The sequence below is a fragment of the Rhinolophus sinicus genome, linkage group LG06 (genome assembly GCF_036562045.2).
Source record: "Rhinolophus sinicus isolate RSC01 linkage group LG06, ASM3656204v1, whole genome shotgun sequence".
NCBI classification, from domain to species: Eukaryota; Metazoa; Chordata; class Mammalia; order Chiroptera; family Rhinolophidae; genus Rhinolophus; species Rhinolophus sinicus.
Window position 1 is genome coordinate 164,363,719 of NC_133756.1, and position 114,095 is coordinate 164,477,813.

At 57.6% G+C, this 114,095-nt stretch overlaps 4 protein-coding genes across 11 annotated transcripts; all 4 read left to right on the forward strand.

Moving 5' to 3' along the window:
- The first annotated feature begins 1,144 nt into the window (after positions 1 to 1,144).
- MRGPRG (MAS related GPR family member G) lies at positions 1,145 to 3,863 on the forward strand. Its single transcript, XM_019755602.2, has 2 exons — positions 1,145 to 1,200; positions 2,161 to 3,863. Exon 2 carries the CDS (start codon positions 2,191 to 2,193, stop codon positions 3,049 to 3,051), a length of 861 nt encoding a protein of 286 aa, XP_019611161.2. The 5' UTR covers positions 1,145 to 1,200; positions 2,161 to 2,190; the 3' UTR covers positions 3,052 to 3,863.
- A 22,634-nt stretch (positions 3,864 to 26,497) lies between these two features.
- Positions 26,498 to 83,403, forward strand: OSBPL5 (oxysterol binding protein like 5). Of its 6 annotated transcripts, XM_074336898.1 has the most exons (23): positions 26,543 to 26,644; positions 30,510 to 30,644; positions 52,492 to 52,649; positions 55,034 to 55,116; positions 61,705 to 61,797; positions 62,045 to 62,146; positions 63,372 to 63,575; positions 64,423 to 64,507; positions 65,795 to 65,966; positions 66,372 to 66,579; positions 68,750 to 68,934; positions 69,390 to 69,471; positions 70,703 to 70,801; positions 71,182 to 71,278; positions 72,368 to 72,466; positions 77,523 to 77,620; positions 78,085 to 78,174; positions 78,250 to 78,386; positions 79,126 to 79,311; positions 79,600 to 79,726; positions 80,006 to 80,144; positions 80,797 to 80,899; positions 82,484 to 83,403. In XM_074336898.1, exons 3-23 carry the CDS (start codon positions 52,514 to 52,516, stop codon positions 82,620 to 82,622), a joined length of 2,664 nt encoding a protein of 887 aa, XP_074192999.1. In that variant the 5' UTR covers positions 26,543 to 26,644; positions 30,510 to 30,644; positions 52,492 to 52,513; the 3' UTR covers positions 82,623 to 83,403. The 6 variants fall into 6 exon arrangements, with proteins under 6 accessions (XP_019611221.2, XP_074193001.1, XP_074192999.1 ...); XM_019755662.2 differs by lacking the exon at positions 30,510 to 30,644 and having other exon boundaries at positions 26,498 to 26,644; positions 52,493 to 52,649; XM_074336900.1 differs by lacking the exon at positions 30,510 to 30,644 and having other exon boundaries at positions 26,518 to 26,644; positions 52,577 to 52,649.
- A 1,815-nt stretch (positions 83,404 to 85,218) lies between these two features.
- LOC109460342 (uncharacterized) lies at positions 85,219 to 95,657 on the forward strand. Its single transcript, XM_074336902.1, has 9 exons — positions 85,219 to 85,403; positions 87,137 to 87,260; positions 87,668 to 87,796; positions 88,787 to 88,898; positions 89,579 to 89,652; positions 92,333 to 92,461; positions 93,036 to 93,061; positions 93,485 to 93,758; positions 95,428 to 95,657. The coding sequence occupies exons 1-9, from the start codon at positions 85,317 to 85,319 to the stop codon at positions 95,568 to 95,570; spliced, it is 1,098 nt and encodes a 365-aa protein (XP_074193003.1). The 5' UTR covers positions 85,219 to 85,316; the 3' UTR covers positions 95,571 to 95,657.
- Positions 95,658 to 98,926: 3,269 nt separating this feature from the next.
- Positions 98,927 to 112,764, forward strand: LOC109460373 (tumor necrosis factor receptor superfamily member 1A). 3 transcript variants are annotated; one of them, XM_074336903.1, is made up of 12 exons: positions 98,927 to 99,067; positions 101,411 to 101,498; positions 102,646 to 102,771; positions 103,691 to 103,805; positions 104,615 to 104,659; positions 105,205 to 105,281; positions 106,789 to 106,899; positions 107,276 to 107,314; positions 108,017 to 108,042; positions 108,888 to 109,190; positions 111,261 to 111,303; positions 112,169 to 112,764. In XM_074336903.1, the coding sequence occupies exons 1-12, from the start codon at positions 99,029 to 99,031 to the stop codon at positions 112,471 to 112,473; spliced, it is 1,317 nt and encodes a 438-aa protein (XP_074193004.1). In that variant the 5' UTR covers positions 98,927 to 99,028; the 3' UTR covers positions 112,474 to 112,764. The 3 variants fall into 3 exon arrangements, with proteins under 3 accessions (XP_074193004.1, XP_074193005.1, XP_074193006.1); XM_074336905.1 differs by lacking the exon at positions 98,927 to 99,067 and adding an exon at positions 99,466 to 99,591 and having other exon boundaries at positions 112,169 to 112,619; XM_074336904.1 differs by lacking the exon at positions 104,615 to 104,659.
- Positions 112,765 to 114,095: the final 1,331 nt, after the last annotated feature.

Genomic DNA, 114,095 nt, shown 5'->3' on the forward strand with positions numbered 1-114,095 from the left:
GGTCCACCCCTCATCACCAAGGTCTGCACCGCCTCACACAGCTGCTTACATTTCCTGTGTCTTGGTTTCCCCATCAGCTCAGAGGAAATGGCAGGCTCCGTGCAGGGCACTTAGAACAGCGTCCGCATGTAACGCCATGGTACCTGTGTCCTGGGGCGGCCGTACAAAAGACCACAGCCAGGGTGGCTTAGGACAACGGACATTCACCCTCACCCCGTTCGGGAGAACAGAGACTGACGTCCCGTCCAGAGGCTCTGGGAGAAGGTGCCCAGGCTCCAGGCGTCCCTTGGCTTGTGGCCACATCCCTCCAACCTCAGCAGGCGGTCAGTTGTGTTATGGAAATGACCCGGAAGCCAAATCCATGTGAGACACACAAGGAAAACCATCATTGTTAGGGTGTGGCCTCGCCTTTGTCATGCTGACGAGCTCTGGGGGTCTCCAGGAACTATAGAACACAGCCCCCGGAAAAGGACAGTCCTCATGGAACAGTTTAGGGCCCAAGGCTCTGTGGAACAAAATTCGGAAAATATTTTCACCCCAAAGAGTTCATGGACGGCTGGGATCCCAGGATATGAGGCAAGTTGGCAGGTGAACGGTAAGGGGGGAGGGACCTTTAGTAAGGGGGGTCTCAAGGTCCACAGACCATGTACAGCAGCCCCCACCAGGGACTCATCAGGAGATCCAGCCCCAAGCCAGGCACTGAGCTATCCATGAATGGTCAGGCCAAGGAGGGGGAAACTGAGGCACAGAGAGGTCAGGTCACTCTGTCAAGGACCGTCAGAGGCCACACATGCACCTCAACACCCCAAAGCACCCCGGAGAAGGTGCCCCCGCAGTGGGACGCCCCCTCTGGAAGGTGTGGCCCAGCCCCTGCTGGACATGGGGGTCCCTTCTGCTGCTCCTTCCCATCCATGCACCCCATGGGGGGGCACCCATGTGCTTGAGGCTGCAGCCCAGTGGGGAGGAGCTGAGGAAGCAGGGGCGGGAAGGGTCAGCCCACACTGAGGAGATCTCGGTCTGAGCTCATTCCTGGGAAGGGGGAGCACACTCCTCCACTTCCAGGGAGCTGGCCCACGGCCAGCCTGGCCCCAGGGGACACACGAGAGGATTTAGAGCCCAGGAGGAGCCCGCGCTCGAGCCCAGGCTTGCACCCTGTTTGTGCAGCTGCCCAGCACATCTCAGAGAGGCACCGACCAGCAGGTGAGAAGGCTCAGAGCCCCTCTCCCAAGGTGAGGAGCTGCCCTGCTCCCCCTGGGTCTGCCTCTGACACCCCCTGAGGACAGTCTGGTTTCCATGGGGTTGGGGAGTGGGGCGTGGGGGTGGAAAGCAGACTGAGAGGTAGTACTTAAAGCCAGCGTTCGGGGTCCTCCTTTGAGTGGGGGGACAGGTGCACCCCTTCTGAGAGCCCTTGCAACAGCCCCTCTGGGCATCCCACTCCCCACCCGTCCCCCACCTCCCTCCTGGAGCACAGCCCCTCCCCTCCCCTGCCCAGGACAGGCCTCCCCCCACCAGTAACTCCCAGCAGGGGCCAGCTCCCTTGGTATACACTGGGGAAACAGGCCCAGAGAGGGAGGGTCAGCGCAGCCACCCCTGACACCAGAGACCAACATGGCTGGCAGGGCCCAGAGGTCTGAGGGGGCAAAAGTGAGAGCCCCAACTGGGGTCAAGGCCAACCACCCAGAAAGGAGCTGGTGAGGACACTTGGGGTGCCTAGGAAGCAGGGGGCTCAGAGCAGGCAGGCCTTACAGGAGGAGGAACGCAGGGAAGTGGGCAGGGGCACAGTGCTGGGGCCCAGCACAGGTGGTATTAGATGTGTATTAGGTGGGCTCCGGTCTCCCTGCCCTGCCCCAGCCCATTTCTCTCCCCACCCCCACACCCCCTCCCCTCAGCACCAGGCTCCTGATGACCCCTCAGCAGCATCTTCCTGGCTGAGAACAAGGACCAGTGTGGATGCTGGGGAAGGGGGGGGTGGGCACAGGAGAGGCAGGGGCTGCTCTCAGACCCTCTGCTGCCCCAGCCCAAGTTCCCTGTGACCAGCTCTGACTCCCCCGCAGAATATCCCAGAATGAGGCCACGGGCCTGAACTAGAACAGGACTCTGGGCTTCCCCTTGAAAGGTGGACAAATAACAGCAGCAGCAATGTCTGTTGCTTCCTTCCAGGGTCCCTCGCCGGTTGTCTAGACAGTTAGGATGTTTGGTCTCTGGACAACCTTCAGCAGCGTGATTTTCTACCTGACGCTGGCTGTCAGTCTCGGGGGGCTGGTGGGGAACGGGCTCGTCCTCTGGCACCTTGGCTTCCATATCAAGAAGGGCCCATTCTCCGTCTACGTACTGCACCTGGCCGCCGCCGACTTCCTCTTCCTCTGCTGCCACGTGGTCTTTTCCATCATCCAGGCCGCCCAGGGCTCCCAGAAAACCCTCTACTTTGTGGTCACGTTCATTGGGTTTGCCACGGGGCTCTGGCTGCTGGCCTCCTTCAGCCTGGAGCTCTGCCTGTCCGAGGTCTTCCCCACCTGCTACCAGAGCTGCCGCCCCAGACACACGTCCGGCATCGTCTGCGGCCTGATCTGGGCCCTGAGCCTGCCGGCCGTGCTGCTGCCTGCCCACGCCTGTGGCCAGCTGAAGGCCGGGGCGCGCCCACTGGCCTGCCTGCGGTACCACGCGGCCAGTATCACGTGGCTGCTGGCCCTGGCCTGCGTGGCCTGCGTGGCCGGGCTGGTCCTCTTAGTCTGGGTGGCCTGCTGCTCCCGGCGCCCACGCCCCAAGTTCTACAGCGTCGTCCTGGGCTCAGTTCTCCTGCTCATCGTGTGCAGCCTGCCCTACGTCCTGTACTGGAGCCTGCGGCCCCTCCTGAACTTCCTGCTGCCCATATTCGCCTCACTGGCCACCCTCCTGGCCTGTGTCCAAGCCAGCTCCAAGACACTCATCTATTTCACCTCGGGACGTCAGCGGGGGAAACGCGAGCCCATGAGAGCGGTTCTCCAGAGGGCCCTGGGGGACGGGGACCAGCAGGGGATTGGGGGGCTGTCCCTGCCCATGAGCGCCATATAGGGGTGCTCAGGCCCCACCCCTCGCCTGGCCCTTCCCGGACCTAGTGTGCCCCACCCCACCCCCAGCTCACTTGCCCTGGTTCCCAAGGACCGAGAAGAGTGAGAGCGGCGGTCCTGACCCCCCATGGGGAATCCAGGAAGGACACGGGAAGCATGAGGAAGACTCGCCAGGACAGGCAAGGACGGACACCCTGCAGCGAGAGCCCGCTTTCCCTACTCCCACCTCGTCCCCACCCTGCCACCCGCTAACTCAAGGGAAAGCTGAGGGCAGGCCGTGGAAGAGAAGCCTCGTGGGGGCTGTCTCGGCACGCTGCACACTAAGGACATAATGTCCTTCTTCCACTAAAGAGCAGTGGACCGGGCCCTGCCTCAGGCAGTTCTGGGAACCCCCAAGTGATCGCTCGGGGACGTCCCAGCAGTCTCCACACATGCCACCAGGTGGCGCTGCTTCTTCAGCAAACGCTTCCAAAAGTGGGTTTACTGCAGAAGGGTGGTTTCCTGCCAGGCTCAGCCCTCCCCTGCCCCTTCCAGCCCCACTAGCCAGACCAAGGGCCCTGGACATCGTGCTGCCTGGAGGGGGTTCTTGTCCCCAACCCCCATCCCCAATTTCCCTCCTTCCCCAGAACACTTTGCCCCCACCCCTGCAGACCGTGCCCAGCCAGTATTTGTTTGTCCTGGAGAAAGAGACAAAGAGACACAGAGAGAGAGACAGAGAGAGGGACAGAGACAGAGGTGTGACTGAAGCCACGCTTTTTAGCTTTCAAAGTATAAATCATTGTATGTGTTTTCTGATGATTAAAAATGATATATTCATGGTCATTGTCAAAGCGTTCAAGCCCCACAGAAAATATTAGAAAGATACATCACCGAAACCCTTTGGATCCAGAGAGAGACATTCTAGGTGTCAAACCCTTCAATCGCGTTTATTATTGTTTTAACAGAGATGTGCAGAAATGTCCATTTTCACCCAAATGAAGACATTCTATCATGCTGTGTGAAAACTATTACAACACAGCATTTTATAACTACAGGAGAATTGTTTTACAGAGTTGTAATTTTTTTTTCCACTAGAAAAGTAATGTGTTGCTCATTATGGGAACTTTGGAGGACATTAGGAAGTGGAAAAATGAAAAACTTACCTGTCACCCCCCTCAACCTGAAGATACCCCCCTTTGCAGGTTTTCTGTCCCTCCCCAAGGTGGACGTGGTTCTGGCCACACCAAGTGCCCTGCCGGGTCTCCCCAGGCTGTGCCCTTTGGGCTGGGTAAATCCAACAGAGGGAGGAAAGGACTCTGTGAGTCTAACAGCCTTCCTGCTGGTTGGGGGGCGGGCGTGGGAGAGAGACATATGCCCCAGTAGGTGAGAGTGCTTGGCTTTGGGGAGTGGGGCAGGAGGGGCTTCCTTTCTTGTAACCTTCATACCTCCTTTCTGAAAGGTCTATAAATGGGAGGCATGCACTTTCAGATGCAGGGTACTCTGGGCTCAGGTCCATCCTCCCAGCCCCAGGAAATAGCTGCAGGGCCCCCTATGGGACAGTCCATCTGTGCGCTGGCGGGACAGATGGGCCACGAGGCAGCTGACAGTGTCTGGAGCGCATGATAAACAAACCTGTCTAGACAGATGGGGAGTTTGGGGCGGGGGGTCTCTGGCCTCAGAACCCTCTGCTGGAGTGTGGAGACACCAGCCTGAGTCTGTTGTCCTGGAGAAGTGCATGGCCAACTAGAGGGGACAGGGCTGTCACAGTGCTGGGCTCCCATTCTGCTGGCACCGCTCTAGCTGGGTGACCTCCAGCAAGTCACCTGACAGTGCAGAGCCAGATTTTCAAAAGACCCTGGCAGGACGCCCTGACTCACGGGGGCGTACCTGCGCTGTGCGCCAGTCCTGGCCTGCAGGGCCATCCCTGTCATCTCTCCCATCTCTGGGCAGAGCTCCATATGTCCCCAGCTTGCCCTGACGTTGGCACACCCACCGCCTGCCTGCTGGCACTTCCTGCCCTGCCATCGGAGTCTGTCCTTATGTCTGTCTGTCTTGTGACACCGGGAGCTTCCTAGCAGGGGACACCGTGTTCTCAGTGCCTCTGATGCATACCTGCCCTGGGAGCACCCAAGGTGACCCCCATGCCCAGAGCGGCCCCCACCCCCACCGAGTGCTTCATTTCCTGCGTTCTTACTTGCTCACCCGTTTGTGTCTCTCACTAGAAGGTGAGCTCATGAGAGCGGGAGCCCGGGAGCCTTATCTGGGAGAAGGGGCTTGACCAGTATTTGTGGCTTGATGGACAGGTGGATGGGGATTACATGAATGACGTGGTCAATGAATCAGTGATATGACTGAAACAGACTGCAACTCAATGGAATCAGACCAGGCTGATCCTGGGTTCTGGAACCTTCCCGGCTGCCAAGGGAGGGGCCCAGGTTACTCACTGCAGAGTGCAGAGTCCAGCCGCCCCAGGCCCCTGCCCCCTCATGGACCACACTCGGAGGCCCAGGCAGGGTGAGGCCAGCCGCAGGTCACACAGGGGGACAGAGGCAGAGCCAGGCTTCCTCTGACAGGTGTGTGAGCACATCTGAGCTGCCAGGAGCCACATGCCCTGGGGGCTCCAATGAACATGGCTGTGTGTCAGCCCCCAGGGCCTGAGGAGCTCTGACGTCCTGTCCTGGCAGCCTTCCAGACAAGCGTGTGGTCCTCCAGCAAGGGGGCCGAAGGTGATTCGCACCAGGGCTAATGGCCTGGAAGAGCTGGCCTGCTGGAGTCAGGGAAGTGGTTGCAGAGACGCGGTAAAGGACATTTGGCGGCTTCCTGTGGGGAGCCAGGCCTCGTCTGGCCAGAGAGACCAGGGAGCCTGGAGCAGACAGACGGAGGGGTCCCCCTGCAGCCAGCAAGGCCGGCCTGGCAAGGCTGCCTCCTCATTAGCGCCTCAGTAGGACGCAGCCCAGCATCTGCTGTGGGAGAAGGCTAACCCCTCAGACAGCAGCATTTCTGGAGTGGATTGGAGGATGGGGTTACTCTCTGCTCCAAAATATTGTCACCACTGCCCCTTATAGGGTCTGAAATTCCACCTTAGCATCACACTTTGGGGCACTGTGGGGTAAACTGATTTACCAAATGAGAGAGGGAAATGGCAGAGTGGAGATCGGCTCCCAAAGCTGGCCAGAAACCATGAAGTGGAAATAGCAGCTTTTCAAGGTTAAACATGGCCCCGGTTGCCATGCTGAGAGGGAGTGGGGGCCTCAGTAGTCCTCCAGGAGAGCCCAGGATCAGTGATGTCACCTCATGCCAGTTGCCTGGCACAGCAACTGTTTTTGTTGTTCTGTTATGTCATTATCACCACCACCACCATCACCACCATCACCACCATCACCACCATCATTATCACCACCACCATCACCACCATCACCACCATCACCACCACCATCACCACCATCACCACCATCACCATCACCACCACCATCACCACCATCATCACCATCACCACCATCACCACCATCACCACCACCATCACCACCATCACCATCATCACCATCACCACCACCATCACCACCATCACCACCATCACCACCACCACCATCATCATCACCACCATCACCACCATCGTCATCATCATCACCACCATCACCACCACCATCACCACCATCACCACCACCATCACCACCATCACCACCATCACCATCACCACCACCATCACCACCATCATCACCATCATCATCACCACCACCATCACCACCATCACCACCATCATCACCATCACCACCATCACCACCACCATCACCACCATCACCACCATCACCATCACCACCACCATCACCACCATCACCACCATCACCACCACCATCATCACCACCACCATCGAGAGGCCACTTGCAGTCCTCAGCCATAACTGGTCCCTGGAGGGGCCTGGAGGGAGGGGTGTTCATAGCCACAAACTTGGGTGGAGACAGACAGAAATTCTTGGGGTCCTCCACCTCTGCAGACGACTCAGCTCTAAACCTGCCTTGCTTATGTGGGGGAGCAAGCTCACTGCTCTGGTTCAAACCCACCTCCCCGCTCTCACCCCTGCCAGGTGGCTCCTCTCCCAGTGGGATCCGGGATCTCTGCTGGCCTTGGTTCTCACTGGTCTCAGGAAATGGGAAGTCACTGGCCTGCCTACCCCATCTCTGCTTCATCTTCTGCCATCCTTTCTGCCTGCACACACACACAAGCGTGTACACACACACACACACACTTACACACATACTCAAGCAATCCCTGCACCCTGCATGCCACAGATCTCTGTAAGCTTCCGCCAGCCTTAGCTGCCCCTAACCCCAGCCTTAGCTGCCCCTCCCTGAGACCGCCATCAGTTTTAGCAGCCCTTCCCCTCTGGCTCAGGCACCATCTCTTGAGCCACCCTCTCAGTGACAAAGTTGATGAGGCTCCCAGAAACCCCAAGTCCACATCTGTGAAATGGGAGCACACCTGCTAGGAAGCGATTTCCTGGGGGTCAAATGAGAGAAAGAACGGTGCACCGTGTGTTTATTGAGCACTTACTATGTGCCATGAACTCACTTCATCTCTCTACTGCCCCATCCCCATGATGTCAGGTAAACCGAGGTATAGAGCTGCTAAGGGACCTGCCCAGCAGGTGGGAGGTTTGTCGACAAAGCCCAAGCCACAGACCTTCAAGTTTTTCTGCCTCCACCTGGATGTGATAAGTTTGGGCAAAGGGGTGGTCAGAAGGTCGAGATTCCAGGCGACACCTCTGAGTCCACCCCCAGCCCTGAGCCCTGCAGCCCGGGGCCACTCTGGGCCAACAGTAGAGCTGAGTGTGTTAAGAAGAGGCTGGCATCTGGGAGACAGAGACACCCACAGCTGAGAACCAGAGACAGCATTGCTAACACCTTCCAGATAAAGACCCTCCTCCCCAGCCCCCACGAGGAGTCACCTCTATGTTGGGGGCCTGCAGTACTCCAGCCCAGCTTCCCAGCAAAGAGTTGTTCTCTATTGCTGCTGCAATGCTGCAGGCATTCTCCGGGGCAGGGCTGGGCAGGGAGGGTGGGAAGGGCTGGGCAGGGGAGGGTGGACAGGGCTGGGCAGGGGTGGGATGAGCAGGGCTGGGCAGGGGTGGGGTGAGCAGGGCTGGGCAGGGGTGGGGTGAGTAGGGCTGGGCAGGGGAGGGTGGGAAGGGCTGGGCAGGGGTGGGATGAGCAGGGCTGGGCAGGGGTGGGGTGAGCAGGGCTGGGCAGGGGAGGGTGGACAGGGCTGGGCAGGGGTGGGGTGAGCAGGGCTGAGCAGGGGTGGGGTGAGCAGGGCTGGGCAGGGGAGGGTGGGAAGGGCTGGGCAGGGGAGGGTGGACAGGGCTGGGCAGGGGTGGGGTGAGCAGGGCTGGGCAGCGGAGGGTGGGAAGGGCTGGGCAGGGGAGGGTGGACAGAGATGGGCAGGGAAGGGACTGGGCTGGGCTGGGCTGGTGCTGGGAGGGAGCTGGGTACCCTAGGGGGTGGGGAGTAACACCAGAACATAGGAAGACAGGCTGAGTCCTGTGGTCCTGGTTTGCTGTGTGACCTGGGCCTGTGGCCCACCCTCTCTGTGCCTCAGGCTCTGACCCTCCTTTCCCTGGAGAGAAAGGCTGGGGGTGGGGTGCCCTGTCAGGAGGGTCTTCCTAGTGTTTGTTTCTCACTGTAACCCCAACAACCTGCCAAAGGGAGGCCAGGCTGCTGGGGATGTTAGATAACAGGCAGCATGCAGCTCAGCCCGCAGCTGCAGCTGGCACCAGATCTGCCTGTGGCCAGGTCTGCAGAGCTGGTCCAGCTGGTGGCGGCTCGGGCTGGAGGAGACAGCTGCAGGCTCCAGAGAAGCACACACGGGGGCAGTTGAGAGTCCAGCTGGGACCCCGGTCTCCTCCACACTCCCCGGGAGCAGTGTCCCCTGCAGTGACCCCTGGCCGTGACCTAGCTGCTGCCGCACTCTCACTCGCTGCATAGTCCTGGCAACACCTGCCTGTGGCCCCATCGGGCGACCACTTGGACGCTCTCCTCAAACCTCAGAGCTACAGGGTCCCTGCCAAGAAGAGCCTCGGCTGGGGGGCAGCTCGGGCTGTGGGACTAGTCTGAGTGGTTCATTCAGCCGGCACAGCCTGGCAGAGCTGGGCGGAGACTCGGAGGCTCTGCGAGGACCTGCCTGGAGGAGGGAGCCACCACACCCTCATGCCTTGCTGCACGGTGAGTGCTGCCCCCAGCTACCCGCCTGGCGAGGGGCTCCGCTGGGCCCGTGGAGGAAGGGCCACTTTGTGCGCCTGGCCCGGGCGTTGTGGATGCTGGACTAGGGTGCCTGGAACTGTGTGGGGAGGGGTTCAAGGAGCGGCAGGTGGCCCGAGTGCTCGGGGTTTCTGCTGATTTCTTCCAAGTTTCCTGGGGGCTGGTCCACTGGCCAGATGGGCGCCAGGTCTGTCCGCTGGGCCACGGGTCCCAGGGCAGCGTGTGGGCCGATGCTGCATTGCACCCACAGCTCGGTGCCTGCGTCCCTCCACCTGGGTGCTCGGGCCAGCGCCACCTTGAGGGGACCACGGTGCCCCCTGCCGGGTGGGGAAGCCTGAATGACTGGATGGGAGGAGCTTCAGGACTTTTAAGCAGCCAGTGGTGCCGGGCAGGGTCTGTCTGAAGCACCCTCTCACCCTAGTCAGCACCTGGATGCCTGCATTCTGAGGCCCACAACTATTAAAAAAAAAAAAAAAACAGACTTGAAAAGGGATATTTATACATTTCTGACCTAAGGACATTGGCGTAGTGGAGAACAAAGCTGAGAGGTGCTCCAGGGAAGGGGATGCAGAACTTGTCCGGACCTTTGGGTGCAGACAGGGGTCCTGGGAACAGAAGGTGGGTTTGGCTTCCTGGCCCCCAGAAGCTGACACAATGCCAGGACCAGATGCCCAGAGGGAAGGGCGGCCTCAGGCCTGAGGTCTTGGGGGAAACTGACCTTCAGCCCAGGTCAGCGTTCCCGGGATCATGAGGGGGCGGCATTAGCTCTTTGGACTGGAGGCTCCAGAGAAAGGAGGGCCGGCCTCCAGCCTGGCAGGGCAGGGCAGGGGCTGGGCATGCAGCTGGCCCGAGCCCCCAGCGCCATTGCTGGCCTTCAGGTCAGTGTGGAGGAGCTGTGGGCCCCCTGTGGGGGCTGTGGAGGGAGCGACCCACTCCTTCCTTCCTAGGGGAATGCGAGCACCTCATAGCTGAGACAATTAAGTAGGATCACGGATGTGGTGGTGTGTTGCCAGCCTGTGCTCACCAGTGCCCGGGGAGGTCAGCACCTCTCCCCAAGGGACCCGGCGGCTGTGGCACTCTCTCCTTCGGTGTTTGTGGAGCGAGCTGTTTCAAGAACATGGGAGAGGAAGGCTCTCGTGGGGCAGGAGCGGGCAGCCAGGGACACTCCATGGACCCGCATGGAGCTAGCTCTGAGTCTTCCGATGAAGAACCACTTAGACTGGGCTAGCTGGCTGAACAGGGCCTGTGCTGAGGCAGGCGGGCAAAGGTTACGTCCAGGGGCCTGGGTTCAAGTCCCTGGCAGTCCCCAGGTGCGTGTTCCTGGGCATGCGCCTGTCTTCTTTCTCTGCCTCGCTTTCCCCATCTGTGAAATGGGATGGTGGTATTAGCCACGGCGCCCACCTCGCCGTTTCTGTGTGTGGGTGGGGTGCCTGGCATGTCGAAAGGTGATGCTGTCTGTGTGTTGGCTGCATATTGTATCGAACGCTTATTCATTTTGATGTTGCATTTTCTACTCATCTTTGAGAGCCCACAAGTTTAAGTCTCAGGTAAGTAGATAGCTCTCAAAAGGCTCTACTCGTAGGCACACAGGTGCCCACAGGCCAGGTCGGGACAAGTCCCTGGGCTGGCGTGGGCATGGCCCCACAGCACAGTCAGATGCTCTATAAATGCAGAGCCATGCAGAGGGCCGTGGGTGCCTGGCGTCTGTCTGGGCTCTGCCCCCAGGGCAGCTATCCCCACTAGGTGGGCCCCACCAGGCTGTGCAGCAGCCGGCCCTGGGCCTGAACCTGTCACCCAGCAGATAGCACCCACCATGCAGGCCAGCAGCAGGGGCACCCAGACCTTTCCATAGGAGCTTCCCAGCCCCCACAGCTCTGCTCAGCACCCCCATACCCCATGCAGGAGCCCTGGGCTGGCCCGCCCCACGCCTGGAGATGCCGTCTGCTGGTCCTAGAGACTGGACCCCACCCGCTGCCCTTCAGGGGACCCCGCTCCTGTTCCTCCACACCCCACTGCCTCGGGCCAGCTCCTCACCTCAGCCAGCTGGAGGAGGTGAAGAGAGAAATACTAACTGGGCCAAGGGAAATATCGAACGTCACATAGTGAAGCCCTCCTCCCACAGCCTGGAAAGAGAGGGACGGTCCCTGGTCCCTCCTGGCTCCTCACAGAAGCCCTCAAATACTGGGCCTGTCCCTGAAGGAGGGCTGGCCGAGCCACGAGGCATGTCCTTCCAAGCTTGGGTTGAAGCCTCTGGCTGGTGAGGTTGCCCTTAACCGAGGAGATGAGTGGGGGTCTGGGAGCGCACGGGAGGCGGGGAAGGCCGTGACCGTGTGTTAGATACTTTGGGGATGTGATTGGGCCGGGGTGTGCGGTGGGGAGCAGGGCTGATGGGGAATGGAGGAATGAGGGGGGCTGGGCAGTCTACCTCCCTTCCCAAAGAGCCCCCACAGCCCCCAGGGTCCTGCACGGGTCCCTGGGCCTGCAGTGTTCCCAGTCACTTCCCCTTCCTTCAGCCCTGGGGGCTCCCTCCTCCCCCAGGCCCTGGCTGCCTCCTGACTCTCCTGAACCCCCAAACATACCAGGACTCTCCCCCCTCCTCACACTCCCTTGGGTGAGGCTGGGACAGGGCCGAAGACACCACAGACCCTGCCAGCCAGGGAAGCCTTCTCAGTGCCCAGTGCCAGGGTGACCCAGGACGTGTCCTGACGCTCTTCTGGGCCTTAATTCCCAGCTGGCAAATTTCACATCTCCCCAATCCCCTTCTCTGACCAGCGGCTCAGCTCGTCTGTCTAGCCACGAATATTTTCACCAAACATTTACAGGCAGCACTCTGTGGAAAACCCCCTGCTGGGCCAGAGGATACAAGGAAGAGTGGGACACAGCACACACACACACACACACACACACACACACACACACACACCACCATAGGCCCCGGGATCAAAGACTCAAAGCCAACTGCTAACAGACCTGGACACATAGGCAGCTGCGTGGCCCCGGCCCCGGGTCCTGGCAGACGTGGTGAGCTGAGTGCTGATGCCACCGTGATGCCACGCCTTCCTCCTGTGTCCTGAATGTGGCTGCCCAGGGGCTGACCTGCTCCCACTCCCTTAGCCCCACAACCCTGTGAGTAAGAACCCCATTTTATAGCTAGGGAAACTGAGGCATGGGGCGGTTGTGCTATTAGCGAGTGCTTCATAACAAATTGTCACAAACTTAGCAGCTTAAACGACCGCGGCTACAATCTCCTGTGGGCCAGCAGTGCAGGCAGGCCTAGCTGGTCCTCAGACAGAAAGCAGGTGCCGACCAGCCTGTGAGCCTCCTGCGGGCTCTGGGGAGGGATTTGATTCTGAGCTCATTCAGGTTGTTGGCGGAATTCCATTCCCCGCAGTTGCGGGACTGAGGTCCCATATCCTGCTGGCTGTCAGCGGGGGGGGGGGGCACCCTATGTTTCCTGCCACATGGCCCCATCCATCTTCAAGCGACACAAAGAGCCTCCCTCTTGCCGAACCCTCCTCACACTTGATCTCCACGCTCCTGGGTCTCTGACCTCGGCACCCAGTGGTCACACCCACCGCTAAGATTGACCCAAAGTCAGGTGATCGGGGGCCTGAGTTACATCTGCAGATCCCTGTTTCCGTGTCACGTGACGTCATCATGAACGCGACGTCGCTCGTATTCACGGGCTCCAGCCGCGCCCATGGGGTCGTTGGTCCTCCTGGGATGCCGCCCACACCATAGGCTCAGTAATTTTCGAGTTCAAACACCTAGTAAGTGGCAGAGCTGCGGTCTCCAGCCCATGTCCAGCTCCTGGCAACCAACCCATCAGGGAGGGAGTGTCACTTCCCAGGTGAGCGGCACCTGAGGTGTAGCCACCTGTGTGTGGGAGCCCCGGAGGCCAGCATGGAGAGAGGGCCTGGAGAGCAGGCCAGGTGGCCAGGCCGTGTGGGGAGCACATTGTCCTGCCTCAGGAGGGGCCTGCAGGGACTTCCTCCTCACGCCTGTCTCCAGACCAGACACGTGGTTGCCCAGACGAGGGGAGACCCCGGGAGTTGAGCAGTGGAGACCCCGTCTTCCTGTGCCCGGATCCCCAGGGGTCCATGGTGAGGCCTGGCCTTTGTGAGGAGCTCAGCTACTACTCAGGGTTGGGAGCCAGCTGCTGAGTGAGGTCTCTGGGTCGGCTGCCCTCGGCAGAGCTGCCCTTCTGTCCCCCAGATGGCAGCCCACAAGTGGGGCTCTGTGCTTTGCTCACCATGGCACCTCGCCTGGGGCAGCCTCGTAATAACTGGCTGAATGGGAGGGCCAGTCAGGGCTCCCAGGGAAATCCGAGGCAGAGGAAAGCCGGGGCCTGGGCCGGCGCTCCAACGGCCCCCATGCCCTGGGACAGTGGAGGACACAGCCACACAACTCAGAGCCTCCTGCTGCTGGCACCCTGCAGCCCGCTGTAGCCACAGGCCTTGTCTAGGCGTCCTTGTCAGGTGTGTGAAGGAGAAAGCCAGGTTGTGCAGGCCTCCTGGCACAGATGGGCCTGTCAGCTGCCTTAAATTATAGCTCACCAGCAAGGCCTATGTCTTGCATCGTCCTGCGCACACTCTCCCTCATGGTTCTCTGCCCTGCGGGGTTCTCCGCAACGTCCAGAGGGCCTGGGACACAAGGGGGGGCCTCCATCCGAGATCGTCCCTCCGCTCCTCTGCAGCGCCCCCTTACTGAGCGTGCGGGCCAGGGCTGCGTCCAGTGCATGAACATGGGGGCACGAGGTACCAGAACCCAGCTAAGGGCTTCTCACGTGTGCCGTCACTGAGCATGTGCTTGAACCGCCTTTGCGCCCACACCACGAAACGTCCGTAAACTGCTCGGGCACCACCCCAGCCTGAGGTGTTCACGGTCTAGCCAGAAAACCAGCAAAGCCTCCAAGAGCTGGCTGGGTCCCCGAAGGAGGAAGCAGGGGCCCCAGAGGAGGAAGAGAAGGCCGGCCGGCAACGCCAGGGAGATCAGAGCTGGTGAATCCACCGCCCTCCCAGTCCCTTTTCTTTCCCACACCGGACACATCTCTCCCTGTCTCCAAGATGGAAAAGGGCCTCCTTTGGTTTGGCCAATCACTGCCCAGCCTCAGTGTCCTGTGGACACCTGCTCTCCACCTGTCCCCACTCATGAGCCCGCCTGAGACCCTAGTCAGGGCCCTAGGAGGCCTCAGTCTTCCCACCTGCACAATGGCTGTGTCTGGGTTTCAAGAGCCACCCTAACCAAGAGCCACAGACGGTGCTTTAACAACAGACAAGTATTCTCTCACAGTCTGGAGGCTGGAAGTCTGAGAACAAGGTGTGGGCAGGGTGGTTCTCCAGGGAGAATCGGGTCCAGGCCTCTCTCCCAGCTTCCGATGTCTTTCTGGCCATCTAGCCATTCCTTCGCGTGTAGGAGGCATCATGGTGGAGGCCCTGGCCAGCTGGGCAGGTTCCAGCCAGCTGTTCCTGCCCCAGGGGGATGTGATGACTTTTTCCAGCTTCCTTTCTTCTCAGAGCAATTTCCCTTCTCACCAACAGGGGCCACTGTGGGGCAAGGGTTGGCTGAATGGGCCCCTGGAGGCTTTTGCCTGCTCTCCGTCCACACTTTGAGTGCCAGCACTGGGACCCGGTCGGGCGCTGGGTGGGAGGAGAGGTGGAAGAGAGCTGAGACCCCCAGCTATGTGTCAGCCGGGCAGCCAGAGCCAGAGGCTAGCGTGTCCACAGTGTGGCCACCCATGGACAGGGAGCTGGGGCAACTCTGTGAGTTGATGAATTCATGAGGCTGTTTTGAAGGACCAGGGTGCTCACCCATCCTGACCAGTGGGAGGAACTGAGCGTTCGTGGAGCGCTCACACAATGCCAGGCACAGGACCCTGCCATTCACAGGCGTCCTGTCATTCCACCATCCCAAACCCTGGACAAGAATGTGTTATGAAAATCTCCATTTTACGGATGGGAAAGGCTGAGGCTCAGAAGGGCTAGAAAACCTGCCAAGTTGTCTACTTAGGCTGGAGTCTCAGTGAGACCTTTGGATGAATCAATCCTGCCTTTCTCCACCCACTCAACAGTTACTCTTGGAGAGGGAGAGGATTATTACACATGCCTTTTGGATCAAGATGATTAAGGTTTTATTTCCCAATAAGAATACAAAGCTTCTTAATGAATGACTCAAGATAATCTACTGGCAATCACTCACACCCTAGTATAAATTACCAGGGAGAGCAGTTATGACCAGTTCACAGCAGAATAGGATGCAGGGCAGCGGATATCCAGAGGCCATTAAACACTGAGTACCTCATCCTGGATTGCAGGGCGGCTCTCTAAGGAAGGGGGTACACTCTGTAAAAGAGCGCTAGGCAGCAGCAAAAGACCAGCTGGCCCTGTAGAAAGAGGATGGTCCACCTTCAACCCCACCCCCCATGGGAACAGGGCGTACCTGGCAGGCCTGCCCAGATGGGCCACCGCTGGTTCTGCTCTAAACATTTCCTACGCCTCTGTCTCAGGAGGGGCCTGGCCTGGGCCAGCTGGAGAGGGAGGAGACTGAGGGGTCGGGGAGGGTGCTACGAAGAAATCAGGGCCCTCTGAGACACATGGGGGGCGGCCTCCCGAGGAGGCTGTCTCCATCCACCAGAGGCCAATACCCAGGACTGGGGTGGAGGTGCCCTGAGGGAGAGTCCCCTTTCTGCCACCCCTCTCACTAGCCAGGAAACTGGCCACCTAACCTTGGGTGGTTGGGGGGGTAACAGCTCCAAGGCCTCCTTCCCCCACCTTTCCTTCAGTCTCCTGTTTGTCACGAAGGAGCTCACCAAGGGTCCCTAAAAATCTACCCTGGCCAGGAAAGAGCCAGAAAGAGCAAGTGGGCTGGGTGGGAAAGGGTAGAGCTGGCCGCAGGCCTGGCGGTGCCCCCCTTCCAGCTGCCTGCCTGAGCCCCTGTCATGTCCCCTTGTCCATGCGGTGCCCTGGAGTTCTGGGCAGAGCAACCCCGGACATTCCAGGGAAGCGACTCCTGGGATGACATCTCCCTATCCTGACTACTCTCTTAAATCCCACCCCCCACACTCTGAAGCTGAAATCCCCCAGGGCTGGGGGGAGATTGCCACTCGCAGCGCTTTGCTCCAAGTGACCCGTTTATAAAATAGAGAGGCATTTACACGTGTGTTGTGTCTCACCCACCCCAGAACCTGAGTGTGGGGCTTGGCTCCTTGGGTGGGCTGGGCTCCGATCAGCAAATCAGGTCTCAGCACTGCCCCAAGAAATCCAATTTGCATCACCTGGGGCACTGGTAAAACTCCTGAGACCTGAACCCCTCTGGCCCCAACACCAATTACGCAGGAGTCCTGGGGGTGGGATGGAGGCCCCCTCCCTCCCGGTACCTTGCACTTCAGGGTCTAGGCCACACTTGTACAGGGGCTGAGGCTTTGAAGGACATGCAGGGGTCTTATGCAGGGAGGTGGGGGCTGCCAGAGCACAGGCGGCTGAGACCCAACTTGGAAAACAGGCCGGAAATGAGTGACCACAGTGGGAGCAGTCAGGGAGCAGTCAGGGAGCAGTCAGGTCAGTCCCCATGCTGGTGCCACCGCTACCACAGTGTGGCCACCACCTGCCACGTCCCATCTCCTCCTGCCCCCTTGCTTAAGGTCCAAAGATCCACTGGCTGCTGAGCTACAGGCCTGAGCTGGTCCTGGTGGGAGGACAGACTAGAGGGCGGCGGGAGGGATGGCCACATGCTGAGTCCCCACCCGCAGGGCCCTGTGCATGTGGGTGGGCGCTCACGCCAGCCCGCCTACAGACACCAGATCGGATTTGCACAACTGGCATAGATAACAACCTCCCTGACCCAAGCAGCAGAAGAGAGAAATCCCCAGGACCAAAGACATCTGAGTCCCCTCTGACCCGTCGCTCTTCCAGGTAACTGCTGGACACAGCCCTGCTGAGCACCCAGTCCTGTCCAGACCCTGACAGACTAACCCAGACACACCAGGGCCGCCTCCCCGGGACCCACAGCCACATTTACTCAGCTCCCAGGGGTCTCACGGGAGGTGGACTAGCCAGGGATATCTGGGAGGGCTTCCAGGAGGAGGTGAGGCAGGACCCAGAGCTGAAGGCAGTGGGCTCACAAGTGGATGCAGTGCAGGCTGGGAGGAGGACGCCAGGCGCGCGCCAGAACGAAGGATGTGCGTTTCCATTGTTTATTCTCCCCAGAACATTCTTGGCCCACGTGAACAAAGCCCTGGTGTGTAGCTCCCCATTCACTCCCCCTGGCTTTGTTCTAGAAGCTGCAGGTTCCCAAACAGCTCTCCCCAGTCACCAGGCCTGCTCCCTTCCCCTCTCAGAGCCACCCTTCTGTGTGGCCTTTCCTTCCGGAACCTTCCCTTTCTGGCATGGCTGCTTTCTGGAGCCATGGTTCTTAGGTTGAAGACGCATAAAAATCACCTGGAAACACTCTGGCCCCCTCTAGCAATCACTGGTTTACCCCCCCACACCCGGACCCTGGAATCGACATTCAATGCCTGGTGGCCTGGATCTTTATAACTGAGGCCGCATCTCTGCACCCCATTTGGGACAAGCCCTGCTCGGAGGGTACCAGGTGAATGACCAGCAGGAAGCCAGGCTGGCGAGTGGACACACCTGTGCTCCCCCAGCCCCGCCCGCCATAGGTACTCACCAAGGACCTGCTATCAGGAGGGTGGGCCGAGCCCCCGTGCTGCCCCCACCCCCAGCACAGATGCTTCAGTACAGCCCAGGGCCTCCTCCCACTTTTCTGATGGGTGGACATTTGTCTTCACGTAAAAACTCATAAAAGCAACAACAATACTTACAAGGAGTAAAAATGGAGCTATTCTGGTTAAACAAGGGTGCAGACCCAAAACCTGCCCACGCGGCCCAGCCCAGCCCTCTCCTAGTTCTTTCTCTGCTGCAGCCAGTTTTCACGCGCACGTGTAGCAGACAAGCTAATTTTCTGACTTGCCTGTTATCTTATAAAATTGCCATCTACTCCAAAAATTGCATTTCACTACATGGGATGCGCTCCACTGATGGCCTGTCCTTCCTGCCTCCCAGGCCACGTCACTTGCGTAGACTTGACCACTCATCAAGTCTCAGCAGCCTTGTGGTCCCAGGGGTGACCCAGCAGCAAGCAAGAGGCATCTGTTACCCCCACCAGCGGTGGAAAGGGGGCATGTAAGAGAGAGAGAGCTTGGGTGTGGATCCTGGTGGCTGTGGGACCGCCGCCTCTAGGAGCTGAATTAATCGGAATTTCCAAGGCATGCAATCATGTTTGCCTGGGCCAGAGTTAGCCTCTCCACGGAATTTCGAAGCTCACCCCACCCCCCACCAAGATGAATGGCACAGCCTGGGCCAGAAGCACTTGTCCAGTGACAGACACTCACTCATCTGGTGATTGCCACATTGGGCCTGATAGCTTATCGGACATTTCCACCATTTCAGGAAGTTTTGTTGAATGGTGCTGTCCTAGACTGTTTTGTAAGCGTCAGGAGGCCTAAAATAAAAATGGAAAAATTCCAAATCCAAACAGACTGAGATTGTTTCCAGAGAGTAGAGCCTCAAATAGAAACCAAGGCAGTTCTGGTCAGTTGTTGGAAGGTGGAGTGACAATTGTGCTGGACAGAGGAGTGGACTTCAAGGAACACAGGGTCTTCTCTGGGGCCCACCTCCCAAGTAAGTCAAGGCAGAGGCAGGCGCCACAGCCAGGACGGGAGCCCCCGGCCCTGCTCCCCTCATGGAAGCCGTCCTCGGCAGCCCACCTTTGCCCCCTCTGCCTTCAGCAAATGGATGAGTGATGACCCCTCTTTCCTCCTGGGCCCCCCTAGGTCCACCACATGCTCCTTCCTCTTTGGCCAGCAATCTGAGGGTGACTTGCAGACCTGCAGTCTGCTGGCCTGTTCCAGCACACCCCCGGCACCTGACAGCTCAGGAGAGCAATGCCTGGGTGGGGCCTGACACCCCTGCCCATAGCTGCACGCACTTGTGCCAGACCCCAGCCAGGAGCTGCCTGGGGAGGACCTCCCCAATGCTCATGGCCAAACTCCTGCAGAGAGGGCCAAGTAGAGTGTCCCTCAGCATCCCTTGAGATGATCCTATGGTTATTCTTTGGTCTGTCATTACGGTAAATTGCATTGATTGCTTTTCAAATGTTGAGCCAGCCTTGCATTCCTGTGATAAACCCCACTTGGTCATGATAGGTTATCCTTGTTCTGTGTTGCTGGATTTGATTTGCTCATAGTTTGTTGGGGATTGTTGTGTCTGTGTTCATGAGCGTTCACGGTCTCGTTCACCTTTGAAGCACTGACCTTGAGCAAGGTCCAGGGAGACCTGCTGGAGAGGTGGGAGACCAGGCTTCACAAAGCTCAGGTCTGGCCTCAGCGCTCACACACAGTGTCTGCCCACATGGAGAAGATGATGTGGTTCAAACAGGAAAGTGTGTTTCCCATTGACGACCTCACTGGGATCTCAGTACTCCCCTGAGGGCTGGAAAGTGCGTTATCACCTAAGGAAACTCAGGTACCAAGAGGTCGAAATCATCTAGCTAAGGGCAAAGCCATGTAGAAAGCAGACTCCTGTCCTAGACCTGCTGATTTCACTGCCTTTGACTGGAAACCTGTCACAGACTCCATGCCTGTCTCCTCCCAAAATTCATATGTTGAAATCCTAACCCCCAAGGTGACGGTGTTAGGAGGTGGGACCTTTGAGGGGTGATTAGGGCCCAAGAGGGGATCTGTGCCCTTATAAAAAGGGACCAGAGGGCTCCCACCCTCTTCCCGTCATGTGACGACACAATGAGCAGGCGGCAGTCTATAGCCCAGGAAGAGAGCCCTCACCCAAACCCTACCACGCTGGCACCCTGATCACAGACTTCCCACCTCCAGAACTGTGAACAATGAAGGTCTCTTGTTTATAAGCCACCCCATCGATGGGACTTTGTCATAGCAGCCCAAAGGAACTGGGGCGCTTTCCCTGCCCACCCCTAGGGCATAAGCTTGGGTGGATATCAGCCTCAGTTAGTTTCAATATATCCCTGACTCTGGCCACTTCTCCTGATCTCCCCTTCTACCATCCTAAAATCAGCCTGGACAACATCAAATCCTCCTACACGATGTCCTGCCTCCATTTTTGTCTTTCTATAGCCAGAAATATACTTTTTAAACAAAAATAAACCATAAAATTCCCTTCTCAACCACCGCTCCTCCACGTGGTTTTCATCACAATCAAAAGAAAGTCTAACTTCACATGTGGCCCAGAAACTGTGCATGAGGGGCCCCTGCCAGGCTCCCAGGCCTCACTTGGTGCCCCTGCTCCCTCACTCTGCCCCCGTCATGCTGGCCTCCTGCCACTCCTCCAACACACCCAGCTCGTGCCTGGGCGCCTGCTGCCCCTCTGCTGAGAGCACACGAGGCCCCGAGGTGCCCGCCCCTCCTTCACTTCACCCAGGTCCCTCCTCTGAGATCACAACTCACAGTGAAGTTTTCTGGAGGCTAATGTACCTGTGATATTGCGACAGATCGACACAGAGGCAGGTGTGAGACTCCAGGGGGCTTCTATTGAGCCAGACACTAAGAAGACTCTCAAGGGGCGGCCAGATGGCTCAGATGGTTAGAGCACGAGCTCTCAACAACAAGGTTGCCGGTTCAATTCCCGCATGAAATGGTGGGCTGTGTCCCCTGCAACTAAAGATTGAAAATGGCAACTGGACTTGGAGCTGAGCTGCGCCCTCCACAACTAGATTGAAGGACAACGACTTGGAGCTGATGGGCCCTGGAGAAACACACTGTCCCCCAATAAAAAAAGAAGAAGAAGACTCTCAAAAATGTAAAACATGCCACACTTCTCACTAAACATTTTTATTTTGGAAACTATGGCTAGTTTTCATAAATAATGTGTTACCTGTGTTAACGTACTGGGTTTGTCCAGCTGTTCTCAGCTGGCCATCACCAAACCAAGCGGGTAGCCCTCCACGAAGGCTCAGGCCCTCTGTGCCCCCAGGAAGCCCTGACCACTGTCCCATCCTCTGTAACTAAGGGTGGGGACGGGCTTGAGGCTCAGAAACAGCCCGATCAGTTCTTGTCAATGGCTTTCAGGTCCCAGAATCCGTGTCCTCAAATGAACACCGAGAACACAAGCATTTAGAACAGCGAAGACGTTCAATGTGCAAACACCACAGGCCCTCAAGGGAAAAGCAAGCTCAAGCTCCCAAGGTTGTCCATTGTTGCGGGGCGAATCGTGTCCACGTGCAGACCCCCCCTTCCTGTGAATGTGACCTCATTTGGACGTAGGGTCCTTGCAAATGGAGGATTTCCAGATGAGATAATTCTGGATGGCCTTGGTGGGACCTAACTCCGATGACTGTGTCCTTAGAAGAGACAGGAAGGGAAGGTTTGAGACACAGACACACTGCGGGAAGGTGGCCACGGGACGATGAGGGCACAAATTGGAGGGATGTGTCCACAAGCCAAGGAACGCCCAGAATTGCCAGCGCCTCCTCCAGTTGAATCCTAGCTTCTGAGTGTAATGCTGCTTTGGCCACACGCACAAAGAGGCCACCGACAGGCAGTAGGGACCCGGCTAAGCTTCAGGTGGCCCTGCAGGAGCCCGAGGCCAGCAGAAAGCAGTGGCTTCCTACAGCAGGCGGCCTTGCTCCTCCAGGCACTGTCCAGCACATGGGACCTTGGCGCATTTCTTTGTTGTTGCTCACACGGGGTTTCCCACGCATGTCACCCCACCCCACGGCAGTCCCCACCGTGGCCCTGCTCCCTCCTCAGTGCCAAGTGCTTTGGGGGCTGCTGCAGACTCCACACAGGATGGCCAGAGGCCATCTGCTGGCCCAGATTTCCTCTCCAAGAACTGACTGTGTCACTGTTATAGCCCATGGCACATCCAGCGGCGCTTAGCACGGCTCCCCAGGGCCCTACGTGCCACGTCAGCCTCCCGTAGACACCCAAGGGGTCTGGTCCTGTGAGCAGAACCTTCTTGTCCTCCCAGGTAGGAGATCAAGGGCTGTCACCAAGATAGGTGGTAATTGTTACGTTGTTCTTACCATCCGGTGTTAGCCTGCGCAGGGCTGAGCTGTGTCGGTCTGGAGAACGTCAGAGAGACAGAGACAGAGACAGAGGCAGAGACAGAGGGACAGAGAGCTGTCCAGCAGGCCTATCCAGGAAGCCCCAGAATGGTGACCTCTGTCGCCCAGAATTCCCAGGGGAGACTCTGCAGCTGAATTTCACAGAAAACAGCCGCTGCCCAGTGCCCACAGCTGACCTGGTGACGCAGACCACGAAGACCTCACCACACAGCATCTCCCTGGGCGGGGGGTGGGGGAGGAAGGACGTGTTTGAGGACTCGCTGTTCTCTTCCCCACACCCCACCTCCTGCACCACTGTGAGGGTTGGGGACCGCAGGGTAGGGCTGGGGGCCGGCTCTCCCCTAACTGCCCAGCCCAGGCCTGCAGTTCAGTCCTTCCTTGGCCACTCCCAGCCGCCTGGCCTGGAGCTGGTCACCTAACCTCGCTGCGATGGGGAGAATGATGACCCCACCTCCGCCAGAGGCGGGGACGGAATCAGTCATGTGTGGAAAGTGGGGGACATGGTGTCAGGCACGTAACATGCGATCCATAAATGCTGCAACTGTTTTCATGATCAGCTACTGTGTTCAGGAGACCTTGCCGAGGCCTGTGGGGGAGCTAGCACGCCGTGCTCAGGTAAGGAAACTGAGACTCCAGAGGGAAGGGCTCACAGCAAAGGCATTTCCGGCCCCTGAGTGTCTGGCAAATTCTGCAGCCCTGGTCCTGGAACGGATTTGCCCTCAGGGCAGCAGCCGGTGAGGGCAGCTGGGCCCAGGCTCACCAGCCCTGGCCAAACCCCTGGGTCATCTCACTGCTGCCAGAGTAACAGGACCAGCGCCCAAGTAGGGGTCTGGGGTCTGGCCTGAGTCCAACTGTACCCCTTGCTACTCAGGCCTTGGTTTCCTCACCTGGGAAATGGGGAGAAATGGCTATTGCCACTTCCGCTGGCTTGGAAAGGACTGATGAGACAATAGATATGAAGGAAAGCAGCAAGCATACGCTGTCTCAGCCTTTCCTCCCCAGTGGCCCACCCCTGGAGGCGCCTTCCCTGAAATGGGCCTGGGCGTGTTCCAACCTCTCCTCCCAGGGAGGCGGCCAGGGTAGTGGAAGGGGCAGGGGCTTGGGCAGGGTTCTACTCTGAGTCTGTGGCTCTTCTTCGCTAACTAGGCAGAAGAGAATGTGGAGAGTCTTGGAGCCCAGCTCTGGAGCAAGACGCTGGGGAGTGAACCCTCCCCGACAGTGACAACCTGGCAGCTATCTTCCCAGCTCTGTGCCTCAGTTTCCCCATCTGTCAAGTAGAGCCTATTGTGAGCAGCCTCAGAGGATTGATGGGTAGAGCAAGTGGGTCCCTGCGTGTGGAGCCCCTCAGTGTAGGCCCTGGGATAGGCTGGGAACTTGGGGGGGGGGCTCCCACCATCCCTGTGGACTGACCACCCAAAACTAAGTGTGGTCCCCACAGTTGAGTACATTCCTTCTGGAGCAGGGTTCCCAGCCTCGGCACTACTGGCATTTGGGGCTGGATCCTTCCCAAGGAAGGGGGGGCTGTCCTGTGCAGTAATGGGCGTTAGCAGCATCCCTGGCCTCTACCCACCAGATGCCTGTAGCACCCCCCCAACCTTGTGACAACCAAGGATATCTCCAGACATCACCCCACATTGCCTTGAAAGGGGACGCAAAGTTGTTCTCAGCTGAGAACCGCCGTTCTCAAGACTTGGATTGAAACAATCCCGACTTTAAATTGTATTCTGCTTGCTCAGGAGTCAGCCCTCCACATTTGCGAAGGCGTTTTGAAACAACTCTCACGTCTCACAGGCAGGTCTGTCTGCATTATCGTAGATTCAGAGCTGGGTAAGAAGCGACAGCCACTCCTCCGTCTGGGTTCAGTGCTCACAAGTGCTCTCGAGGTCTGTCCCCTCCCCAGGGACTCACAGCAACTCTCGGGGAAGCTGCTCTTGTCCCCATGTACAGATGAGGAAACGGAGGCACGGGGCTGCCCGAGCCCAGGTGGGCTCCTGGGCGGTGAAGCCCACCAGGTGTGTCCCCAAATTAGACGTGCTCAGCACCCCGCTAGGCCTATCGGAGCCTTTCCACGCTCTCCTTTCCTACACTGACCACCACGCACACACCGCCTCCATGTGACAGTGGGGAAGCCGAGGCCCCTTGCATCATGCTGCCTCTCCAAAACCAGACCAGAAGCTGGCAGTGGAGGCTTTCTGGAAGAACCCAGCGCCAGCCACGCCACTGGACAGGGCACCTGACACCTAGTGCTACATCCGGCAGGTGTACATTCCTCGCTTCCTGAAAGGCCATCTGGTGACCCGCCCCAGTTAGTGAGTCAAGCCCCAGCCAGAATCCACCCTCCCACCCCGGCCTCTGCCATCCTCTGGGTCCTTCCTGTCCCACCACTGCGGTTGGCCAGGTGCCCCTTTGACGTCTGCCCTCAGCAGTGTCATTTCATGAAACCAGGCTGGCCCCAAACAGCCTGCATCATCAGCGACTGGAAACTTCCCCCACTTCAGCCCCTGAGGCCTCTGCCCGGGAGACAGGGGCTGTTTCCCTCCTCAGCTTCCTGTGGATTGGCCCCAGCAACCAGCACTGGCCAGGCTCCTGGCAGCGCACCCCAGCTTTGTGAGAGGCTCTGAAGGGCAGTCCCGGCAGCTTCCATGGGCACCCCACTGTGCAGACCCCCACCTGGGGGCAAGGAGTCCCCTGCAGTGGGTCCCACCAGGCCCTGAGCGGCTTGTCTGAGCACTAGTGCATCCAAAGGCCTGACAAGGTGACGATGGCGTGCGACCAGGCTGGTCCTGGGGGTGAGTTCTGAGCAGGCCACAGCAGCACACCCACCTCCTTACCCCGGGCCCCCCTCTGACTGATGAAGGCTGGTGCTCCTCTGCCTGGGGAGACCCAGCACCTGGCCTAATGGGGTGGGTGTGACGCTGGGGGCAGAGGGATTCAGCTGAAGCCACCAGGCAGTCTGGGGGCAGAGCTAAGATAGGGACTGCTGTACCTGCTCTCCTTGACCTGGCACTTGCTCCAAGTCCAGGGGATGGAGGGGCCTCGCTGGGCAGCCCAATAGCCCAGGCTCCCAGGCTCACGCTCCACAGCCCCGCTGCTGGTCTTGCTGCATCCGCCTGACCACAGGCTTAGGGGCTGCCCTCCCCCTAACATAAAGTGAAAACTGGAAATGCATCTGTCAGCCAGCAGCTTCAGGTGGTGGGAAGGAGGCTGGGCTCTGCTGAGGGTCAGTCTGGTGGGTCCCTTGGAAGGGAACAGATTGAGAGGTTCCTGTTTGGAAGTGGCTGCAGCCCTCACCCTCACATCCCGCCTGGTCTGGGATGCCTGGAAGTGGGTCTGGCTCCAGCTTTCGGGCCTCTGGGCTACAGCAAGGCCCAGGCAGGGTCTGAGGATCTGAAGACCAATTCCTGGAGCTCATTAGGCTGGGGTTCAGCAGCTGGGGAGACCCTGGGGTCAGTGGGAGCTCATACCACCTTAGGACCCACCACTGGGGTTGGGGGTGGGGCACACCTCCTCAGCTCCTGTCTGGAGTTGTTCAGTGGAATTAGTGTCTTTTCTATAGGTGAGGATTCTGGGGTCTGAAAAGACCTCTGGGAGCAGAAGGGATAGGGAGAAACGGACAGGAGGAAATCTGCAGGAGATTGGGCCTTTAGCTAAAGCATCCGAGAAACCTGGGGTGTGACATGGGTCTGACAAGGACCAAGGGTCACCTTTCTGGTGTCCCTCTTGTGCTCTTGTGGCTTCTGTAACTGGGGGGAGAAATGGTGACAGTTTCTTGGGCTCAGAAAGAGAGAGGGGGAACCCCACACTATGGCTAGGGTGCGCTGAATGGCGTGTATACGTCTGTGACCATGGCACTCTCCTGCACCTCTAAATATGAGAACCCCTAGAAGCTGATTCCACTGGCCACCAATTGCCCTGCCCAGCCTCCTGCCCCTTTTCAGGGGAGTGTCCCCAACCGCCCTGTGGCCACCTCCGCATGCCCTTCTCGGTGTGCGTGAGCTCCAGAGAGCGCCAGCGAGAGGGGGGGGTGAGGACAGGCCAGTTGCCCCTCAGGGACTGGGGTCCCTGGAGCGCCCGGTCCGGCGCGGTCAATCCCGCCCGGGTTTTGCGGCCGCCGCGCCCTCCTCCCTCCTCTCTCCTCCGCCTCCCGCCTGCCCGCTCCCTCCCTCCCTCCGCTAACGCGCTTGGATCAGTCTTCTGGCATTTCCTGCAGCGGGGCCGCGCCGCCAGCTGAGCCCCCGCGCGCCGGGCCCAGCGCCCCGAGCTCACCGCACGGTAGGAGCGCGGCGGGCGGGGATCCCCAGGAAGGGGGCCGGAGGGATCCGCGAGGGACCTGGCAGGGGCCTGGAGAGGGGTCCCGAGAGGCCGAGGCGGAAAGGGCCCGGAGCGTCCAGCGGGCCGCTGGCGGCCAGCTCCGGGGATCAGGGGAGCCCCGCGCCGCAGCGCCCGGACCCCAGGGACTGGGACGCAGCCCCGCGGACCGCGACAGTGGCTGGCGCTGCGGGTCTCGGCCCCGGCCTGTCGCGCCAGGAGCCTGGGGTGGCGCGGGGACCGTCCCAGGCGAGGGCGGGTTGGGGCGCGGGTGGGGCCCTGGTGTGGGAGCGGCGCGCGCAGCCCGGCTCCCCACTTGGTGCGGCTTGAAGGAGTAGGGACTTGAAGGTGTGGCTGGGTCGTCGGCCTCGAGTAGCCAGGTCTGTGCCCCAGATGAGCTGACCCCGGGGTCCAGCAGGGGAGGCGTGTGCGAGGGGCCGGGCGGAGGAGCGGGGTTGCTGCGTCTGGACCCGGCCTGCGATCTGGGCTAGTTCCACAGAGAGAGCCTGCGTGGGCTGAGGGGAGGACTCTTGCCCTCGCCCAGCAGCCACAGCGTCCATCTCTTAGGCCACTGACCCTCTATAGATTTGGAGCGTCAGGAATTGCTCTGGGGACATGAGTTTACAGGAGGGTCGTGTGCACTTGAGCATTCCTGGAGGTTAGTGAAGCGTGGGACACGCTGTTGGGGCGGTCAGCAGCCCCTGGGGGCACTCCCCAGCCTGGGACCCCAAGCAGTGCCCTGGCCACCCTCCCTCCTCCACTGGGATGTCTGCTGTCAGCAGCTGGCTGGGGGTGTGGACAGGTCCTTCCAGGAATGAGGTGGGCTTCTCTGCACCTCACCCACCCTAGGACTGGGCCAGGCCTGGCCTTGCCAAAGCAGCTAGTTGGATTTCTGCTCTTTTGTCATCTGGAGGTTTTACTCACTTGCTACTCTCTCTACACAAGGAATAATTGATATGTGTGTCTGTCATCTGCTTGAGCTCCTTCAAGATGCCTTTTACAGGTATACCTCTATGATTGTCCCCTGGGTACAGCCACCAGGACAGGGAATGTGGGCACTCAGGTTGGGCATGTATGCCCTTGGATTTGTGTACCCCAGGGGGATCCAGGGCCCAGACAGCAGAAACCCTGCCCTCCGCAGTAGCTGGCTGAGTGCACTGCCACTGCCTTTTTACCGCACTTCCGTGGTTGTGTTGCCTGGTGGTTCCTTGAACTTGACAAGCTTTGCAGGCAGCAGGGAGTTCAGGGGGCGTCTGCTGGCTCCCCTTCAAGCTTCGAACTCCAGAGCTGCAGATCCTTTTGTCTGCCTGCACGTGTGCGGGGCAGGCCCAGGGTGCCAGGGAGGCAGGCGCCCAGTGTGTCTGTCTGGTCTGTCTTGCCAGACTGTGTGTAGAAAAGGTGACAAAGCAGATGGGCCAGGCGAGGGCCTTGTCTTGGGGACACTGCTTGCAGATGTTGAGCCCTGGGCAGTATCTCCTGGATGCCACGTGGAGGCTCCTCCTCCCTGGGCCTGGGGGTCAGCTGGCCCGAGTTGGGCTGTGAATGGGTCAAGTCCTTGTTCAAGGTCCTCTCTGGGCCCATCCAGAATAGGAATGCAGCCCCTCCCCCCTTAGGAGGGCATTTACTATGCTGAGCATGTCCCCGATCAATTTCTGTCCAGAAATCTCTCCTCCTGGAAGCTTCCTGAGCAGTGATAAGAATCTGACATGCTACACGTGAGGGAGGGAAGAAAAGCTCCGTGACAAGACAGTGGTTTGAAGACTGTACTGTGTCTTTGGCAGCTGTTGTGGGGACTTGTGCTTTCTGCTGATTCTGTGTTTAAGCCGCGTTGGCGCCCGTACACACACACAGACAGTGTACAGGTGGAGGAGAACACACCCAAGGTGACAGAAGCTTGCCCCACCCCCATTCTCGTTCGTTGTTCAAGGGACAGGTGTTGAGCTGAGAAACTGCAGACCCAGCTCACAGTGATCCAGGTGAGGCCTGACCCCCTCGAAGCCCCGACTGGGACAGGGGGCTGTAGAGAACTGAGGGGGACAGAGTGCGTGCCCAAAGGGCACCAGTCATTTTGACATGAAGGGAGCTGTCAGGTGCTGTTCCCACAGCGGGGTCCCCAGACAGGTGGGTGGAACTGCCTGGCTGCTTTTGAGGGTGGCAGAGGAGCCAGGTGGACAACACTGTGTGTTGGGGGCCAGGTGTGGGGTGGTGCAGAAGGACAGGCTGCAACCTCCCGCAAGTGTGCTGCTTTGGGAGGTTCTTGTGCCCCTCACGGTCGTCACAAAAGAACAGAGTCTTGCTTTGCTCCCAGATTTGCCCCATGACCCACCGAACCTATGGGTTGAGGAAACAGCTTACGAGGGGAGGGTGAGCTCTCTGAGGGTTTGCAGCTGGCCTCTGCCCTGGCCCATTGTACCTTTCACCGTGCTGGCTGCTCACTGGGAGGTGAGTGAGCAGATAGTGGAGCTGCTCAGGGGATGGTGTGGTCGGTCCAGCGCAAAGAAGTCAGACTTTGGATCTTGCTGTTCTCTTAGCATCACAGTTGTTCCTGGCCAGGACCCCTGGGAGCGTGTGCACAGTCTGTGAAGTTGGCTGGTGCTGGTTCTTGGCCAAGGAGAATGAACCCAACTCTGTGCTCAGGACCTGCCTGATGGAAAGCCAAGTCTTGGGGTGGGGCGAGGGGGCAGAGAGAGGGGTGGGCAGACACAACACTGACTCCCCCTGGCTTTGAGCTCTTTGTCCAGCTCAGTGGCTGAGGAATAAGCCACTCAAGGGAAGGAGTGTCACAGGACTGAGATGGGGGGCGGCCTGGACATGCTTCAAAGGCCCCCAAGTAGGGAACCTCTGTAACCAGGATCACAGACCTGAGGGTTGCAAGAAGGGGGTGCTTGGTGGCCAGTGGGAGGGGCCTTGAAACCGCCTGGCCAGGCCCCTGGGGAGGTGAAGGGTCAGCAGAGAATTGCCAAGGTTATCTGGGTTGTGGAGCCAGTGAGGGACAGTCCCCATTGCTCAGGGCGCGAGCCTGCTTGGCCAGCTCTAAGGGACCTGGTGTACCCTCAGGGCTCTTGCCAATCTCAGAGCCAATGCTTCACCCAGCGTCCCAAGCCTGCCTCACATCCACTCTCCTGCAGCCTCCTGCAGCTTTTGCCTGGAGGACCATACTAGCCATCCAACAGGCACTCCATTCTGGCCCCTTCTGGTCCTTCCCCAGCCAGCAGCCAGCATGATCTTTAAAAATACAAGCCACATCACATAACTTACCCACTTAGAGTCCTTTGTGATTCTCACTGATCTCAGAATAATTCCAGACTCCTTTCCATGGCCCACAAGGCCCTGTGCACCCTGGTCTCTGCCCACCTGTCCGCTGTCCCACCTCCAAGCTCATGCTCGTGGACATCCAGCCCCAAGCCCGCTTTTCCTACCCCAGGGCCTTTGCACTCCATGTACCCTCTATCTAGGGCGCTAATTCAGAGTTCAACTCTGATGTCACTTCTCTGAGAGACCCTCTGTGCCTGACTAAAGTGCCAATTCTAAGGTAGCTGTGTTTTGTTTTCTTAGGAGCATTGATCCACATCTGAAATTATCTCCCTGTGTAATTGAAAGATTGAATATGGAGAAAGCAGCTGGACCAGAGCCAGGCCCACAGCAGGCGCTGTTAGCACAAGTGGTCATTGTTAACTTTTTGCCTGAATGTCTGCTCAGGGCTGGGTTCCTGGGGCCTGGCGCATACGTAGTAGGTGCTCTGTGCGCATGTGAAGTTGTAGAATTGTCTTTGCCCACGGAAGTCAGTGGCTTGAGACTGGATGCCCCCTCCTGCATCTCCCTTCTCCAGCTCCCAGGAGACCTGACCAGCTCATTCCCTCCTGCGGAGGACGCATTGCAACCCTTCCCACGGTCCTGTCCTTCCTGAATTAGAAAAAGAGTGTGCAAAGTGGCTAACCTGGGAGGACTGCCTGACATTTCATCTGGGGAGGAGGTGGGCTAAATTCCCAGCCCTGGCCCTGGGAGGCTGGGAGGCTGAAGGGGAAGGCCCCACAACTGAAAGACACCGATCTAGTAATGCAAACAGGTTTTTACAAGCTTAATGAGAACATGGGGAGGAAATTTGGGGACACCCTATCCACGGCCGCTGGCCAGGCTGCCCCTGTGACCAGCCAGTGGTCACTTTCCCTTGTCCAAAGCCCCGGGAATTTGGAAACCGGGTGTAGGCCACGCTGTGCTGTCAGAGACAGGTAAGTCCCCAGGAAGGCAGAGGGAGACCATGGCTGGCAGGGAGGAGATGGGCCAGGCCCAGAACCAGGAGGGAGCACAGCTTCTCTGTCCTCTGCTGCCAGCAGGCAGGGGCTGCGCCTTTGTCCCTTCCCTTGCTGGCTGGGCCAATAGTCACATCGGTTTTCAGCAGCTTCCTCTAGGGGAAGGGTGTTCTTCGCCAAGGGGAGGGAGCGAGGAGGGGGCATTGGTGAGCCCACCTATTGGGGTGAAGATGGCCGAGGTGTGGGGAGGTCGCTTAAGAGACCAGGGCTGTGCAATCGGGGAAGGGCAGGATGGTGAGGTGGGGGAGCACCCTTGGCTGTGCTGCGGAGGGGCAGGGTATCTCATGCCTGCCCATTGGGGTGAATGCGGCAGAGGGTCCATTGATGAGCCCGCGGGTGCGCTGGCGGAAGGATATGTATGCCGGGCTATTGGGATGAATGCAGCGTATAGTCACTTAAAGGGCCGGGGTCTCCGGTAGTACTAGACGTGCTGCTGCTTCGCCATCTGCCAGGTCGGCTTCTGGTGGCTGTGCGTTCGGCCTTCCATCGTTGTCGCGGGAGAGCCCCTTCCCCAGGAGGCCAGAGGAGGGGGCCAAAGGGGTGACCAGTGGGCGCCTGAGCAGCTGGGATGGGAAGACCAGGTTCCCACCCCACCCCCAGTCAGTAGTCACGCAAATGCAGCTGGATGCAGCCCAGAGCGGGGCTGAGGTCCGCGGACTCGGAGGACTTGAACCATCACCAGGGGAACCGGCGGGACATTCCCGGGGTCAGAGAGCCCAGGAGAGAGGTCGTTTGTCCTTACTTATTGCTGTGTCTGTGGAATGTTGGTTGTTATGCCTCTGCTGATTTCTCAGAACAGAGGCAGCAAGCGTCCCGACCTCATTGGACTGAGGGGAGGGGAGTGTCATAGTCTTCTCGTTTGCCACCTGTTCCCAGTCACCCTTGGGGTGATGCCCCAGGGCCTGGGGGCCCTTGCCAACCTGGTCCTCCCATGGGCCATGGGGTTGTGAGATCCTCACCCCAACCCTGGGAGACAGGGGCGGGGTTAGGGGGAGTCCTACCTCTGCCAGGTGGAACCTACAGGTGGGCGTGGCCGGGGATGGCGGGGCTGGGGAGGGCGTGGCCAGAGCCCTTGAGGCTCAGGAGCTCTGTTTCCACATCTCTGCAATGGGCCCTTGAACGAGGCCCTCCCTGCGGTCTCTGGGGGAACACGCAGCCGTCCCCCGAGGAACAGGACAGGCTGTCCTGCATAGTCAGCTGCTGGAGAAGAGCTCGGACCCCTGCCAGCTGGGCCTGTGCTGAGCTGGGCAGTGAGGTGGCTGAGCTAGGCCCCCAGTGCGCTCATATAGACCTGGGGCTGAAGGATGGGAGAGAGGCTGGGCCAGGGCCCAGGGGGTTGGTAGCGGCCCAGGTCACAGTGCATCTGGAGGCCTGGCCAGGGAAAACGTCCCGTGGGTCCTTTACCTCCTCCACCTGCATTTCCCTGTCTGTAGATCAGGCCACCGCAGTCCCATGAGAAGTCATCAGCTGGCCTCACCTATGCATTGGGTGGGCGTCAGCAACAGGCTGGTGACTCTGGCATAGTTCCTTGTGGCTCAGGAACCAGACCTCCTCCTTAGCCCAAGGCCAGGTGCACGGTGGGGCCTCAAGGGTGCTGGGGAGGGGAAGGGAAGCTGGGACTTTGCATTAAAGCCCAAACCTGAGCCACAGGTGTAGTGAGGACCCCACCCCCACCCCCAGGACTGAGAGCTCCTCCCCCAGCTGACCTTTAGAATTCCCTGCCTCCTGGGTGAACACTGAGCCTCAGGAAGGGCCCCCACAGAGCCTCTGCACACCCTCGTGTTTCATTCTCTGGACTGGGAGCATGTGTAAACTCCCACCTGAGCCCTCCTGCTGCCCCTCCCAAACACAAACTGAAGGTCGAGGTCAGCCCAGGGCTCACAGGGTCTGCCCGACTCCCCCCGGAAAGAATGGCAGGGTCACTGTGCTGCCCTCACTGTGCCTAAGTCTCCCCAGCTGTAAGGCCCCGCCTAAGGCTCCCCAACTCCTGACATCCTGTGTTCCACACCCCCTGGCCACACCCCGGAGCAGGGGCGTGGGGAGAAGCACAGAAGCCCAGGGCCCCTACTCATTGCCTGAGACCAGGGTTCTCCAGAAGCCTGGGGTCCCCAGTGCCTGCCCTTCCAGCTGTGTTGTATCCTGAAGATACACGTCAAGTTTTATATGGAAAAAAGTTTCCACTAATTTTAAAGAGTTTGAAAGCCATGAGACTGAGTGGTTGGAAATCTGTTTCCCCTTAGTCCCTCCCTCTCAGGCACCCACACATGACCCTGACAGTTTCCTTAGTGTCTCTAAAGCTGCCTCATCTGTTGGCCTGCATCGGCGGCAAGTCCAGCCTGCTGCTGGAGAGAACGCCCGCTTTCCCTCCCCCTGCCTTCCTGCGGTCCTGAGTGGGACAGGGAGAGGGCTTTCCAAACCCGAGAAGCAGGCCACCCACCTGCACCAGCCTCGCATAAGCACCCTGTAGGACCGCGTGCCACCTCGTGGCGTCCTCCACCCCCTTGTCCTGGAGCAGAGGGACAGAGCAGCCCACTTTGAAGGGAGCCCAGCCAGGCTCCTGCAAGGGAGCAAAGGGGGCCCTGCTCCAAGACCTCGAGTTGAGGGCATATGCACCAGGTATGAGGCCGCCAGCTGCTAGCATCCCACCCGCACAGCCCTGCCCTGTGTGCCACCCTGCAGCTTTCTGTCCAGTACAGACCCTCCCTGGTGGTGGGTACCCACCATCAGCACAGCCAGTGCCCATCCTGCAGGAGAAACTTCCTGCTTCCACTGGCAGGACAGGCTGGGCTGGTTTGTCCTTCTTCTGAGCAGAAGGCAGTGAGTTCCGCAGCTCTCCCAGTTTACCGGGCTCACTCTGTTATGAACCTCTGGGTGAAAAGGGTGAGAGCCACCCTGGCTTTGGGTCCTGGCCTGTGCCTCTGTGCCTTCACATATGCTGTTCCCGGGCCTGGATCACCCTTCCTCCCAGTCTGTTTGGTGTGCTGACTCAGCACCCATATCAGGGTGGCACTTAGTGGGCATGTGGGGAGTACCAGACATTTGGAGAACTCGGCCCCTGGCCCAGCACCTTCTCTGTGGAGCCTGTCTCTTCAGGGTGACCTTGCGTGAGCCTGCCTCACCCCTCTCGGCCTCTTCCCTGCTTCTTATGAGTGGGTCTCCTGCTGCTGCCAAATTCTGATACTTGCTGCCTGAGCCTGCACCTCCTTTCCACTTGCTGGGGAAATGTCACTTGGTTTTCCTGGTGGGTCAATTAGCTGCTGCAGCTGCTGTTTGTTTGGTTTGGGTGTTATGTTTATGCAGAGGCAGGCAGCTCTCTGGAACTCATTAAGCCGGATGCCCTGGTCTGTAACAGGGCCCTGGGAGAAGGGCTCCTGTCTTCCTGTGGGGGCTCCATGGAGTGACCCTGTAACCCCATGGATGCCCAGAGGCAGTAGTTAGAACATGGCTCAGCAGTCTGCAAACCAGGCAGGAAGGCCCTCAGTTCAGACACTTCACTAGCCAAGGGGCCCTGAGCAAGTCCTGTAAGCTTCAGGCCTCAGTTTTCTCATCTGTGAAATGGGCCTTCACAGAGCTGCCCCACGGTGAGTGCTGGATCCCACTGGCCCAGGGTCTGGTTTATGCTCCGTCAAGCCACTAACCTCTTTGAGCAGGAAGAAACCATCTCTTTATCACTAATTAAAAGTGTGATTAATGATTAATGGCTGTGAAAGATCTAAACACAGGAACCACTCGAAAGAATAAAGCTGACCCCACTTTGTCAAGGCCCTGACCTCTGGCTGTTTCTGCTTCAGGTCTCTGAGCCGAAAACTCCCGGGCGCCCCTGAGCACCCGCCCTGCGCCTCCATGTCACCCTCCTTCCCGGAGGGTTTCCAAGCCCACGTTCCCAGGCCTGTTTTTGTGCTTTTACTATATATGGATGAAGCCACAAACAAATGCAGGCTCCCTTGGCTTGGGTACAGATGTGACATGACTGCTGATGTTCCGTCCGTCTCCCGTCTTGTGCCTCACCATTGAGGAGTGGCAGACACATTGCAAAGTGTCGTGCGGTTCTGAGTGACTTGTGCTTTTTCATTTTCCGCACTTTACATAAATATGTCACAGCGTGTGTCCCTTCTCCTGCGCATTCAGGGAGTTTGCATTTTATTCCTGGTGCACGTGGCTAGGTGCTCCTCTTGGGTGTCAGCCTGCAGTGGGGGTTTTGGGGTCCCAGAGTGCACAAGTGGATGTGGCCAACAGTGGCTGTTGATGCCCCGGCACACGTGGGGGGCAGTCGGCCTTTCCCTAAGCGGATGGGGTAGAAGGATGCAGTGAGTGTGGAGCTTAAGTAACAGAGCTTCGGGCACAGGGGTCTGTTTCTAGGACTCAGGCCCAAGGGGGGTAGGCAGGGGCCATGTCTCCTGGGATCAAGGTGCTATGTAGGGTCAAGAAGAACTTTCTTAGCAAGTCCATGGACTGTCCTGGCCTTGGAGGCCCACGCGCTCGCTGCATCTGTCCTCTGTCCTTGGGAGAGATCACAGGCTCTCGCCTCCCCCCAAGAGAGAAGTCTCTGGGCTACAAGCAGAACAGCTGCTCCCAAGGGCACATGACACAGAGGTGTTTGCCAGGGTCCCCCAGCGGTCTCTCAGTGGCCAGCACATTTGTTGTTTAAAAACAAAAAGCATCTATAACAGGGTGACTAGAGTGGGTGACACTGTATTGGATAATTGAAATATGCTAGGAGAGCAGAATTGAAATGTTCTCACCCAGGAAGAAACCAAAAGGAAAACCTGCGAGGTGACGGATGTGCTCATTAAACCGATGGGGGGAGTCTTTTCACAGGTGTACGTACATCAAAGCATCGCCTTGTACACACTTTAAATATCTCACAATTCATTTTATTCCTTGGTAGAGCTGAAAACACTAGGCTGAATCTGAGACAGCAGGGGTCCAGGGTGGGGTCTGGCTGATGCTTCTGCAGGTTCTGCTCAGAGCTAGTTAGAGCGCAGTGGCCCCAGGTTGAAAACACACAGGGCCACTGTGTCATAGGCAGGCCCGGAGAGGTGCATATGGCCAAGTCCCAGACCTCGGTATTTGCACTCACTTGTTGGGTGGAAGCAGAACTGTTGGCAGGAGCTGCTGTCTGGTTGTCTGGTCCCCCAGGGCATGGGTGCAGAGCCCATCAATGACATGGTGCTCTGGGCCACGCTGGAGAGTGTGGACAGCACCCAGCTGGGAAGTGGCCCAGGCAGGACTGGAGCCCCCGTGCTGGCCATCCGTCCTGGGAGAGGAACCTCGTCTCCCCATTCCTCTGGGTGTGACCAGAGAGATGTCCCCTTCTCCCAAGGGTATATGGTGCTGACACAGCATCTCGAGGAGGCCTGCTTGTGTGAGCCTGTCAGTCAGCTGCTGTGACAAAGTCCCACAGAGCAGGGGACTTAAACAACAGACACTCGCTGTCCCCAGTCCTGGAGGCTGGAGTCCAAGAGCCAGGTGTTGGCAGGGCTGGTTCTGAGGCCTCTGTCCTCGGCGTGTAGACGGCCTTCTTCTCCCTGTGTCCCCACATGATCGTCCCTCTGTGTGTGTCTGCGTCCTGATCTCCTCTTATAAGGACCCCAGTTATATTAGATTACATCCCACCACAATGACCTCATTTTACCTTGATTAGCTCTTTAAAGACCCCATCTTCATCCAGTCGCATTCTGAGGTGCTGGGGTTAGGACTTCAGTACGTGAGCTGGACACAGTTCAGCTCGTCACAGTGGATAAGGGAGCGACCTTATCCAGGGCCTTCCCACAGGCCTCCCGCACACACAGCAGGAAGACCCATCAGTGCATCTCCAGGCTGTGATTCTGTCTTTATGTCCCTTGAGGATCAGACATTTGCAAGGAGTAAAATATGGATGTGGTCAGAGGCTTTCTTTTGTGCCCATGAATGTGTGGAAATGCTTTCAGATTTCAGTTCCTCAAACTTGACTGTTTTATACCTGCCTAGGCACCCTGGCTCAGCAGCATTTCCTACGCCAGGACCTGGGATGGAGCCTAGAGGCCCACAGCGTACACGACTCACGCAGTCCCGCAGCCGGGCTTCCTAGGTCTGCTCCAGTCAGACAAGCCATCTTTCTGCCATCAGGCCTGCTGTTCATGGGTCCATCCCCCTCGCAGGGCTGCCCGTTCTTGGTCCAGCATCGCAGGCCCAGATCTGCTTCCTCAGCTCCATTGCCCACGGGTCCTGTCTAGCAAACGCCCCCGCCTCAGTGGCCGGTTGAAAACCAAATGTGGCCTTTCCTTCAGGCTAGTGGAGAGAGGGGACGCTGCCCAGTGGACCACTTTCTCCAAAGCTCACAGGCCTTTCTGTGCCAGCACCTGTGTGCTGTGTCCTGAGAGCCGGCCGAGTCTGTGCTCCTGGCCTGCACACCAGAATGCCAGCTGCTGTCCCCCCAGGGGTCGTTGCCCCTGGCTGTTACCAGACTTGTCAGGTGCCCGCTGTGGGCCATCCCTGGTGAGGCCGTGCAGAGTGTACTGTAAGGAAGAAGGGGACCCCAGGGGTAACAGGCAGGCTGACTTTATGTGGGTTCCGACGTGGAGCCTCCCCTACCCTGAGCACTCCTGAGAACTCCAAGTGCAGTTTAAAAAAGGGGGCCTCCTTCCGTGCAGAGGGGGTATCCATCCCTCATTCTTGGTGCCACCAAGTGGGTCCCTTGGGAGCTTCCACACTTGGGGCCACCACCGACCCTGCTGGGGGCTCCGCCAGCTCATGCTGCTGTCTGAAGGAGCTGCAGCCAGGCTTGTGGTCATTTTTAAACCACCATTTAGCAAATGACAGGATGAAGACACAGGCAAATGACTGTCCCTCCACCCTGTTTATTATTTTTAAAACTGTGTCTGCTTTTCAGTTTATTCTTAAACTTAAAAGCACAAGGAACATGCTGTTTATCTCCAGGGTGCCTGTTCCCCCCGACGTGGCCATTCGTCACTTCCCAGACCGAGCCTGGAGACTGAAGCCACCAGCCTGGCCCCAGCCGGCCTGCTGAAGCACAAATAACTCCACAGGTTGTGTGGCCCTCAGGGACCCCCTCCTTCGGGCCATGGGGGGCTGTCACTGACGGGGGCAGCTTATCCCTCTAAGCACCAGACCTCTAGGAATTAGTACCACATTCAGTGGAAATCTTTCCAAAATGCATCTCACACATATATAAACACACACACACAGACACACACATACACATATGCACACACACATACACACACATGCACACACATATACATACACATACATACACACATATACACACATGATGCCTTTCAACCTTGAAGTGTAAATAGAAATAATTTAACCTTTTTCCTGGTAACTTGGGTCATTACAATTAATTTTAATAATGATAAACATTTTATTAAGGGCTTTTAAAATGACATATCTCCTTTTTTGTTTTTTTAATATTTTACACTCTGGCCCTTTTTTTCCCCCCTCTTTTTTTTATTGGGGAACAGTGTGTTTCTCCAGGGCCCATCAGCTCCAAGTCATTGTACTTCAATCTAGTTGCAGAGGGCAGAGCTGAGCTCCAAGTCCAGTCACCAAGTCCAGTCACCGTTTTCAATCTTTAGTTGCAGGGGGCGCAGCCCACCATCCCATGCAGGAATTGAACCAGCAACCTTGTTGTTGAGACCTGGCGCTCTAACCAACTGAGCCATCCGGCTGCTCCTTTGGCAGCTCAGCGGCAGCTCATTGTCTTCAATCTAGTTGCGGAGGGCGCAGCTCACTGGCCCATGTGGGAATCGAACCGGCAACCCTGTTGTTCAGCGTTTGCACCCTAACCAACTGAGCCATCCGGCCCCCTGACGTATCTCCTTTAATCTTTCAAACAGCCCTATGCAGTCAGTTCTGTTAGCATCCCCATTTTGCAGATGGAGACCCTGAGGCTCAGAGAGGTGAAGAAACCTGCCCGAGCTCACATGTGGTTTCCCATGGATGACACTGCTGTGACACCGTGAAACACTGCAGGGCTGTTTGTCCCTGTACTAAATGGCCCCAGACTCCTTTTCTTAAACTTGTTGTTGGATGGGTTGTCAGTTATTGCCTTTCTTAAAAAAAAACAACTTGTTTCTGCTTCAGGTCCACGCTTGTCTAGGAAACCAGAGGAATAAGATGGTTAGAAATGTGTGCAAACCAAGAGTGAGTAGGTGCTGAAGGTCTGTCAGCAAGTCCGCTAACGACATGTTGCGTGATGCCTAATTTGACTACTAGAGGCTTTGTTCCTGCCTTCTTGGCCGTGTTGTGCATTCCCGGGTGGAATCTGGTAGGGATCCTCATGGTTCCTAGCAATTGCCAGTGGGTATCGAGGACCCACTGGAACCCAGACCTTCGGGTGTTGTACAGGCATCCGGCCTGTGCAACCTCAGGACAAGCTGAGAGGGGCCTGGCAGTGCCACTTTCAGGTATGGAGCTAGGGCTTAGAGACGGGCCGAGCCTGCCTGCTCAGTGAGCGACAGAGCCCCAGCTAGTCCCAGAGCCAGGGCTCCAGATAAATAGTGAGAAACAGGAAGGGAAGGAGAGAGAGGGCTGCAGAGTAAGAGGCTTGAAGGGAAACATTTTCAAGTGGGCAGAACGCAGGCAGGACGCTGGGGCCACAGCGTGGATGATGAAACCGTACAGGAGGAGGAGGTGAGCGTTTTGGGGGTTCGTCCTGGAGGGCGGGCAGGGCTGTGTCTGTGACACACCCGATGGACTTCTGGAGTGGCTGGACAGCTCTGGTGTTTGACCTGGATGGTGCTTGTGGAGTGTTTGTCTAGAAAAGCTCGTGAACCCAGACGTCTGTGTGGTTTGCTGCATTTACATTTTATTTTATAATAAAAGAAGCTTTTAAAAGAAGCCACTCTGGGTGCAAGCCCGGGAATGGGAACTGACAACCAAGGCCTGGTCCTGCTCTCAGGCGAAGGTGGCACAGGGGCCTCACTGGCCAGGACAGGCCCCACCCTCCGAGCTGCAGCATCTGGCCTTTTCAGAGCAGCTTTCAGAGTTCAAAGACCGCCTTTGCGGTTTTGCTAAGTCCAACACCACCCATTATGTTATTTTAAAACATGGTTCGTTAAATCCACTCGCTTAGTTTTACTTAAGTAAATGTATTTCTGAGAGAAACTTGACATCGTTGCTGCAGTTACAAAATCATCACCGCTTGTAATAAATAGCAGGTAACTATAAAAGTATGCACTGCGGAAAAAAAAAAGCATGGACTAAATTGTAGCACTGGGGTGCCCCGCCCATCATGAGCTCATTTGTCTGCTGTAGCTTTGCGCCCCGAGGCCGCCCCACCCAATAAGCAGAAACCAGCAGTGATGGAGCTAGAAGGCAGATAAGGACCGAGTCACTTTTCCTGACTTAATCGGAAGGCTGGAAAGGGATTTTAAAAGAAGAGGTCCTTTCTCCCTGGGATGACTAATGCTGCCCTGGGTCACACAGCAGTGTCCGGTGTCTGCCCACGTGTCGGGAAACTCAGGTGATGTGCACATTCTGATGTGGCTCCGGAGGCAGAGGGGGCCTTCAGTGGCCCACTGCAGGGGCTTGGAGAGCTGACCTCCAGCCAGGAACTGGCGGAGTGGGACAGAGAGCCTGCCTCTGAGACTGGGTAGTGACCTCAGTGAAGGGCTGTCCGGGCCCCGCAGTGCAGTGTTGCTCTGTTACCTGGAGACCCCTTCCCAGGGGACAGACTGACATCTGCTGAGCCGTGGACTGTTCGGGGAGGAGCAGCCAGTTTGTCTGTTGATGTATGCCAGGACCGTGTGCTCAGCGGCACGGCTGGGAGGGGTGTGTGAGGCTGTACCCTGGCCCCCGCTCATGGCAGGGGCGGCTTTGGACGTGTCCCCTCCTGGCAGGGTCATCACTCCGCCCTCATCAGCTTCTGGTTCCTCCTGGGCTGCGATGCTCTCAGCTGAACCCAAGGAGGGAACCTGGGAAGAGAACAGCTAGAATTGCATCATATGTGTTTACCTGGGAACCAGAAAACATTCTTTGTAAAGAGCCATCTCAAAAAAGGAAAGAAGAAAAAGTTCCATCTGTTTCCTGGGGCCTTGGGACTCGGGCTCCTGAGGGCAGCTCCTTGCTGCCTGTCTGTGCTGGGAGCAGTTCTGGGTACACCCCAGAGTCTTGAAGCCGCTTTCGGCCCAGACCTGGCACTGTTTGTGCCGGCACCTGGCACTCACCACACTCGGCAATGCCCAGGACCCAGGCTGGCCCTGTGCCCTAAGCTGCCTGGCCAGGGCAGTGACCACCGGTTGACACGTCAGCGAGAGGTGAGTTGTTTTGATGATAAAAGAGGGAGCAGAGGCACCCTCACCTTGAGGAGAGCACAGCTGGGTGCTGAGCAGGGGCTGTGGGGCGTGGGGACCTGCTGGTGGTCAGCTCTGGGTGGCACCCCGCTTCACTTCACGTTGATGGGCTGCCCCCTGGGAGGTCAGAGGATGGAAAACTCAGAGCCTGGGTGAGGCGACCATGCACACTCACAAAACTGGGTAAAAGTGCCTGCTGCTGTGTGATGATGCACTATTCCCAAACTTGGGGACTGGCCATGTTGCAGCCCAATGGGGCAGGAGAGGTCCGAGGAGCAGTCTGGCAGTGTTGATGACAAGGGAAGGGGATCACGAGGGGCCACAGTTTCGTGGGTGCTGCAGCCTCATCTGTGCCAAGCATGCCACTGTGTTTCCTTTTCAGGCCGCCCAGCAGGGTAGGACACTTGGATGAGGTGGTGTGAGAGGCTGACCACCCCCTGCCCCCGTGGGAGCGAGGGAGGCATCCCCGGCCCTGGCTGCCAGCCTCTCCTGGGTTCCAGCGTCGGGGGCCTCTGGGGTGGGCCTGTTGACCTGCGGGAGGGCTGTTGTGAGTGGCATATGCCCTGCCTGGCCGAGAGAACCATGTTCTGCCTGCAGCCTCTGAGAGTGCCCATTGCTAAGACCCAGGGCCGAAGGGCCCCACACGCGGCTCTGCTGTGTGCGAGGACCCGGGCTGGCTGGGTGACCAGGGGCTGGAGGCTGCAGCCCCAGAGGGCAGGCTGCTCGCAGTGGCCACTCAACTCCTGTCCCTGCCTATCCCCAGCTGCCTCTGAATCTGAACCACCTTCTACCTCCAGCCTCCCCGTCCCTTGAGGGTCCTCTGGCTTAGCCCTGTTTGAGCCTCTGATCCAGCTGGCTGCCACCTTTCCAGGGTCCTCAGAGACCCCTCACTTGCTCTCCGTCTTTTAAACTCGGAGCCTTGTTTGGGGCATGGGACTCTAATGTGTGAATTCTACTCTTGCTTGGAGGCTTTTATGAAATCCTTCCTTTAAAAAGCCTTCAAGAGAAAGTGTTAAGCCCGTCCTTTTTCACTCACCCTGGAAAATGTCAAAAGTACACAAAGGCAGAGAGGATGGTGGAGCCGAGACCCCTCGATGCCCCGCTGTCTCAGAAGCCACCCACCACGGCCGCATCTCACCCCGAGCACCCATGTAAAATAGCCCCCTGTGCTCACCTCCTTCCTCCCCCCCACGTTTCCCTTCTTTTGACACCCGACTTTATAACTGTCAGAGGGGAGACGTCTGGAGGGGCAGAGCGTGTGTCAGGGAGAGAGTGGTGGCTCCCCACAGTTTCCTTCCAGGTCTGTGCAGGGTCCCAAGACAGGGTCCCATGACCGTCCATGCCCATGGCCGGTGTGCCATTGCTGGAAAACAGAAGGCAGTGGGGAACGTTCTGGAAGGTCACACCCCAGCCTCCCTTTGTGATGTTGGAAGCTCTTGGTAGGATCAAGCCCACCGTCCCAGAGATGCGCAGGAGGGCCTCTGGGTGCCCTTTCCTCCCTGCCTGGCAGCCCCCCGGTCTGTTCTTGGCCCCTCCGGCCTGCCCCAGGAGCAGCTCTGAAGGTAAAAGACAGGTCGCTTCTTCAGTCAGCCCAGTCTGCTTACTGAGCACCTAATGTATACACATCCTGCTCAGACCCTCAGAAGCATTCAGTAGCACCTACAATTTGCAGAGCACTGGCTGAACCCTGGGGGCCCAGGCAGGCAGGACCCCATCCTCTCCCTGCCCTGCCAGCACCCTCGGGCCACCAGCCCCTTGTAAGATGTCTTCTCCCACATCTCCGGGCAAGAGCCCCTTTCATCCCCGAGGGGTGCAGCACCTCTCACTTCTCCTCACTGGTCTTCAGCTGATGGCTCTCCTGGGTACATTTTCTGACAGAAATAGGAACGCAGGCTCCTTGGGGACACTCAGACGGGCCGAGAAGGCCCTCGTCACACCACTGGCTTACATGCACACAGGTGTCGACAGTCTGTGTGCAGATAGTACCGAGCCCCCACGGCCAGCTCCTGACTCCGTGCCTTCCGGAGCGCCCTTCCGTTACCAATGCGGAGCTCAGTGGCCCTTTGCGTGGCCTCGGTCAGCGGTCAGTGTTCCGCCCACACCCACCCGCTGATGGGCGTTTCCTCTCTTGTAAATAACAGCACAGAGCGCACCTTGCCCCACAGGTCTCTTCACATTAATACTGATTCCACGGGACATCATTCCCCCATAGTAACGGGGTGTCGTCTCCCATCGTAACGGGGTGTCGTCCCCCATCGTAACGGGGTGTCGTTGCCCCATCGTAACGGGGTGTCGTTCCCCCATCGTAACGGGGTGTCGTTGCCCCATCGTAACGGGGTGTCGTTCCCCCATAGTAACGGGGTGTCATCCCCCATCGTAACGGGGTGTCATTCCCCCATCGTAACGGGGTTTCGTCGCCCCATCGTAACGGGGTGTCATTCCCCCATCGTAACGGGGTGTCGTTCCCCCATTATAACGGGGTGTCGTCCCCCCCCGTAACGGGGTGTTGTTCCCCCATCGTAACGGGGTGTCGTTCCCCCATAGTTAAAGCATGCATGAGCTGGATGTTCTGATTCACATTCACAAACTACCCTCTGCCCTCCGTCCCTCCACAGGGTTGAGTGCAGACGGTATCCACCAGGGTGACCCACAAGGCACCAGGGAGCAGCCTGAAAGCAGGGCACTTCCCACTGACCCGCAGGCTATGGGCAGTAGCTGGCCCTGTTAAGGCAGCTCGAGGCCAAGTCAGGTTGACCTGCAGAGACAGGAGCTGTGCCCAGCCCCATGCCAGGCTCTCTGGGGACACAGAGTGTAAGACACATCCAACCCAAGGGCCGCAGCCAAGTGCCTCTCCTTCCAGGCCTCTGCCAGGCTCACCTGGGCACCTCAGACCCTTGGGCTGCCCCAGCCCCTGGGCAGGCTGCCTGAGGCTCAGTCCCCCGGTGCCCTTGGGACTGCGTGAGTCACACACCTCATCACACATGCCCATTGTTGGTGTAAAAGTCACCTTTCCTGTAAGTCCCATTTCTTTCTTCCCACTTTGGAGCTGGAAGGAAGAGCTGAGTTCACCAAGCCCACCCCCCTGGTTTTGCCTTTGTGGGCTCTGGAGGGGGATTTCAAACACACTTCCCCAGTCAGGGAGGACCGCCTGGAAGGGGCGGTCTTGTGGCCTCGCAATGTGCAATGCGGGCTCCTCCCACACGCGATGATCCAGGAGTCTGACCCCAGGTGGAACCGGGGAGCCACTGGGGGGCTCCCCTGAGTACCACCCCCTCCTGGGGCAGGGATGAGCTGTCACTTGAAACCGAGGGGTGGTGTTTTAAGGCCAATAAGCGTGCCCAGGGGGAGAGCCTACTGGCAGGCTGGGTTTCCTGGGGCGTCCCCAAGGCGGGTGTAGATGAAGAGGTGTTGGGTCGTTGGGACCCAGCCCAGAGGGACATGTGTGACTCGGGACCAGCCTCCCAACAGTCGCTGCGTCTCCAGGTGTCATTTTTAGCTGTGGCCTGCTACTCACGAGGCTCCCCCTGGGGTTTCATGCCTTGGAACTTGTTATTTCATAGCTTGATCAGTGTCAGGGAACAGACCCAAATTTAGGCCTCGAAACTTTGAGGACAAGCCCTGCCCTCTCCCCTCTTCCCGGGGCACTTTGTCAACCCTGACGGCTCTGGGGGGGCCCTGAGGGGTCTCTGGACCCTTCTCCATATCTAGTGACACCACCAGGCAACTCACAGGTGGCAGGACTTGGGGCCAGCTGTCTGCCTCAATATCTGTAAAATGGGTTTGCGCGCTGACCACACGTGTAATGAGAGGGCCGTGGGTCAGCACTGTGGTTACGATCAACAAAAATGTGAAAAGACGAGGAAATTCGACTTTCTTTTTAAGAAACAGCGTCTTTCACCGAAAGTCACCTCCTGGACGTTTCCTGTTACTGGTGTGTTTCAGTCCTTTATTCCTTTTCATGGCTGAGTAATAGTCCCCTGTACGGGCAGACTGCAGTCTGTTCATCCACTGATGAGCTGCGGGATGTCTGGGCCGCTTCCTTTCGGCTGCATGGACGTGTGTGGACATGGTGCTGTGTGCGCATATGTTTCTGTTTTTCTTTAGTATATTTCGTTTCTCTCTTGTTTCTTTTTTGGTCTCTGTGGGGCCCTCCATGTGGCCCCCATGTGTCACGGATGAGGCTGATGTCACACTAACATTTTCTCACCAGGAAGCTGGGTGTCTTCTTGTGTGGTTTGCCCTCTTGTGGGTCGGGATGGTGGTCTCCAGGGTCCAGTAAGCAAAGGGGGCTGGTGCAGAGCTTGGGGGTCTGTAGGCTGCTGTCAGGTCACCTTCCTGGACTGTCCCCACCGTGGCAGGACATGGAGGGGGTGGTCGGCCCAAGGCCAGGCTTGTCCTGCCTGACTGGCAGGGCAGCTTTCTCCGCCAGACACAGTGACTTCTGCCAGAACCAGTTCCCCCATAAACCACTGGGGAGGGGCAGGTGGAGGCCGTGACTGTGGGCCACCCACAGTCTGACTTATGGTCACGGGGGCTGCCACGGCTGGTCATCCCAGAAGGGCCCAGGAGGCAGAGCTCCTGCTCATGACCCAGTAGCTGCCCACTCCGCCAGTCATCGGGTGAATGAGGCCTCAAGACCCCACCAGCCTCAGCTGGGAAAAGTGCAGACAGCCCCTCACCTGACAGATGAAAACCTACAGGACCCCGCTGCAGGAGAGAGCACACAGTGGGAGCTCAATGAATTGGGCTGCACAAGTCAGCACAGCTGATTCTAACAGCCCAGGGCTGACCTACTCGGTGCAGGACCTGGCGGTGGGGCGAGAAGTGCGTCCTGTCCTCCCACAGGGTCCTGGGCTCTTGCAGGTGGCTGGCTGGGAAGGCTGGGGCTGTGACAAGGGGCAGTGGGCTTCCCGGCCATGGGGACTGCAGCTCGCGTTCTCTCTCTGGAGTTCCTGTCCGGGCCCTCAAAACAGTCCCAGCAGCCCCCTCACTGCGGGGTGATGGGCGAGCTGGGAGTCAGGGGCCCAGCACTAAATGGCCTCGTGGCCTGGGCAAGTCAGCTCACTCTTGGGCCTCAGTTACTGCATCTGTAAAATGGAGAGAAGGCAGGAAACGGAGCATTTGAACGCTTGGGGTCGTTTTTACTTCTAAGATGTAGGCTCTCCCCAGTCCCTGGCCAGGTGGGAGGCAGACAGGAGGGGTGGGGCGTGGCGCCTGCCACCCCCTCCAGCTCATGCAGCTGCCAGGCTCTGGCTGGGGAGGATCCATGTGGGCTGGCTGGTGTGTGCACAGGGCTGGGGCTGCTGCTGGGTCAGAGCTGGGACCCCTGGACAAGGGGCTGCTTCTCAGTTTATACAAGGATCGCCTTCGATGTCATTGAAGCCAGGCCCCCCACCTACCCTCTCCGTGCAATTCAAGTTGTGATAAAACCCCTAAAACCCCTTTCCTGAAAACCTTGTTGAGACTGCACCTCACTGCTATGTGAGAATAAGCTCTCCTTCTGCTCTTTTGGAAACGCCGCTCTGAGAGGGACGGAGGGGGCTGGTGGGCTGGGCCCCTGTGCTGGGGCAGCAGGGTGTCTGGGGTCCACGCCCTCCCCCAATGAAGTCAGTCTCACCACCAGGGCAGGCAGTGGTCTGTGGGGCTATCTTCCCAGGGAAGGCACGCGGGCAGGAGTTCCAGTGGGAAACCTGGGTGAGGACGTGTTCGAGTGACATTAGCGCCCCAGGGAGGGTCCCCTGGGTGAGTCAAGGGCTTCAGAACTGAAGCCACCCCCACGGCATGGGTGCTAAGCACCTCTTCTAGAAGTGGATGGGAGGTCAGTCTGGGGACCCAAGCCCACCGCCTGTCTCGGGTGTGGACATGGATGCCCAATGCTGGTCAGAGAGTGGGGCAGGCTCCCACCCTCCTGGCTGGGCTCCTGACTCCCCACTGTCCTCCCTGCCCCCGCCTGGTCACACAGCCCCTGAGCGCACCAGCGCCAGGCTGCAGTTCACATCCAAAAATCAAAGTCCCCTTTTAGTTGGGACGGGCAGCAGGCTCCAGGTGGGACGTGGTGGGGTCAGGTCTGCAGCTGGGACCACATCCGGTCCAGCTGCCCGGCTGGGGCTTCCTAGAACTGGGAGGGGAGTGGTCGGCTGCAGAGGAAGTGGCTAGTGGGCAGTGCCCAGGCCAGCTGACTGGGGTTCTGAGCTTGCTGTTGGACGGGTGTCGGTCAGGAGGCCAGGTGGGCGGGTGCCAGAGGCCAGCCCTAACCCACAGCCACATGACCTGGCTGAGTCACAGAACCCTGAGGCATGGCCATGACTGTCCCCTAAGCAGCCTAAGCCACTTCCTGCCCCTCTCCCCAGGGCTCAGCCACTCCACTGCCATGTCTGGGGAATGTCTCTCTGGGGAGGCCCAGCTCCAACCTCTTCCCTCCAGGAGCCTGACCCCCCGCCTTCCTTTCTATCCCTGCCCTCAGCATCTCCATGGTGCAGAGGGGGCTGGGGGCTTGAAGCTGTGCCACCTTCACGGGAGCCGGGCATGGCTGGAGCCATGAGAACCCCTCCCCTCTTGGGGCCGTGGTTTCTCCATCTCTGCACCCCACCCCCACTTCTCCAGTGTCATAGAATCACATCAGATGGGAGAAAACGTGCAGAAGGGCCTGGGGGGCTTCGAGGGTCCATCAGCGCGGCAGAAGGCCTGGGAAAGCTTCAGGTCCAGAGCCCTGTCCGCCAGTTTGGACACATGGGGGACGCTCCCACACACTGAAATGCATACCAGGCCGCTCTGAGGGGGCTGCTGCTCCCATGGGGTCTGCTCATGTTGCCCAGTTGGAGCCCCATGTGGTCGGTCCATCCAGGACAGCAGCCCAGCACATTTTGGATGCTCGGGCTGGTGTCTGCTCTCAGGGAGGGCAGCTGTTGCTGGGCTGGGGTATGCAGTGACCCCTTGGGGTGGCTCTGGAGACCTGGTGGCTTCCTCTGCCCTTATGGTCACTAACCTTGGGGCCTGAGCCAGTTCCTGAGCCATAAGTGTGTGGTATTGACATGGGCTGCTGTCCTTTACTGATGGCTGCTGTCCTTCTCTGGAACCTGCTGACCTCTCCATGGAGTGTGCAGATGGGGAACCAGGCAGGTGGGCTTATGTTGCTTCATCCCTGAGCTTCTCTGTGATTTCAGAGCATTTTTTTCCCGGAATCCACTTGATTCAGGCAGAGGTATATGAGTGCAGGTGCGTTGATGGTGGTGACCAGACTGCAGTGCCTGTTTCTCCTGCTCCCACCAATTATAGAGAACCCCCGGTGGGACGCGCTACACCCCTGCCCGGGAACCCTGGCCCTCCAGCCCAGCTGGGCTGGCCCTTCACACTGGGTGCTGGAGAAAAAGCCAAGCAGGCTCCTGTGGGCACTGGGGCTGGGCTAACACTTTGTTTGCTGTCTCAGCCTCTCCAGGCGCCTTCCCCAGACGTTGACACTCCCCACCCCAAAGCAAACCCCCACTTATACACAGGGTCTCGGAGACATGCATGGATAGCGGAGGCCACACATCCATTGGAGGCAGAGCTGGACACTCCACCCCCCCATGGGGTCCCCAAGCCTTTGCGGGATGACCCTGAGGAATGTGGTCAGAATGGTTCCCTCCACCTCCCCGCTGCAGGTGGGGTGTGAAGGGGAGTCCACCATTCTGCTGACTCCTTCTCAGAGCTGCACGCTTCCCACGGTGGATTCTGCCCCAGATTGCGGCTCTGTCCGCCTGTGCAGCTCTGATAAGGCACAGTGACCTTTCTTTACAGGGATCCCATTATTCTGGCCTGAACGTGGGTGTCTGGGTGGTGCGGGAAGGGACAGCCAGAAGGCAGCTTCCCCTGGGGTGAGGCTGGGTGGGCTCCCCACGCTCCAGGACTTGCTGTTGGACCGTCGGCCTTGGCACCGGATCAGAGCGCTTGTCTCCTGCCAGGTGTGCACTCAGGGGTGGGCCCAGGCCTGCACCCCCTGCTCGGGGCCAGCACCATGTGGACCCCTCACCACTGACTACAGGGGACTGTCATGCCCCATGGGGACAGGGCAGCCAAGGAGTCTGCTCAGCTCCTGCGGGGGGGCGGGGGGGGAAGCAAGCAGCCGTTGGAGGGACCCCTTCCGGGTTGTCCCTGTCCCAGGCTGCTCCTGGCTCAGCTGGGGTCTGTTTCATCATCCATCCTGCCTCCCCCCTCACGGTTGGGCTCCTCCCGGGGCTGCGGCCTTCACATTTCTCACTAGTAGGAAAGCAGTCGGCAGGTCCTCCCAGCTCCCAGCTCCCAGCCCCCTGCATCCTGCCAGGGTCTCATGCCAGGGCCTCATTCCTCAGCTGCACCGGCCACTCGAATCCTCGCCACACCTGGTGTGGGGGTGGCAGGTGGTGGGAGCCTCACCAGGGTTACGGGGGGCGGTGGGGGATGGCCCCCAGACTGACCGGCCACCCCCCCTGAGCCTCCTCTTCTGACTGGGTGTTGGCTCTGCCGCCTGCATGCACCAGGGGAGCTGGGCTGCAGAGCCGCACGCCCCTTCTCCTTGTGGTGGGCAGGACGCAGTGGACAGACAGACATATCCCCCTTTCCTAGAACTTGCATCCTGTAGAGAGAGGAGAGTTAACAAAGAATGATTGCAACAGAGAACACTGCAGGAACTTTCACTGTTGTGTGGGGAACTCTCATTGTGTGACAGAAAAGGAGTGGTAACTCTGGGAAGTGACATTTAAGCTCAATGCGGAATTCCAGAAAGGACCCAGCCACTCAGAGATGTGGGGGAAGGAGGGGAGTTCCGAGAAGAGGCCCCTGGGGGGATGGGCTTGGCATTTTCAAGGAACATAAGGAGCCAGTGACCTTGGATCAGAGGGGGCGAGAGAGCGAGGTAGGGGTGAGGTGGGTGGAGAGCCTGGAAAACCACAGGGAGACTGAGGCTGGACTGGGTTGTAAGGCGGCAAGGAGCCACTGGGAGGATGTGGCCTGGATTCACCTTTGCCATGAACAGAACACTCGCCCCTTGACCCCACTGAGATAACCCACCCGTGGGCAGTAGGCAGCTGTCACCAGCAGCCAGGGTGGGCCCTGGGAAGACCAAGGGACTTGTACCTTCAGAAGAGCTGTGCAGACCCTGAAGCCACTGAGTAAGAGCAGCCACCCTCCCTGTCTGAGCCTGTCACAGGTGCCTTCCAGGGGCCCTGGTCTAGGGGTGTTGGGATACAGAGAGGACATTCATGGCACACATGTGTACTGCATTCAAATTGTTTCATACTGTCGGTTCAGTCATTTGAATGTCACCTCTGTTGTGTCTGATTGTTGAGTGAATAGGAAGGAAAAGGAGAGGGGAAGATGGGAAATCAGGCTGCTCAGCTGACAGGCTAGAGGGTCATGGAAGGAGGAGGGAGGAAGGGAAGGAGAGAGGGAGCAGAGGTTGGATGGACAGATGATGGATAGATGGGAGATAAGCAAATAGGCAGATGGATGGATGGTGGGTGGGTGCATGGATGGGTGAATGGATGGGTGGATGGTTTTAGAATCAGTCCAACTTGGCTCAAGCACAAGAATTGCCAATTAGCTGTGTGACCTTGGGTCAAAATCCCAACCTCTCTGAAACCAGTTTCCCCACCTGCAAAATGGCAAAGGTAAGAGCTCAGCCAGGTGACAGGACAGTGATTAGGAAGGGAGAGGCAGGAGGGGCTGGCCCGACCCAGCTGCAGCCTTGGAGACCCTCATTCTGACCACCAGGCAAGGTGCACAGAGGAGGTTCTTGGCTACCACTGGTAGCCCCCAGGCCACTGACACCCTGGGCCTCCCTGCCCACTCCTGAAGCCCCTCCCAGTTCACCCTCCCACCCTGTCACAGCAGGAAAGGCTCTGTTTGTGCCCCAGCCCAGGAAGGCCCAGGGCCATGGGAGAAAGTGGGGCCATTGTCCTGGGCTTGGCAGGAAGCCATCGGCCCACCCAGGGAGGTGGCAGGCGACATCCCTGGGTCTGTGGGAGACATTAGTCAGCGAGTGTCTACAGAGCATGTCCTTGGGAGTGGATAGACCGTAGATCAGGAGCTGTAATCTGCTCGTCCACCACCTACCAGGCTGTGACCAAAGGGCGAAGCGTTCAGCTCCCAGAGCCACAACTTTCTCATCTGTAAAACGGGCTGAAGTTGGTGGGGACGGGCACCCTCAGCTGTCAGCTGCTGGCCCCAGCCCTGCTCAGGGTAGGGCAGTTAGGGGACAGTGGACAGAAGGGACTGCCTCTTTCTTCCATCGGGTTGGGGGTAGGAGGCACAGACCTGCCCATGAGCCGTGCGCGAGGCCCCCCGGACAGTGGCAGGGCCTGGGCAGGCAGGAGGCCTGGCAGTTGGGCCCCTGTGGCTACTCCTTCTGTTGGGAGGGGCAGGCTGTTTGGGACAGTGCTGGGAGGCAGGAGGGAAGTTCGGCCAGGAAGGTGAGGCTTGGGCTGACACACACCCCACTGCAAGCACACCTGCACCTTCTCTCTGTGTTAAGGTGCTTTGGATGCAAGCGATCGGAGCCCCGCCAAGGCGAGTGGGGAGGGTCTCATGCGTCCTGCTCTCACGGGGGAATGGCTCAGCACCATGCCAGCCATCCCCACCCCCTGGAGAGTTGGGGCCACCTGTCTCATCTGACTGTGTCCCCTCTCTCTGGGCAGTTCTGGGCTGCCGCCCCCGCGTGTGACAGTGGTATCTCCCTGCCATGGAGCTCCATCCCCAGGGAGGGAAAGTCTACCGTTCCGGCATGGGTCAGGGGCCCATCTCAGGTCCACTTGGCTGGGGCCAGGGTCCTCCAGGGCCAATTTGGTGCTGGGCTTGGGGCTGGGGGGTCCTCAGAGAAAGATGTCTGCCACACCTGGGATGGGCTACACATCCGGCCAGGCTGGTGCTGGCATGACTTCTGCCAGGGCTGTCACGGCCCTCCCTCTCCAGCCTAGAAAGACTGAGCTTGGCCCAGAAAGCTCCCTGGGCCAATGGCCCCCTGCTGACCTTCCTCATCCATTTCTGAGATGTCCCCTGAGTGGGGACCTGAGTGTAAGCCGGGGTGGCCCCTGCCACTCACTCTCACTTTCTGAAGTGTCTCTGGTCCCCTTGTGGGGGTTGCTGGGAGGACACCCCGGCATCCAGGCCCCCAGGGCTGCCCCTGGTCTTGTTCTGAGTTGTGACAGCATGCTCTCACTCCCTCCCTCCCTCCCTCCCTCCCTTCCTTCCAGAAGCCCCCCAGCTCCCACGCCATGAAGGAGGAGGCCTTCCTGCGGCGCCGCTTCTCACTGTGTCCACCTTCCTCTGCCCCTCAGAAAGCTGAGCCCGGGAGAATCACCCGGAGCCTGCTCTTCGGAGGAGAGAATGAGCTGTGCCCTCTCAGCCCAGGTCAGTGCCAGTGCGGCAGCCCCACTTAGCCGGGTCGGGGCAGCTGCTTGAGCCTGGGTCCTCCCCGGCTTTGCAGCCCTGCTGTGTGACCTCAGGCAGGCCCCTTCCCCTCTCTGTGCCGTCCAGTCAGTGAGGGCGACAGCCTTGCTCACTCCTCCCTCACAGTGCTGGCTGCTATGTGGGATTAATGAGCAAAGGGCTTCCAGGGCAGTAAAGCGCCATGGCCCATGACCCACAGGGCCGGTGAAGCCCCGCCAGGTGAGCAGGTGGCCCCTGTCCAGGCCTTGGGGGTAGCTCGTCATCCTTGGAGAGGCAGTGTGGTACAGTAGCCCCACACATTTGCTTCAGGAACAGGCGGCCTGAGTCCCAGCCCCAGCTCTCCAGGCTGGGTGGCCCTGGGCCAGCGGCACTCTGTAGCCTCAGTTTCCTCGTCTGTGAGACGGGGGTAATATTGGTACGTACTAGCCTCAAAGGAGGGAATGATTCAGTCCAGGCTGCTGTCATGTGGCCTGTGGGTACAGTGCTGAGCACAGAGAACACATGGTCACCTGTCCTGCTGATGCTCTCGCAGCCCCAGGCCCCCGCCCCCTCCCCTCATTCTCCACGCCCCTCCCAGACAAGTAGGAGCTGAGTTTTTTTGCTATATCTGTGACTGAATCCCCAGAGAGCCCAGCCCTTCCTTCCTGGTGCCCCTGCAGAGGTGGGAGGTGGGGCCAGTGCCTGCCCTGGGAGACCGCCCGCCTCCCGCTCCAGTGCCCTGGCCTGGTCTCCTCCAGCCTGCCCACTCCCACTGCCTGCTTTAGGGGTGACGGGAGAGGAGCCCCAGCCCTTCCTGGCCATAGTACCTGCCCTGCCCCTGGAGGGGGCAGAAGAGCATGAGACCCATGCGCTGTCAGGACCTGAGAGGCTGCTGGGACCCATCCCAGCCAAAGTCTCATCAAACAGTTGGGGAAACTGAGGCCGTGTGGGGAGGGCCTTGTGGAAGTCACTCAGCGGGCCTGGTGTGCAAGACGCCTGGGGAAGGAAATCCAACATTCCTTCTCGGTTGCCATGCCCTCGAGGAGGGACGCATCCCAGTGGACGGTCAGTTTCAGAGGAATTTGGTGCCCAGAGCGAGGCAAAGGCCTTCTCCATGGGCAGGACCAGGAGGTGAGCACAGACGGGCCATAAGAAGAGGAACCAGCACTCAGCCTCCGACTGCTGGGGAGCTGGCATCCCTGCCCCTCAGGTGCTCTGAGGGCCCGGGTCCTCCCAACCCAGTGGGCAGCGGTGCTTCAGATGGTCACAGGCCAGGCTCCCAAGACAGGCCTTGAACGCAGAGCACCCCGATGAAAGGCCGGTTGGAAGAGCAGAGAGCCCCTGCTCATGGCCAGGCTTTGGGCCAGGCTTTGGGTCACGGCGGGGGATGGGGACGCAGAGGCAGCCAGGCCTCCGCCCACGGCCCCACCGAGGACAGGGATGCTGTGCCACCTTCAGTGGCTGCTGTTCCAGGGCCTTTGCTGCCCAGGTAAACCTGGGCCCTGAAACAGCATCACTTCCTCGGGTCCCCATGCCGACTTCTCCTCTGAGCACGGCTCTCAGTCCCCAGCCCTCCAGCCCCTCCCCACGGCTCCAGGGAGAGGGGTGTACAGACTCCTGCCCAGGTGGGTTCTGGGTGCCTGTCCTCACTTCCCCCCGAGGATGGTTCTGCCCCGGTGGTTTCTGCCTCTGCTTCTCAGCACAGGGACCTGGGGATACACCACCAGCCACAGGAAGCAGGTGGGAGTGGCCATCGGGCAGCCTCTGGCCCCTGAGACCATCCCCCTCTTCCTCCTGCCCATAAACCCAAGGGTCTGGAACCCACTTTATAACAAATGGAGCCAGGGAGGGGTGGCGACACCTCAGGTTCCCTCCCTCCCTTCTCAACCGAGCTGGAGAGGGAAGTGGACACCTGCCAGGGCAGGTGCAGGGTCAGTGTCTCCACCTCCCTCCCAGAGTCCAGTTCTCAGGGGCAGTGGAATTCTGGGAGAGGATTTGGGGCATGGGAGGGGGCTGGGTATAATCCGGCCCCCTGAACCCACTGGGTGCCTCCACGCCTGGACGCCACGTTCTGTCTCTGAAAACTGGGGGCCTGGCTTTACAGAACCCCAAAGGACAAGCCACACCAGCGCCCAAGGCGTCCCAGTTCCTCTCTGCAGGTCGTGGAGCCAGGCCAGCGCTCCGGGTCCCTCCCAGTGGTGACAGTGACACTTGTGTTGATTAGATCTCTTGGGCAGTGTCCTGCAGCCACACTGCCTCAGACTGGCTTCCTGCCCCACCCAGGCGCCTGCCACACGTGGGCAGCCAGCCGGAGAAGCCAGGCTGCCTGCCATGCTCTGGGCCTCACCCCCGCTGCTCTCTTTCAGGGAAGGCCATGGAGCCCAACGGCTCGGCGCTGCCCAGGGAGGAAGGGCCCCCGACGCCAGGCTCTGCCACGAAGGTGCCACCGGTAAGTGCCTGGTGGAGGAGGAACCCAGGGCCCAGAGTCTGCCCAGGGTACAGCAGGAAGTGGCTTGAGAAAGGGGACAGCAGGGGCGCCAATAGAGTCTGTCACTCCCAGCCCTTTCCAGGAGGATTAGCTTTGAATCCCAGACTGCAAACCCAGGGAAGGCTGCTGGAAGCAGGGATGGGGCCACTGAGGGCTTGTTAGTTGTTTCATCAGAGCCACCTTCTTGGCGTAACGTGGGGCCGGTTGCCCGGGGGCCAGAAAAAGGCTGTGGACTGCTAGGTGGCGACCAGGGACAGAAAGTCATGCTAAAAGGAGGCTCCCCAGCCCCGCTGTTGTAGGGAAACCCATGGAGGAATGAGCCGTTCCTCTCTCTGCCTCTGCATGTGCTGTTCCTTCTGCCAGGCATGCCCTCTCCGGGGGCGCACAGAAGGAAAGCATGGGAAAAGCTCACTGGTTTGCATGTGCACACGCCACACGCACGCACCACCTGCGCCCCAGGCCGGCCCCTCTCAGCTCAGGCCAGTCGTGCCTGTCCAGTCAGAACCTTCAGGCCAGGGAGGGTACGAGGCCCTGGGCACCACGTTCAGTGTTTCAGGCACACCCTTCCCCCGCCAGGGTCTCAGGCCAGGCAGCCACAGTCCTCATACACTGACGGTTCTGGCAATGGGGCTGGGGGATCAGCACAGGTAGAGGCCAGGCTCTCCCCATGCCCCAGCCACCGCGACCCCCTGTGACCTAGAGCAATGGCCTTGCTCTTCTGCGACCCCAAGTCCTGGCCTGCAAACAAGGGTTTAGTGCTGGTTCTGATGCTCTGTCCCCAGGTTCCCTCAGGTGAGAAGCAGCCAGGTCTTTGGTGGGTGCCCACACCCCCACCCCTAGCCTGCATTTCCCACCCTCAGCTCCCAGGGCTGCCAGCTGCTAGGAGAACAGTGGGAGTGTGCACACGCACGTGTGTGTGTGTGTGTGTGTGTATTGTGTGTATGTGTGTGTGTATTGTGTGTGTGTAGTGTGTGTGTAGGTATTGTGTATGTGTGTGGTGTGTGTGTATTGTGTGTGAGGTCTGACAATTAAGTTCACAAACTTGTTGCAACAATGTTGCTAACCTTTTTTGATATCAGAGGGATTCTTCATTATGAATTTGTACCAACTGGACAAACAGGTAACCAAGTTTACTATTTGGAAGTGCTGAGAAGGCTGCGTGAAAAAGTTAGACGACCTCAACTTTTCGCCAACAATTCATGGCTCTTGCATCACGACAATGCACCAGCTCACATGGCACTGTCTGTGAGGCAGTTTTTAGCCAGTAAACAAATAACTATGTTGGAACCCCCTCCCTACTCACCTGATCTGGCCCCCAATGACTTCTTTCTTTACCTGAAGATAAAGGAAATATTGAAAGGAAGACATTTTGATGACATTCAGGACATTAAGGGTAATATGACGACAGCTCTGATGGCCATTCCAGAATAAGAGTTCCAAAATTGCTTTGAAGGGTGGACTAGGTGCTGATGTTGGTGTATAGCTTCCCAAGGGGAGTCCTTCAAAGGTGACTGTAGTGATTTTCAGCAATGAGGTGTGTAGCACTCTTTCTAGGATGAGTTTGCGATCTTAATTATCCGACCTTGTATGTGTATATGTATGTGGGTGGGTGTGTATACAAGGTGTGATTACAAAATACAGTGAATGCTGCTGCCGAGTGCCATCCAATGGAAAGGCAGGGATCTTCAATACAGAAAGTGGTACATTGAACCTTAGTAACAGTGTGTGACAAGTTTCAACTTGTTTGGTGCAGTCAGTCGGGTGTGAGCTACGGTTGAGAGAAAATATGTTTCATAGTGTGGTGTAAGTCATCCTCCATCATGACAAGGCTCCGTGTCACACATCGCTTCTGGTGCGGTAATTTCTGTCAAATAAAAACATTACGGTGTGTCCTCGTTCACCTTATTCATGGGATATGGCTCCGTGTGACTTCCAGCTCTTCCCCAAAGTCAAAATGATTCAGGACCTTGAGGCAGCCACGACAGTGCAACCAAAGACACTCACAAAAGACGATGTCCAGAACTGCTTCGGAACGTGGCAAGAATGATGGGATAAGTGTGTTCAAAGTGAGGGGAGTATTTTGAGGGGGATTAATGGCCATGTGTCTTTTACAGTAATAATTTTTTTATTTAAACATTCACCGTATTGTTTGATCACACCTCATATATGTATATGTACATACATGTATGTGTATGTGTATATATGTGCATATGCGTGTGTATGTGTGTGTCTGGAATATTTTATAGTTTAAGAAATTTTTTTAAATTGCAGTAAAATAGAGATAACACAAAATGTACCATCTTAACCATTTTAAGTGTGTATTTCAGTGACGTTAGATACACTCACACTGTCATGCGGTCACCACCACCATTTCCAGAACTTTCCATCGCCCCAAACGGAAACTCTGTCCCCATGGAACACTCCCCTCCCCTCCCCCAGCCCCGCACCCCCATCTACTTCCTGTCTCTGTAAATCTGACTCCTCCAGGGACCTCGTGTGATGGGGTCACACAGGATGTGTCCCTCTGTGTCTGGCTCGTTTCACTCAGCACAGTGTCCTCCAGGTCCGTCCACGCTGTAGCAGGTGTCAGGATGTCCTCCCTTCTGATAGTTGAGTGACACTCCCGTGTGTGGAGGGACTACTCTTTCCTTATCCATTCATCCGTCGATGGACACTTGAGTTATTTATTTTTTTAGACACAAGCTTATTTCATAAAAACATTGAAACATGGTTATGTCTTTCTACCACCCAATAAAACATACAAACGTTAACACTCACCTTGGTTCAAATTCCAGATTCCATTCATTCCATCAATAGCTGTTTTCTAAGCATCTTCTAGTGCAGGGGCCCGCACTGCTGGGGTCTCTGGGGACAGAGTCCTGAGCAAAACAAAGTCCCTGCTGTCCCCAGCTTACATCTAGTGGGGGGAGACAGGCGCCAGACAGGACAAGTGGGTCTACATGTGTCAGAGGCTGTGGCAAAAAGAAAGGAAAGCTCTGTGCACCTCCCAGATTCTTAAGAGCAATTTGGGACCACCTTAGAGGGCACACGTTGGGAAAAGTGCAAACTCTAACATATAAGGTCTGACCATTAAGTTCGCGAACTCATCCCAGAAAAAGTGCTACACACCTCATTGCTGAATATCACTACGGTCAACTTCGAAGGACTCCCCTTGGGAAGCTGTGCACCAACACCACCCTTCAAAGCAATTCTGGAACTCTTTTTCTGGAATGGCCATCAGAGCTGTCGTCGTATTACCCTTGATGTCCTGAATGTCATCAAAATGTCTTCCTTTCAATATTTCCTTTATCTTTGGGTAAAGAAAGAAGTCATTGGGGGCCAGATCAGACGAGTAGGGAGGGCGTTCCAATACAGTTATTTGTTTACTGGCTAAAAACTCCCTCACAGACAGTGCCATGTGAGCTGGTGCATTGTCTTGATGTGAGAGCCATGAATTGTTGGCGAGAAGTTCAGGTCTTGTAACTTTTTCACACAGCCTTTTCAGCACTTCTAAATAGTAAACTTGGTGAACTGTTTGTCCAGTGGGTAGAAATTCCTAATGAATAATCCCTCTGATATCAAAAGAGGTTAGCAACATCAGTGCAACAAGTTTGCGAATTTAATTGTCAGACCTCGTATGTGCATATGTGCGTGCATATATGTATACATAGTATGTATTTTAATGAGGTAAAACAAATGAATGTAACCATTTTAAGTGCACAGTTCAGAGCATTCGCAAAGCCGTACGACCACCACCTACGTCTAGTCCGGAACTTTCCCGTCACCCCGCACCCATCAGCAGTCTCCCCACTCCCTTGTCCCCCGGCTGCTGGCAACCTCTGCCCCCTCCCCATCTGTATGGATTTGCCCTTCTGATGGTTCCCATAGAGGGAATCACACTGTGTGGTCCTTTGTGCCTGGCGTCTTTCACTGGGCATCGTGGTTTGAGATTCACCCACGCCAGGGCAGGTGGCAGTACTGCACTCCTTCTGAGGGCCGTGTGGGTGGACCACACTTGGCTCGTCCATTCGTCCATTGGTGGGCACTGTGCTGGTCCCACTTTCCACACTTGTTTCCGTGCGACAGCTCTATGAACGTGCATGTGTGTGTGTTTAACTGTGCGAGTCCCTGCTATCAGCTCTGTTAGATTTCTACCTAAGAGTGGAATTCCTGGGCGATTCGGCGGTTCTACGCATGGAATTCTAAGAAATTCTGTGTTAGACGCTTCGAGGAACTGCCAAACTCTGCTCCACCGTGGCTCACCGTCTGACAGCCCAGCAGCAGTGAGTGGGGTTCCCACCTCCCTCACATCCTCAGCAACCCTTGTCTGTTCTGGGGTTTTGACTATTACTAACTATAGCAATCCTGGCTGGTGCATCTCCCTACCGACTCGTGTTTATTGGCTATTTGTAGCTCTTCTCTGGGGAAATAGCCACTCAGGGCCTTTGCCTGCTTCTTAATTGGATTGTTTGTCTTTTTATTGTTGAGTTGTGAGAGTTCTTAATATATTCTGGACACCAGACCCGGATCAAATAATGTGATTGCACGTACTTTCTCCCATTTTGTAGGTCGTTTGAAATTACTTTGGTAAAGTAATTCTTAGGGCGGCACATTTCTGGTCTCAGGTTCCTAGTTCTGAGCAGCGTTTCTTATTTCGAAAGGTGCTTCCTTATTGCACGTGCTTTGATGTACATAGCGTCCAGGACTGAGTACGAGGGCCCACGGGGGCCTGTGCAGGGTGCCCAGCAGGGCCCTAAGGACAGAGGAGGCAGCGGGCACTGCCCACAGTGCCAGGCAGTGGCTGCAGTGCCCACACCCCAAACACAAACACTCTCGTCCACCCTCGCCCAGGCCCATAGCCCCAGATCTCACCTTCTCTCTCCCTCTGTTGCCTTTCAGCCAGATCTCGTGGAAAGCTAGGTGGTGGGGAGCTGGCAGTGGGTTCATGTATACATACATTCATTCATTCCTTCATTCATTCATTCATGATGATTACTGAGCACCCAGCTGCTGGTGCCAAGCGATGTAACGGTCCCTGGCAGGCATTCTAGACAATAAACAAACATCTCTGTGACTGTGGTTTCAAAAGGTATTGGGTTGGCCAAGAATGGGTGTGTGCCATCAGGGTTTCATGCCAGTGGGCAGTCAGAGCCTGGAGTCTGGAAAAGGAGCTTCCCGAAACAGGGAAGGGCATTCCAGGCCAAGGGAACAGCATGCGCTAAGTGAGGGGGGGCACCATGCACAAGAACCCCAGCTCCTCAGGAGGCAACGAACTGGGAGCACGCGTTGCCAGCCCGGCCCCTGGAGGCCTGTCATCTGGCCCAGGTCTGGCCTACACGCCGTCACTCACACCTGGCTCCTTATCACTCCTGCTTCAAAAACTGCTTCTAGAGCAGAGTCACCCAGCCTCCCGTCATGGGTCCCTTTGTTCCTGTGATCTGGAATGTTCTTACTTGGCTCCAAGAGTGCAGTCCAGAGTGACACTGCCTGAGTCCAATCCCAGCTCGGCCCCTCATGAGCTGTGTGACCTTGTCAGGTTATTGAGACTCTCTGTGCCACAGTCTCCCCGTCTGCAGGGTGTAGATGATAACAACCCGAGCCGTGGTCGTTCACGTGCACAGGGCTCTCCATCCCCGTCCCTCACGGCCTGTGTTACTTGGGGGCAGCCGCCTCTCCTTTCTAACCCCAGTGCCTGAGGCCACACGTGGCAGGCGGTACTGTAGGATGCCAGGCCACTGGACAGCCCACAGGCAAATGAATGGGTGTGGCTGTGTGTCAAGAAAACCTTATCTACGGGTGCTGAAATTTAAATTTCATGGGATTTTCACATCTCACCTTGATTTTCAGCCCCTTGAAAATGTAAAACCCATTCTGAGCTGCCAGGCTGTACAGCCACAGGCGGGGGTGGGCTTTGCGCCACAGTTTGCCATCTGAGTCCCTCCCTGACCCCCACCCCCACTGCACCCTTGCCCTATAGCCTTTCGTCCTGGCTCTTTCTCCCCACTCTCCTCCCCCAGCCTCAGTTTCTCCATCTGTAAAAGGCCCATGGCCCCTTCTGGCTCCCAGACCCCTGGGTTTCTGCTCCTGGCCCATGTGGCCTCCCCAGTGGGCCTGACAGGTGTGCCTTCTCCCCAGCTCCCGCCTCCCTCCTCCCCACAGGCTCCAGCAGGCCTGGGCACAGCCCCCCCCACCCCCCACCCCCAGTGGTGGTTCCCCTGGCACCAGGGTGGGGCCTCCGCCCTGCACAGCCTCCCCCTGCACATGTGGGCTCTCCCTGTGCAGGGGCTGGGCAAGTGGCAGTGGCTAGGAGCACCTCCTGGGCCCCCTGGGAAGGTCACTGTGTGTGTCCAGTGCAGGCCTCAGTGGGCCTGCCTCAGGGCTCCCGTTCACGTGTTCTTTGTCCTCCCTCGTCCCCCCCACCACCCCCGCAGCCCACACCCCAGAAGTGCTGGTGAGGGGGACCTGCTTCCCCGCCCACCCCCAGCGCTCCACAGCCCCAGGCCGCACACCAATGCCCCTTCTTCCCCGACCTGGGGCTCTCTCTTGCAGGCAGAGTACAGGCTCTGCAATGGGTCCGACAAGGGGACCAACAAGGAATGTGTGTCCCCAACAGCCAAGGTCACCAAGAAGGAAACTCTCAAGGTGGGCCTGGGACTGGGAGGGAACACAGGTGTGTCATTTGTCAGGTGAACGGGCACCTGAGCCAGTGAAGCCAGCAGCCCCCAGCTTGCCAAAGGGAGGGGGAGAGACCATGCCCGGCCACCTCCATGCCCTCCACCCCCTCTCCCCTCCCACCCCACCCCGTTCCCTGGCTGGGCTATGGAGGCCCTGGGGATGGCCAGTCTGGGGCCCTCTCCCTTGACCTGCCCACTGGGTGTGCCGGGCCCAGGCGCAGAAAGAGAACTACCGGCAGGAGAAGAAGCGTGCCACGAAGCAGCTGTTCAGCGCCCTGACGGACCCCAGCGTGGTCATCATGGCCGACAGCCTGAAGGTAGGTGCTCTGGGCACACGTGTTGTCCCAGCATTGGCCACGGCTCAGTCACGAGGCCTCCCCAAGGGACGGTGCAAAATCACCAGCCATTTGGGAGCTGGTTTAGCATATTTGTTCCTACACATCTGTGTCAGGGCCCTGCGACAGCCCTAACAAATGGCCATAAGCTGGTGGCTTAGAATGAGAGAAATGTACTCTCTCCCAGTTCCGGAGGCCAAAGTCCAGCACGAAGGTGCTGGCAGGACTAGGCTCCCTCCTGAGGCTCCAGGGGAGGGTGCCTCCTGCCTCTTCCACCTCTCGGGGCTCCAGGCGTCCCTGGGCTCGTGGTCACATCCCTCCAGCCTCTGCCTCCATCTTCCCACGGCCCCTCCCTGTGTCTCGCTCTGTGTTCTGTTCCCATATAAGGACGAGTGATTGGATCAGAGCCCACCTTACTCCTGTATGGCCTCATCTTGACTTTCTTGCATCTGCAAAGACCCTATGTCTAGTTAAGATGGGGGTGGGGGCCCTGGCCTGCTGGTGGGGGTCAGAGTGCGCGTGGAACCCTTTGCTCTGGCACAGAGAAGGGGAGGCCGAACTCGGGCTTCATGGGAGAGGACCAGGGTTGGGGTTGGAGGCCTGTGTTCAGACCTCACTGAGGCACTGGGTGATTCCCTCAGCCCCCAGCCTCAGTTTCCCCCTCCATACAGTGGCGGGGGGGGGGGGCGTGGAATGGGCTGCTGTAAAGAGCAGACCAGACAGGTGTACCAGGAGTCTGGTCATCTGCAGAGCCCTGGGCCTGTGTGGGCTCCTTTTCTGTGTTTTCACAAAACTATGATTAAAAAATTAGGTTCATTAAAAAAGGCGATTTCACTTAAAAAAATATTAGGTCCAAAAGTGAAAGTTTATTTAGAATGAGAAAAGAAATGCCAAGTTTCAAAATTCACAAAGCTGACAATTACAAGTCACAACTCATTGCTAGTTGCTCCCAGGACCCTGGGAAGGCCTTGAACCTGAGCTTGAACTTGAACCTGGCCTTGAGCTTCATGAGCTCCACCAGAAAATCTCTTCCTGGCTCTAGTGTATTTCTTTGGATTCACTATAAGTTATGAGCTCCTTTTAAAAATGGAAGGAGACCTCTGCCTGAGGCCCAGGGCCTCACCCTGCCTCGCCCCCCCCCCCAAGCCGTCTAGATGCCCCTGGGGCATCGCCTCCCAGGCACTAATGCCACTGCCGCTCCACACAGATCCGAGGGACCCTGAAGAGCTGGACCAAACTGTGGTGCGTGCTGAAGCCAGGGGTCCTGCTCATCTACAAGACTCCCAAGGGGGGCCAGTGGGTGGGCACAGTGCTGCTACACTGCTGTGAGCTCATTGAGCGGCCCTCTAAGAAGGATGGCTTCTGCTTCAAACTCTTCCACCCACTGGACCAGTCCATCTGGGCTGTGAAGGTACTGCGGGGAGCCTGGAGTCCGGGCTGGCCAGGCCTCTGACCAGGAGAGAGGCCCCGTGGGGAGCCTTGCAGGGGATGGGCTCTGATGGGCAGTCAGGCGGCTCATCCTGCTGCCCCAGCCGCAGGGGGCAGGTGGTGGGCTGTCTGACCCAAGGGCCCCATCACTGCCCAGCTTGGGGGGATGGGGGACCTGGGTTAAGTCTCTCAATGGTGGGGAATCAGCTGTGGTCCTTACCCTCCCGGTGGAGCACATGGTGGGGCTCAGGGCCTGGTGACATGCGGTCAGGATCACACCTGGAGCCCTGTCTAGAGGCTGAGGGACAGGCCACGTGAGCAGCTGCTCCTAGCCCAGAGCTTACCCCTCCTAATCGGGGCTGCCCAGCCCAGGACCAGCTGGGGTTAGGCTGCCAGATCACATCCAGCATCCCCAGTGAAATTTGGGTTTCAGAGAGACATCAAATAGTAAATAGTTTTTTAGTATAAGCATGTCCCAAGTATTTCATGGGATATACTTAAACTAACAAAAGGTATTTATTATTTCTCTGAGATCCTAATTTAAGTGGGTATGCTGAATTTGCATATCCTGATTCTGGCCACCCTAAATTGGGGGAGTTTAGAGCTGGAAAGCCAAGGGCCACCAGCTACGAAGGGGGACAGAGAGTCCCCACCGATCCTCTCTTGCTGCCCACCGTGGCTTCATGGCCAGGCGTTTAACCCCACCTGAGGGTCCCGAGGCCCCGGAAGTGCCCATGCATGTCTGAGTGTGGGACTGAATGACCGCATGACCTGTGTTTTCACTTGTCCCTGCGTGTCCCCTCGGCGACACTGGGTCTCTGCCTCTCCAGGGCCCCAAAGGCGAGACTGTGGGCTCCATCACGCAGCCCCTCCCTAGCAGCTATCTGATCTTCAGGGCTGCCTCCGAGTCAGACGGTGAGTCCCTGCCTGCTTTGTGGGTCTCCCCAGTGACCCCACTTGAAGTGACCCTCCTGGCGGGTTTATAGACCAGGTGCATGGGGTCCTGTCCTGGTTCAGGCCCTGTCACCACCACCCAAGAAGGTGGCATCCTGCCCTCAAGGGACAAGCGCAGAGCCAGGCAGGCCTGCCATGCACTAGTATCTCTCTGAGCCTCAGTTTCCCTGTGGGCAAACGTGAATGATGGCACCTGTGTCCCCAGTTGTTAGGAGAATTTGATGACCTCATATAAAGCAACCAGGTAACAATTACTGAGCACCAAACACGTGCCAGGCACCATTGAAACAATAGATTCTACTGTTATTATCAACATTTAACGTATGAGAAAACAGGCACGGGGAAAATTCCAGTAAGAAAGTGGCAGAGCCTGGAAATGAGTCCCAGTTTCCCCGAACTCCCAAGTACATTGCATTGTTGGAGCGCCCTCTAGTGGCTGCTCCGAGTATAATGGTTGTCCCGCCCCCAAACCCCGCCAAGCGGTCTGGGCGGGCACCCCCTGGGGGATCGGGATGAACGGCTCGCATCCCACCGGCGGTCCTGGGACGCCTGGCCTGACCACTGGGCATGCCTCCCGGCCTTGGGAAGGCGATTGAACTGCTGGTGCCGCGGCGTCCTATGCCCCTGGTGGTCATAGGCGCACCTGCGCTCTCGGCACTGTCCTGAATTCCTTGAATCCCACCCTTATTTCCCCAGCCCCCCACTCTGCCAGGCCCCACGTGGGCCCGGGATGGGCAGGGAGGCCCATGCTCTCACGGAGCCTGCAGTCTTGGGGGAGACGGGTAGTGAACCGTCAGATAGGAGGGATCTCTGTTGGGACAGGGGGTGGGGCAAGGTCAGCATCCCCGGGGGGATGGGTAAATGTAAGTAGTGGCTGGTTCTAGGGCTTGGAAGTCGGGGATCCTTGAAGGGTCAGGGCGAGGCCGGGAGCTTCCTGGTGGGGAGGCAAGGAGCACTCTTTGGGGAGGATTGGTGGAGGCAAAGCGTGGTTTTTTTCCATGTAGAGAGGCAAGAGGGGAGGGCTCCCGGGGTGGGGTGGAGTCTCTCCCTGGGATAGGGGAGGGGCATCTCTAGTGGGCTCGCCGGTGGGGGGAGGCGTCGGGGGAGTCCTTGGAGAGGAAGGATGGAGTGGGGTGTGCGGGCCTTCAAGCGGAGAGCTGAGTGTGTGGGCCTTTTCCTGGCAGAGCGCTCCCCAGTGCCCTGGGCGCCTTCTGGGGCCAGGCCCGCTCACACCCCCGTCCCCCCCAGGCCGCTGCTGGCTGGATGCCCTGGAGCTGGCGCTGCGCTGCTCTAGCCTCCTGCGGCTCAGTGCGTGTAAGCAGGGCAGTGACCGGGAGCCCGGGTCCTCACCAGACGCCTCGCCCTCCTCGCTCTGCGGGCTGCCACCCTCTGCCACCATCCATGACCAGGACCTGTTCCTGTGAGCGCCCGCGGGTGGGGTGGGGTTGGTCCCTCCCAGGAGCTGGGGACTCCTGCTTGCTGGGAACCCTGCCAGCCACCACCGCACCCTGAACCTGGCTCTCAGTGGCACTAACACTGAGTCTCCTTATATGGGGTGGGGGGCAGATGCCATAAGTGTCTGCTGCTGGGCACCTGAACCTCAGATCAGGAGACAGGCCTCCTTCACTCCACAGTGAACCTGGGAGCCTCAGCTTCTCCATCTGTAACCTAGGCTGGTAATGTCAAGTGCCGGTTGCCGAGGTGATTAAACCCAGGGATGTGTGTGGAGTGCCCAGCAGTGAGGGATGCCTGGGGTGGGGTCCCTGGGGTGGGGATGCCCTGAGATGGGCATGCCAGGCCTCATAGGTGACCTTTCACCTTCCAGACTGAACGGGTCGTCCCTGGAGAACCACCTGGAGAATGATGCTTTCTCAGACAAGTCGGAGAGAGAGATCCCTGAAGAGTCAGACAACGAGACCCAGGACCACAGCCGGAAGACCAACGAGAGCGGGAGTGACCAGTCGGAGGCCCCTGGGGGCCCAGCGCTGAGAGGGACCACATACGTGGAACAGGTCCACGAGGAGCTAGGGGAGGTGAGAGCCCACCCAGCTGGGAGACCCAATGTCACCCTGCACCTGCCCCCCACCTGAAGCAGTGGTGGCAATGCTGACGTCCCCTCAAGGAGAGCTCTGCAGGGTCTGCAGGGTCCCAGGGGCTAGGGGAGCAGGAGGACCAGGATGGCCTGGACGCAGGAAAGCCAGCCTGGGGCCTCGCGGGCTTGGGCTGAGGGTGTTGGGAAGGCCACAGGTAGGCTTGGGGTCGGGGCCTGCCAGGTCCAGTGGCGGCCTCAGGAGGGCCCGGGGCAGAGGTACAAGCTGGACCTGCTGGGGGGAGCCATGGCCGGGACAAAGCCCGGGGCGCCTTGGACCCGGGTAGCAATGGAGAAAGGAGAAGAGGGGGTTCAGGTTCCAGCTGACTGCAGTGCCCCCTATGCGACCAGTGCTCTGGGAGAAAGCTGGGAGCTGGGCGTGGGGACAGCATTGTGTCCCGAGTTTGGACATCAGGGGGAGACACTGCTGCACGTGAGAGTCTGGGGCCCCAGGCAGCAGTCTGGACATTAGGGCATGGAGCGGGCACCCCAAGAGGCCTGGGGTCCAGGCACCCCAGGCTTCAGAGACTAAGGACAGAGGAGGCTGCTTGGAGGACCCAGAGCGTTTGCTCTGAGACCCAGAGCAGAAGAGAGGGTGACTGCCGGGTCAGTAACGGGGTGGAGGCACCTTCACCAGGGCACTCCCAGTGGACAGGAAGGGGCACAGTTAACGGGAGTGGGTGGGGCATAGAGGTGCAGGCTGCTTAGCTGTGACAGCTGCCCCTGTGAGCCCCAGAGCTGACCTGGAAATTGAGCCAGGGGACGCTCAGGGCCCCACATGGCCACTCATGGGGTTCAGGCATGGCCCCTCCTCCAGAAGCTCCCCCTCCCCTAGTTGCTCAGGCATGCTGTCCAAGGAAGTGCCACTAGGCCTCAGCCATGACTGTGCATGCACAGAGAGGCAAAGCAACTTGTCTAAGGCAACCCAGCAGGGTGGTGACAGACTCCTGACAGACATGTCTGGTTGGTGGCAAACCAGCTTGCTACCACCCTGGCGATGACTGCCCTCTGGGCCAGGCATACAGGTGGCTCTGAGTCAGCTCCTGCCTCTATCTCCCAGCAGCTGGCCAAGTCACTTGACGTCTCTGTAAACCTGGGATGAGCAGTGTGACCTTGGGCTGCTTCAAGGCATAGGTCTAGGGAGGAGGAAGGGCAGTGTCTGTAGCCCTGGGCCTTCCCTTGCCTCCTCGCCCAGCCCAGTGCAGCCATGTCCAGGCCAGAGGTGGCACTAAGGCAGTAGGGCCCCAGGGAGGGGAGATGGGCTTGGCTTTGGACCTGGCAATGCCAGTGTCGTTTGCTGAAACTTCTTCTGTGCTGTGGGCAGCGAAGAGTTGGCCACGCCTCCGTGGCCCTTTCTGAGGTCATTCTGCCCAGCTGAGGGTTTGCTGGTTAGTGTGGGTTAGGGGCTGGAGCCCCACCCCCTGCAGACTCGGCCAAAGCCCAAAGCCCGAGGCTCAGTCTTTCCACAGCCCATGGCACCATGGTGAGAGTCAGACATCTCAGGAAAGATAGGAGGGTCCAGGGTGGCCCCCACCTCTAGCTGTGTGCCCTGGACAAGTGAGGGCACCTTTGTAAAGGAAGTGTAGGCTGGAAGCGCCTATGTCATTCACATCACCTGAGTCACCCGGCAGGTATGAAATTCAATGGTCACGTGACACCTCCTGCTACAGGCGCAGAGTTGTGCTAAGTCCCCGGATGAGTGTCAGCAGCCAGGATGGGGGAGGCTCCACCCTGGACCCAGAGAGTTGGGGGAGCTGAGCCAACGTGCAGTTCCACACCTAGGGCTCGCCCGCACCACGCCCTGGCCTCCTGCTGGCTAACACACCCAATAAAAGGCTTTCAGGTCCCTGCAGGGGCCCAGTGAAAGGAACAGAGGCTGCCAGTGTGAGGGGGCCTCGGCCAGCTGGGGTGGAGACACGTGCTGAAAAGGGCAGGGGTCAGGTGGGGCCAGACCAGCGGGGTCACCAGATGGAAGGGGTGCCAGGGGTACCGCCGCCCCACCTCCCATCATGCCTCCTGCAGCCAGAGCCAGCTGCCGCTGTCCTGCCTCCCCCTCCCAGCCCTCTTGGGTGGCTCAGAGCTGGGGACCCTGACCGCCACCCCTCTGCTGGCAGCTGGGTGAGACGTCCCAGGTGGAGACGGTGTCTGAGGAGAACAAGAGTCTGATATGGATGCTACTGAAGCAGCTGAGGCCGGGCATGGACCTGTCCCGCGTGGTGCTGCCCACGTTCGTCCTGGAGCCTCGCTCCTTCCTCAACAAGCTATCCGACTACTATTACCATGCGGACCTGCTCTCCAGGTGAGCAAGCGGGGATGCCCACCCCCCGAGTGTGCCCAGAGACCCCCCCCAAGGTCCCGCAGCTCCTGCCCACCGTACAGAGGATCCCCGGGACCTGGGCTGAGCTTGGTCCACTGGCCCTGCCAGCTCAGCCTCTGAGGGGGCCCAGTCCCCAAGACCAACCCTGGGAGGAGCTGACGGAGAGGGAGGGTGGGGGCAGCTCCACATCCACTCGGGGCCGGAGCCTTCAAAGGTGAGTGTGGGATCAGCCCCAGCACCTTCTGTGCACCCCGAGTCCTGAGCCCTGGCATTGGTGCCCTCGAGCTGAACAGAGTGGGCTGCAGAGACTGTAAAGGGGACTGCCAGCTACCAGCCCTCACGGTGGGGGGCGGGGGGGCTGGGGAGCCTCCAGCGACATGGAGGGGGGTGGCCCAGGGACCCTGGTGGAGTGAGGGAGTTCCGGTCTGTCTGTCCAGGGCCGCGCTGGAGGAAGACGCCTACAGACGCATCAAGCTTGTGCTGCGGTGGTACCTGTCTGGCTTCTACAAGAAGCCCAAGGTGAGGAGAGGCCAGGGGCGGGGCTTGGCCCAGTGCCCGCCCACCCTCCCCGAGCCCCACATGGCCTGGAAGGATTGGTGGCCCCAGACACTGAGATGGGGGACAGGCTCTGACTTTGCACAGAGGGGCCCCCTGGCCTGCTCAGGTCCCTCAAGGAAACAGCTTCCACACACAACTGGGCAGCAAAGGGGTTTTCAACCCTGAACCTCAGGGTACCCTCGGGATCCATAGTGTTTTAGTTGTGGAGCCCCTTTGGAGAACCCCAAGCCCAGGCTCAGATAAGCACACGGCCACTCTCGTAGTAACGGGAGGAGACTGCATCCCCACCCGCCACCCCTGGGGTTCCCTGGGACACAAGTTTGAAACCGCACTTCTGGTTCCACAATTCATTGTGTAGGTGGGGAAACAGGTTCAGGGAGGGGAAGGGACAGCCCCAGAGTCACAGAGCAGGCTGGGCATGGAACCAGGTCTCCTGACTCTGCAGAGGTGGACCCCACGGGCCTGGGCTGGGCCAGGTGTGCACACACACTTAGCAGCGCTGCTTGCATGGGCCGTGGGGCAGCTCCGGGTGGATTCCGCAGAGGAGGCTCCGTGGAAAGCGGTCTGGGACAGGACCATGTGCTGCTGCAGGGTCAGCTCAGAGGGGCACCTGGGAAGCTTGGCAGAAGAATCCAAGGAGGCTGCAGATGGGGCGCTGAAAGGCAGCGGCAGGTCCCTCCAGGGCGCTCTGTGGACAGTTACAGTCAGGAGCCCAGTCTCCATGGGGAGGCGCATAAGCACACACAGCTGGAGGTGACAGGAAGGTGTGAAGGGGGTGGCCTGGCTACTTCAGATCAGATCCGGAGGTCTGAGCTGGACCACGTGGAGACCAGATGGAGGGCTCTCCCGTGAGAAAAAGGATCCCCCTGTAGGGGAGTCGAACTTGAGCTGTTTGGGGAGCAGAACGGTGTTGAGCTTGGCTGAAGCAGAGAGAAAGGGGGGTGGAGGGGAAGGGGGCCGGGCAGGAGGATTAGAAGCCACTGGGAGCTTTGAGCAGACTCTGCGTTGGCTCCACCCAATGGAGAGTGTGACCTGGTGGGGGGGTCTCATGTTCCCCTTGGAGCCCAGAAGTGGACAGGACAGGTCGTAGGCAGGGCCCAGGCAGCCCACACTGACCCTTGGTCCACTCGCACACCAATGGCCCAGGCCCACCCCACTTCCTCACATGAGGTTCTTTGTTCATTGCCTGCAGGGGATCAAGAAGCCCTACAACCCCATCCTGGGAGAGACCTTCCGCTGCTGCTGGTTCCACCCCCAGACCAACAGCCACACCTTCTACATAGCGGAGCAGGCAAGGGCCCCACCCGGGCTGCCCCTGGGCTCTGCGATGGGCGGGTGGGCAGTGGGCAGGGGTGTCTGACCCCAATGCAAGTTTCTTCTTTGTGGCCCCACCTCTGCTCATCGGAAGTGCTCCCACCCTCACTCCTGCCAGCTGGGATTCTCCCAGGAGGTGCAGACACAGCACCATGGCTGGGGACCTCCCTCCTCCCCAAGGGCACTCAGGCCCAGCTTCCCTGGGCATCAGGCATGAGGACCCCAGCTCTTGGGGCTGAGAGGGTACAGGGTGTGAGGTAGAAGGCAGCAGGGGCTTCTCATCGGGTAGCCGGACTCTCGCCTCCCTGGGGCTGCCCGCTGCGAAGGCCGTTCCAGGAGCTGCCTCTCTGCCCGCAGGTGTCCCACCACCCACCCGTGTCTGCCTTCCACGTGAGCAACCAGAAGGACGGCTTCTGCATTAGCGGCAGCGTCACAGCCAAGTCTCGGTTCTATGGTGAGGGGCTCCCCTGGGCTCACCCCAGGGCCTCAGGCAACTGGAGGGAGGGTGAGGGGATGGGGTGGGAGTGGGGGATGGGTGGGGTGGGGAATGGCGGGTGGGGGGATGAGGGTGGGGATAGGGGTGGGGGTGGGGATGGGGGGTTGGAGGGGAGGACTGGGCTCCTGGATTCCATGGTCACCAAAACCTCATGGTGGTAGCTGTGTGTGTGTCCCTCCAGCCTCTCCCACTCAGGGACCACGTGGGTGGGAAAGTGCTCAGAACGTGGAGTCAGGCAGAGCCCCAGGCTCCCGCCCTCTGCCACACAGTCAGCTGTTGGTAGGGCTGCTGTGAGGCTCATGAGAAAGAACCTTCCAGGGAAGGCGCAGTCTGGACCCGAGCCGTCTGTCCCGTAGCGCCAGCCACACACGCTATCTCAATTGATTAAAACAAGAGAAATCTTAGTTTAGTTTCCAGTTGCACCGGCCACATCACAAGGGGTCCGTGGCCACGTGTGTGCTGTGACCACCATGTCAGACGGCACAGAATAGAACATTGCGTCATCACAGAAGGTTCTATCAGACAGTGTCACACTAGAGCCTGGCACAGTGGGTGCTCAGAAAGCATTTGTTTCCATTTTCCCATCAGGGGTATCTTTTGTATGGTTTTCTTAGTGAGCAGGTGTGCTTTTAGCACCAACAGTCTGCAGAGGACACACAGGTTGAGGCCCTCTCCACTGCAGGGCCCCCGTCACTCTGTCCCCTCATCCCAGGGGGCCTGTCCCCGCGCTACGCTATGGGGGGTTGGCGTCAGAGCAGGGGCTCCGGCTAGTTACACAAGGTTCTCAGCCTCCATCCCAAGGACCCCTGCTTTCAAAGGAAGTGAAATAAACATTCCCACGTAGCAGCTAAGAAACTCCTCAGGACCTGGTGGGGCTCTTACAGAATCTGAGGCAGACAGGTAAAGTGACCCTCCCACGGTCACACAGCTGGACCTGCTGGGGCTCCTTCCAGCTGTTGGAAGGGAGCTCAGAGCCTGTGGTTTCTGGGGGGGGGGCTCCCATATGCCAGGCAGGGGTCTGTCTCCACTCACTGCCCATCTCTGCAGGGAACTCCCTGTCAGCTGTGCTGGACGGCAAGGCCACGCTCACCTTCCTGAACCGGGCAGAGGATTACACCCTCACCATGCCCTATGCCCACTGCAAAGGTGAGAGGCTGCGCGTTCCCCACCCCGAGGCAGAGCCAGGCTGGCTCCGTCAAGGAGGGCGTCTGGGCTCTGAACACTGGTCCTTGTTCGTCTGAAGATGTCTTATTTTTATCCTTACTCTTCAACGACTTTTTAGCTGGGTATAGACCTGGAATTCTGTTATTCTTCTCTCCTCTGTGAAACATTTGATCTGGCTTCCATTGTGGTTGGTATCACTGCTCGGTCAGCCCATTTGTTACATCCTCTGCTTTACTCTCTAGCTGCGTGGACGAGCTTCTCTTGTCTTTGGTGTTCTGCAGTCTCCCTGTAGTATGGCAGGGTGTGGGTTTCTTTTTTATTTTTTAATTAACGGACTTTATTTTTTAGAGCTGTTTTAGGTTTAAAAAAGACTGAGCAGAAAGTACAGTTCCTATATGCCCCTCCCAATCCCGATGCGGCTACAAACATCTTGCTCTGGTGCTACATTTGTTACAGTTGATGAATCAATATTGATACAGTTTTATTAACTCAAGTCCCCAGTTTCATCAGGGTCACTCTCTTTGTTTCTGTTCTATGGATTCGGACTATATAACGTTTCCACCCTTACAGTGTCACAGAAGAGGTTCCCTGTCCTAAAAATCTCTTATGGTTGGACGTGAATAGACTAAGTCGCTGATTCGTCCCTCTCTTCCCCCGACACCTGACAACCACTGACCTTTCTACTGTGTCCGTAGTTTAGCGTTTCCCAGAATGTCATAGAGTTGGAATGACACACTCGTGGCCCTTCTTTCACTAAGCAATATGCACTTACGTTTCCTCCAAGCCTTCTTGTAGCTTCAGAGCTCTCGATTTCTTTTTTATTTTTGGTGCTTGAGGGTTTTGTTTGTTAGAACTTTCTTAATCTGAGGTTTCATGGTTTTGGTCAAGTCTGGGCATTTTTTTAGCTATTATTTTTTAATGCTGGCTCCCCAATTTCTCTTTTTTTCCTAGAACTCCCATTAGACATAAGTTAAACCATCACATTCTATGTTCTTCATCTCCTATCTTTTGTCTCTTTCTAGATCATTTCTGTAGGTCTAACTTCAACTCCGATTAACCTGATGTTTAACTCACCCACTAAGTTCAATTTTGACGTTTTGGGGCTTTCTCCCTAAAACTTCTCCTTGGTTCCATTTCAAAGCTGCCTGTTCTTTTATACTCGTGCCTTATTCCTTGATTGTGTTTGCAATTCCTCATGAATCTGCAGACATTGTGAACGGGGTTGTTTTATATTTTCTATCTAGTAATTCTCATATTCTATCTCGTTTGTCCCGTGTCCGCACTGCCCACAGCAGTGACTTAGTACATGCGCAATAAATATTTGTCCAGCGGATGACTTCTTCTTAAGGCCTTGGGATTCTCATTCTGCTGGGGTTTTCCTGGCATATAGTAGGCTGGCTGTTCCTGGGCCACACAGGAAGAGGCGATTTGAATCCCAAGTTCACTTTTCTCACTCGTGGAGGAGTTTGTTTGGATTTGCCACCATAGAGCCCAGGCCCTCGACTGTCCCTCTGTGATGGATGGATGGATGGGCTTTCTGCAGCTCTGTGCCCTTAGCTGAGGGTGTAGCCAGGTGAGAGTCCCAGCCTTATGGGAATGTGTCAGGACACGTGTCCGTGTCATTCAGGCCCAAACCCCCTCCTGCTCCCACAGGAACCTGGGACGCCAGGGTCTCAGAGCAGCAGGCGTCTCCCGTGCTCAGCTGGGCAGAAGCTGTTCCTTCCTACTTCCCGTCCTTTCCTCCCTCTTCCCCCTTCACCTTTCCTTTTTGCTTATTTGTTTTTATCCCTACTTATTTCTCATACTTTTTTACTTGCTCATCTGCTCATCGATGCATTTAAAACATTTTATATTTTTTCAACATTTTATTATGGAAACTTCTATCGTCTATGAAACTACAGTGAACCCCAGCGCACCCACAACACAGGAGGCTGCCAGTCTCGATTCTTTTGTCCCCCCCACACTGTCCCATCTGATTAATTTGAAGTGAACCCCACACATAGTGTCATATGCCCGCTCCAGCGTGTACCCCCCAAGGTGAGGGTTCCCTTCTGGACCATAACCAGGACGCTATCGTTACACCAAATAACACTAACCAAGGCTATTTTCATGGTACCCTCAGACGTCGTCAGTGTGCCAAGTCCCCTGACTGTCGCGTACACATGTGTGTTTGTGTTCACGCGTGCACACACGTGTTACACTCCATGTTTGAGCAGCGTTCCAAATCAGGTTCACACTGTGCTTGGTTCCTCTGTCTCCTGTCTCCGTCATGGCGTCCCTCCTTCTTTTCGCCCTGTAATACATTTGGTGAAGAAACACGGTCATTTTCTTGTCTCGTTTCCTCCAGGCCGATTTACTGGCTGTGTTCACAGTGTCACTGAATGTGTCCCCGTCCTGGGTTTCCCTGTCACCTGGAAACTGACCTCGTCTCTAGAGCTTTGATCCTTTCAGGCCATTCTCCCCCCAAACTCTCGTGAGGTGGTTCATGTCTTTCCGACGTGAGGTGCGTGTGTCAGACTCTGTCCGCATTTGGGAAGCTCGCAGGGGCCAGTTCTCACAGCCCGATCCACTGTCCATGAGGCTTTGCAGGCCAGTGATGCTTCCAGCTTCTCCTCCATGGGGCAGAGGGAGGTTGTGTGAAGAGAAACCTCCCCTCGTCCCGTCCTGGTACCGGCAGGGTCAGACGTACAGGATAAAGGCCGGATGTTTTCTCTTGTCAGAATGGTGAGTGTCCCCTGGTGGCCTCCAGAGGTGCCCAGGGGAGGCCGTGGCTGCTTTGGGTGTCATGTGATCAGAACCTGCGTGGTCACCGCTGGCATCCCAGCTGGTGTGCTCCTCGTGCTCCCTGTGCCATCGCGGCCGTCGGCCTGGCTCCTGGGCCCTCCCTGCACAGCCCTCGCTGTCTGCTCCCTTCTGCTGTGGCACCATGGGACCTCCAGACCTGGAACCAGCCGTGTCCCCAGGGAACCCAGGGGCCTCCCAGTAGAAGTGACAGAGGCCAGATCTGTTTCCCATAAGTGGTGTCCTTATTGGTTCCAGGCTTTCCAGTGCGCTCAGCATTGAAAGCTTTTTTTTTTCTTTTTAAAGATTGAAACAGGTCATGAGTTCACACGTACATTTCCAATCCAGATTCAAGACAGTAGGGTTTTGTGAGTCCCGATGACCTGACCTCTGAAACTTCTTTCCCCCACACCACTGTCTTTTTCAATGACACCACCATGAGGACTTTTTGTCTTTCCGCACATCACACCTGGAGCGGTCAGAATGACAGGACTGAACCTGCCACCAATGTGACGATGACTGAAACAGTGTGTGGCCTGACTTGTGCGACTGTTCCCTCCCTAAGTGTACCCTCTGGGATTTGTAAGGTCATCCGGAAACATTCCCTCTGAGCTTGTCCACCCAGTGGGAACCCACTTTGGGTCTTTTGTTTCATTTACTTTTTTGTTGATCTTTAGATTCCACATATAAGTGAGGTCATATGGAATTCTTCTCTCTCAGTCTGACTTATTTCACTTAACATAATGTTCTCTAGGTCCATCCATGTTGTTGCAGATGGTAAGATTTCATTCTTTTTATGGCCGAGAAATACTCCATTGTATAAATGTACCACAGTTTCTTTATCCAGTCGTCTATTGATGAGTGTTTCAATTGTTTCCATATCTTGACTGTGTGAATAGTGCTATAATAAACATAGGGGTGCATATACTTTTTCGATTTAGTGTTTTGGATTTCTTTGGAGAAATACCCAGGAGTGGAATGGCTGGGTCATAAGGTAGCTCTGTGTTTAATTTTTTGAGGAATCAACATACTCTTTTCCATAGGGGCTGCACCAATCTGCAATCCCACCAACACTGCACCACAGTTCCCTTTTCTCCACATCCTCGCCAGCACTTGTTTGTTGATTTATTAATGATGGCTATTTTGACAGGAGTGAGGTGGTATCTCATTGTGGTTTTGATTTGCATTTCCCTGATGGTTACAGACGTTGCGCATCTTTTCAAAGGTCTATTGGCCGTCTGTGTGTCGTCTTTGGAGAAATGTCCATTCAGGTCCTCTGCCCTTTTTTAATTAGATTGTTTGTTTTTTCGGTGTACAGTTGTATGAGTTTTTCATAAATTTTGAATATTAACCCTTTGTTACATGTATCTTGGCAAATCTCCCCCCATTCAGTAGGATGTCTGATTTTAATGTTGATTTCTAGGCATTTCGTTTTTAATTTCATTTTTCACAATTACGTTAATGAAATATTTACCTGGTTCCAAAGTGAAAACAGCAAAACTAGGTCAAGTCAAAGGTGTCTGGGTCTCTCTCAGCCCCACAGCCCCTAGTAGGGAATCGGGGCCCTGCACACCTGCCCTGCAGCTGCTGCCCTCCCCCGGTCAGTGATCCCGGGTACACCGCCCCCCAGCAGCTCAGAACCCCCATCTCTTCTGCACAGCTTTTCCATCGTGTGTACAGAGGGAGTTGGGGTCTTCCTAGCCTTTTGCTATTGCAATTAGCTCATTTTTTCCTTTTGTGAAAGAGACATTTTTTATCCCCCATTTCTAAGTGTTTTAGAGTTTAAGTGTTTCTTAAAATTAGATTAAGTGCCCATATGGCCAGGACGGGAGATTTTCTCTCCTTCGTTATTAAGTAACATACGTATCAGCTGAGAAGTACTAATGAGCTGGGCCCCTCCTGGGCGCAGCAGTGAGCAGGCGGACGTCTGCCCACAGGAGCTCACATTGGAGCAGGACCTGCAGCATCACATGAAGGTGACCCAGCAAAGGGTGGGGTGTCTCCTGCACAGAGCACCTCACACGAGCAAAGGCCCAGGTGCAGTGACCCTGTTTCCTGGGGAGAGAGGGTCACTGAGGAACCAGGCATGGCCCCCAGGCTCCACTCCCTACACGGGGTCCTCTCTGCCCCCAGCCTCTGTCCTCTCCCCACCCCCTTCTTGCCCTCCTGGGGTCTGACACAGGCCTCTCAGGGGTTGAGTTGCTGGGTGAGGACTCATCAGGGCCGGGAGATGATCCCTGACACCGCTGTGTTGCAGGAATCCTCTATGGCACCATGACCATGGAACTGGGGGGCAGAGTGACCATCGAGTGCAAGCAGAACAACTTCCAAGCTGAGCTGGAATTCAAGCTCAAGGTAGGGCTGGCCGCACCCCCTCCAGCCTCTCCGATGGCCATGGTGGGCGTTGGGCTTGAGCTGGTGCAGCGTGAGGACTCGGGGATCCCCCTCCTGCCCTCCTTGTGCTCCAGAGATGGTTTCCTGAGTAAGTGCGCCCAAGGGAGCAGCTCTAGGCATCCCCATGGTACAGCCGGGGCGCAGAGAGGGCAAGAGGCTGGCCAAAGGCCACACAGCAGAGCCAGGAATGGCTCTCAGGGGGCTTGTGCCCCTAACGGGGACCCTGCATCCCTGAGATCAGGCTGAGTCATTGGGCGAGTGTGGCCGCCTCTAGCTTCTCATTCACTGGAGGCTGAGAGCCCACACCCCCGAGACGGTGGCCACCCTATGTCCCATGAGGACATGCTACCGGCAGGGGCCTCCCCCCAGCTCACCCAGGGGTACCGCCACCACTCACTGGCCACCATCTCGATGTGTCCCCTCAGCCTTTCTTTGGGGGCAGCACGAGCATCAACCAGATCTCGGGAACGATCACGTCAGGACAGGACGTCCTGGCACATCTCTCTGGACACTGGGTAAGAGCCGTCCTCAGGCAGGCCTGGGAGGGCTGTGTGACTAGCACCGCTGACCCCACTTTGCCATCCGGGCAGGACAGGGAGGTGTTTATCAAGGAGGAGGGGCGAGGAAGCCCAGAGCTCTTCTGGAACCCGAGCGGGGAGGTCCGAGAGCAGAGGCTGAAGCGACACACGGTGCTGTTTGAGGAGCAGACGGAGCTGGAGTCTGAGAGGTGAGGCCACCCAGAACCCAATGGACCTCGCTGACCCCAGCCTGGTGTGACCGGTGGGCACCTGATCTCCAAGTGGGAAGGGCTACGGTGCTGGGAGCAGGTACCCAGGATGTCCCTGTCAGAGGTGGACCTTAGAGTGGACCCCTTGTGACACATGACATGTCCTGTGGGGGCAGCTGGAGGGAGAGGGACTGAGGCCTGGCAGAGAGCCAGCTCTGGGGCCTGTCACTGCCAGCAGGTGACCAGCTGCTCCACAGAAAGGGCCCTGCTGGTGGGAGGTATAAGCTCAGGTAGGAAAGAACCATCTCATGGTGAATCAACAGCGTCCCAGGAGACACGGGCACCCCAAGAGGCAGTGAGCTCCCCATCACTGGAGGCAATCAAGTAGAGGTTACTCTAGCCTCCCCTCCAGTGCTGAGGGGGGCGTGGCTGCCCAGATCTTCAGCTCAGAGCAGGTGCCTGCCTGCAGGCTCTGGCACATGAGAGGCAGTGAGATCCCTGTCACTGGAGGCAATCAAGTGCAGGTTACTCTAAACCTCCCCTCCAGTGCTGAGGGGGCATGGCTGCCCAGGTCCCCAGGTCATAGCATGTGCCCTGCCTGCAGGCTCTGGCACATGAGAGGCAGTGAGCTCCCTGTCACTGGAGGCAATCAAGTGCAGGTTACTCTTAGCCTCCCCTCCAGTGCTGAGGGGGTGTAACTGCCCAGGTCTTCAGCTCAGAGCAGGTGCCCTGCCTGCAGGCTCTGGCAGCACGTCACCAGGGCCATCAGGGAGGGTGACCAGCACAAAGCCACACAGGAGAAGTTCTCACTTGAAGAGGCTCAGCGGCAGCGGACCCGCGAGCGCCAGCAGAGCCTTGCTCCCTGGACACCCCAGCTATTCCACCTGGACCCCTCCACCCAGGAGTGGCGCTACCGATATGAGAAGTGAGTGCCGGTGGGCGGTACCCCAGGGAACGTGTGATGGGCTGGACCAGCAGACTGCCCAGCCCAGGGCCTGAGAAACTAGCAGGGCCTCCGCTCCCTTGGAGCACGTGATGGGGCTGGGGTCATACAGGGGTCCCCTGGTGGCCCTTCCTGTGGGCCCTGCACACTGGAGCAGGCAGCGGTCACTCTCGTGGGGGCTCCGGCCACGGCTGAGGGCGGGACTGGGATGGTGTCCCCTTCCCCCAAGGGCCACTGTCCCTGCCAACGGATGTCCTCTGCGCCCTCCAGCCACAGCCCCTGGGACCCCCTGAAGGACATCGCCCAGTTTGAGCAAGATGGGGTTCTGCACACCCTGCAGCGGGAGACCATGACCCTCCAGACCCGCTTCATGGGTGGCCCAGGGCCCAGGTGCCAGGTCAGCACCCCCAGGGCACAGCCGGGGCGGGGGAGGGGTGTGTGTGACTGTTCCCCCCCACACCCAGGCCAGGAGTCACACGTCCCTGTCTCCCTAACCCAGCAGCTTCCTCCTTTCGGGCCACCTCTTCTAGAGCTGTCCTGTCACAAAAGGGCTGATGTCCCCGAGGCCAGCAGCGCCCCCAGCAGGTCCCCAGGGCTGCAGCTGGAGCATGAGGCCAGCGCAGGGTGTGGTGGGTGTGGGTGGGTTCCCGGCCCCAGTAGCTCCATCGCTCTCCAGGGACCAGGCCCAGACCTGCGGCTCCGCAAGGCCAGCGACCAGCCCTCTGGCCACAGCCAGGTCACCGAGAGCAGCGGTTCCACGCCCGAGTCCTGCCCAGAGCTCTCGGAGGAGGATGAGGACGGTGACCTTGTGCCCGGTGAGCCCTCCTGGGCCCTCTGCAGGGTAGGAAGGCCAGAGAAGCCCCGTCCCCAGGTGGGCGAGTGGCTGAGTCCCCAGGTGGGCCAGTGGCCAAGTCCCTGCCCCGCCCTCCCTGCCCATCCTCCCAGGGGCCCTGCAGGGGCCTCCCGGAGCCCAGGGGCAGATGAGGGGTGTGGGAGAGGCGGGGACTCCCCAGCCCTGGGCCCAGAGGGTGAGGGCTCCTCCCGGGCAGCTAGTGTGGTGTGAGGGGCAGAGCTGGGCAGTGTCCATCTGTCTGTGACCCTCAGGTCCCACACCTGCCTCTCTCCCCATGGCCGTCACAGGCAGGAGTGCGTGCGTCTCCCCAGCCTTGCCCCACACCTGCAGTGGAGAAGCCACTCTTGGCCATTTTTTGGCCCAAAGCTTATGAGAGGCCAGCTGAGCCTGGGGTCCCTCCTAAAACATCCCATGTGCCTGTCCCTCCCTTCCCTGTGTCATTAGCTTTGTCCTGAAGGCTCCTGTGAGATGGGGTGGGGCCCTGAGCTGGCCATGACCCCGGGACCCCTCACACTGTCTCCCCAGACATCCTAGTTCATCCTCGATTTTCCCCTCCCACTCATCCCGTGTCCCCTTGTCCCCTGGGTGCTGTGACTGGCGGCCGGCCATCCCAGGGAGCAAGAGTGTGTGCCCTCGGTGTGGGAAGGAGGCAAGGCGGCTGCAGGCGCTGCACGAGGCCGTCCTGTCCATCCGGGAGGCCCAGCAGGAGCTCCACAGGTAGGCCTGGCGCTGGGGCCCAGCCAAGCTGAGTCAGAGAGCGCAGGAGAGCCAGGCGGCATGTCACTGGGAGCTGGAGCCCTCAGGGCTTGCACAGGGCCTGGGTGTGGGTGAGGCAGGAGGAAGACCGCCCGGGGTCCTGCCCGGCAGGAAGTTCTGTCTGAAGTTCCCTGTGAGTGGCTGTGGTGGGTGCTGGGTGGACAGGAGCTGGACAGTGTGGAGGGTGCAAGGAGCCCAGCGGAGCCTCAGCGGCCCCTGGTGTCTCCAGGGTGACTGCTGTGCTCACTGCACCCTTCATGGGAGCCCCTCAGAAAGGGCTGGGTGAGCCAGCGCATGAGCAGGGCAAGTCTGAGAGGCATCTCTGTGACCGTGGTGGGGGGGCCCTGGGGCCACGGGGGCCCTCCATGGGCAGACACCCCAGAGATGCAGCAGAGCCATAGTTTCCAGCTCCGCTCCACAGCCCGGCTCCTGGTCAGTCCCGGCTGCAGGACTCTCTGGCTGTGGGACCTCTAGCTGTCATGCCTCTGTTTCCCCCTCTGTAAAATGGGGTGACAGCGGTTTCTCTGGGGCGGGATTAGGTAGCTGATAGCCTCTGGGCTGCTTAGGAAAACCTAGGCCAGTGAGAAGGCCCAGTCATGCGCTGGGACTCACCCTTACTGACACTCCTTTGGAATCATTGTTACCTGCTCCTCTGTGAGGCTGTGGGGAGCACCAAGAGAAAGGGAGCTGCCACCTTGAAGAATGGGAAGCAATGCGACCTGCGTGGTCAGGGAGGGCTTCCTGGAGGAAGGTGTATGTGGGCAGGGCGGAGCCTGCAGAGGGGAAGCAGGTCAGGGCTGACAGTGTGGGCGCCACAGTAGGGCCCATGCTGGGAGAAGGGTGAGTTCAGATGGGGCCCTGGGCGCAGGGAGTGGGAAGCTGCCACCGAGCACCCTGGGAGGAGGCTTGCTGCAAGGCAGGTGGCCGGGAGGACAGCCCCCGGCTCCTTCAGCCGTCCAGGCACATGGTGTGTCGGTCAGGGCAGGGGCGTGAGTTTCCTCAGGCTGCCCCAGCAAAGTCCCACAGAACGGGGGGCTTAAACCACAGATGTTTATTGCCTCTAGTCCTGGAGGCTGACCCCCGAGGTCCCGGTGTCGACAGGGCTGGTTCTGAGGCCTCTCTCCTTGGTGTGTAGACGGCCATGTTCTCTTGTGTCCCCACAGGGTCGTCCCTCTGTGCGTGTCTGTGTCCTAACTCTTCTTCTAAGGATACTAGTCACACTGGATTAGGCTAATCACCTCATTTTACCTTGATCACCTCCTTAAAGACCCCACCTCCAAACACAGTTACCTTCTGAGGACCTCGGGGTTAGGGCTCTACCATATGAGTCTGGGGGACACAACTCCCCATCACAGCAGGGGTGGGAGGGGGGATGCAAGAGGCCCAGCTCCCCAGCCCTGACCCCTTCTCCCTGGAATGGGTGCCAGTGCCCTGGGCTCCCTCCCCTAAGGACCCCCACCACTTGCCCCACTGTCCCTGCAGGGAAGCAGGGTGTGTCTTCCTGTCTGGCTGGCCTGGCTGAGCCTCTGTACCCTGTCCTTGCAGGCACCTCTCGGCCATGCTGAGCTCCTCGGTGAGGCCCAGGCAGGCGCCAGCCCCAGGCCTCATGCAGAGCCCCCGCTCCTGGTTCCTGCTCTGCGTGTTCCTGACATGTCAGCTGCTCATTAACTCCATCCTCACCTAGGGCCCTGTGGGGTGGCGTGACCATATTCTGCAGAACTCAGCCGGTCCCCCACCCCTCCCAGGCACGAGCACTTTCAACCAGCCCTGGGGAGGCGGAGAGCCACCGAGAGCACAGCTGCTGTGAACAGAGGGGCCCACGGCAGCAGGAGGACAGCAGGAGGGACCTGGGGCCACCCGGCTCCTTTTGGGGAGGCGCTGGTCTGCCCTGTGGGGCCCTCCGCCCAGCACCGGCCTTAATGCTCAAGCCAAATGCTGCTTTCATCATGCGACACGCTCCCTGGTCATCTGGCCTCATCATTCCCAGCCCAGCTTCCACTTGGGACTGATGGAGGCAGGGGGATAGGTGTCCTGCCAGGATTGGACAGTCACTCCTCGTCAGGGGTGAGTGGGAGAGGGGGTTGAGGAGCAAGCCAGGAATCCCCAGGGGTCCCCAGAGTCTCCTGGGTCCTGATGCACAGACTGTCTCTTCCTGAGACCCTGCCCATGTGGCCCTGAGTGGGCCCTGGTGGGACAGTGGGGCTGCTCCGAGCGGGCTGTGGAGGTTTTATTTTGCCATTGTGCTGTTTGCTCGGGCGACCAATATATACCTGTGGAACCCGCCCCACCTCCTCCAGCCTGGCCTGGACAAGGCGGGATAGGCGCGTGTGTGTGCAGGAGGCTTGGCAGGCTGAGGACGGGGCCAGGAAGTCCCAAATTGGCCACTTTGTCCCACTGATGCGTCGTCTTCTGGTCTACACTTTTTTAATAAACGCAATTGCAACATCTTAGGGTGGCACCAAGCAGTGTCTGGTGTCGGGCCTCCGTTCCTGTGTCAAGTGCCATCTGTGTATGTGTGTGAGTGTATGTGTATGTGTATACCCGTGTGTGTATGTGTGTATCTGTGTGTGTAAGTATACGCGTGTCTGTATCTGTGTGTGTGTGCGTGTGTATGTGTGTAGTGTGTGTATGTGTATCTGTGTGTATGTGTAAGTGTATGTGTGTGTATATGCGTGTGTAAGTGTACATGCATGTATGTATCTGTATATGTGTGTGTATGTGTATCTGTGTATATGTGTGTCTGTATCTGTGTGTGTAAGTGTATGTGTGTGTATGTGTGTGTACGTGTATCTGTGTGTGTGACCACCCGCACACACAGGTACACACAGAGCCTTATTCTGTGTTGCGGTGGTACCCTCTGAGCTGATTGCCTCATTTTCCCGTGTTTGTATCCATGTTCTTGTCCCCCCCACCCCCTCAAGTTAGGGACGTGTCTATGCTCCATTCCTTGAAATAAATGACACACATGTTGCATATTGTGTTCTTGGGGGACTTCTGGAAACAGTGGGGGTCTTCCTAGGGACACACTCAATGCCAGTGGGGGGCATCCTGCCAGCCATCAGATGAGCCTGCTGGTAACACTTCCGGGAGCTGCCCAGGCTGTTGGGGGCCCCAGGACCATTTCCCCACCAACCACCTCACCGGGCACTGCTGTCCCCAGTCACGCTCTGACTTCCGTTCCTGATACTCATAGCCTCCGGGCCAGAGTGGCAGGGCCAGATACTCAGGGCCAGAGTGATTGGCCTGCCTTTGCTGGGACAGCCCAGGATGTCCCTGAAGGAGGGGGTGGGGCAGCTGACTCCAGACCCGCCCACACAGCAAAGGGAGACGCAGTTCAGCCCTCATAGCACATGAAGGATGAAAGTGGGCAGAGGGGAAGAGGTGGGAGAGTGTCCATGAGGGGGCACAAGAGGGCACCCAGGGTACCACTCCCTCCAGGCCTCTCCACGTGGTCTCCAAAGCCCCAGGACAGGATGGGGCTCAGACGGGGGCCTAGGAAGGGGCAGGCAGGTGCTGCCATTCCAGCCCTCGTGCCCGCCTTACGCAGACCGGACTGCGCCCCTGAGGGCAGTGCCCTCAGACTGGCTGTGGACTCCCTTGTGGAGGCCCCAGTGCTGGAGAGTGGGTGCCTCCCCCAACTGGTCGTTTTCTGCATCTTGATACCATGATGAGCTGCCCTGGGCCCTTTTCCAGCCGGAATCGTCCACGAAGCCTCGGGACGCCCTCCAGAATTCACTTTATGTCCTTGGCGTGCAACAACTATTCTAAATCCTCAAGGAAAGAAAGCGGAGTGGGTATTACCCCATAGGGACAGTCGGGCCGTGTCCAGATAGGTGCCAAGACTAGGCTGTCAGGGGAGGGAGCGTGGGGTGCGTGGTGAGGGGTGGAAGTCTGTGATACCCTCCCCTCTCCCACCCCCTGAGAGCGACAAGTGAAAATTCTGCGGTGCTGGAGGCTGCGTGGATGGCCATTCCGGGGACCTGACCCTGAAGTCCAGCCGGTGGCCTCCGCTGTGGAGACGGCCTGGGCTGAATGCAGGACGTCCTGGTCAGCGTCGCTCATCAGAGGTGTGGCATCCGAGTGTGGATTCAGCAGCCGCCACAGTCACTGGAGGGAAGTAACTGGGGGCAGGACACTAGGCTAACACAGGTGGGCTGACATTGACTATAAAAGGCAGGGAAGGGGCGGGGACTAGAAAACAGCACGGACCACACGTCAAAGTCGCGAGAAAGGGCGGGGACTAGGTTAACAAATCGGGTTAGACTGTTGAAAAGGGGCTGGGAAAGGGCGGGGACTACGCGCGGAAACCATCCATCAGCCCGTCAGTATCACTTAAGACTGAGCTTCGGGACGGTCTTTCTGTACGCGATCCTGCTTAATGAATTGGACTGCCAGCCGCCCGCCGGCCCCGACCCCGTGTGCCATGGTCCTGCTCCCACCGCTGCTGCTGCTGCTTCGGGCTCAGGTGGGTGGGCGGCGGGGGAGGGGGTCTCGGGCACCGAGGACGCGGAGAGCCGGGGAGGGGGCAGAGTCCCGGGAGCTCGTCCTGAGCGAGGCTGGCGCGGACAGCGGGACCCTCGCGGAGAGACCCGGACTGAGCCTGAGACCTGCAGGCAGGAGGGAAACCGGCGCTCCTGAAATGCAGTTTTTTTAAAGCACTAGAAAGAGAATTTCCTAAAGCTGTTTAAAGGTGTCCGGAGGGAAACCCGCAGCGCTCCGCACCCCTCGGGGCCCGAGCACCCGAATCCCGAGCAGGTCTCGGCTGGGAACTCCTCCCTCACTCCACCGGGGCCTCTCAGCACCCCAGACTCGGATGCCAGCGGGCCAGACGGGCAACTGTGAGTGCCCCCTGGGGAGCGAGGCGGACCTCAGCTCAGAAGAGAATCTGGAACCCATGAGGGTGACGGGAAAAGCTACGGCCTCATCCTCAGCTGCCTAAACGTTAGATATGAGGTGGGGGAGGGGACAGGAGGGCCGACTCCTCACCTTTCAGTTCCAAGGAAAGGAGCTCCTGTGTGGTCGCTCAGCTCTCACTGCACAGACGGGCGGCCTGTGGCTCAGCTCTCACTGCACAGACGGGGGCCTGTCGTCCTGGGCCAGCCCCAGAGGAACCCGCCCTTCAGGGAGAGGCTGAAGCGCTACCTCACGGCGCACAGGAAGCTGGGCGCCTGCTGTTACCCCACGTTCTTCTCCGGGAAAGAACAGCACAACTGCTCTGGGACAGACGAGAACCTGGGTCCAAGGCCGTCAGCATCCAGAAGGAGAAGGTGGAAGACGCCAGGGAGAAAGACGGGTCGTGGCTCAACTGCCAGGTGGCTTTCAGGACCAGGGCTCTTACAACACTGAGGAGTGATTTTAGGCGACGCCGTGCCCTCCACTGCTGGGCACCGACTCAGCGAGGGCGGCCCCTCAGAGAAGTCCTGGCTGCGTCGTCCCAGAACTGAGCACCCAGTGTCCGCGACAGGCGTCCAGCTCACCCAGGGTCTCGGAGCAGTTACTCAAGCTCCATGGACAAGGGCTGAGCTTTCTGCACGAGCCTGGGATCCATTATGACAAAGGAGGGCCAGAGCCCGGGGGACGAGACGTGTGCCAATGGGACTAGCGTTGGAAGAGCTTCTTTTATAAAGAAAAAACTGGAGCCGGGGGCAGGGTATATTTTCTCCTGAGGATATCCACCCACCCCCTCCTCCTCTGCAGACCCTGCCCCTTTGTGCTTCCCAGCTTATTGGGGCGGCTACTGTCCCACTTTCTGTGCTTGGCCAGCCCAGATATGTCTGCTCTTGTTGACTTTATTGTTACCAAATTCTCTTCCCTGTGACACATTCACCCCCAAGGAGATGGAATGAAAACTGACGCCTTTTCTGATCCCACATACAGAGCCACTTTGCTTAGGGCCTCCCCGAGCCCAGGCCCCCAGGCACAGGCTCAGGGCAGCATTCGGGGCCCTACAAGGTGGGGTGTGCCCTGCAGCCTGGGCATTTATGGTGAGGAGCCCGGCTCTCCAGGGAGATGGTCTGGGATGGAGCCCTTGACAGGTCACCCGAGCTCCTGTAAAATCGGGGTTTCAGTAGTTGCGGCTCTTGGGCTGGCATTGGGATTAATTGAGCTGTGACTTTGCACAGCTGAGAGCAACGCCCATCACATCAGAGGGGACCACACAGGTGAGCTACGAATAAAACGTGTCTTGTCCTTTTCCAGCTGACAGTCACCACCTCAAATGACTTGATTTCCAAGCAGAGCCCGGGGCCCCCCAGCCTGACGACTCAGTGCGTGTTTGGCGAGTACTGGACTGCCAGCCACTGGTGCAAGTGCTGCCCGGCCGGTGAGTCCCCACCCTGGAGATTGGACGGGATCCATCCCTGGGCCACTGGGCTTGCTCATGCCCTCTGGCTGCACAGTACAATAAATGCGCATCTAATGCGGTGAAAGCTCATTCCCAGCCCACCTAAATCCCACTAACTAACATTGCATCATGGAGACTGACAGAGCTGATGAGGTGGGAGATGGCCCCAGGGAAATCCTTCTGGAAGGAAGCACTCGCCTGCCCTCAGTGAGGGTGACCAAGGAAACTAGTCCTGGCTGAGGGGAGTACTTATGGGGAAGTGAGGGGCAGGATCCCGTGTCAGACCCCAGGGGCCTGCAGACGGAACCTGGGCAGTGCTCACACGGGGGACCGACCCAAGGTGTGCGGGGGCGGGATCTCACCACAGCGCCCCACCTCTCACGCAGGCTCGTATGTCAGTGAACCGTGCAGGAGCCCGCACACCTTCGGCAGGTGTGTGAAGTGTGACAGAGGGACGTTCACAGCGTTCCCCAACGGCCTGGATTCCTGTTTCCCCTGCGCCACCTGTTCCGAAGGTGAGTCTGTTGCACAGGTACCTTCCTTGACCTTGAAACCTGCAGCCCTTGACCCCGCAGTGGCCAGCCAGGAACGTGTCCTAAACAAGTCGGTAACGTTGAGTCTAAATATTTAGCTGCAAGGATGCTTGTGTTTAGCCTGAAATTTTAAGAAAAGGCCAGGTGCCCATGGACCCGCTTTGCGTAAAGAACGGACGGGGCAGTGACAACACACAGGGCTGACCGTCGCTGCAAACAAGTGGCTGCAGAACTTCTGAGGATGAGAAAAATTGTTCCTAAAGTGTTGTGAGCATGAGAAAAAGGGACAGAACACACAGGAGTTACACTGTGATTCAAAATCCTAAGCAATTTCCCCCCTTTTAAATCATTTTATTCAAATTGCAAGTTAGTAAATTAAATTTAGAAAACTTGAAGACCCACAGAAAAGTAATAAGATAAACATCACCTGTCTGAGAATAAGGAGTTTGTATTAAGAAAAATTTTTAAACGTGTAGAAAAGTTGAAAGAATAAAGCAGGGGCACCAATGGCTTTTTTCCCAATGATGAAACAATGCTTTGTGTCTTATCACCTGTATGAGGGGCCGTGTCTAGGAACCATTTGAAATCAGCTGCAGAGTCACAATATTCACCCCGAAACACTGCAGCACCCACTTCCTAAGAACAGACATGCTCCCTGACAGAACCAGGTGCTGTGGCCACATCCAGGAGAAGGAACAGTAATTCCCTAACGTCCAGTCCATCTGCACATTTCCTGGGACGCAGTGAGCCAGCACCCGGGTCAGGTGTTTACCTGGGGAGACAGGTGTGGGAAGATGTGGTAGGATGTGCACGGCAGGGTCTGCAGCGCTCACCAGACTGGGACCGTCCCAGGGCCTCCGCTGAGGTCTGGACCCGGGCCACACGGCTTCCATTCAAGTGACCATAGTGGACCCGTTTCCCCACATCACAGAGTGCGCCCCTGGGGCTGACCCAGTGTTTCCTCACCTACAGACCAAGAAATGGTGGTGGAGTGTACATCGACCAGGGACAGGATATGCCGGTGTAAAACAGGCCATTTCTATGAGCTCCCGGACTTCTATGAATTCTGCAGACGGTGCAGCACGTAGGTGCCATGGGCGGGGTCACAGGTGGCTGTGGGCCTGGGCTTGTGTGGGCTTATTCTTTAGGAGCTGACAATAGTGGGACGTGGGACTCTCCCCGGGTGACCACAGGCCGACACCAGCCCGAGACTGTTCCCACTCCAGCCTCGTGGCCCTCTTTTCTCTTTCCTTATCCCCCCCAGGTCCATAGACTCCTGTTCATCTTCACGTTATTTCATATTTGGGCAAATTCTATTTCACATGTTTCTTTTCCTTTTTTCTAGAGTTTTCTGATTGCCTCTCCCTGTTTCAATGCATCACTTGTCTTTTTCAAGCCTCACTTTTTCCGAGCTCTCCTCCACCCTCTCTGTCTGGCATCCGTCATGGAGCTTGTGTCCCTGGGTCCCCAGCTGGACTCACCACTCTCCAGGTCAGCTCCCAGCGGTCAGTGCGAGTGGCCCTTCCCACCCTCCTGGGCTCGCTCCTTCGTTTTGCTGGAGCGTATCCTGATGTCACACATGGGGGTGCTGGAGATGGATGATCACAGCACACACTGCTCCCCAGATGTGGGTTTGAGGGAAGCGCCCCGCTGCAATCCCGCCACAGAGCCCACTTTCTGTTGGTGACAGTGTGGACCCGGGTGCCTGGGGCCCTGGAGAAGGCTGTGGGAACAGGAACACAGAGTGCCTTTCTGTCCCCCCAGGTGCCCCACAGGGAACGTCGTCCTACATAAATGCAACTCTACGGCAGACACAGTGTGCGGCAAGCCTGACCTGGGTAAGAGACGCCCTGCTATTTCATGTGTATTTTTATTGAGATGAAATTCATGTATGAAATTAACCATTTCAGTGAACAATTTAGTGACCAAGGTACCACCCCCTCTGTCGAGTTCCGAAACACTTACATCACCCCAAAAGGAATGTCAGCACCCATTAAACAATAATAGCTCCCCACTCCTTCCCCCAGCCCCTGCCAAACACGGGTCTGCTCTCTGTCCGTAGAGTTTCCTATTTGGACATTTCATACGAAAGGACTTGTAGGACGTGGCCTTCGGTATCTAAGGGTGGGATAATATTTTTGCATAAATGGTGTTGGAGAAACTGGACATCCACTGCAATGAAGGAGCTGGACCCTTACTTTACCCCAAACAGAAAAATCAACTCAAGATGAATCAAAGACCTAACTGTAAGAACTAAAACTCCTGGAAGAAAACAGAGGAAAAGCTTCATGACATTAGATTTGGGAATGACTCCTTGGCTATGACACCAAAGGACCAGGCAACGAAAGAGAACCACAGACAAGAGAGACATAATCAAAATAAAATCTGGGCATCAGAGAGTATACAGTCAACAGAGTGAAAAGAAAACCCATAGAACAGGAAAAAACCCACAGAACAGGGGACAAGGGACTGATGTTCGCAACGCGTAAAGAACTACAGATCAACTACAACAAAAAAACTAACCACCCGATTTTTTCAATGGAAAGGAGCTGGAATAGCCATTTCTCCAGAGAAGATGTTCAAATGGTCAACGAGCCCGTGACACGGTGATGGTCACTTTGCATCACGACATTAGGGGGATGACATCACCACTCACCAGGGAAATGCCAATCAAAGGCACAGTGACCGACCAGCTCTCACCCCCTTGGACGGCTACTATTAAACATGTTTTAACACACACGACTGTTGGCAAGAGCAGAGAGAAACTTGTGCCCTGTTGGTGGGATGTAAAATGATGATAGACTATGGAAAATACGATGTGGTCCCTTAAAAATTAAATGCAGAATTACCATAGGATCCACCAATCCCACTTCTGGGAGTGCACCCCAAAAGAAGTCAAGTCAGGGACTCAGATATTTGTACACTCATGTTCGTAACATATTTTAACAGGAACTGCGTCACGTGACCCCCTTGGGCCTCTGGTCATAGGTCTGGTTCTCCAAGATGTCTATGGAGGCCTCATCCCATAGGCCTGATCAGTTATTACCTCCACTTCCAGCCTCTCTCCCCACCCTGGAGGATGGGGGTGGGGCTGAGGGTTCCAAACTTCACATCATGACCTGGTCTTTCCGGCCATCAGCCCCCAGCCAGGAGCCACCAGAGCTGCCTCATTAGAACAGAAGCCACTCCTGTCACCCAGGAAATTCCGAGGGACTCAGGAGCTGTATGTCCGGAGCCAGGAGCAGACACCTATGTACACACGTTTCTTAACATTTCACAGCGGGACTTTCAGCGCTGACCGGGCAAACCAGGCCTCGTTGGTCGGCAGAGACCCGTCCTGGCTCAGCCACCCCGGCCGGCCAGCGCGTCCGGATGTCCACCTGTAAGAGGACTGTACCGGAGACACAGCCTGACACAGGACATCCCTTCAGAGTGGGCATCGAGCATCACCACCTCAAACACCCACGTGGCCAATGAATCTTTCGGGCCCGTCTGAGAGCTGCCACTGGCACCCCACCCTGGGGGAGGGAGTCAGTCCTACCTGCCCTCAGGTGTGCCCACCTGGAGCAGCCTCCTCCCCTCCCCACCCCCACCACGTGCTGGGGCCCAGCCCCAGGAAAGGCCAGGCCCGGCTGGCAGAGGCCTGCTCACGGGGCCTCCTCCCCAGGTTGGCCGTGTCTGCTGGGCCAGCGAGTGGAGATGTTCATTTGTCCCCGCAGTTTTCCAGAGATGTAATTGACATCGGCAGTGTCAGCATGAGGGGTAGGGCTCGGTGACCTGACTGACATATACTGGGACATGGTCAGCGCACTCAGTTTAGGTAACGTCTAGCATTTGCTACAGATACAATAGGAAAGAGGAGAGAGCGTTTTTCTCCTTGCGATGGGGGCTCTTGGGCTGTCCTCTCTGAACTTTCTGATACACGTGCGGCAGTGTTAGCTGACCTCACCATGCTGCCGTCCCAGCCCCAGGCTTGTTATCTCATAACTCTGTGCCTTCGTCCCCTCCCTCCAGCCCACCCCACCGCCGCCGCCGCCGCCGCCGGTAACCAGCAACCTGATCTCTTCTGTCTGAGTCGGCTTTGGTTTTAGATCCCACATGTAGATGACATCGTGTGCTGCTTGTCTTTCTCTGTCTGGCTTATCTCACTTGGCAGAACCCTTCAAGGTCCATCCACGTTGTCGCAAATGGCAGGGTGTCCTGCTTTTTGTGGCTGAGTTGTGTTCCAGTGTGAGAGTGAGTGTGTGAGTGTGTGTGTGTGTGTCCACGTGTGTATGTGTGCGCACGTGTGCACACCACAGCCTCTCCTGTCTTCTGTCCGGGGACACTTGGGGGCTTCCATGCCTCCCTGGCTGCTGTGAACATGGGGCGCACATGTCTCCTCCACATAGTTTCCTTCAGCTATTTCCCCAGAGATACAATTGCTGGGTCTGTTTTTTTCTTCCTTATCATGTGGCTGCTGAAAGAAACGGTCCGTTTCTCACCTTACTGTGACGTTTTCTGTTTTCCCCATTTTAGGGTACAGACACTTGCTCTTTGTCTTCATGGCGATCGTTGTCGTTGTCCTGATTTCCTGTGCAATCACACTTTGCTACAGTAAGACACAATATGGAAGTATCTGGGCTGTGTGCCATCGTCTCCGGGACGGTATGTAGCGTGGAGTTAGAGCCACTGGACGGGGGTAGTGACAGCCCGGGCTGCAGGCAGGTCCTGGGGACGCCTGAGTTAGGACAGGGCTGGGCCTTTCCTCCTCAGCACGTGGTTCTCACCAGCTGAGGCTCCTCTTATCCCACGGAACGGCCCAAAGGGAGGACACTCGCCTGGAAGTCACCACAGTGCGGTCACGGCTGACACCCAGGCTGACGCTGAGGGACGGGCATGGCTGGATTTCCGGGTCCCTAATGCATCCGTTAATGGGGTGCAAGCTGCATCTCAGATGCAGACCTGGGCTGGGCAGGGTGTGGGGAGCCTCAGTGGGGAGGAGCCCTGAGCTGCTGGCACCAAATGGCGGCTGGGAGCCCTTGGTGCAGAGCCACAGGCCTTGTGGAAGTTACCAGAAATGTGTAACCGGACAACGGTGGGAAGCGAGGCACCCCAGGCTCATTCCTGCAGCTTCCCTGGCGTGCCCTTGGCTTGGGGAGGGGTGCGATTTCTTCTCAAGACACTGCATCACAGAAAAGTCCTTGCCACCCATTAAGCAGTTTACTGTCTGTCTTCACAGGAAACGGTGACAGAAGAGAAAACACGGTGAGTGTCGTCCTGGTTTCTCATGAGTAACATGGTGCAGGCCCAGGCAGGGCTTCCCATTGGGACTCAGGCCAGCCCAGGAGTCAGGAGGTGGCCCTACCAGCTCCAGGAAGCCGGTACCTGCCTGAGTATTAGCCACGGATTGTCCTGTGGCCAAATGGGAACCGAGGGCCATGAGCTGGAGGAGCCTCTGCTCTGGAGGGTTCCATTCCTGATGGGGAACCCGAGATGCCAAACGGGCCTGGGGGAGCCTTGACTAAGACCAGCCAAACTGACAGTCAGGGCACAGCCGAGGCCAAGGCCGGCCCCACTGGGCCCCTCCGTGTTCTCTCCAAATCCCGGTTGGCATGGGATCCGTGGGCCCCCAGCCTCCCAGGGGCACCTGTGCAAATCACCGACTGAAAGTGTTTTCTTGGTTTTTAGTTGCCTGAAGGCTCAGTGCCCTTGGCATCGTCAGATGGGGACCAAGATGCAGACTCTTCAGTCCCCACGACAGGAAATGTAAGCCTGTCTGAGGACACCTTGGACGTGGTGTCTGAGGCCCCGACCCTCACCAGGAGCCTGGAGAGCCTGGCGGGTGTCGATGGCACACAGGCTGCAGAAGGTGCAGGAGGCCGGGCCCCAGACAGGTCACAGCCTGACCCTCCTGTGTCCTCCCGGGCCTGTGGTCAGGCTGAGGTCCAGATGGATCCGGAAGGTAGGAGGGTGTTTGTAAGTGAGTCTGAAAAATAATAGTAACAGTGACAATGTCCATCCCAGCCAGGCGATGCCAAGTCTCTCCAGGGTTCCTTTAGTCATCAGAGCAACCCCCTTTGGGGGAACCATAGCCTGATTCTAGGCGAGGACCCTGAGTACAGAGAGTCACCCTGCCGGCCCCGCCCACCACAGGTGAGCAGCAGAGCAGGGCCTGGGGTCAGGTGTGCACTTGGCCTCCTCCCACACCTGGGCACCCGCCCTGTCAATCAGCCATCCTGCAGGAGCCGCCCTCTATTCAGGGCTGAGGGGCAGAAAGCAGAGGTGTTAGCTCACTTTGGCCAATGTCACGACTCGCTACAGATTGGCTTAAAGCCACAGACCTTTGTTCTCTCACAGTCTGGGGTCCAGGACTCCAAGATCAAGGTGTCACAGGCTGCGCTCCTGCCGAGGCTCTTGGGGGCGTCTCTCTGTCCTTTTGACGCCCGTGGAGGCTGGAGTCCCTGGACTGAGGTGCCTCACTCGTATCTGTGCCTCTGTCATCACACGGCCCCTCCTGTGGCTCTCTCCTATCCTTGTGGGGACACAGTCATATGGATAGAGCCCCCCCTACTCCAGTATGACCTCATTTTCACTGTTTCCAAATACAGTCACGTCTTGAGGTTCCGGTGTACATGAATTTGGGGGGACACTCTCCAACCCAGTGTAGGAATCTTTGCAGGTCTGCAGTGGGGTCTCCCAGGAGAAAGAGAAGACGGTTACGTGGCTGGAGAGGGAGGGCCAGACAGGCAGAGGGAGCTGCCTATACAGGCCATGGGAGGCTGCAGGGGGCTGGGCTCGGGGACGGGTCCATCCCCCAGATGGACGTGCAGAGCGGCAGGGAGCAGCCTGGGAGAGCTTGTGGTGCCGGACAAAGGACCTGAGACGTAGCCCTCATTGGGGGGCCCCATGCGGGACCCCACAGGTGCCCGGTGGGTGTGAATCTGTACCATCTGCTGTTCTAGCTGGGAGGGCTGTGTGATCCTCTGGGCCCGTGGAGAGATCACTCCACAACCCACAGCTGATCTATGAGCAGACAGACCATGCGGTCCAACAGTGATCTGGTGACAAATGTGGGCAAATAGTGAGTTCGGGGGGGACACTTCATTATGCATTATAGTTGATATTATTTTCACTGTACCTTGAGCGAACCCTGTAACCTCTCGTCCCTGCCGTAACCCTTGGTGGCAAAGTATCTTATCCTTTTTTTTATTGAGGACAAAACTAGGGTGCAGAAGTTCAAGTCACTGAGCCAAGTGTGTTAGTCAGATTAGATGGAACCATATCGTTTTCAATGAAGTCAGCATCTGGTGGGTTAATGGTCCAGGACTGCTCTGCTTCATGTGGTGACTGGGGGATCCAAGCAGTCGGGGGTGGGGGGGAAGAGTCTGGGACCCACCCCCACTCTCGAGGACCTCGGACCCCAAGTGACACACGTCTGTGCCACTTGCTTCCTTTTGCTAAAGCTAGTCCTGTGGCCCCAGCCTCAGTACCTGGGTGGCAGGGGTTGGGGGTTGCCGAGACCACTGCCTCTGCCTCACCAGGGTTAGATACAGACTCTAGGCTTGGCCTCATTTCATTTCCAGTTTCTCGCAAGGCATGGAAATAACCCCTCTCCGTTTGTTCCTTTCCAGCTGCCTCTGAAGCTGTTGTTTACAGCGAGGACTGCAGAGCCCCAATGATGGGGAACCCTCTTCCGCCAAGAACCAGAAGATGGAAGAGGGCTCAGAGCAGACTCCCACTGCCGGCTCTAGGCTGGGTCCGGGGGAATCAGTAAATTGGGTATGGTTTGGAATTTTGAGACTGCTGAATGTATCTTAATTATTTTTTTATTGCGGTGAATGAAATTCACCATTGCAACCACGGTAAATGATTCAGTGGCTTTTACTGCGTTCACAAAGCTGTGCTGCTTTCACCACCATCTGGTTCCAGAACATTCCCATCACCCCCAAAGAAACCCCAGTACCCATTCAGAGGTCACTCCCCGCTCCGCCAATCCTGTCCCCTCACCTGAGCCCACCTCAGGTCCTGGAAAACACCAACCTACTTCCTGTCTCTGTGGCTGTGCCTGTTCCGGACATTTCACGTGAATGGAGTCACATGGCAGATGGCCTCTTGTGTCTGGCTTCTTTCACTCAGAACAATGTTTTCGAGTTTCGTCCGTGTCGTAGTGTGTCAGTGCCCCACCCCTTCTATTGGACCGATTGTGTACACAGACCCCACTTTATTTCTCCATTTAGCAGTCGATGGACATTCGGTTTCCACTTTTTTACTATTGTGCGTAGTGCTCTGTGAACATGGGGTACAAGTTCCCATGTGGATACTCGTCTATGTTTTCATTTTTGATTGATCGTTTTTATTGATTTAAACTATACATATAGGATTTTTTTTTTTTAAGAGTCTCTAACCCAATGTGTCAACACCTTTTCTGACCAAGACTTGCCAGAAAATGTCAACACCAAGAGAATCCAAATTCCTCTACTGGATGGTAATGACGTTACATTTTAAAGACTTTCTTTGTAGAGGTGGTGTGTTTTTTTTCCAGAGTTGGGAAAATTCTTTTGTTAAATCTGAAAATTCAGTTCGAACTTGAATTTTGCCTCTATGTAAAGAGCATTAAGACAGACACTGAAATTGAAAATCACACACACATACACACACACACACGAGTTCGCTTCAGTGCCAGAAGGCCCGGATTTCAGTGCCAGGAAGTGAGAAGCTCAGAAACATTCTGATCTATGACTTTGAAAGCTGGTCTTCATGCTTAATCATTCTGTCATTCTGTCCAAAGCTGGCCACAGGCCTGTTCTCTTCCCCACCCACACCCCTATCCCCCCACTTGTCTGAAGCTGGTCTACATTTCCCCTTTTTCTGAGAATCCCACTTGTCCCAGCACTGGTCAATGTCCTGCAGCCCTGCACTGAGTCATATCTGGAACTTTCCGTTACCTCGGCCGAGATCCCTTGAACCTGCCCAGCCTTGGCATGCCCTCCTGGGGGACCTTGACGATCTTAGGGTCGTTAGGAGGGGCAGGGATTTCTCAGGATGAGCAAATGATTTCAGTCCTTAAAGTTGTGTTTGATTCATTCAAGGCGGTGACATGCAGAGGGGCGCAGTCAGGCGGCACACAGTGGTCCTGGGGGAGTCCCTTCCAGTGACTGCTGCTTACACCCTGTGCGGTCCCCACAGCCACCTCCAGAGCCACCTACCTAGGATGGGAGCTCACGCTCCCCGAGTCCCACATGGGCTGTGTTTGGGGCTTCATTCCTGGGTGTGCTGGCCTGCGATGGGGACGCTGCCTAGGTGTGGGTGGGTCAGCTAAGGGCTGCATTGCGATCAGGCTTCCGATCTGAGTTCCTTCATTAGTTCTAACAGGCAGTTGCTGTGCTTGTGTGTTAGCTTTGTGGAGTCTTTTTAGGGTTTTCTGCATAAAAGATGACGAACAGAGATCGTTTTACTTCTTCCCTTCCAGTTCGATGCCTTTTACTTTTACTTTTGCTTCTTGCATCTCTATTCTGGCCGATGTTTGGCCTTTCTGTGCACGCAGGTGGGAGCAGTACTTCTATGCTTATTAAGGCTGGAAGAAGAGACGCTCCCTTGTGGAACAGCAGTGGGAGACGTGATGAATCCTGCAGGGAGAAGCCGAGAGAGGTGGCTGCCATCAGCCACACTGTGGGGTCACCCTGTACTGTCACCCTGTGGTCATGGAGGCTCAGAGAGCATATGTGACAAGCACTGACTCGTCCTCCATGGACACCTGAGTTGTGTCCACCTTCTGGCTGCTGTGAATGATGCTGCTATGAACATGGGGGTAGAGATGGCTCCTCGACACCCTGCTCTCGGTTCTTTTGGGTCTCGAGTGGAATGAGAAGCAGCTTTGCCATGGCAGGGCCTACGAGGCCCCCCTTGATTTCTTCCTTGGGGGACCAGCTCAATCAAAGACGTCCTGGTGAAAACACTGCCTCCCGCCCAGGCAATGGGGCTGTGCTCTAGAAGGAGCAGGGCTTCCACTCAGCTCCAGCCGAGCCGACACCAGGCCGCCCTGCTCCCACGTGCCTTCCTTAGTCTGCCTGTCCTGCCTCCTCTCCCATTGCCAGGCCCTGGCACAATTGTGTACTTTACACCGAGACTTCACGCGTTAGTTACTCGATGGTTTAGCCAGCGGCACTCAGTGTGGTACCCAGTGGTGTGGAGGACTGGACACGTGCAGGGTGCTTAGATGAGCACGTGGCAGGAGGTGAGGATAGCACATGCTTCACTGAGGACAAATGCTCCTTCCAGGTTCATTCATTCTGGTCTTCCACCCGTGCTGTCATTAGATGACTGCGGTCAGACACCTCGTGTTACAGAAGGACTTGTGTCCCCCCTTCCCCTCCCACATCATATGTTGAGGTCCTAACCCCCAGGCCCTCAGAATGTGGTCTGATTTGGAAATAGGATCTAATTATCATATTTGCAGATGTCATTAGTTAATATGAGGTCATGGAGGACCTGTGGTCTGTAACCCAGTGTGACTGGTGTCCTTACAAAAAGGGAAATTTAGCACAGACGGGGAGAAGACCAGGTGAAGAAGAGGCAGAGATGGGCTGATGCTTCCACAAGCCAAGGAAAGCCAAGGTTTGCCGGCCACCACCTGGGGGAGGCCTGGAGCAGCCTCTCCCTCACCCTGGGAAGGAACCCAGCCTGGTGACACCTTCATCTCAGGCTTGCAGCCTCCAGACCTGGGAGGGACAGGTTCTGTTGTTTAAACCGCAGGGTCCCTGGTCCTTTGTTAAGGCCCCGCTAGCAAATTAATACAGGTGGGTGCCTCCTGGGCCACCCGGTCACCTTTGACTATAGGACAATTTCTTTCACATGACTAATTACACATCACTTTCAGGAATTCAAGGGATCAGAGGCACCGCCCACCTGGCCCCTGGGCCTGGGCGGTCCTGCAGATCAGATCACTCAGGAGCACCCCACAACAGCCCAGAGTGGAGCCCACGCCCCCCCGCGCGCTGCCCCACCCCCACCCCACCCCACCCCCACCCCACCCCCCACCCCCACCCCACCCCCCACCCCCACCCCCACTCCACCCCACCCCACCCCACCCCACAGCCTCCTGCGCATGTCCGCAAAGGCCACTCCTCCAGTAGGGGTGGGGCTTTGGGCACCGTAGGTGGAGTCCGCTAGATTTCCGGAGCTCACAGCTGGTTGGGATTTCTTGTCACCGCCATTCATTCGCGTCAACCAACTATGTCGGTGCGGGGACTGCTCCTGCTGCTCGCGGCCTCGGTGAGTAGGGTGTCGCCGCAGAGCGGCGCCGGGAGGCCGGGTACGGGGAGGCTGGGCGCGACCTGGGCAGGCCCGGGATGAGCCCCCTCCGGGCGTAGCCTAAGGGAACTGTCCGGGGATCTCGGATCCCAGGCGCGCCCTGACCGCCCTGCCACCCCCATTCTTCCGGCCGAGGGCGGCTCGGGACACCGCGGAGAGGCTAGTAGGCCGGGTCCTCGGGCGCTGGGCGTCAGCTGGGCATGCGCAGGAGTCCGCGGTGTGGGGGAGGGTGGCGGTGGGGGGGGTGGGAGTGGGGGGGCCGGGTCCTCGATGTCTCCTACAACCGCAACACTGTTGAAGTCCCAGCCTATAGTTTAATGGAGTGCATGGCCGTTCTTATTTGGTGGAGCGATTTGTCTGGTTAATTCCGAAAACGAAGGAGACTCTGGCATGCTAACTAGTTACGCGACCCCCGAGTGGTCGGCGTCCCCCAGCTTCGTGGAGGGACAAGTGGCGTTCAGCCACCCGAGATTGAGCAATAACAGGTCTGTGATGCCCTTAGCTGTCCGGGGCTGCACGCGCAACACTGACTGGCTCAGCGTGTGCCTACCCTGCGCGGGCAGGCGCGCGTAACCCGTTGAACCCCTTTCGTGATCGTCCCCGTCCTCGTCGCCGGTCGACTCCCCTCGTTCGCGAGGGGCACTTCGGCGCGTCTCGGGACGTTGCGGTGGCGCTCCCCCGGGGTCAGGTCCCCCGGGGTCGTGCGCCGCGGCTCGGGCCTCCTGCGGCCCCCCCCCCCCCCCGGGCGGCCTCGCCGGTCGCTCCGCTTCTCCGCTTCTGCGCCAACGCCGCCACCCGCCCCCGCTACGCCCTCCGGCCGCTGTCACCCCCGTCCGTTCCGGGGTCCTCCCTCCCCTTCCGACCCCCGTTGCGTCCCCCGCGTTCCCCGTCGCAGCCCCTCGCTTCTCGGCGGCGAGGGGCCCAGGTCTGCGGGTGCGGGGGCCTGGTGGCGGGACGGGGGAGCGCCTCGGGTGCGGGAGGGCGGGCGGGCGCAGGCGGCGACGTGGGGGGGGGCTCGGCGCCGGCGGCTTTCGGCGGGAATCGCCCGTCCCCCGCCCGGCAGCGCTGAGGTTCCGCCTCCCGCGGGCGAGCTGCGAACGCGGGGCCGGCGTCGAGGCGGGGGCCGTGGGACGCGTCCCCCCACGCTCGGCCGCCGCCTCTCTCCTGCTTCCTCCAGGTGCCTAACGCGTTCCTGCGCGCAGGTGTAAAGAAAAAAAATAGTGTAAAGGAACGTTTCTGCATTTGGGTTTGTCTGATGGTTTCCTGTAAATAAATCCCAGTTAGGCACTTTGGGCAAATACACCTCAGAGGTGATGTGTCATCGTTACGGTACCATCTCAGGGGGCCCAGGACCCATATCTGGTGGTGTCGCCTTTGGTGATTTAGTTCAGGTGGTGTGTGCCCGGTTACTTCACCGAAAAGTGACTATTTGTCCCCCTGTAATTACCAGATGTCTTGTGGGACTTGCTGTGATACTGTGTAAATACTGTCTTTCCTCAGACTTTCAGTTACTAACGTTGGTTCTTGCCTGAAGCAGTTACTACTGTGGTGCTTGCAAACTGAGTTTTCTTTTTGAAACCCATCTAAATGCCTTTTTCGGTTACTTTTTGCTGTATTTTCCCCCGACTTAATCAGTGCAACATAAACCGGTAAAAACTAAAAATAGAATCTCTTCAGTTTGGCTGTGAAGGAAATGAAAGGATCTGGGGGACCCAGCGACCAAGGAAAGTAACAGGCGGAATAGGAGGGAAAAAGATCACAGAGAAAGTACCACATGAAAACCACCAAGTAAGACAGCAGACGTGACTCTAAATAGGGGAATAACCCAGGACATAGCAATAGGGTCAGCTCATTCATGAACTTGCACTCAGGTTGCTTTGGAAAGAAAACTCAGCCCTGAGCTGTGCCTAAACGGCGGTAACACGGGACTCACACAGGAACCCAGGAGGGAAATGAAAGGGCAGAAAGTAGGTGCCAGGCATGGCGTCAGTCGGGTCAGGGCAGGGGTGGCATCTTACCACCAGATAAAAGAGAATTCAGCCTCGGACGCGGGGCAGGGAAAGATGTGAACACGCAGCTGGTGGAACCCTGACCGATGTTCTAGAAGAAAACCAAATGCTGAGTTGCAAAGGGTCCCGACCACACAGGACCTCCTTCTGACCAAGTTCCGAGAGTCTGCTCCCTTGGGGGCCCACCCAGCAGGGAAGCAGTGCCCGCCTCTGCTCACACGTGTCCATCGAGAACATGTACGTCCATTAGGAGCAGAGGCCTCTCGGTAAAGCCAGTCTCTCTTTCTGATGGAAGGTGACCATCGCGACCAGTGTGCCCCCGTGTGACCCTGACAAGTACGAGTTAAAGAGCCTCGGCCTGTGCTGTCACCTGTGCAAGGCGGGTGAGTCTCGGGATGCCTTCCAGAGCCGTGGGGCAGGCCTGACCTGGGGGGCATAGGCGGCTTGGAGCAGAACTGCAGGCTGCCCTGGCTGGGCCTCGCCTTGGCAGTCTCCCCCTGCCCCCACGTCTGCACCCGCCTAGTGGGGCGCTCCTGTGAACAGAGGGGTTTGTGTGCTTGTTTGAAAGTGGGCGAGGTGCCTTCAGCAGGGCTCGGAGGACAGAAATGGGGGTGTATGCACAGGCTGGATGCCCCCTCCTACCTTCCTGTCAGGAGTCTTTCTGGGGAGCCTGGTCGGAGGCCGTCTGCCCCACGCCTGCACCCCCATCTACTCACACAGGCAGCTGTGCACACTCTCAATGACTTCAGGGGTCTCCTCTTTGCAGGTCCCAGTCACACACCTGCACCCGTCACCATCTGTACCCCCCGCCCACACTCACCTCCTCCTGTCCATGAACCTGTGTCTTCACAGGGAGTCTGTCTCAGGGCCCAAACATCACAGCGGGACCACTCAGCCCCGTACCCTGTCCACATGCCCCAGCACACACACCTGCATTCACACACGTGCACACGCACACCTGCACACACCACACTTAGGAACGAATGGGACACACTTGGTCAGGCGTGACACCTGTGACCTCCTGGCATATGTACCAGGTGCGCGTTGTGATGGCCTTTCCCCTGGGAGGGTGCGACTGGGCTCAGATACAGTCTCACACGAGGTGAGCACCGGGCCCAAGGGCTCCTCGCGAGTGGGTCAGATGCCTGTGTTCCTGGACCTCTGATATCCCCTTAAATTGGTCTGGAAGCCGCTGAGCCTGCCAGGTGGTCACGGGCTGGGGTGGGGGTGGGGTGGTCTGGACGCACAGGCCTCTGGCTCCCGGACGGGCTCCATCCATTTACACGAGCTGCAGGATAACGGTGAAAGCCCGGGGTGGGGGGTGATTTACTTCTGTGGTTCCTGGGACACATGCAGTGGGGTGTCAGTCCAGAACGTTCCAAGGAGATAGGAGGTGAGGGTCGGCTCTCTCCAGGAGCCTGGCCACCAGGTGCTGTGGTTGCTCCTGGAGCAGAGGCCTCGGGACCAGGTGGGGTCTGCGCTCAGATGGCTGCCCAGAGCATACGCCTCCCCTCTGTGTCTCCCTCACAGGCCAGTACGTGACAAAAGACTGTGACAAGACCCACCGTACGCAGTGCCACGAGTGTGACTCTGGCACCTTCATGGCCCATCCCAACAGGGAGGCCTACTGCCTGCCGTGTACCCAGTGCCGGGAGGGTAAGTGGACTGCGGGTGGGCACGGTGGGCCCTTTGGTTTTCAGAGCACACGCCCCCTTCGACCTGGCTCGTGGCATCCGTCCCACAGGCAGTTAATACAGATGAACTTGGTGACAAAGCTGCCAAAGCAGCCACCACCCAGAGTGTGTTTTCCCATGATGATACGTGTATATGGTTAAAGAATCAGTCTGCACGTTATCAGGATTTCAGAGTAGCTGAGCACAAGAATATTTATACTAACATGCATCCCACTTTCTGTGTTTCAGCAGCAAAGTGTTCTTAAGAATGTAACTTCGGGGGTGGCTGGTGGTCTGGGGTGTGACCCCGTTTTCATTTATCTCTCACGTTCAGTTTATGGCTCTTCCAATTGGTAGAAGGGGAACGGGCAGATGCGTGAAGGCATTTTTCAGACTTGAGTGCACCCTAACGTTTGAGGCAATGGGCAGGCTGGGGAGTTCTGACCTGTGGCTGTGTGTGAGGAGTACGTAAGCACGCCCAGAGGGCTTCCAGAAGGGCGGTCGTCAGTGTGACTGCAGGGCTGGGGGTGTGAGGGCTGCTCTGCGGTCCCTGTCCTCTGTCTGCTGTGTCACAGCCGGAACACAGGGTGGTGGTGTCCTTCCTTTCTGGGACAAACAAGATGGAATGATTGGGGGTGTTTCTGAGGATTGGGCTCTGTCCCCCATGCTCATGTTGTAAGGGCACCCTCTGGCACCCCCACAGACGCCACAGGTTTGGGGGTCACCCAGCAGCCTGTGCATGGACAGCCCAGTGCAGCAAATAAGGCCTGGCGGCTACCTGGTCGTCCCTAAGTGTTGGCAGGGAGGGTGAGAACAGACACGATGCAGCTGGATTGGTCCAGTGTGGGTGGGGACAGAGCCTGTCCCCCAGTGACTGACCCTCAGCCTTTCCTCTTTAACAGATCAGAAGGAGGTGACCTCATGCCACCCGACCAGGGACCGGCAGTGCCAGTGCATGCCGGGGATCTATTACTGTGACTCAGTGGACTGCATGGAGCAGTGCTACCGCTGTACCAGGTGCCAGCCTCGGGGGTATGGGCACACCAGACAGGCTTGGGCTGGGTCCCCACACCTCCATTCACGGTTTGTTTGCTTTCGGTCACTTGTGGACCGACCCCTCCTGGCCCCTCAGTCTCCCCATCTATAAAATGGGGCTCATGGTAGCACCTGCCGCGCAGAGGGGTCCTAAAGGTTAAAGCAGACAAACCACCTGGATGTTTCCACCTGGAGGCCAGCCTCAGTGACCCCTGGACCATGGATCCATTCATTCAATGCCTGTGAGCCCGCTGTGGCCGTGGGTGGGATGCATGCCTCAAGCCCCAGCGGTGCTGGAAACACACACACAGTGACAAATCCCTGAGGGGCTCAGCGCGAGGACTGTTTAGACAGGACTCTCAGGCAGAGGCCTGATGGGGGAGGGACGGAGGGGCCATGGAATGTTCCAGAAGGAGGAGCCCTAGGCAGAGAGAATAGAGTGCTGTGCCCTGTGACAGCTCTGAGTGACCACTATCGCTGTTGAGTGTCCTGGGGCTGCTGTGACAACACCACAGCTGGATGGCTTTCAGAAACCACAGAAATGTGTTCTTTCACAGTTGTAGAGACCAGAAGTCCTAAATGAAGGTGTCGGCAGGGCCACGCCCCCTCCCCCGAAGTCCCTGGGGAGGACGCTTCTGGCCTCTTCCCGCTTTGGGTGTGGCCGGCACTCCTTGGGGCGCCCCTTGGCTTGTAGACGCATCGCTCCAACCTCTGCTTCTGTCTCCACGCCCGGCGTCTTCTCCTGTGTGCCTGTCTCTGTGTCTGCACATGGCCTCTCTATCTGCGTACAGATGTCCCTCTTGTAAGGACGGTGGTCATTCAGGCCGCCTGCTCTGGTAGGACCTCATTCTAATGCAATTACATCTACAAAGGCCCTGTTTCCAAATAAGATTTAATTCTGAGGTTCTGGGTGGACATGGGTTAGGGGGGGACATTGTAGTGGTAAAGCCACTTAAAGAATAGCTCACTTTTGTGGGCACATCGTAGATTCTTAATTACAACCAGACCATGTTTGACTGGTGCTCGTGTATCTGACAAGTGCAAAGTGAGGGCTGTCGTCAGGTCAGGTTTGATCAGGGCTCCAGCACCTCTAGACGTCGCTTGCCTGTCTCCTTCTCCTTGGGCTTCATCTCCAGGCTGACTTCCCTCTTGGTAGAGATCCGGCCACAGCAGGTCCAGTCCTCACAGCCACACCCAGTTTTATCGCGGGACAGAGAGATAGAATTCCTGAGCTTTATTCGCACTGAACTGATTTGGGTAGATAGCCTGGGAAGTGCCTGGCACAGATGCCCAGAGCCTGGTGGGTCAGCCCCCACGTGGGGAGCTGGGGCTGGGCCAGGGCAGGGGAAGTAACCTCAGGGTTTCTTCTCTTTCCTCTCAGGTGTAACGGTGCCACCCTTCATGCATGCAATGCCACAAGTGATGCCATCTGTGCTGCAGAAAGGAACCCAGTGCCAGGTAAGAAGCTGATCTCATCTCTTCAATCTGGGTCAGCAAACCTTTCTGCAAAGGCAAGTGATTTAGGCTCTGCGGGCCGAATGGTCTGTGTTGTCAGTACTCACCTCTGCTGCTGTCGTGACAGAGCGGATGCAGAGAGCAAACGGATGTGCTTGGCTGTGTGCTAATAAAACTTTATTTGCACTACTCGTCGGTGGGCTGGGTGGAGCCTGTGGGCCGTAGCTCAGAGACCCCAGTCTTGAGTAAACAGAATCCTTGGGGACTCCTTGGGCTTCCCCATCCTTGCCACCTGAGTTGGGGTCCTGTGGGGTCAGGCTCAGCTTCCCGGGCTGACCGGGTCGCTCACTGGTGCCGTCCTCCTCACGTTCCACACGCAGCAGGTGGGGAGCTGAGTGGCTGGCTCCCAGGCGCTGGCAGGTTTCTCCTGTAGTTCAGACTCTTCCCATTGCCTCCGTCTTCCCCGATGTAATCCGTGAGGACGTGCCAGGTTCCTCGTGGGAGGCGGGGGTTGTGATCCTGGTATGTCGTTTTCCATACACACATACAAATGACCCCGGTCGTGTTTGCAAACGGCGGTCCCTTCCCCTGCCCTCAGTGTCACTTGGTCATGTACCAAGCGCCTGTGGAAGCCTGGGACTTTCTGTCCGTCTGTCCTTGGGCCTGTCGCACTCTGGTGGCAGGCCTTGACATCGGGGGTAACAGTCCCCCATTTGTTCTTAGTGATGATGTCAGGGCTGATTTGGACTTTGGGGTGTCAGTTTCCAATTCAGAGTCAGTGTATTGATTTTCATTAAAAAACAGTTAATTCAAACACTACAAACACTCAAATAGTTACTTAATACCAAAAAAAAAAAAAAAGAAACAAACAAATTAGGAAGGGCTCCACCTAAATATAAAGAAAGCATTAGAATGGAACCGTGGCATCCTGTGAAAGAGTCACTGGGGTCCCTCTGTCCTTCATGGGGCTGTCACAGTCCCGATGGACCTGCCCCGCCCCCATGTCTGAGTGTCTGTGGCTCTTACTGGTGCTGTGCTGTCACCAGGGTGAGACCAGGACACCTGAGTGGTCTCAACAGACATCTCCCCGGGGTGGACCCTGGCCCATTCCTTGGGTCACCATGCTGGGCCTTCCACAGTCACTCAGGCCGTCCTGTCCCTCCTTCCACCATCCAGGCTTTCCCTCCTGCTGGCCCAGGAGTAAGTCCTGCAGCTGTGACCACTCACACTGGACCTCTCCCTGCTCTTCGGGCGGGAGGGACCTGCTTCTGCTTCTGAGAGCAGGACACACAGCCTGTGAGCCGCGGTCCTTATTGAGACCTGGGATGGAGGAGCCTGCCCTCCTGGCTCCCACCAGGCGGGTCCAGTTCCCCCTCAGCAGGAGAGCGCTCTGGGGCTTGGCGATTGGGGTGCCGCCCTCGGTCCTGGGAGCAGGCGCTGGCTTCTGCAGCAGGGCCCTTGGCCAGGGAAGCGTGCTTACCCCGCTCCACCACCTCTTTCCTCCGTCCAGGAAATGCAAACATGGATTCGTCCGTCCCTGTGCCTGTGTGGGTGCTCGTCGTGGTGGGCATTGTCGGCATTGTCTGCGTGATTGTCAGCATCTATTGCTGTAGGAGACAATGTAAGTTAGAGGTCGAGCAATCCCAGAGAAAATTAGATCCGACCCCACTGGGAGCTCCGGAAAGGGGACCTGGGGCAAGAGGTCCTGATGGGGGGTTTTCATTTAAAATATGGGACACTCACTTTCTAACCCAGGGGGCCTCGCTGGGCCTGAGCTGATGCTCGGGGGTAGGGGCCTTCAGCCACGTGCTCCCCAACCAGACGCAGGGCTCCAGGCTCAGGAGGGCTGGTTGATTGCAGATGGCGCATTTGGGGTGTCCTTGGCCAGGAGTAGGGAGTGACTGGTGCTGCTGGGCCAGCGGGCGGGGAGGGCGGGCGGGGCGGACCCTGGGTGCTGGTGAAGGGCACTGAGTCATCTCACCTCTCTGTGTTGCCAGGCGCGCCGCTTTCGCAGCAGGTTGTCAATTTCTTGAAAAGTAAGTATACCTTCTTGTGAATTCCATGCCTTTCCTTTCTCTCATGGAACTTGTTGTCCAGTTAATATCAGTTACAGTCACGTGCCACTTACTGACAGGACACGTTTTGAGCAATGCATCATTAGGCGAGGCTGTCGTGTGCCAGCGTCACAGTGCGCTTACACACACCCAGGCGGGACAGCCTATGGCACCCCTGGGCTGCACGCTACAGCCTGGCGCTCCCGGGCCACCCGCCTGCACTGCACATTACTGCACAGAACAACACGGGATTAACCAGCACAAGAGACATGATGCCGTCCAGAGACACGGTGAACACGAGACGCGTGAGGCTGCTGCCGGGCCACACGGCGTGCAGTTTGCAGCAAAGTCTGTATAAGTAGAAGAGGGCGCTGTACCGTAATGATACAAAGGGTAGTAACTACATAATGCAGAACGTGGTCGTGTGTTACCATTGTCAGGCACTATGTGCTGTACGTAATCGTACCCACTGCGCGTTTATGCGGCTGGCAGCCCGGGAGGCCACAGACACGTGGGGAATGTGTTGCCCTGTGACTGTACGATGTCATTGTGCAATAGGAAAATTTCAGCTCCGTTGCAATCTTCCCGGACCACCGTCGTGTATGGGGCCCATCCTTGGCCGAATCGTCACTACAGCGATAGCATGACTTTGTTTCACTTCTCTCTCTTCCTTTTGATTTTCAGAAAAGTCGAGTACGCCAGGCAGCTATGTAAGTATCACCATGGGATTTGCCCGGTGGTAGCTTCAGGAGTGGATGTCAGTGGGGACACCCCAGGGTGGGCGCGAGGCAGCAGCCCAGGCCCCCACCTGCGTGCACAGCTCAGCTTGTGGGGTGGTGTCTGCATCCCCTTACTAGAGCCCCAGAACGTCTGTGCTGGGAGAAGACTTAAACTCTGCTGGTCTAGACCCCTGAGTGGAAACTGAGGCACAGAGGGGCAGTCGGCTTTGTACGGGTTTCCTGGGGCTGCCGAAAGAATTGATCACACACTGGGGGTGAGGGGCTGAAAACAATAGGAACTTACTGTCTCCAAGTTCCAGAGCCCATACGTCAAGAATGCAGTGTCAGCAGGATTGGTTCGCTCCGTGGTCCTTGGGGGGGACCGTCCTGTCCCTGTCCTCACCCCTTCTGGTCTTGCCAGCCATCCTTGGGTCTTTGGCTGTAGAAGCATCACTCTGCCTCTGTTGTCACACAGCCCCCTCCCCATGTGTCTGCATCTCTGTCCTTATGAGGACACCAGTCATTAGACTCAGGGTCACTCTCATCAGTATGACCTCATCTGTAAAGGCCCCATTTCCAAATACCATCCTATTCACAGGTAACAGGTCAGGTGTAGACATCTTTTGGGGGCCACCATTCAACCCATGATAGACTTGTCCTGCGATCCCCTGAGAGTTAGTGGCAGGGCTGGGACCTGACCCCTGGAGTATTGTTCTTGGACATTGCACAGCCCTAGCGTACCTTCCAGACAGCTTGGCATTTCGTTCCTCAAAAGTGGCTCTGGGGGAGCTGTGCTACAGGACCCTGTCACCAAAAGTAATTCCAATGTCCTTTAGTCATGGAGCTCCAGCCTGCCCAACGAGATACTGCCCCCCATGGGCACCGAGAGGCTCCCACCAGCCATTGGTGTGAACACGTCGCTATTGGACGAGGGTTCATCCTCAGCGCCCAGGGCCAGGACCCCCCCGCCGACCTTTGAGGACCCCGAGGACGGAATTGAGCTGCAGGTGCTGGTGGCCGGAGGAAGTGACACTGCCCCAGCCCCAGCCCCAGCGCCGACGTTACAAGCTCAAGCTCCCGCTGCCTGCGGGCCGCAGCCCCGGGCCGAGGCGTCAGCACCCCTCAGTGGTTTGCAGCAGGTGAGTGACACATCTGCGTGGGTCTGGCTGCCAAGGAAGCCAGGTCCGGAGCACGTCCTGGGTGCAGGGCTACGCGTTAAGTGCTAACATGCGTGCTCTTGTAAGTTCTCATGAGTTTCCTGGGGCGAGTACAACAAAGCACCACAGCCTGGGCAGCTGAAACATCAGGAATTTATTGTCTGGAGGCTGGAAGTCCAAGATCGAGGTGTCGGTGCGTCTGGTTCCATCTGAGTCTGTGAGGGAGCGTCTCGTCCGGCCTCTCCCCTGGCTTGTGCTGGTTTCCTGGCGAACTCGGGACTCCTGGGCTCGTAGACGCATCCCGTGGTCTCTGCCTTTGTGTTCACACGGTGTTCCCCTGCATGCGAGTGTGTGTCCACAGTTCCCCACTCATGGGACACAGTGACATGGATGAGGGCCCACCCTAACAAGTGTCTCAGCTTTACTGTCTGCAGTGACCCTCTGTCCCAATATGGTCCATTCACAGCTGCTGGGGTTAGGACTTCAGCACGTGAATGGGGGACACAATCCAACCTGTAACAGCCCCCAACACTCACTGTTGTCCAAAGGGTGTGACCCGGGGGGCACCGAGGCTCAGGAGGTCCTCATCCAGGTCCCACTGCTGGGAGGAGCTGCACCAAAGGGCCCAGCCCATGGCTGCTGGATCCTGTGGCCTCCCGAGCACGTGAGGTCTCCTAGGTCATGAGGCCAGACTCCCCCTGTGTGCCAGGCGAGGCGACTGGAGAAGACGGGGTGTAGGGTGTAGGGAGGCGGGCACACACACCTGCAGGGCAGGCTTACAGGGCGGAAAAGACACCCCATCCAACCGTGCAGGGAGGAGAGTGACTGTCTCATCCTGCATTGTGGGGCTGTGGGCTGGGGCTGTCCCAAGGCAGTGACACGTGAATAGGGTTTGACAAGATGAGAAGACGGCCGCTAAGTGTCCCTTCAGGGAGAGGGGACAGTGTGTGCATCCTCCCAGAGGGACATGGAGCCAGTGTTTGGGGAATGACGAGGACCCCGTTTCTGGATCCTAAAGGCAGGTACAGGTAAGGAGCCGAGGGTTAGCGTACCCAGGAGAATGTCAGGGGGCTCCCGTGACATAGGTCCTTGGCCCTGTGTCCCCTGGGACGGGCATGGACACTATGCTCTGTGGGTTGTGTGCCCTCACACATCATTTCAGAGACGGTCTGTGACTTGTGTCATATTTTTCCAAGGGGTCTGAGGCAAGTAAAGTGCAGGAGTTAGAACCCCCTGCCCATGTCAGCGGAGGAACTGGGGGGTCAGGTGATGTGCTGGGGTCCCTGGGGTTCCCTCAGTCTGTGCTGTATCCCATTCTTACCCTACTTGGGGCTGACCAGGCACAGCACAGAGAGGGGAGTCACATGCCGGGCCAGCCGTGTCAAGAGGCAGAGCTGGGGTGTGACCCAGCGGTCCCGCCCCAGCCTCGTGCCCTCAGCAGGTGGCTCCATACTAACAGCAACGGTCTCCTCATCTTCAGCAGAACCGGGCATTTAGAGCGTCTCCAGCAGCTGCTCCTTCAAAAGGGGTCATGTTCAGCCTGGCTGGTGCCTGGGACACGGAAATTGCATTTAGGTCCCAGTGCCTTCTGTGGACAGGTGTCCTCTCCCTAGTATTGTCCAGGGTAGAGCAGGTCACCCCCAGGTGACATCATGCAACTTTGACCTGCCCCCCCAGATGTCAGGAGTGGGTCCTGGGTCTGGGAAAGAGTCAGGGAGCCATACTCAGAGCAGCCAGGCCCAGGACCCCCGCCCTCCCAGCCGGGCAGCCGTGCCAACAACAGTGTTGCCCACCAGCCCCAGGCAGTGTCCTAGGGGAGCATGACCCGCAGCACAGGTGGGCTGAGCTCTCTGCTGCCTGTGGGCTAAGGGGGCGACTTCGCCGTGGGCGGACTGCCGGCCACCTTCTGGTACTTCTCATGTTCCTGGAGGACCCCCTGCCCCCCCGCCCCCCCCCCCCCACAGGAACCCAGACGGCGGTTCTATCTCAGTGCAATTCCTCTGAGGACGCATCTATTTCTCCTGGAATGATTTTATTCTCTTCTCTCCCCAGGAATATGAACATAAATATTATTTGAAGGACACTTCCTGCGATGGTAAGTCACGTGGATTCTTCATTCATAGCAACTGTTGAGGCATAAGTCTCACTTGTTTGGTGTCAATGCCAAGGTCTAACGTCTTTATTTCTGAGAAGGGGGAACAGCTACCTACAAAAGCTTAGGGAACTTTCCTGTGGCCTCAAAAGTCACCGCAGTGGCATTAGGGAAGACAGGCGTTTGTCCAGTACAAGTTTTGTGGGGGTCGCAACAGTTGAATGTGGCTTTTATTTCAGAACACAATCATGGTTTTAAGAAACAGTGTGAGTGGTGGTAGGAATTCTTGGGGAACCCTGGGTCAGCACGCCCCCTGCTGGCTGTGATGCTGTGTTTTTAGTGGGACGGGATCTTACTGAGCCCACGCTGCACCTCAGGTGCTTTCTATAATCTCACGCTCTGGACCAGCTCTGCGACACCACCCCACTTTACAGATTTAAATACAAGACAATCTGAAGCTCCGAGAGATTATGGCTCTCGCCCCAGCTCCTAAACATGGCCCCTGGCGTCACCTTCTCAGTGCTGACCACCTGTGGCCTCTCAGGCTGTGGTGGGAGAGGAAGGGCAGGGCCACCCGCAGCAGACTTCATCCCACCAAGCTGCCGACTACCCGGGGTCCTTGGTCCCTCCTGCCAGCTTCCTGGGGTCCATGATGGAGCAGCAGGCGTGTCGGGAGCCCTGCCAGGTCATGGCCCATCGCACCTCCTGGCCCCTGGGCCTCGTCCCTTCTTCAAGGGCATCTGGGGTGGCACTGGGCCCCCCTCCCCCTGGGCCATGGAGTGCCTCCTGGGTGCCCAGCTTCCAAGGGAAGTGGCAACAGCTCAGCGGGTGCTGTAACAGTCTCTTTATCATTTCTCTTTTTTCTCAGGCACCAATAGGATCTATTATGAATTTGGACATAAAGTACCAGAACGGAATTGGAAAATGTTAATGAGGTTTGTCGGACTTGAGGACAATGACATTGAGATTTGCGAACACGAAAATGCTGGCAATTTGGTGGAACAGCATCATAAGATGCTCGTGAGGTGGAGAAACAAGCTGGGACGGGAGGCCTCTGTGTTTAAACTCTTGGCCGCCCTCCATACAATGGGGCTCCACGTATGTTTGCAGAACATTGTCAACACATTGGTTGCTGAAAACATCTTAGGTAGACACGCCGAGACCTCAGACTAGACCAACTCTTTTTCTCGCACGGGAGTGTACCTCTGCGGTACCGTGGGTGGGTTGGGTCAGAGCTCGGGCCCAGTTCCAATCCCATTGGGAACTTCCTGACTCCCACATGGCACTGACGCTTATCTAAATGGATTCTGTGCGCAGCTTCCAATGGGGAGGTCAGTTCGCACACAAGCACGTGTGCTCCTCCGCCAGGCCCAGGTCAGTGTGGCCGAGATGGGCTGGCACGTCGTCAATTCCAGGGGCTTGAGCTTCTCATCGGGCCCCGTGTATAATGCTGGGGGGGCTCGCATTCCTCGAAGCCCCTTCCGGGCGCTGAGGCCGAGAGAGTTGGTGGCTGTCTTTCTGTCCCCACTACCTCCTTGGTTTCAGAGTCACGGTGATGTCCCATCACCTAGAACATGGTGTAGCACTAACCTGTGCTCCATGAATATGTGTGTGCAATGACAGTCACCCGGCAGCCATTCTGAGCTGTCACAGACCTGGGTATACCTGTCACCAGGATCACACCGTCCCTCGGGTCTTCTGCCTGAGGATCAGACTGGGCTGAGACTAGACCCCCCATTTCTACGGCAGGATAGGCCAGGGTGTGCCATGATGACAATTACAGAGCATTTTTAAAGTGCCTTAAACTTCTAAAAGTATTGATGCGAAACATTGTTTTAGTAAAACGTAGAATAATTTAGCAGTACATTTATAGTTTTTCGTTAAATTTATTGGGATGACAATAGTTGACTTATAACTTTTATACCTAATAAAATTTATACTGAAATAGTGTTTTGTCTAATTCCTGTTGGGTGTGTAACCTCGCGTGTGATGGCCTTGGGAGGTGACGGTGCACAGAGGGAGGCACTGGCCGGGCCCCAAGGATGTGCTTTGTGGGGGCAGGGTGTCCCGAATGGTGAGCAGAGGCGGGAGAAGCCTCTTGTCTGGTTTGTCGTGTCCCCGCCCCCGGTCTCTGTCCCTGGGAATGATAGCTCCGTCCATCCAGTGCTCACCTCCCAATGTGAGCCCCGCCTGCCCCCGTCTCACCCCAAACTCAGCGGTCCTTGGAAATAGTCACAAATTGGACACTTATTTCCACCCAGTGCCGAGCTGCTTCAACTTCCAATTCATGAAAAAGGTAATTGCCACAACCACTGGTCTCTCAGTCCTGAAACTGTAAGAGACTGTTAACAGTAAGGCCTGCCGCTTTACAGTTAAGATAGGGTTAACCGTAAGGCCTGCCGCTTTACGGTTAAGATAGGGTTAACAGCCATGGCGGCCCTGGGCTCAAGAACTGTTACTTTAAAGTCAGAGTAAGATTAACAGCCTAATAGCCTTGAGCTTAAAACAACCTAATGGCCTAATTGTTAGTTCCAAGATGTGGGCATAGAGACCAGATGTTTTATCTCCTGATATAGAAGCTTTTGAAGCGTATCTATTGTAACCTCTTTGAAGCATAGCACAATCTGCACTCCCTAAGACTTTAGAAATTACAGAATGTCTTAGTTATGTGAGAATTGAAGTCCATACTGTACTCCCTAAGACTTTAGTCATTACTAAGCTCCTAGAACTGCTATAAAAACCCTTAGCTTTGTAGGCTAGGAGTCCTTGTTAAAACCCGCTGCGTCGGGCAGAGA

What these genes read in the sequence shown, in the direction of transcription:
- MRGPRG (XM_019755602.2), top strand. Translation starts at nt 2,191, where the DNA reads ATGTTTGGTCTCTGGACAACCTTCAGCAGCGTGATTTTCTACCTGACG.
- OSBPL5 (XM_019755662.2), top strand. Translation starts at nt 52,514, where the DNA reads ATGAAGGAGGAGGCCTTCCTGCGGCGCCGCTTCTCACTGTGTCCACCT. An exon ending in ACGGAGCTGGAGTCTGAGAG is followed by an intron (nt 78,387 to 79,125) that starts GTGAGGCCACCC and finishes CCCTGCCTGCAG; the next exon opens with GCTCTGGCAGCACGTCACCA. An exon ending in GCCCAGCAGGAGCTCCACAG is followed by an intron (nt 80,900 to 82,483) that starts GTAGGCCTGGCG and finishes CTGTCCTTGCAG; the next exon opens with GCACCTCTCGGCCATGCTGA.
- LOC109460342 (XM_074336902.1), top strand. Translation starts at nt 85,317, where the DNA reads ATGAATTGGACTGCCAGCCGCCCGCCGGCCCCGACCCCGTGTGCCATG. An exon ending in GTGCCATCGTCTCCGGGACG is followed by an intron (nt 92,462 to 93,035) that starts GTATGTAGCGTG and finishes CTGTCTTCACAG; the next exon opens with GAAACGGTGACAGAAGAGAA. An exon ending in GGTCCAGATGGATCCGGAAG is followed by an intron (nt 93,759 to 95,427) that starts GTAGGAGGGTGT and finishes GTTCCTTTCCAG; the next exon opens with CTGCCTCTGAAGCTGTTGTT.
- LOC109460373 (XM_074336903.1), top strand. Translation starts at nt 99,029, where the DNA reads ATGTCGGTGCGGGGACTGCTCCTGCTGCTCGCGGCCTCG. An exon ending in GTGTACCCAGTGCCGGGAGG is followed by an intron (nt 102,772 to 103,690) that starts GTAAGTGGACTG and finishes CCTCTTTAACAG; the next exon opens with ATCAGAAGGAGGTGACCTCA. An exon ending in CAGTGCTACCGCTGTACCAG is followed by an intron (nt 103,806 to 104,614) that starts GTGCCAGCCTCG and finishes ATCTGCGTACAG; the next exon opens with ATGTCCCTCTTGTAAGGACG.